The 144,179-nt window shown below is 38.3% G+C and overlaps 1 protein-coding gene across 6 annotated transcripts; it reads right to left on the minus strand.

Annotated features, from left to right (window-relative positions):
* Nucleotides 1–36,461: 36,461 nt before the first annotated feature.
* AGL (amylo-alpha-1, 6-glucosidase, 4-alpha-glucanotransferase) lies at nt 36,462–109,614 on the minus strand. 6 transcript variants are annotated; one of them, XM_001106354.5, is made up of 34 exons: nt 109,264–109,614; nt 108,555–108,704; nt 99,779–99,989; nt 99,065–99,231; nt 96,477–96,680; nt 90,469–90,650; nt 90,181–90,292; nt 86,317–86,440; nt 85,870–85,972; nt 85,671–85,768; nt 84,184–84,323; nt 82,951–83,138; nt 80,578–80,701; nt 79,829–79,992; nt 79,450–79,551; nt 79,181–79,336; nt 78,937–79,087; nt 76,081–76,205; nt 75,874–75,986; nt 75,627–75,761; nt 72,208–72,338; nt 69,034–69,170; nt 68,654–68,787; nt 67,788–67,963; nt 63,386–63,488; nt 59,291–59,516; nt 57,366–57,477; nt 50,265–50,400; nt 48,583–48,695; nt 47,377–47,588; nt 45,625–45,722; nt 44,284–44,371; nt 44,033–44,166; nt 36,462–38,945 (listed from the first exon to the last, which is right to left on the minus strand). In XM_001106354.5, the coding sequence occupies exons 2-34, from the start codon at nt 108,634–108,636 to the stop codon at nt 38,828–38,830; spliced, it is 4,599 nt and encodes a 1,532-aa protein (XP_001106354.3). In that variant the 5' UTR covers nt 108,637–108,704; nt 109,264–109,614; the 3' UTR covers nt 36,462–38,827. The 6 variants fall into 6 exon arrangements, with proteins under 6 accessions (XP_001106354.3, XP_001106287.3, XP_001106421.3 ...); XM_001106287.5 differs by having other exon boundaries at nt 109,061–109,422; XM_001106421.5 differs by lacking the exon at nt 109,264–109,614 and adding an exon at nt 108,780–109,188.
* Between the last annotated feature and the right edge of the window lie 34,565 nt (nt 109,615–144,179).

Below are 144,179 nucleotides of genomic sequence, written 5' to 3' on the forward strand. Positions count from 1 at the left end.
AGTTTTGTGCTGAAGTCAAATGACTTTGTTCCAGAATGAGAAGACATAAAGTATAGGAAAAAATCTGAATGGATATAGAAAGTCATGGAAGATTCCCAGAAAGGAAATTTTGTGGTGGTCAAAGCTGGCTACATTTGATGAATTTATTTATAAGATTATTAGAAAAAGGCTTAGTATAAAATATAATACTTACATAGAACTTGAATTTGGTTTTCTTTCTGTTAAAACTACAAAGTTGGCTGGGCGTAGTGGCTCACGCCTGTAATCCTAGTTCTTTGGGAGGCCGAGATGGGCAGATTGCCTGAGCTCAGGAGTTTGAGATCAGCCTGGGCAACACGGTGAAACCCTATCTCTACTAAAATACAAAAAATTAGCCGGGCGTGGTGGCGGGCACCTGTAGTCCCAGCTACTCAGGAGGCTGAGGCAGGAGAATTGCTTGAACCCGGGAGGTGGAGTTTTCAGTGAGCCAAGATTGCGCCACCGCACTCCCGTCTGGGCAACAGAGCAAGACTCCATCTCAAAAAAAAAAAAAAAAAAAATTTACAAAGTCTTCTTGGATTACTTGGCTGTGTTAGTAAAATGTTTGTAAAACCAAACTAAACCTGGATCCACTCACCTGGTACAGGGAAGCCAGTCTACACAAAGATTTGCAGTGAGAAAAAGGAGGATGTTTATTTGCAGGGCACAAAGCAAGGAGAATTGGGCAGCTGACACTTACGACCCAACTTCTTTACTGGACTAAACCCAAGGATTTTTAAAGGAAGGGTAAGTTTCAGAAAAGCAGAAGTTACAGGCAAAATTGTATACCAATATGTGGAGGTTATACATTAGTTTGGCCTTAAAAGGTAAGATATATTGAAGCGGCCGGGCGCGGTGGCTCAAGCCTGTAATCCCAGCACTTTGGGAGGCCGAGACGGGCGGATCACGAGGTCAGGAGATCGAGACCATCCTGGCTAACACGGTGAAACCCCGTCTCTATTAAGAAATACAAAAAACTAGCCGGGCGAGGTGGCGGGCGCCTGTAGTCCCAGCTACTTGGGAGGCTGAGGCCGGAGAATGGCGTGAACCCGAGAGGCGGAGCTTGCAGTGAGCTGAGATCCGGCCACTGCACTCCAGCCTGGGCGACAGAGCGAGACTCCATCTCAAAAAAAAAAAAAAAAAAAAGATATATTGAAGCATGGCCTTAGAGGTCATAGGTGGTGATATGGTCTGGCACTGTGTCCCCATCCAAATCTCATCTTGAATTGTAATCCCTATATGTTGGGGGAGGGACCTCGTGGAAGGTGATTAGATCATGCGCGTGGTCCCCCCATGCTGTTCTCATGATAGTGAGTGAGTTTTCATGAGATCTGATTTTTTGTTTTGTTTTGTTTTGAGATGATGTTTCACTCCTGTCACTCAGGTGCTGGAATGCAACAGCGTGATCTCAGTTCACTGCAATCTCTGCCTCCCGGATTCAAGTGATTGTCCTACCTCAGCCTCCCTAGTAGCTGGGATTACAGGTGCACAACACCATGCCCAGCTAATATTTTTGTATTTTTAGTAGATATGGGTTTTTGCATGTTGGCCAGGCTGGTCTTGAACTGCTGACCTCAGGTGATCTGCCCACCTCGGCCTCCCAAAGTGTTGAGATTACAGACATGAGCGACCACGCATGGCCGATCTGATGGTTTTATAAGGAACTTTTCCTCCTTTGCTCAGCACTTCTTTTTCCTGCCATCATGCGAAGAAGGATGTGTTTGCATCCCCTTCCACCATAATTTTAAGTTTCATGAGGCCTCCTCAGCCCTGTGGAACTGTGCATCAATTAAACCTATTTCCTTTATAAATTACCCAGTCTCGGGCAATTCTTTTTTTTTTTTTTTTTGAGACGGAGTCTCGCTGTGTCGCCCAGGCTGGAGTGCAGTGGCCGGATCTCAGCTCACTGCAAGCTCTGCCTCCCGGGTTTTTACACCATTTTCCTGCCTCAGCCTCCCGAGTAGCCGGGACTACAGGCGCCCGCCACCTCGCCCGGCTAGTTTTTTGTATTTTTTAGTAGAGACGGGGTTTCACCGTGTTAGCCAGGATGGTCTCGAACTCCTGACCTCATGATCCGCCTGTCTCGGCCTCCCAAAGTGCTGGGATTACAGGCTTGAGCCACCGTGCCCGGCCCTCGGGCAATTCTTTATAGCAGGGTGAGAAAAGACTAATACAGGTGGTTTCTAAGATTCTTTGATTTGCAATTGGTTAAGGAAGCCAGGCTTTGTCTAAAAACTTGGGGTCAGGAGAAAAGAATGTTAAGATCTGGCCTGTGGGTGTGACTCTCCAGGCCCCTCAAGAAGAAATTTAGAACAAAGAACAGTGGTTAGAGTTCAGTCCTCAGTTCCCTCTTATCTGAGTTCTACATGTCAGCAGGATGGACTTTCTATTTGGTGGGGGTCCAGGTTTCTGAAAAACAACTCAAGAACAAATGTTAATATATTATCTTTAGTTTCCATAGGGCACCAAACATCTTGTGGCTCTAACTTCCTTGGCTATTGTTTAAAGCTATTACCTTCTTGCTTATCAGGTTGCTCATTTACTTCTCAAGGCTAGCAGGGTGCCCAGAATTTCCCTTGAAGTAACTCAAGTTTTTTTTATATTTCCATGCCTGGGGGAAGAGGGACAGTGGGCAGCGGCCCCTAAAGGAGGTCCCTGGTCTGTCTCAGTTATAAGAGATTTTTCTTACCTTCTGAGTAATCTACAGAACAAAGATTCTGTATTTTATCAAAATAATCTTCTGTGCTTTATGTTGAGTTTATCATGTCCTTGATTATTTAAGATAATTATTTAAGAGAAAAGTCTACCCACTTTTGAAAGAAGAACCAAGGTCCTTTTCAATTGTGTTATCATCTATGTATACTTTAAATATTTATTTTATTTTGTTTTATTTTATTTTTGAGACGGAGTCTCACTCTGTTGCCAGGCTGGAGTGCAGTGGTGCGATCTCAGCTCACTGCCACCTCTGCCTCCCAGGTTCAAGCGATTTTCATGCCTCAGCCTCCAAAGTAGCTGGGATGCCACCACACCCAGCTAATTTTTGGGGTTTTTTTTTTTTGTATATTTAGTAGAGATGGGGTTTCACCATGTTGGCCAGGATGGTCTCCATCTCCTGACCTCGTGATCTGCCCGCCTTGGACTCCCAAAGTGCTGGGATTACAGGCATGAGTCATTGCGCCCAGCCTATTTTATTTTATTGTTTTAGAAACAGGGTCTCTCTGATGCCCAGGCCGGAGTGCAGTGATGCAATCATAGTTCACTGCCACCTCACATTCCTGGGCTTTAAGCCATCCTCCTGCCTCAGCCTCTCAAGTAGCTGGGACTGCAGGTGTGCACAACCATGCCCATCTAATTTTTTAAAAAATTTGTAGAGATGGGGTCTTGCTATATTGCCCAGGCTGGTCTCAAATTCCTGGCCTCAAGTGATCCTTTTGCATTGGCCTCCAAAAGTGTAGGGATTACAGGTGTGAGCCACTGTGCCCCACCTTTAAAATTCTTTAATGTCATTTTGCTGTCACATGATTAAATAGGCAGCCAAGTGTTATTTCCCAGTAACCCACGATCCTATTTAATCAACTGTTCAAACCTCCTGACAACTTTTGATATTTTGCCTTCCCAACATAAAGTCCTAAATAGTATATTTTGCACCTAAAACCGATATTCCAGAAGGCCTCTGAAAAATCACAAGGAATTTGTTTTTCATCTTATAAAAAGGGTTTATTTAATTTGTTACAATTGATGAGTTCCTTGGGAAAAGTTATCAAACCAGAAGCGGTGATAAATTTGTATGAGTAAATGCTATATATATATATATATATATATTTGAGACAGAATCTCGCTCTGTTGTCCAGGCTGGAGTGCAGTGGCATGATCTCGGCTCACTGCAAGCTCTGCCTCCCAGGTTCATGGCTCTTCTTCTGCCTCAGCCTCCCGAGTAGCTGGGACTACAGGCGCCTGCCACCACATCCAGCTAATCTTTTTGTATTTTTTAGTAGAGAAGGGGTTTCACCGTGTTAGTCAGGATGGTCTTGATCATAAAATGCTATTAATATAAATACTTCAGAAATTGTGTGTTATATAAGAAGTTCATAGAGATTTGTCAATGTCTTCACCATCCATGTTACATTTCCACTTATCAGAGTCTTAGTGCTGTTTTGCCAAGACATTAGACAAAAAAAACCGTATGACACTGGTCATATTTTGAGTTATTTTTAAAAGATGTTGTTAGTTGCAACTTTAATTTGAGTCTAGCATCCTCTTGTCCAGAGGTTTTCTTTTTTTTTCTTCTTTTTTGAGACAGAGTATCGCTCTGTCGCCCAGGCTGGAGTGCAGTGGCCAGATCTCAGCTCACTACAAGCTCCACCTCCCGCATTTACGCCAGTCTCCCGCCTCAGCCTCCCGAGTAGCTGGGATTACAGGCGCCCGCCACCACGCCCGGCTAGTTTTTTGTATTTTTTTTTTTTTTAGTAGAGACGGGGTTTCACCGTGTTAGCCAGGATGGTCTCGATCTCCTACCTCGTGATCCGCCCGTCTCGGCCTCCCAGAGTGCTGGGATTACAAGCTTGAGCCACCGCGCCTGGCCGTCCAGAGGTTTTCAACTGGGGATTCATTATCATTAACCTATAAAGATTTATCAAATTCAGATGTTTAGGATCTACTCAAGATTTTCTGAGTCTCTTTCCTTGATAAACCTGATGTATTCTCGGTGTAGTCTAACTGTATGTTTAGTATATCCATGGTATATTGTGTCTCAGGATTATTATATGTTATATTTGAATAATTTTTTCCTCTGTGAAGATTACATTCACTTATTTTCAAAATGTAGATGTATTATCTACTCTTCTTTGAAAATAGGATTAATCATTATGTTTATAGATATTTTGTCTAAAACTTTTTTGGATTGACATTTCATTTTTGTATGACATGGAAACATTTCTTTGCTAGTTGCACTATTCTTATAATAAACTCTCATCAGATCTTTTACTTTGGAAAGTTATTAGTAATAACTATTACTAGCCATTTAAAGCCTTTTGTCATCAGCCGGGCCAGTGGCTCAAGCATGTAATCCCAGCACTTTTGGAGGCCAAGGTGGGTGGATCGCTTGAGCCCAGGAGTTCAAGACCAGCCTGGGAAATATGGTGAGACCTCATCTCTACAAAAAATACAAAAAATTAGCTGGGCCTGGTGGTGTGCACCTGTAGTCCCAGCTACGCAGGAGGCTGAGTTAGGTGGATGACTTGAGCCCAGGAGGTGGAGGTTGCAGTGAGCTGAGATTGTGCCTCTGCACTCTAGCCTGGGTGACAGAATGAGACCCTGTCAAAGAAAGGAAAGGGGAGGGGAGGGGAAAGGGAAAGGCCTTTTGTCATCTATAGACAGTTTTTTGTTTTACTCTGATGCTTCTGTGAAGCGCTTGCAATAGCTGTGGCCAGAGTGAATCAACAAAGATGGACTGTTTCAGAGCCCTGTGAAAAAGGAGCGCTGTGTCCAGGTACTCTTGGACACAGGCTGTTCTGATGGCATTACATAAACAATTTTGAATTTATACCGGTGGACTGAGTCAGAATTTCCAGAACTGTGGTTCAGAAGTAGATAGATTTCTGAGACTTCTAACTCAAGAGTGAGTGGAACAAGAATTACTTACAGAGGACTCGATAAGCTGATGGATAGTTGTGGCTTTCATTTGGAATATTGTTGATGTTTAATGTTATATTTTCTGAACATAAGGAACGCCTTTCTCTCTCCTCGTAAGCTATCTGCCACTCAAAATAATTGATTAAATTACACTTTTGTAACTAGAAATGAAATATTTATATTTCTCTCTTTGCTTGATTTCTCCAGACTTTGGAAACTGTCACTGATTATTATTATTTTTTTTTCTCTTTTGGAGACAGAGTCTCACTCTCTCACCCAGGCTGGAGTGTGGTGGCACCATCTCAGCTCACTGCAACCTTCACCTCCCAGGTTCAAGTGATTCTCATGCCTCAGCCTCCCGAATAGCTGGGATTACAGGTATACACCACCACGCCTGGCTAATTATTTTTAGTGGAGATGGGGCTTCGCCATGTTGGCCAGGCTGGTCTTGAATTCCTGGTCTCAAGTGATCTGCCCACCTCTGCCTCCCAAAGTGCTGGGATTACAGGTGTAAGCCACCACATCTAGGCTTTACTGAGTATTTTTATTTTCATTGCAATATAATTATTTTTACAATTTCAATGAGTCCATCTTCCTTGTTAACAGGATTTAATTGCCAACATTGGTTATGCAACAAATGTCTTCCTTGAAATGTCATATTTGAGAATGATTACTTAATCAGATATGATCTGACACTTTTAAGGAACTATGGTTAATTTTATGGAGGTAATGCTTACAAAGCATACCTAGGAAAACTGGACTCTTATCTGGTTTACAGAGTGAGTAAAGATTGTCATTTCCTGGCAGGACTGTGAACATTAGGATATTTCATGGACTTTGAGAAGTGAGGAATTCGCCCAAATTTTTAGGCATTACAGGTGAAATTTGATGGTGAGTTCTTGGCTTGGCTTTCTAGCTCAAAAAGTTTTTAAAAGTTTAATGTGACATTTCTTCTTTCAGCAAAGTACATTTAAGAAGGACTCCGGTACATTACAATTTTTGTAGCACCTGTGTAAATAATCAGGTCAAATCTAATGAGACCATCTTTGTGTTCAAGGATAATCTTCAAGATCATCTTTGATTAAAAGAGGAGTGACTGGAGAGATACTTTCTGTTTCAATGGAAAACTATAGCACCATACCCCATCTTTCTGACTCTAGTCCTCACTTGCAATAGTGTTATCAGACTCTAGCCCTGTTCATTGCCTTTGAGTTATTTGCCCTCCTTGTAAATTGTAGGTAACTGATGGATATGCAAACTCTATCTTCTCTGGTAGAGATTTAAGTTACTTCCTTCCCCAAACTTTATATACTTTTTGTGGAAAAAATCAGTTTGGGTACATGCCTGTAATTTGGACTGGATCCTGTTACCTTGCACAAATTATCAACAATTACCCAATGCTCAATTCTTCCAGTGTTCTTCAATATCTGGCTACAACCCTCTAAACAAAGCTTTCCAAATTTTCCCCCTTCTGTGTGACGCAGCACCACCAAGAACTAAAACTTGACCAGTTAAATCCTTTTCAGGTGCTGCACTGGGTCTTTTTCTTTGGAATTTTAGGAAGTTCTGTGAGCTAAAGACCAATGACTTCCTATAAATCTTGAAGGACTCCAGGACTCATCACCATAGTAGACCATGTATGGATTTATTTTCTTTGAGAAGGAGTTTCGCTCTTGTTGCCTAGGCTGGAGTGCAATGGCGCGATCTTGGCTCACAGCAACCTCTGCCTCCCGGGTTAAAGTGATTCTCCTGCCTCAGCCTCCCGAGTAGTTGGGATTACAGGCATGCACCAACACGCTTGACTAATTTTGTATTTTTTAGTAGAGACAGGGTTGGTCATGTTGATCAGGCTGGTCTCAAACTCCTGACCTCAGGTGATCTGCCCGCCTCTGCCTCCCAAAGTGCTGGGATTACAGGCATGAGCCACTGCACCTGGCCAGTATGAATTTCTTTCTGGACAAGTGACTCTCAGGACCAGTAAAGAAGTTTGGCAAAACACTGGTTATGCATGCCTTTACATAAAAGGTAGCTAAGACTGTGGACGTCACCAAGAGCATCAACATTTTAGCCTCAAGAAACTCAATGAGTTTTACCAACCTCTTGGAATCCACTGGATTGGTTACCCTCAGGTTCAACTTCTGAGGCTATTACTTTAATACAGCTTTTCATATTAATATTTCTCTTTTTCATTTTAGGCATCTTCTTTAAGATGCTTGGCATCCAGGACTTTGAAACAGCTGGCTTTTTTAAACCACCTCTCAGTAGGTAATTCAATTGATTTTTACAGGAATGGCACCAGTGAGAGTTCTCAAGAGACTGTTTCTTAGCCCTTGCTTGGTCCCACCCAGGTTTATTCTCACCAAAGACTGACCATGTTAAACTTTACCTGAGTCGTGTGCTCTTGGAGAACAGCAATAGTTAAGAAATCCCTCCAACCTTTGCGTTCCAGGAAAGGACTTACCGCAAATAACCGCCTTTCTTCATATGACTTAGATAGGACTCACTTTCCACTCTTTCTCATTTCTCCCATAACAGTTGAAGATAACTCCACCATTTACCTGTGTCAGGGACAAACAGAGACCTTTCCCATCTTGCATGAATTTGCTGACAAGGCCAAACACAGACCCTCAACTTCTTGTTTCTTGGCTCGTGATTACTGAAATTAGAATCGTTTGTCCCCTGGAAAAACTAGCTAACACAGAGAAAAACACTTTCTGTTCAGCTAACCAACTGATACTACCCCTGCTTGCAAAAACACTCTACTGTAAATCACTTCACCTGAAATTTGATTACCATTCTCTCTGAAACTCTAAGGCAAAATCACCTGCTGAGATACTCCAATCTTTGGATTCGGGATGCTCTACCTATTGCAATAGCCTGAGTAAATTCAAATTAATATCCTTACTTGTCCAATTTTTGTTTTTCACAATAGCAAAAGGGATTTTGCAGATGTGTTTAAGGTCCCTATCAGTTGACTTTAAGATAGTGAAGAGAAATCAGTAACACTGATTCCATCTTTTATAGCCAGGCATGGTGGTGTACACCTGTCATCCCAGCTCCTTGGGAGGCTGAGGTAGGAGGATCCCTTGAGCCCAGGAATGTGAGAACAGCCTGGGCAACATAGCATTACCTTGTCTCAAAAAACAACGAACAAACAAACAAAAAATCCAACAAAATAACAGGAAAATGTCCTCACTGGGCCTCATCTAATCAGGTGAGCCCTTTAAAAGCAGAAACTTTTCCCTGGCTAGTCACAAAAGAGGAGATCAGAGCGATGTGCTCTGGGTGGCCTGAAAGACAACAAACATCTATGTTGTAAATTGTCTATGGGGGTCATATAGCAAGAAACTACAGAAGGACTAGGAGCTGAGAGTGGCCCTCATTTGATTGCCAGCCGGGGACTGGGGGACTTAGTCTTTTAGCTGCTAGAAACTGAATTTTGCTAACAACCAGAATGGGTTTGGAAAATTTCCTCAAGTCCTATTTGAGAACTATAGCCTGACCAACACCCTGCTTTCACCTTGTGAGATGGTGAGTGCATTTGTGGATGCAAAGGCTTAAAAAAACACCCTTCACTAACTCATGCATTGTGCATCCTCACTGCTCTGTACTTTCTCTCCTTTCTCAGTGGTTATTACCTCTATATGCTATGATCTGTTATGGAGCAAATGGGCTCACTGCTTGATGCTCACAGAAGCTGATAACTATGGCACCAGCTTTTGAGAAAAGAAAGGCTTTATTGTAGAACTGGCTACAAAAAGACAGGCTCAAATCTGCCCCCCACTTTGGAGTCTGGGGCAAGTTTTATGAGATCAGAAGGCAAGGGATGGGTTTTGGGAATGTTGGCTTGGCAGGATTCGACCGGGGGGCTTCAAGTTTGGCCATTTACAGTAAAGCATGTTGAGGCAGATTTTAGCCCTGGATCTTTCAGGTCAGCAGACTCCTCACTTCTGAAAACCTGTCAGATTGCAGGCAAGTTCTGAGGGGAGGAATTGTTGGTTCCAGGTGTTGTTAGAGGTCAAAGCTTTTTCTGTTGTATATGCCAGTTGGGGTGATCAGACACAACACCAGGTCGTGGGGTGAGAAAGTCCAACAGAGTCAAAGGAATGAGAAAAGACAGTTTGAGAGAGAAAGTGGGTCCAGAGAGCCATCAGAATGTGGAGGCTGTGAAGACCCCAAGCTTTGGAAGCCCAAACTATTTATTGGTGATCAAACAAAGAAACAGGTGGTGAGAATGTGGGAGTCAAAAGGGAGTGTTGCATTAAGCACATGATTTACAGCTGTGTTGGTTTAGCATTTGCTCTACTACTTGAGATAATGGAGAGCAGATTCTTTTAAATCAAGATACAGTCAATCCTGGGAGAGCAAGGAGCAAGGAGCCAGCAAGTCTAGACACATTCCAGAGCCACAAGCCCTGGGTTCTATCCAAGCCACAAGCGATTTTATGCCCTAGGCTTAGATTATGGTGCGTCAGGGTAGCCTTCCACCCTTCAGCACACAGCTTGTTGTAAAGGCCACAAGGAGCTTTAGATCCTGGACCCCGGACGTATTCCACGACTCTTTTACATTATGTCAGACATGCAAGCCCTGCCTCAGCTTCTCCCAACACTCAGCTTTTCTCCCAACATATGCCTGGGCTGCATGACTTGCAATTTTTGGTTTTGTTATACCTAAAAGGCAACTTGACATTTGTTATCAGTTTGGCTGGTGCTGTGGTTATTATCCTACACCCTTCTACATCCTCATCCACAGGTATATTACTCCATTGGTTGTTCATATTATTTATTCTTCCTGCTACTCAGCCTCCCAAAGTGTGGGGATTACAGTGTGAGCCACTGAGCCTGGCCTGAGCTTATGTTTTCTATAGCAAATATTTAAAATTATAAAAATCATAAATTGAATCTAAGCACAAAAAGTACAAGTAAAAATATATTACCTATTACTTCATGTATGTCAAACATATCATTAAAACAAAAACTCTTGTATTAACTTTTAGGTTTTTGCTTTTATATTTTTAATTTTTTTTTGAGACAGGGTTTCTCACTGTCACCCAGGCTGGAGTGCAGTGGTTCAATCTTGGCTTGCTGCAGCCTCTTCCCTCTGGGCTCAAGCGATCCTCCCACTAGAGCCTCCCAAGTAGCTGGAACTACAGGCACATGCCAACATACTTGGCTAATTTTTTATTTTGTAGAGACAAGTTCTCACTATATTACCCAGGCTGATTTTTGCTTTCATGATGCTTGCTTAACCTGAAAACACGTGTGGTATAAAAATAGTTAACAGGAAAATAACTTGAGATTGTGGCTAGAAAATAACTTGAGATTTGTCTACTGTCTCGTGAAATTTTCATGAATAATCCAAATGTAATTGTTAAAAACAAGTAATGTAAGCAGGATAAGTTTATAAATAAACCTCTAAACACTATGTTTTATAATATATCTACTGAAAAACAGTTTCCCAAATCTCTTTGGTAACATATACCCTTAGAGTTTTGTTAAGTTAAATTGTGGATATTCACTGAGTATCTAGGCCATTTACAAATAAGATAAAATACTAAAATATTAATTGCCAAACACAGGTTTAAATTTATGAACTTTTGGCTTCTTATTACAGAAGTGGGGTCTGTTGGTAAATATGTCCTGTGCAATATTGAAAAATAGCGCTATGGGAAATTTTGAAATTATATATTCATAAATTTGCCAATCTACAGAGTGTTATACAGTATGTGCCAGACAGTTCACAATTGCTTACTTCCTAGTTTTCACTAGAAATTAGGTTTACCAAGGGTTAAGAATTTTAATTAGGCAGTATAGTGGTACCCTGTATCTACAAAATTTAAAAAAAATTATCCAGGCTTTGTGGCATGTACTAATAGTCCTAGCTACTCAGGAGGCTGAGGTGGGAAGATCGCTTGAAACTGGGAGCTCAAGGTTGTAGTGAGCCATGACTGCACCACTGCACTCCAGCCTGGGTGACAGAGTGAGACCCTGTCTCAAAAAAATGAAAAGAAAAAGAAAAATTCTAATTAATATATGCAATTAAAACTTCTAGAGATAATAGGGAAAACAACTTTGTATACAAGAAAAGTAGGATGTATTTTTGGTAAGAAAAGGTATGGGGTATGAAAATGTGTGTTTGTTAAAGAAAGAATTTTTTTTCTAGCTTGGAGATTATTTAAATTTTTCAGAATGTAAAAGGAGAATGAAGGACAAAACTTGATATAGAAAATTGGGAAGACAGAATCTTGTGTGGTCAAGTTGGCTAACATTGAATGAACTTATTATAAAGGGTCTGAAATGACTCAATATCAAAATACTATACACTAATGCAAAACTAAAAATTGGTCTTCTCTGTTAAAATGACAAAGATTTCTTGTAGTATTGATCTATTCTTGGTAAAACATTGTAAAAGGTTTTCTTTACCTTTTAAATAATCTGCCTAGAAAACAAAGATTTTTTTTTGTCTTATCAAAGTAATTTGCTATTTTTTTTTGAGACTGAGTCTTAGTCTGTCGCCCAGGCCAGAGTGCAGTGACGTGCTCATGGCTCACTGCAAGCTCTGCCTCCCAGAAGGTTCAAGCAATTCTCCTGGCTCAGCCTCTGGAGTAGCTGGGATTACAGGCGCATACCACCATGCCTGGTTAAGTTTTGTATTTTTAGTAGAGATGGGGTTTCACCATGTTGGCCAGGCTGGTCTCGAACTCCTGACCTCGGGTGATCCGCCCCTGCAGGGCCTCGCAAAGTGCTGGGATTACAGGTGTGCCCACCTCACCGGTCATTATCAAAGTAATTTTCTATGTTTCATGTTGTCTTTATCAAATCTTTGATTACTTAAAAAAAATAGCATTCTCTATTAAAAGAGGTAAGATTTTTTCTACAGCTACAGTTTTCTGTATTTTGCCTTTGAAGTCTTTCAATTGCCACTTTGATTAAATGATAACTAAGTATTTTTTCACAGTGACCTGTGATTCTATTTTAAACAAGTCTGTAAACTTTAACATTTTCTACAAACTTCCCAAAATCAAAATCTAAATTTTAACCTCAAACTATTAATAACTGGGATTTTGAGGGCCCCTGGAAAATCCAGAAAAAATTGTTCTTTTTAAAAAAAACATTTCTTTTTTTCTTTATTATTATTATTTTTGAAATTTTCTGCAGAGACGATGTCTCACTGTGTTGCCCACACTGGTCTAAAACTCCTGAGCTCGGGGGGAGGGGGGAGGGATTGCATTGGGAGTTATACCTGATGTAAATGACGAGTTGATGGGTGCTGATGAGTTGATGGGTGCAGCACACCAACATGGCACAAGTATACATATGTAACAAACCTGCATGTTATGCACATGTACCCTAGAACTTAAAGTATAATAATAATAATAAATAAATAAATTAATTAATTAATTTTTTAAAAAAAACTCCTGAGCTCAGGCAATCCTCCTGCCTTGGCCTCCCAAAGTGCTGGGATTACAGGCATGAGCCACTGTGCCCGGCCCTTTTTTTGTGTGAAACAGGATCTCACTCTGTTGCCCAGGTTGGAGTGCAGTGGTATGATCACAACTCACTGCAGCTTCAAACTCCTAGGTTCAAGTGATCTTCCTGCCTCAGCCTCCCAAGCACCTAGGGACTACAGGTGCATACCACCATGCCCAGCTAATTTTTAAATTTTTTTGTAGACATAGAATCTCGCTTTGTTGCCCAGGTTTGTTCTCTTCTTATTAAAAGAAAGATCTTAAGCTAATCAAGCTTACTTGATAAGTTTAAGCAAATGGGAAGCATTGTCAAATAAGAAGTGATGCTTAACCTCCTTTATGCTATAATTATATAGGTATATATTATTAATATAAGTCTTCCAGAAATGCATACAATTCCTGGAAATTTGATATGTCCTCGTATAAGTCATAATTCTAGTTATCTTAAAATGATATGTCACAAAAATAACCAGATTTTCTTGTCAATTGCATTATTATGAAGTCTCATTAGGTCTTAAAGCGTCAACATTTTAAGTCTTTTGTCTTCTGCAGACAGTTAATTTGTTTTACTATGATGCCTTCCTATAATTCCTGCAAACACCTATAATTTGAATGTATTTTCTTTTCAAAAGATTCGTGGAAAAGACTCTGACAAGCACAGATTTCTGAAAACTTTAAGGCATACCACTGGAGTAGGTAGTAATTTTCAAAACACTAATAAAGAAACCGATTGATTTATAAGACTGTTAAACCAAGATCAAGTAAAACAAGAATTAGTTACACGGGGGCCCGGCGCGTTGGCTCACGCCTGTAATCCCAGCAATTTGGGGGGCCTAGGTGGCTGAATCACTTGAGGCCAGGAGTTGGAGACCAGCCTGGCCAACATAGTGAAACACCACCTCTACTAAAAATACAAAAATTATCCGGGCAAGGTGATGAGTGTCCGTAATCCCAGCTACTCGGGAGGCTGAGATGTGAGAATTGCTTGAACCTGGGAGGCAGAGGTTGCGTGGAGCTGTGATCGCACCACTGCACTCCAGCCTGGGCGACAGAGCAAGACTGCCTCAACAACAACAACAACAACAAAAATTAGTTACATGGGATTAAATGAACTGATGAGGATGATTATAATATCTATGATATTTTGTTTGAAATATTTCTGGTTCTTCAACACTTTATTATTATTATTTTTTTAAATACAGGGATTCCCCTTTCACGCAGGCTGAAGTGCAGTAGAGCAATCACTGCTCACTGTAACCTGGACCTCCCGGAATCAAGCCATCCTCCCCACTCAGCCTTTCAAGTGGCTAGGACTATAGGAGTGTGCCACCATGCCTGGCTAATTTTTTAATTTTTTTGTAGTGACAAAATCTCACTTTGTTGCCCAGTTTTAGACTCCTGGCCTCAAGTGATCCTCCCACCTCAGTCTCCCATAGTACTAGTATTACAGGTGTAAGCCACCACACCTGACCATTTTCCAGATTTAAAGAAACCCTTTTCTCTTACTTTCTTCAATCATCTGTAACTTACTGCAATTTGGTAGGTTATACACTTTTAAATGAAAAACAAAACAAAACATTTATCTTTTTCTCCATACCTGATCCTTCCAGAATCAGAATCTCTTATCAAACATTCTTATTCTCTTGACAACATGGTTATTCACATAAGTTCAATAAGAACTTTTTCTCCTTGCAACAAGGCACAAATGGAAGTAGTTATATTACCAAGGCTTTGACTCAGACGTCACATTTGTGAATGATATGCTTAAAAACAGATACCACAGGCCGAGGGCAGTAGCTCCCACCTATAATCCCAGCACTTTGGGAGGGCGAGGAGGGCAGATCACCAGGTCAGGAGTTTCAGATCACCCTGGCCATTATGGTGAAACCCTGTCTCTACTAAAAACACAAAAATTAGTTGGGCATGGTGGTGCGTATCTATAGTCCCAGCTACTCGGGAGGCTGAGGCAGGGGAATCACTTGAACCCGGGAGGCAGAGGTTGCAGTGAGCTGAGATTGTGCCATTGCATTCCAGCCTGGGCGACAGAGTGAGTTTCAAAAAACAAACAAACAAACAAACAAAGAAAACCCCAGATAAGACAGACAGTTTTAAGGAATTAAGGTTGACTTTATGGAGCCAATAAAGCCCCTTGGAAAAAAACTGGCTTTTTACCTTGCCTACGGGGTTCCTAACCTTACTGGGGAGATAGATCACTTTCTGGCAGGCCCAGGAACCTCAGAATATTTGGGGAACCTTGAGAAGAGACATCTGTTGGTGAGTCCTTGGTGTGGCTTCCTATACTTGAGGGGCTTTAAAAACTCCAATCTGAGATTCTTTATTAAGACTTCCAGCAAAGCAGACTTCAAAAGAGCCTATATAATCAATCACTATTCTTGCTGCACCTTTCAAAATAATCCTTATGCCAAGCTGGCATATTTTGGGGTGGCATATCCTGCCACTCTTCAGTGTGCAAGTTTATTTTACAGGGACTTAAACTGAATTGTCAGCATTTTTTTTTTGGTTGCATCTCGTGCTAATGGTTAGAGTTTGACCACGACCTGTGAATTTCATTTTCCTTCAGAGAAATATTACTGAACACTTGTTCTGAATGCTGATCCCAGACAGCAAGACTCAGAGAATTGAGAGAAGACAAAAACTTTCATCTAATCAGGGTGGCTGGGTGGGGTGAAGTGAACCCAGCCTGATTACCCTTAGCATCTAACTCCACAGCAACTCTGCTCTCTATTTTCTCAATCTTCTCCAATTCTTTATGGAGGGGTTTAGGAAATGCCACCCCAAAATATGGTGCTTTGGTGTATTACTTTCAGCTGAAGACACTTGAAAAACAGCAAATGCAGGGAGAGGCTTTCCCTCAACTCCCCTTATCTGTCTAAAGATAGATCGTGCAAAGGAACTCAATTTGTCATCGATTCTCCATCAGTGAAACTCTCGAGGAGTTTCATCAACCAGTGAAGTTTATCTCAATCACAAGAGAAGAGACTAGAAGCCCACACCACACTCAGATAAATGTTGCAAATGATCATCTATTCTTCTAAGGGCCATTCGTCTTTTCCCAAAGTCATTTACTCTGCCTGAAATTGGCTACATCCCTGGCTTCCTTCTTGCCTATTAAGAGGGTATATAAGCTCATACATTTCCCTGGTTTTTCAGGTACTTTTCTTCCTGATTGATTCCTGATACACACGTAATCAATTTCTATACTTTTTCTTATATTAATCTGCCTGTTGTTAGTATGTTTCAGAGGCTAAGTTATTGAATTCTTAGAGGGAGAGGGGGAAAGTCTTCACTTGTCTACATTTATATAGATCAATTTAACTTCTAAGGATAAGTCTGTCTGTTTTTCCCATGTTTTGAATTTTGAATCATAATGACCTGAGATCCCCAATTAAGGAGAAATGAGGGGAAACAAATATCTATATGATAATCTGTAACTGTTTTCTTTTATATACAAATCTCAATGTCATGAATATAAAAGTAATGCTTGATTTGGAGTTTCTTTACATTTATTATTCAAAAACACCCACATGGCCAGGCGCAGTAGGTCATGCCTAACATCCCAGTGATTTGGGAAGCTGAAACAAGAGAATCGCTTGAGTCCAGGAGTTTGCGACCAGCCTGAGCAACAAAGCAAGACCCCATTTCTACAAAAAAATAAAAAATAAAAAAATACTAGCTAGAAATGATGACATGTGCCTATAGTCCTAGCTATCAGGAGGCTGAGGCAGGAGGATCACTTGAGCCCAGGAGTTTGAGGCTACATTGAGCTATGATTGTGCCACTGTACTCCAGCCTGGGCAACAGAGCAAGACCCTGTCTCAAAAAAAAAAAAAAAAGAAAAAAGAAAAAAGAAATATGGTCAATATTTGTCAAAAGGAAAGGAAATTTTCATTTCTGAGAAAAAAAAATATATATATATATTTTTGAGATGGAGTTCCACTCTTGTTATCCAGGCTGGAGTGCAATGGCACTATCTTAGCTCACCACAACTTCTGCCTCCAGGGTTCACGCGATTCTCCTCCCTCAGCCTCCTGAGTAGCGGGGGTTACAGGCTTGTGCCACCATGCCCGGCTAATTTTGTATGTTTAGTAGAGATGGGGTTTCTCCATGTTGGTCAGGCTGGTCTCAAACTCCCAGCCTCAGGTGATCCACCCACCTCAGCGTCCCAAAGTACTGGGATTACAGGCATGAGCCACCGTGCCCAGCCAATTTTTGTATTTTTAGTAAAGACAGGGTTTCACCATGTTGGCCAGGATGGTCTCGATCTCTTGACCTCATGATCTGCCCACCTTGGCCTCCTAGAGTGCTGGGATTACAGGCATGAGCCACTGCGCCCGGCCTAGGGACTTCTTTTTAAATGAATCATAAGTTTAAGAGCCTGGCAAAAAGTTTCTAAAAAGCCCTGATTGTATCTAAGTTTTCAAAGAGGGCTTCTTTGCGTGTGTGACATTCTAGATTAAATGATTACGTGCATTTTATTTATTATTTATTGATTTTAAAAGACAGGGTCTCACCATGTTGCCAGGGTTGGTCTCAAACTCCTAGGCTCAAGTGATCCTCCCACCTTGGCCTCCCAAAGTGTTGGGATTATAAGCATGTGCCACTGCTCCCAGCCTACATGCCTTTTAATTGAATAATTCCCTTTAGAATACAAAAAGAATGACCTGTGCCATAGGAGTCAAATACTTTCCATAAATATGTATACTATTTTGAAGTGAATTCTAACTCCTGTCGATTCTCTGACTTCTCTACCATAGGGTTGAATTTATACCTTGGTTCAAACAACTGGGGAGCCAGATGGCAATGGTAGCACTTGAATCAAGGAAGTTCCCTGGAGGCACTCAGCTCTTTTCTGATGCTGTGGAGATACAGGGAAAAGATTGCTAAGCCAGGCATCAGGATATGTCTGTCTAAATATCTATGTAACATTGGATAAGGCTTAGAAGGGTGTAAAAAGATATGGAAGAGAGAACTGATTGGAGATGAAAAGAAAGATTGGGGGTATTCTAGAAGCCTATGAAATCATTAAGCTAATTCTGTAAATAAAATTATGATACACACAAGCCTACTAATCAAATCCAAGTAATAATCCTGAAAGGATAAATTTAACAAAACATTTTTAAAAGGCTACACACTGCAGATAGTAAGTCTCTAAAACCTGAAATAGTAAAGTAGAAAATACAAGTTCAGGCCAGGCACGGTGGCTTACACCTGTAATCCTCCCACTTTAGGAGGCTGAGGCAGGAGGATCCTTTGAGGCCAGGAATTCTAGAGCAGCCTAGGCAACATAGTGAGACCTCATTTCTACTTTAAAAAAAAAAAAAAAAAGGAGCTGGGGGCAGTGGCTCACGCCTGTAATCCCAGCACTTTGGGAGGCTGAGGTGGGTGGATCACCTGAAGTTGGGAGTTCAAGACCAGCCTGCCCAACATGGAGAAACCCCGTCTCTACTAAGAATACAAAATTAGCCGGGTGTGGTGGCACATGCCTGTAATCCCAGCTACTCGGGAGGCTGAGGCAGGAGAATTGCTTGAACCTGGGAGGCGGAGGTTGCAGTGAGCCGAGATTGTGCCATTGCACTCCAGCCTGGGCAACAAGAGCAAAACTCCGTCTCAAAAAAAAAAAAAATTAAAAAGAAAAGTTTAGTTACTATTGAACTTATGCAAGGGGTCCAAAACAGATTTTTATTGGGGGACAGTAAGATTTTTTTTAAAAATTGAATTCTAACCTACACACAGAAAAGTGCAGCTCAAGTATTTTTCACAACTGATCTTACACGTACAAATAGCACCTCATCGAGAAATAAAACAACAGCAAAAATGAAAACACAAAGAAAAATAAACATAACATTCCAGCTTCCAGAAACTTCTCTCATGCCCTCTTCTAATCACTTCCCATTCCACAAAGAAAGCCACTATTCTTTTTTATTTTTATTATTATTTTTTGAGACAGGTCTTACCCTGTTACCCACACTAGACTGCAGTGGCACGATCATGGCTCACTGCAGCCTCAACTTCCTGGGCTCAGGTGATCCTTCCACCTCAGCCTTCCAAGTAGCTGGGACTACAGGCGTGTGCCACCTTGCTGGGCTAATTTATTATTATTTGGTTTATTTTTGAGGCAGAGTCTGGGTCTGTCACCCGGGCTGGAGTGCAGTGGCGCGATCTCAGCCCACTGCAGCCTCCACCTAGTGGGTTCAAGTGATTCTCCTGCCTCAGCCTCCCAAGTAGCTGGGATTACAGGCCTGTGCCACCACACCTGGCTATTTTTTTGTGTTTTCTGTTAGTAGAGACAGGGATTTCATCATGTTGGCCAGGCTGGTCTCGAATTCCTGACCTCAGGTGATCCGTCCACCTCTGCCTCCCAAAGTGCTGGGATTACAGGCATAAGCCACTGCACCCGGCCTAATTTATTTTTATTTTTTGTAGAGATGGGGTCTTCTTGTGTTGACCAGGCTGATTTTGAACTCCTTGGCTCAAATGATCCTCCTGCTTTGGCCTTCCAAAGTGTAGCAATCTTGTTTAACCTGCCTTCTTTTGTTGTTGGTGGTGGTGGTGTCCGTGTTCTGTTTTGTTTTGTTTTAGGCTTTTAGTAGCCTGAGGCCATGGGTTGGTTTCTGCCTCTAATGATAAGGAGGAAACAGGGATGAGGAAGGGGCTTTACTGCCTCAACCAGAAACAGAAACTAAGAACCCATGACTGTACTGTCTCCCTTGGACACCCCTGAGTGAGCCACCACCACTCCTAGCCTAATCTTTATTTTTAATCTCCTTGCATTTTTCCCTAGTTTTAGATTTTGTGTTAAAATAAAATTGGACACGGCCGCGCGCAGTGGCTCACGCCTGTAATCCCCACACTTCGGGAGGCGAGGCGGGCGGATCACGAGGTCAGGAGATCGAGACCATCCTGGCTTACACGGTGAAACCCCATCTCTACTAAAAATACAAAAACTTAGCTGGGCGTGGTGGCGGGCGCCTGTAGTCCCAGCTTCTCGGGAGGCTGAGGCAGGAGAATGGCGTGAACCCAGGAGGCGGAGCTTGCAGTGAGCTGAGATCGCGCCACTGCACTCCAGCCTGGGCGACAGAGCCAGACTCCCTCTAAAAAAAAATAAAATAAGTAAAATAAAATTGGACACAAAATTCCATCTCTGTGCCTTAAGAGCATAGTAAGCCATAAAATGGTTATTTAATTTCTCTTCTTTTCTTTTTGTAAAGTTATTCTAGATTGGAAACATCTCTCTACTATTTTATTTTATGACAGGGTCTTGCTCCGTCCCCAGGCTGGAGTAGAGTGGCATGACCATTGCTCACTGCAGCCTCTACCTCCCAGGCTCAAGCAATCCTCCCACCTCAGCCTCCCGAGAGGCTGGGAATACAGGCACATGCCACCATGCCTACCTAATTTTTTTTCTTTTTTTTTTGTAGAGATGAGGTCTTGCCATGTTACCCAGGCTGGTCTTGAACTCCTGGGTTCAAGAGATCCTCTTGTCTCAGCCTCCCGAAGTGCTAGAATTTATTCAAAAACTTTTTTTTTTTTTTTTTTTTTGAGATGGAGTTTCGCTCTGTTGCCATTCCTGGAGTGCAGTGGCATCATCTTAGCTCACTGCAACCTCCACCTCCCAACTTTAAGTGATTCTCCTGTCTCAGCCTCCAAAGTAGCTGGGACTATAGGGATACACCACCACGCCCAGCTAATTTTTGTATTTTTAGTAGAGACGGAGTTTCACAATGTTGGCCAGGCTGGTCTCGAACTCCTGATCTCAAGTGATCCTCCTGCCTCTGCCTCCCAAAGTGCTGGGATTACAGGTGTGAGCCACCACACCAGGCCCAATTTCTTAAACTCAGTAAATATTAACTCATTAATTTTTTCAAGTAATCATTGAGTACTTGCTATATTCTAGGCAGTGTTCCATGCTGGGTTTCAAATAATGACTAATGTAGAACTACAACCATAAAAATGCTCCAGTGAAGTTTCAGAGCCCTGTGAGAGAATGTAGTAAAGAGATCTGGTCTACAGGTCCAGGGAAAGCCCAACTATTAATAAACAGTGAAAAAGAGAGTAGAATACTGAATAATTTTCGAGAAGAAGTTAAACTCCATACTTTTTTCCCCCCCCCGAGACGGACTCTCGCTCTGTCGCCCAGGCTGGAGTACAGTGGCGCGATCTTGGCTCACTGCAAGCTCTGCCTCCCGGGTTCACACCACTCTCCTGCCTCAGCCTCCTGAGTAGCTGGGACTACAGGTGCCCGCCACCACACCTGGCCAATTTTTTTTGTATTTTTAGTAGAGACGGGGTTTCACCGTGCTAGGCAGGATGGTCTGGATCTCCTGACCTCGTGATCCACCCGCCTCGGCTTCCCAAAGTGCTGGGACTACAGGAATGAGCCACCGTGCCCAGCCAAGTCCATACATTTTGTATTAAATGAGGCTTTGAGTTTTGCCAAGCAGTCCTGATATGCGGGGTTTGAATTTGTAACTAGTCCTTACCATATGGAAAATAAATTCATGATTTCCTTAAACATTTTTCTTTTTATAAATAGCACAGAAATAAACGTTAGCTCTTTTTTTTTTTTTTTTTTTTTTTTTTGAGACGGAGTCTCGCTCTGTCGCCCAGGCTGGAGTGCAGTGCCACAATCTTGGCTCACTGCAAGCTCTGTCTCCCGGGTTCATGCCATTCTCCTGTCTCAGCCTCCGGAGTAGCTGGGACTACAGGCGCCCACCACCGCACCCAGCTAATTTTTTGTATTTTTAGTAGAGACGGGGTTTCACCGTGTTAGCCAGGATGGTCTCGATCTCCTGACCTCGTGATCCGCCCGTCTCGGCCTCCCAAAGTGCTGGGATTACAGGCGTGAGCCACCGCGCCCGGGCTAACGTTAGCTCTTTCAATGGTTAAAACTTTCAAATTAGTGGTTATCATATTCTGGCATTGCCTAGGAAAGTTTCAGTTGTCGCAAAAATAGACCACACGGCCTACCCCTGGGGTAGTATTAAATATTTTAATACTGGTGAAATAAAATATTTTACCCTACTGGGTCGTCAGGACTTCAGAAATAGAGCCATGCAGTTCAGTTCACTTCAGCTTGTTCCATTGAACCAAAGCTAACATCATTTACTCACTTATTCCTACCTCTGATTGTTAAAGCTGATCATTACCTTTCTTCATATAAGAATTTGTGTACAAGAGAATATCTCTTGTATTACTTCCCAGATGAGTATCGTTTCCATCATTAGGAATAACCATTTACTGGAAGATGAACTAATAATAGTGCAAGAAGGACTAACTGCTAAAAACAAGAAAGAGTAGAACATTTAGCAAATTAAATCATTTTGTCAACAAAGTTAGGAATGCTAATAGCTTATTTTTATAATTTCTAAGCATAAATGACTATTCACTACCTTTACAGATAACTTTTGCTTTGTCCGTTTTTTCCCTTAACTGTATTTTTATTCCAGAGAGAATGAAATTTAGCATAACTTGCTGAAGAAATATACATCACTGAAAAATTACTAAAGAAAGATTATTAGACATCTTCAGATCTTTCTTTAAATGAGATTTTCAGATATCTTTCAACTTTTAAACAGCAGATAATTAAATAGCAGTAACCCAACTCAAAACTCTACTTGAGAATTTAAGTTTAAAATTCCAGGCTTTCTTGATTATTTTTGAACTATTTTGTTATTATCTTTAGCATTTTTAGTTTTCTAATTTGTACTCAAATTGTTCTATAATCATATCTGGCTTTCTTTTGGAGGCCTATCTTAGTTATTCTGAGAAATATCTCCCTCCCCTACTCGCTCTACCATGAGAATCATTACAAGGTGAAGGAGAGTGAAATAAAGTACCAAGGGTAAAACATCTATTCCAAGTATTTCTACTGGTATAGTCTGAGTTTATCTAACAACAAAGATTGCATATAGTACCAGTGGAGAATTTTCTCTATCTGTGCTCTGATGTTTCAAAAAAACTGTTAACTGTTAAAACCCACAATTGCAATAAACCTTGAATTATATATAGTTGGAACCAAAAAAGTCATTTTGGTTCAACAACTTAGAATCAGAACACACAGCACTTTAATAATTTAGATAAACAAACAGTTAAAATATTTACTTGACAGAATGCTTGCTACTGAAGCAGGTTTAGAATGTTTTTTGCTGAAGGTTTTTCTCCCTACAGCAACAATGGGAATAATAATAGATTATTATAAAATGGAATTGCTTCACACAATAATACATCTCATGTAACATCTGAGAATTACAGTGTTAGATCCTGATGGAATGTAGTGAAAAATCACTCAGAGTTCTTTCAAAAGTGAAGATATTAAACAAATACTCTGGTTGCTTTGTCACTGGAATGATTATTTTCGAAGTTTCATCCAAGGAGTTTAGAATGAGTGTCTTTAACTCACAGCTGTTTGTTATTTTTTTTATTTTTATTTTTATTTTTTTTTTAGCTGTGAATATAGCTGAGACGATACAATGTCTACAATTCCTCTGGTAAGAATAAGGTATATTCTCAGGGAATCAGGGTATCAGGAGATAAACCAGGAGAAGGAAACCAGGAGAGGGAAAAAACGTGGAAAAAAAAAGGGAAAGGAAGTATGGAAAGCAAGGAAGAAATGGAGGGTCAGATAAAAAAGATAATAGGGTTTTATAAAAACAACTTAGTTATTCCTAAATAGGATAGATTGCTTATTTCTAAATTACATATAGGAATACTTTAATAGGATTATAAAGAAGAGAAAAGAGGTCTTGTTATCTATTTTAAAATAGTAGATTACACAAAATATTCCTAATCTACTTGGCTGGATAGGAAGGAAGTTATGACAACCAGCTGGCAAATGCATTTTCAAGTTAAATATCAATAAAATGTAGCACCTATGAACAATTTTTGGAATTTTAAACATGTTAGATCAGGAAGCAGTCTTTAACACACAGCATGTAGCCTTTCCACCATCGTACTTACTTTTGTCCAGACAATAGATTGTGTAGTAGTCTTGGGTTTGATGTTGTGGCTCTCACAGGCCTGTTGAATGGTTTGATGGATTTGGCAGTTTGACCTCCAGTGTTCCATGTAAAGTGTACTCCATTTCTAAGTGATGCAGGATTTTTCTCAGCCACTTTGCCGACTGAGGACCTCCACAGTTGGTGCTGCCCCCGACTGCCTGGGCCTTGCTTGGCCTTTTGCCTGTTGCTGGAGGCACTCTGCCCACTTGGCCTGCTTGTGTTATGACTCATACCCACATTAGGCCATTCCTGAGCTCTTCTTCTGCATCCAAGAAGAATGAAGATACACTGACAATTTGAAGGATGAAAAGGGTGGGCAAGAATTTTATATTGAGTGACGGAAAAGCTTTCAGTCGGGAGGGGACATGGGGGTGGTCTCCCACACTTGCAGTCACGTGGTTTCTCTCCCAGTGTGGCTGAGTCTGGGACTTTTATGGGCTCAGAATAAGGGAGTGCATGCTGATTGGTTTGTGAGTATGCAAAGAAAGGCACCACTCAAAGGTGAGCATGGCAGTGTAGAAAACCAATTAGGAAAGGGTAGGTATATGTAAATTAGGTGAAGCTTGGGGATCAGAGAAAAGCATGTCAAACGGGAAGACAGGTTCTCAATCTGGTCCATGGATTTGACTTGTAGCTTGGTTTTCAGGCTTTAAACTGTCTTCCACTTGGAGGTAGGGTTTCACTGAGGACCTGTCCCTATCTGCTAAGGCACTTGTCTGCCTCCTGCCTCTATCATAAGGGCATTCTGAATCATTTATGTCATGTCATTAGGTGGTAGATGAATGAGAGTCAGTACTTTAGTAAAGCATTCAAGAATAGGATGAGTCTTAGAGCTACATGTGAAGAAAAATATATTAGTTTTCAGTAAATTCTAACCAGGAAACTTCTTAAAAAGAGTAGTGGCCCTTTTGATGCTTTAAACCAAACTTAAACTCTTGCTGCTGCTTCAAAGCCATGTCTTTTTGTTTTCAATATAACAAATTATTTAGCCAATTATTAATATGGTGAATATTCGTTGTTGAAGGGGTGGCCTGCCCCTCCACACCTGTGGGCGTTTCTCGTTAGGTGGAACGAGAGACTTGAGAAAAGAAATGAGACAGAGAGACAAAGTATAGAGAAAGATAAAGTGGGCCCAGGGGACCGGCGCTCAGCATACAGAGGACCTGCGCAGGCACTGAGTTCCCTCAGTATTTATTGATCGTTATCTTTACCATCTTAGAAAAAGGGAAGTGGCAGGATAATAGGATCATCGTAGGGAGAAGGTCAGCAGTAAGACATATGAATAAAGATCTCTGTGACAGAGATCTTTATTTAAAGAAAAGTGCTGTGCCTTGATATGCATATGCAAACATCTCCATAAAACTTTTTAGTTCATAAAAAGCAGTATTGCTGCTAGCACGTCCCACCTTCAGCCCTAAGGCAGTTTTCTTTCTCAGTAAACGGAACATACAATCGTGTTTTTACACGGAGATGTTCCATTGCTCAGGGATGGGCAGGAGACAGATGCTTTTCTCTATCTCAACTGCCGAGAGGCCTTCTTTCCTCTTATAGTAGTCCTCCTCAGCACAGACCCTTCACGGGTGTCAGGCTGGGGGACGATTAGGTCTTTCCCTTCCCACGAGGCCATATTTCAGACTATCACATGGGGAGAAACCTTGGACAATACCTAGCTTTCCTAGGCAGAGGTCCCTGCGACATTTGGCAGTGTACGTGTCCCTGGGTACTTGAGATTAAGAGAATGATGATGACTTTTCACAAGCATACTGCCTTCAGGCACTTGTTTAACAAAGCACATCCTGTACAGCCCAAACCTTGAGTCACCACAGCACCTGTCTCTTGCAAGGACAAGGTTGGGGGTAGGGTCACAGATCTGTTCCTTTCCTGAGGAATGACTGTTCCTTTCCTGAGATATGAGAGTATTCATTCTCATATCTCAACAGCGTCTCAAATACAGAACAAAATGGAGTCTCTTATGTCTACTTCTTTCTATATAGACACAGTAACAGTCTGATCTGTCTTTCTTTTCCCCACAGTTGTACCGAAAGATAGAGATAATTTTGCAGGTGCTAAAGGTAATATTGAGATATAAAAGTCACTAATTTTGGGTTTTAAATATTAATGTATTGTAGTACAGGGTTTCTCAACCTCATTACTATTGGCATTTTGGGCTGCAATAATTTTTTGTTGTGAGCGCCTGTCCTATGCTGTGCAGGATATTTAGCAACACACTAGAGGCAAGTAGCACTCTTCTGTTGTGACAATTAAAATTGTCTCCGGATATTGGTAAACCTCTCCAGAGAGGCAATTTATTAATTTTGTTTTATTGATAGAGATAGGGTCTTGCTCTGTCACCCAGGTTGGAGTGCAGTGGTGTGAGCATACCTTTCTATAATCTTTAAATACTGGGCTTAAGCAATCCTCCAGCCGCAGGCTTCTGAGCAGCTAGAACTGCAGGAAAATGTCACCACACCTGGCTAATTTAAAAAAAATTTTTGAGACAGGGTCTAGTGATGTTGCTCAGGCTGGTCTTGAACTCCTAGCCTCAAGGGATTCTCAGCTTGGCCTCCCAAAGTGCTGGAATTACAGTCATGAGTCACCACACCTGGTGGAGAATCACCATTCTAATGGAATAATCCATCTTATATGCATGCTATTTTTAAATTGGCATTTTTAGACAGATTGTTTCACTTAATTCTTAGATTCCTGTGACTGTTCCTTTTCTGAGATATGAGAGTATTCATTCTCATATCTCAAGATTCCTAAGATATGATATTCATTTTATCGGTAAGTCACTTAATTCTTGTGAACCTCAGTTTTCATGTACATGAACACAAAGCTAGAAGGGGTTACACCTGGAACTTTTCCCTTAGAACAAATTAATTCTCATATGATATATAATGAAATAGTTGTATACCTGTTGAAAATCAGTGTCTGGGTATGAAATTGTATCTGTATATGATCACAGGTTTGTAAACATTTTGTATAAAAGGCAAAAAAGGCAAGATGACAGAAAATATTTGATTTCTTTTGGTAGTCAAATTTGTTGGCTTCAGAATTCTGATTTCCATTGATGCAGTGGTCGCAACCCTAACTGTTAATTAGACTCACCTGGAGGGCTTGATCGTTGTTAATGCTGGATTCCTATCTTCAAGGATCTGGATTTGAGGAAGGAAAAAGCAGAAAGGAATACTACTTAGTTAAAAAGGAGAATGTCTCACCAGGCACCAGTACACTGCCATTCACCGCCTTTTCTTTCTCTCATTCTCTTCTAAAATGAAGTGAAGAAGATAAAATTTGGGAACTTAAAACTTGGCAAAGAAGGAAATCCTTTTGGCAATATTATAAAGTGAGTGTCTGTGTTCCTACCTTGCAGAGGGAAATCTAAAACTCAGAAAGATTTTGTCTCCTTTGTGGGTTCCTCTTCTTCACCTGCTCATGAAATGGAAGTTTCCTGGACTATGAATATCATTTCAGAAATGAAGACATTAGTAATTTTCTGTTACTGGATCTTTTTATTAAAAGCACCCTCGATGTACATAATTTAATACAAATATACATCTCTTTGGCTTCCTAAGAACAATCGCCAGAGCCAGATGTCTTGAAGGCAGAAATGTCCCTGTATTTCACTAATACAGTGTTTCTTTTTTCTTCCCTAGGTTCCATTTTTAATTTCATATAATCTTATTTTAAATTTTTATTTATTTATTTATTTTTTTGGAGGCAGAGTCTCGTTCTGTTGCCCAGGCTGAAATGCAGTGGCATGATCTTGGCTCACTGCAAACTCTGCCTCCCAGGTTCAAGCAATTTTTGTGTTTCAGCCTCTCACGTAGCTGGGATCACAGGCCTGTGCCACAGGCACCTGGCTAATTTTTGTATTTTTAGTAGAGATGGGGTTTCACCATGTTGCCCAGGCTGGTCTCAAACTCCTAACCTCAAGCAATCCACCTGCCTTTTGCCTCCCAAAGTGTTGGGATTACAGGCGTGAGCCACTGTACCTGGCCTATTTTTTTATTTCCATCAAAGCTTCCTTGCCTATAGCATTAAGAGATCTATCTGTAAGTTTTGTTCCCCAAATACCAGTTCACCCAGTCAGCCCCAGCTTCTACTGATCTTTCGTGTTCTTCCAACCGTTTCATATCTGAACTGATTGTTTTGGGTGTTACCTCCATGTTGCTACGTAATATGCTTATATTGCTATTTCTTGTTTTTTTTTTTTTTTAAATTTTAGGCGTTACTTATTGACTTTTATGGAAGATGTCCATTTAATTATCTTTCACACATACCTTCCCATTCCTCCTAGCCTCTACCACAAACACATTTTCCATCCCCAGTCCAGTCAGTATAACTTCATCATAACTTTGCTATCATAAAAATTCACCACTTATGGTATTAATAACTCTTTTAAGTTTTATGAACAGCTGAGCCATATGGTATACTTTAATTACCTTTCCTTTTCTGCAAAACGTTGTTTTCTCTGTTGTTGAATATCTATTTTTGTTATTGCTTGCTTAGTTTTCTAAGTACTTAGGAACGATCTAGCCCTACTTCTTTTTTGTTTTTGAGACGGAGTCTCGCTCTGTAGCCCAGGCTGGAGTGCAGTAGTGCGATCTCTGCTCACTGCAAGCTCAGCCTCACGGGTTCACGCCATTCTCCTGCCTCAGCCTCCCGAGTAGCTGGGACTACAGGCGCCCGCCACCACGCCCGGCTAGTTTTTTGTATTTTTTAGTAGAGACGGGGTTTCATTGTGTTAGCCAGGATGGTCTCGATCTCCTGACCTTGTGATCCTCCCACCTTGGCCTCCCAAAGTGCTGGGATTACAGGCATGAGCCAACCGGCCAGCCCTACTTCTTTACCTAGGAATCCTCTTAAAAGTTCCAAAGTGCTAGGTATCCCGTCAATTTTAATGACTTAGAGAACCCTCTTCCCTGGGCGGCTCCAATCGGCACTGGTTGATCTCTAGGTCCACTGTACAGTTGTCACCTTGAGATCTTCCTTCAACGTCACCCTGGCTCCTCTGGAAAGTTCTTGAACTTTATTGTATAAAATTGTATTGCTTTCTGCTGGAGTTTTCAATATCTAAGACCGATTTGTATGTCCCCAGGTGTTCCTTTTTTTAGCAATAGCATCCTGTTCTTGTTTCCTGAATGCAGTATCTCTTCCTATACCTCAGAGGATATTAATCATAGTTTTTCTGAATTTTTCTTCTCTCTGCATCTAACTTTAAAAAAATAGTTTGATTGAAATATAATTTCCTTACCAAAAAGTTCACCCATTTAAAGTATATACATGAATGATTTTTAGTCAATTTTCAAAGTTATGCAACAAACACCAAAATATAATCTCAGAACATTTCAATCATCCTCACAAAAAAGCTTATGCCCCACTGCAGTCACTCCCTCATTCCTTCTCATTCTAAACCCCAGGTAACCATTAATCTGCTTTTTGTGTCTGTGTATTTGCCTTTCTGAATGTTTCATATAAACCCAAAATGAAGAATTTTCTTTTGGTAAGAGGTTCGGTAACTGTTTTTCTTCAAAAATGTCATAAATGACACAGAAATATTGTGGAAATATTCCTGATTAAAGGGAACTAAAGAGATGACAATTACATGCCACTCCTGATCTTAACTGAACTCTGTACTCGACGGGAAAATAAGCTATGGAGGACATTATTCAGTGAACTGACAACACTGGATATAGGAGGTGTATTTGATTAAAGTTTCAGCAATGTTAAATTTACTGGAGTTAACTGTACTCTGGGTGTGTGTGAAGAGGAAGAATTAAGAAAATAAGACAGATGGGGTAAAATGTAAGCAATAAACAGTTTTCAAAAACTCTCAGTCATTGTTATCATTTTCCTTGATTCTGAGACTCCAATTACAAGTGTGTGTGACTGTTTGACACTGTCCTGTGTGTCTCACAAGCGGCGCTTGGTTCTTTCCATTATTTTTCTCTCTTTGCTTTAGTTTCGATATTTTTAATTGATTGGCCTTTGATTTCATGAGTTCAAGCGCTCAGTCTGCTGTTAAAACTACCCTATAAGTTCTTTATTTCAGATAAATATTTTTCAGTTCTAGAATGTCTTTTTGATTCTTTTATATAGATTCCAATTCCCTTTTGGAATTCTCTGTGTTTTCCTTTATTTACTAATTTAGAGACAGGGTCTCCCTATATTGCTCAGGCTGGTCTTGAACTCCTGGCTTCAAGCAGTCCTCCTGCTTTTGCCTCCTAAAGTGTTGGGATTACAGGTGTAAACCAGGATTTCCTTCTTCTATTTTTTAACATGTCTATAATCTTATTTGAAAAGGTCTATCAGCTAACCTCTGCGAGTGCATCATTTTGATCTGCTTCCCTTGTCTGTTTTTTCTTTTGATTATCTATCACAGTTGCTTTTCTCTTCAAACATTTCTTTATTTTGGGTAACATGCCACATATTGTGAACAAAAGAACTGTAGCGCCTAAAGCTGGCCAGGCGTGGTGGCTCATGTCCGTAATCCCAGCACTTTGGGAGGTCGAGGTTGGGGGGGAGGGGATCCCTTGAGGCCAGGAGTTCGAGACTAGCCTGGGCAACATAGTGAAACCCATCTCTATTAAGAAGGAAAGATATTGGAAAATTTATTTTTAAATTTAAAAAAAGAGACTAAAATTGGTGTTATTTTGTTATAGAGAATCGTTTGAATGGATGTATAAATTGTGGCTTATTCAAACAATGGAATCAACTATGGCAGAGAAGAAAAATGAGCCACAAGCTGCACTCATCAATGGGAATAAATCTCAGGAACATAATATGTTACAAAAATTAAGTTAAAAAAGATTAGAAATAATGGAATTCCAAATATATAACGGTTAAAACAGGCAAAACTAAATCGTATATTAAGATATACATATATAACACTACAGAGATAATTAGGAAAATGACTAACATAAAATCAGGAGGGAGAATCCACCAGTGGCAGAGAGGAATCTAATTTGGAGGGGTAGGCAGTGCACTTTAGTGATACTGGTAAGGTTGTCTTCTAAAGCTCTGTAAAAATCTCCCATAAAATACCTCCAGAAAAATCTGTTGATCATGCCTTACATATTGCTGCAAGGAAAAACACCATCTTAACAAAATCTTAATATTTTCTCAGAAGGGGTAAGTCAGGGTATGGTATTTAAAGAGTGTTGGGACATAGCTGGGTGATTTTTAAGGCAGCTATTGCAAGGTGGAGCTGGTTGGGATTAGGCAGAGTTTAAAAATAATAGCTTTGTATTGGTGGACAAAATGAGGCAAGTGTTTTAAAATAAATCTTGATGAGCAAGATAATTATCAGAAAAATACTGGTGAGCAAGCTGTTTTAGTTGGTTTACAGTCTCATCTTCCTAGACAGGAATTCCTGAAATAAAAAGCTACTATCTTTGCATGGCTGTAGTATTGTCTAAAATAGGGGCAGGCTATTTGTTTTCCTTTTCAACTCTGTGGTGGGTTCATGCTGTTCACTTAATTGTTGTTCTTTAACGATGCATATGTTATGTTTCAAAACACAATTTCTTTTTCTCTAGGAAAGCAATTATACTTAAACATTCCATAAGAAATTTATATTCCATTCACTGAAAGAAAACAAACAAAACAACAAAAGAAATTTATAGGCTGAAAACTGATAAACTATCCCCTTAAGTCAGAGTGCTGGGATTACAGGTGTGAGCCACCACACTCAGTCCAAGCTTATCTTTTTAAATGTGTTCTGTAACATGTAAAGGGTGGGAAGCACTGGCTTGGGGAACTGTGTCTTATGGAAATGGCATATTTTTAAACACTAGACTCACAATTGGCTCAGTGGAACAATGACATTATGAGAAACACACAGAAATGAAGACCCCCGAGGGAAGCATATATTTGCTTATTTCTGAGTATGCAGAGCTGAATTCCAGTAAGTGAATCTCTAAGAGAAATAGATCTCTAGCCAGATGTGGGTTGTGTGCCTGCAATCCCAGCTACTCTGGAGGCTGAGAGAGGCTGAGGCAGGAGGATTGCTTGAGCTCAGGCATTCAAGACCAGCCTAGGAAAAACAGTGAGACTGCCGGGCGCGGTGGCTCAAGCCTGTAATCCCAGCACTTTGGGAGGCCGAGGCGGGCGGATCACAAGGTCAGGAGATCGAGACCACAGTGAAACCCCGTCTCTACTAAAAATACAAAAAATTAGCCGGGCGCGGTGGCGGGCGCCTGTAGTCCCAGCTACTCAGGAGGCTGAGGCAGGAGAATGGCGGGAACCCGGGAGGCGGAGCTTGCAGTGAGCCGAGATCGCGCCACTGCACTCCAGCCTGGGCAACAGCGTGAGACTCCGTCTCAAAAAAAAAAAAAAAAAAAAAAAAAAAAAAAGAAAAACAGTGAGACTGTATCTCAAAAAAAAAAAAAAAAAAACAGATCTCTAGGTCTTAGTGCTTTGAAGTTGCTTAAAGAAAATAAAAAAGCTGATCTTTTGTAGACATTCAGAAAGAAGGGAAGTCTATCAAACAGTCACACTCTATTTATTGCAAACTAGTTCATTTATTTGTCTGAAATACACTTCCCCACGTTGTCCAATGATGAGAAAGACCAAAGTAGAATTAAAATCAACCAAACCAAAACCAACAAAAATTCCTGTAGAATTCTATCTTGCTTTATTAGTAAAGACTTCAGTAATAGCTCTTCTGCTTCTTTAGAGTTTAAGTATAAAATTAGAATTTTTTTTTTTAGATGAGAAAATTTGTTATTTTAGCCAAGCCTTAAAATTTGCCATCAATTTAGATGATGTAAACTTTGAGTTGTTTCCCCTATGGTTAAAATAAACAAATAGGCTGGTGCAGTGGCTCATGCCTGTAATCCCAACACTTTGGGAGGCTGAGGCTAGAGGGTCGCTTGAGTTCCGGAGTTTGAGGCCAGCCTGGGCAACACAGTGAGGCCTTATATCTACAATATATTAAAAATTAACCAGGCTTGGTGGCACATGCCTGTAGTGCCAGCTCTCTGAGAGGCTGAGGCAGGAGGATCACTTGAGCCTAGGAGTTGGAGGCTGTAGTAAACTATGATCATACTACTGCATTCCAGTCTGGGTGACAGAGCGAGACTGCCTCTAAAAACATTACAAAAAGTAAACAGATTATTGTCTACCCCTGCTTATAACATCTAAGAGACAGTGAGCTCATATTAAAAGAAATATTTGAGAAGTTCTTGAGTATTCTGTCATTAAATGCTAGCTTTGGTTCTTGATGACAACGGAACCATCATATCAGCTCTGGGGTGCACACCCTTGACATCTATCTTATGTAGACCATTATTATTTAGGTTCTATTATAGGCAGTGAAACTTAAATATACTATGGGTTGCCCTCATGAATTCTTACTACCCACAGATGTTATAGTCACTGTTTTTGCAATTGAAGAAGCAAAGGTTCAGGGAGGCAAGTAATCAGCTTTGGGAAAAGCAAGGAGACACTATAACAATAGGACTGGAAAGAGACTGAGGCCGAATCATAGCAAATCCTCAATGTCCTCTGACCACTAATAGACAGTATCAGTGTTCAAGAAAGGTTTTCCTCATAGCTCTATGAGGGATAGAGTAAATTGTCATCAATTTAAAGATTATTATGTTAATCTATGCACAAGATAAAGAGTATGAGTAGAAATCTGCAGTCAGGTAAAAGTGACAAGACTTTGTGATCCATTGAATGTGATGTGGGAGCCAAGATAAATCATTTTTGGAGTACTGCTCCTTGATGTGATAAAAAAGATATCTAATAAGACTTAGTGCTCAGTTTTGTACTTTGAAAATATATCAGTTACAATAAATATATTAACATTGAACACTTGCAGAATTAAGTGCCATATTTTTTAGAAAATTTCCATAGCTTGTTCCCTTTGGTGTTAAAAATGCATGGGCACGGGCCCTGCCTTTTGACCGAAATTCCTTTGGACCAACTTTAACCAGTTGGCCTTCTCTTAATTATTAACACTTCCTGTTGTCTCTGACTTTTCTGTTTCACCTTCCTTGATAAGATACTTACATTTGCAAATTTATCCTATTTGATAACCTAGCCCATGCTTGTCACTGAGTCTACACATTTAGCCAGGAACACATGGGTTATCCTATTAGTGCAGACGGCTGCAGATACGAGAATTTTGGCCAGGTAATAATAAAGAAGTATACCTAGGCTCAAGCGGAACAGACCTAATGCTTTCCATGGCAAACTGATAATAGCAACAGTGGGTCCTATGGGTTGACGGAGGGAGGAAGCAGGAGGGCAAGCACAGAAGACAGCAATCTTGAGGGTTTGTGTAAGACAATTTGTGATAGGAAAATCAGAGTTTGAGTCTTGGGTCCAACAATTTATCTGCTATGTGATTTATGGTAAGATTATCAATGTTCTGATTTACAAAAGGGATATAATACCTCCAATGTAAAATTCCTTACATAGTAGGGGCTCCATTAATGTTTCTTGAATCTGAATTTTCTATTCTGACCAATTGACCATCAAATTGAACCAAAATGGGTCACAGCAATCATAAACATAAAAATTAGGAAGAATTCCAACAAGCTAAAAATTTTTAAATAAACAGCTTATGTTTTAAGATAAGATTAAATAATGCCAATATGTCTGTTGTTATCAATAGTATGAGGGCATGTTTAGTAAAAATGCTAAGAGCATAGTTTTTGGATTTGGAAAAATACATATAAAGAGTAAGTGGGAGTAAATAAGATTCTGAAAAAGAAGCCTAGGGAACTGATGAGACAGAAAGGTGGTGAGAAAATGCTCTAACAAATATTAAAACAACAACTAGAATAGTGAGATAGGTGAATGGGCACAGAAAACAGTGTATTCTAGTAGACCCTACCATTAAAGAATAATTCAAGATTAAAAAAGGACTTCCCATCAATCATATTCAACTTATAAGTTTGGGATTTAACAATTTGGAAAAAAACCTAAGTAATGTCTCACCTCATACCAGATGCACTTATAAAAAATAAAACTAGAAGGAAATAGAAACAGTGGTGGTTATTGAGACTGACATAAACATTGAAGAGACAGAAGAGATTACAAAGGTGGAGGCAAGTGCTGAAAGATCTGATTAAAGAAAAAACTGGCCAGAAATGGTCACGCTTATCATCAGCACTTTGGGAGGCTGAGGTGGGATGAGATGGGAGGACTGCTTGAGCCCAGGAGGTTGAGACCAGCCTAGACAACACAGTGTGGCCCCCATCTCTACAAAACAAATGCAAAAATTAGGTGGGTGCAGTAGTTGCACGCCTGTCATCCTAGCTACTTGGGATGCTGAGGTGGGAGGACAGTTTGAGCCCAGGAGGTTGAGGCTGTAATGAGCTGTATGTAATCAGGCTTGGGCAGCAAAGCAAGACTCTCTTTAAAAAAACAAAAACAAAACAAACAAACGAAAAACCGTGCTCTAACCAACATAACTACAGCCGGAATGACAAAGTATTAGCACTACTCTATAATTCAAGGCTCATACAAATTGGCGGGTGGTGGCGGGGGTTGTTGCAGGGAAACCAACAGCTATTAAGCAAATTCTATGAGTTTATTATATTGGCACACTGAGGTTCTATATAAATAATTTTGGCAAGTTTGCTGTGATAGTTACAGGTTGGGATTTTTAGGTTAATATCTTTTATCTGAAGATGAAGATATACATATCTGCAGTAAAAAGAAACCAACAGTAGCTAAGGCAAAAACCAAATTGATCAACGTTGGTCATTAGATGCTTTTCTATAAATACGTATATTATTCAGTAATATAATGAAAAGTAAAAAAAAAAATTGGCTACTTTAGGAGGTATGTATATATATTATGTCTTCTGGCCTGTAGTGTTTACTGTTAGTAAGTTGATCAAAAGTAAATAAAAAATTCACACTTGAGTAAAAGGTTTCAAGAAGTACCAGGAAAGTGCACAGCTTATTTTTATTTATTTAAAAAAAATTATTTTTATTTTTCCAGGAGGCCCATTGTCACCAGAAAAGAAGTGTATAGTTTCTAACAGATTTATAAATTGGAAGTTGATTTTGCTCCTTTCAACATGCCTAATGAAATAAATAATCCAAACAGTATAAAGTTCTTCCTGCTCTCTGCCTCCTGCAAAAAGGTAAGCACCTAAAGTAGGCAAGCACTGAATAAATGGCTCTGGTCAGCACTGACAAATTAATTGCCTCTGGGAGGCTGAGCCAGGAGGATCACTTAAGGCCAGGAGGCTGAGACCAACCTAGGGAACATAGTGTAGAATCCTGTCTCTACAAAATAAAAAATAAGTAAAAAACAAAAAATTAGCTGGGCGCAATGGCTATGAATGAAAGCAAAATATAGACCTTTAGAAAATACTTTTATTTTCTTAACACACAGAGATAACAATGACATTTGCCCACTAGACAGAGTAGTTCAAGACATATCAGAAGTGGATTACAATTCACATGTTACAATATTCATAAATATGACCAGTCTCATGTTTTCCCAATTATCTTAGAAAAGTTATTAAAATACCACAGCATACTAAACTGGCAAATTCATTTCTCATGTTAAAGAGTAATTTTGATTTTGATTAGTGAAAAACCAAGGCATAGTCCATTGTTGAAATATAATAATACCTTATCCAGCATCACTCAAGTATGATGCATTCTACCTAAACGTTCTTTAGTCAAATGACACCTTTTAAAAATCTAATTTTGTATTTTAACTACCATAGAGGAAATAATGTTTAACATGCCTTCTTAAACTTTAAAATATACCATGCAGAATATAATAATGTTCTTTCATTAATCTTCCTCATTAGAAAGATGAACTACTTAGTTTTCTAGTGCAACACAATATCCTAAAAATTTACCAATGTGGGTATTTGCCTTACTAGAGATAACCCAAAATGACTACATTTAAAAAATTGTGAATTTTAATTATTTTGGTCACATTTAACTGTCAGTGATTACTTCGTGCTTTGGCTTAAATATGCTGGTTTTCTGTTACCTTTCTTACCTCCCTTAATATCAAAGTTAGGGTAGAGCAACAAAACTACATAAACCTTTGATGAACTAATGGTTCTCTCAAGGAAAGTCATTCCTTTTACCTGCACAGTTTAGAGAAGGTTATATATTGAGCAAGGAAGGAACTGAAGAAGAAAGGGAGATTTGGAAACCAGTGTGTTTATAGACAGTGGTCAGATTATTGTCACAACTGTCCTTAAATTTGTAGGATTTAATCTGTTTCAGTTTTGGAAACCAGAAAACTAAACTAGTTAAAACTATCTCTAAAGCAAGGTCAGCTTTGAAGAGGAGCAGGCAGATAATCATAAAGTAAATTACACGAGCTTTCAAGAATGGGTATTTGACATCTGAAGCATTTGTAAATTTTTGCTGCCCAGAAGTTTTATTTGCTGGTTTTCTCCTTTAGTTTTATTTCTTAGTCATAGTTAAGGTTTTTAAGTTAAAAAATGCTACTTTTAAAGTAGCATTATTTTAAAACACCATTATTTTATTAGCTATAAATGAGCCACTGAATATTATATAGCAATGAAAGAATTCTTGCAACTACTTTTTTCCAATTGAACGCACAATGATTTAACTGTTTTCTTAAGAAAACAGTAAAAAACAGTAAAAAAGTTCTATCTAGGAAATAAGTTCTATTAAAAAATGTGAACTCATATAAACGTTAAAAACCTTTTTCCTTTTGTGACTTTAAGATTTTTAAGGTATCTTAAAATAAGTTAACATGAAAAATTTCCAATGATTTTACTGAATTTAAGATATATACTGAATTAATACCCATATTTTTGTTAAGATTCTTCTCAATGTTAAACTTGTCAATGTAGGTTCTGAGTTAATAGAAAACCAGTATCTACTATGATCTAGCAATAGATTTTTGAACATGAACTAAAGGTAGTTGAGTTTTAGAAAACTAATATAACATCCTTTTTTCTTTTTCTTTACAATTCTAGAAATATGACCAACCATTTCCATTTTGAAAATGTAAGCTATCTTATAATAGTAAACTAGAACTCAATACTAATTTTACAAAACTGTTTTCAGGAAATAAATTTCCTAATGCTTTGCCTGTTTCCCCACATAAGTAAATCATATAAAATATACTGTTGGCATTCATTATATTACACACAAATGAATATATCAGTGAAAAAATGAAAGCAGTTTGAACATCTGTGCTCCATTTAGGAACATATATTGTAGGTGGAAACTTCTATCATTCACCATTTATTAAATATTTATTAAATGCAGTGAGCATTGTATTAAGAATACTATAGTAAGTGGTGATAATATTAATGAACCACAGCCTATTCAGTATGTATTGTTACTGAAGATTATATATACCACAGTTAAAAGCTATCTTTCCATTTCTTTCATTATATTTTCATATTTTATTTTTATTTATGTACAAATAGAAGATTACATGATATTTCTTTTTCAAACTCTGGATTTCTAGGCATTTGAAGAATTCTTACTGAACTCAAACACATTTCATTGGTAATGATATTTCTTTCTGATTCAAATTGAAATCTACTCTGTACATTAAAAAAAATCAATGCTTTTACAATCTTACCTAATTGAGCATCAATATTATAATAAATGAGATTTTTAAAATGACTTGAGCCTGTGCATATAAGGCATTTACATATGATGGCCTTGCTTCCTATAACACAAGTAATTGCATACTTACTATCTGTAATCAACTATAAATCATAAAGTGTCTCAAGAATAGTAGAAATTGACCAGGCTTGTGTTTCACAGCTGAAAGGACAGTATTGGGCATTCTCATTGGTCAGTTCTGGAAGTCCTTTCCAAGGGGATCTGAATGAAAAAAAAAGACATTTTACAAAGACATGATTTAATACATTTTAACAAAATAGGCAAGACCTGGTGATTTTTGCCTTCTAGTGCAGAAAATAATCATATGTAGTCATTTGCTACAAAATAAAACAATATCCTAAAGACATACAAATGAATTTAGACTGAAATTATTCTTTGACATTCCATCTTTGGAATTTGAGACTTTTTTTTTTTTTTTTTTTTTTTTTTTTTTTTTTTTTGAGACGGAGTCTCACGCTGTTGCCCAGGCTGGAGTGCAGTGGCGCGATCTCGGCTCACTGCAAGCTCCGCCTCCCGGGTTCCCGCCATTCTCCTGCCTCAGCCTCCTGAGTAGCTGGGACTACAGGCGCCCGCCACCGCGCCCGGCTAATTTTTTGTATTTTTAGTAGAGACGGGGTTTCACTGTGGTCTCGATCTCCTGACCTTGTGATCCGCCCGCCTCGGCCTCCCAAAGTGCTGGGATTACAGGCTTGAGCCACCGCGCCCGGCCAAGGAATTTGAGACTTTTAAATACAAGGAATCCCTTTATGTATTAAAAACATAGAAGAAACTACCATTACAAGCTACATATAAATATAGAGATAAATACTCTCTCAGGCATAATTTTATTCCTTTTGGAGTAAGTTTATGAGACTCAAATTGTAATTATGCAGATGTGTCATGTGTGATCTTGATAAAACTGTAAAACTAAAAGTAATGAAGAAACACTAAGAACTACGATTAGGGGGGAAATGCCATTCCAGAGTACTTTCTACTTAAAGAAAAAAAATGTCAATCAATTTCTCATTCTACTGAATAATAAACTTAGTATTTATTATGCCTTTATATTCTAATACTAACTGCTTTACATATATTATCTCATTTAATGTTCACAGTAACCCTATAAGGTAGGCACCATAAGTATTCCTATCTATAGAGAGGTAAGAGAGATTTACAGAGGTTAAATAACTTGTTCCAGCCCTCTCTATCAGAACACAGTGATGTTAGTACATCAAATTTATTGTTAATTTCAATGTAATCCCTTAAAAATGAAACACGAATTTAAAAAGTACAGAAATCTGTAATGTTTCATTTTTAAGTTGGGTCGTGGGAACAGACTTGTTTCATTATTATGGTTTGTAACTCAGGGCTATATTACGTACACGCTTCAGTGGGCATCAAATATTTCATAGTAAAAATGGGAAAAAATAACCCCATTAGGTAAAATAGGGTATTTTGGATAATAACTAATATCAGCTGGGTACTATATTTAAAAAAAAAGTCATAGAAACCTGGAAAATATAGAAAATGTATGTTTCCAAGTATTCAAGCTACATCAGAGTAAAATGCCAAATGACTGAAGCTGGATAACTGGGCATCTGTAATGTGTTGAATTGTATTTCCACAGAATTTGTATGTTGAAGTCCTAGCCCCCAGTACCTCAGAATGTGAACCTGTTTGGAAATTGGGTCACTGCAGATGTAATTAGTTAAGATAATGCCACATGAAGATTGGAGTTTTGCTGCCACAAGCCACAGGATTATCAGCAGCTAAGAGAGAGGGCTGGAAGAGACCTTTCCCTAATGCCTTCAGAGGGAGGATGGCTCTGTCCATGCCTTGATTTTTCAGATTTCTGGCCTCTAGAACTCTGAGACAATATTCTGCTGTTTAACAATTTCTATTATTTAAGTCACTCAGTTTGTAGTGCTCTGTTACTGCAGCTCTAGCAAACTAACAGACTACCAAAATTAAAAAACAAAATGAGGTTACAAAACCATGAATATGCTGCCCATAATTAGACTTGGACACTAGGACATGGAATGTGTCCATACAAATATAAGGAAGTCCCTTTTCCCTTGCTTTCCTGAAAAATTCATCCTGAAGTCATTAGGTGGGACAGAGCATGGCAGGTGACCACAAATGGAGAGGAAAGGGTAATAGGTAGTATAGAGCAGGATGTTAGAGTTCAAGAGGTATGAAGAGGGAGTTCACCAAGGGTGAGAGTGGTCCCGAGTGGGCAGTTACAAACCAAGTGGTGTCAGGAGGGCTCCACACATACAGGCGACTTAGTGTGGGGTATCAGGCCGAAGCTGGGTGAGCAGACTGTATGTGGTGGTGACAGCCCAATGTGGGAAGTAGGTTATTAATTGTTGGAAAACGGAATTACAAATATAGAGAGGGAGAAAAATAGAATTAAACAGTGAGCAATAGATTGGAACTGGTGTAAACTCAGGTTTTCAATATACATAGGATACATTGAAATGAAGATACATGTGTATGTATTTACCTATATTTATGCATTATTATTACATATTCCCTAGCCCTATCTACTGGGGGGCATAGTAATAATCAATACACCATGTGTTCCGATCTAGCTTCTAAATAACATTTTTCACTATAAAGAGCAAGGGCTCCTTAGAGAATTGCCCAATTCCAGGCTGGGGTAGTGAAAGCAAAAGATGAGTCTTGAAAACCTTGCTGGGCCAGAAAGCAAGGAAGGACTTCCATACATGACAAACAGGAAGTAGTATGGACAGAAATTTCCCTCCTGTCTGATACAAATGAAGAACTGGACATTAAGACATTAGACATTAGGCAACAAATAGTGATCCTTGAGGAATGAGAAACAAATGAAGCAAACCCTATGATTACCATACCTTACTGCCTTGAGAATTTCCGGGATTTGGCACAGAGAGGGGGAACACAGGTGGAGCCTGGCAGACTTCCTTGAGTTGAACTGAGAATCCAGGAACACTATAAAGCAGCTACAATTTGCAGGATAGAGTACTAGAGAGGAGGGAGCTGTACAAAGAGAGAACTCTGAAGATATGCAGAGGGTCCCACTCAAGTATCTGTAGTGTACCAACCAGCAAATTCACAAGAGGAAACAACCAAAGAACAAGGAAAGAACCATCCAAAAGGATGAGAAGAAGCAGTACATGGCACTCACATAGTGTTGGGAACACTTGCTTGTTCCCATCAGGCAGATTTGAAAACGTCATAATTTTTGAAATACAGGCTAGAGAACACAGATAGGTCTTGATTCACTAATAGAGAATAATTATTCCTAGACCAAATCCTATTCCGGTCAGGTCTAATAAGCTTAAAATCAAGACCGGAAAGGATCAAACTCTTTCCAAGTAATTTCACTGCATTCCAAAACAAAGCTCAAAAACATTTATAGAAACACCAAAAATCTAGCACCCAACAAGGTAAAATGCACATCTGGTATCTAATAAAAAATAACCAGGCAAATGGCTGGGTGTGGTGGCTCATGCCTGTAATCTCAGCACTTCAGGAGGCCGAGGTGGGAGGACTGCTTGAGCCTAGGAGTTTAAGACCAGCCTGGGCAAGATAGCAAGACCGCTGTCTCTTCAAAAATCAAAAAACAAAAACTACCAGGCAAAGAAGCAGGGTGATCTGACCCATAATAAAGAGAATACTCACAAGCAAAAGCAACCCAGAAATGTTCAAAACATTAAACAGACATGGAAGATATAAAGACGACCCAGATAAGAGAAATGAAAACTACAATGTGTGAAATGAAAAACACCAGGATGGATGTGATGGTAGGTTAGACATAAAAATGTTAGCAGATTTCTTATCAAAACGATGTAACCACTTTAAAGTATGAAAGAGAGAAAGCTTAACTTTGAATTCTATACTCAGTGAAAATATCTTTAAAATAAAGGCAAAACACATCTGTTTTTACACTTACAAGAATTGAAAGAACTCATCATGAGGAGGCAAACACTACAAAGACATGATGGAAAAAGTCCTTCGGGTAGAAGGAAAATGATACAAGATGGAAATACAGAACATCACAAAAATATGAAGAGCACTGAAAATGGCAACTACAAGAGTAATTAGACTTTTTAATGTATTATTTAAAGATCATTAAAAAATAACTGACGGCCTAAACAAAAGTAGTAGCCATGTAGTGTGGGGGGTTATAACATGTAAAAGCAAAATGGATGACAATAATAAGCACATGGGCCGGGAGAGGAAAAATGAAACTATACTATTTTAAGGTTCTTTATACCTTACTTGAAGTGGTAAATCACTGGAAGGTAAACTATAAAGACATATACTATAAACCTAAAGCAACCATTTTAAATAAACAATAATTATATCTAATTAGCCAACAAAGGAGATTAAAATGAAATAATATTCAATGCAAAAGAAGCACAAAAAGAGGAAAAAGCTAACAAAAAACAGACAGAATAAATAGACAACAAACACTTAAATTTCACAATTTCAGTAATCACCTTAAATGTAAATGGTCTAAATATTCCAAAAGCCGAAACTGTCATGCTACAGGAGAGCAAGACCCGATTACATGCTACTATGTACAAGAAATCCACTTTAGATACAAAGACATAAATAGGTTAAAAGGATGATAAAATCTATACCATGGTGACAACCAAACAAAAGAAACCAGGAGTGGCTCTATTAATATGAAATGCACAGAAGTCCCTTATGTGCTTGTAAGAAAGGAGATGAAATTTGTGCTGCTTATTCATAATTTGAGGAATAGAACATAGATATACTTATGTATAATATAAAATTTGGGAAATTAAGATACCCTCTGAATTTATACTATCTTATAAAGATATGTAACTCTGACACTGTCTATTTGCTAATAATTAGGACAAGGAAGTGAAAAATGGTTTTTGAAATAACAGGCAAAAGACCAACTCTGATATTTTAACTATAATGAAAGCATTTCTGAAAACTATTTCTTGATATATCTTTAAATCAATTAACTCAAAAGGCCCAGGGTGAGTACCTTAAATTTTTATATTTATCCTGTGCTAACCATATCCAAAAACATCAGGAAAATTAAAAAAATCAAAATTCCACATGTATAAATCACACAATATCAAGACCTCAACTTAAAATAAATAACCTAAAATAAGAGAAAGTGAAAATTATATAACAGAATTTGTCATGTTAAAGAATAAAGGCTTCACTTTTCATTGGGATACCTAGGGCATATAGAAATCAATTCTAAGAAACTGTAATTTACCTAATAGCTAGTAAACCGACTAAACACTAGTTATGGAAATTACATGCTGCTGATGACTTACCTCTCAAGATGAACATAGTGTCGGGAAAGAACATTTTTAACCAAAACTATAGTCTTTGCAGTAGTCTCCGGGCCCATCAATCTGGAAAAATATAATTTTGCACGAAGAAAATATCCAATAGGCCACAGCCACTCCTAAAAAAGATTATTCAAAAGTAAAGACAAAAAAAAAAAAAAAAAAACCCATAAATGTCTAAAAATTACTTGAAAAATAATTTAAACTGAAACTCAGAAGATAAATGAAATTCTTACAGGTCCTTGGTGATAATTGAAACCTTTTGCAAGATTGTAGTTGTCATTGTCTAATGCATTGTCATAAATTCCACAGTAAACCATATCACTGCAAAATGATTAAAATTTAAGTTAAATAAAAGATGATCAGATATTACAGAGAAAGCATTGAAAAATTTCAATAACAAAGGTAAGAGAAATTAATTATTTTGTCTTCTAATCTACAGAATAAGCTCAGCATTAGTGCATCATTTATCTAACCTTAAATTAGTACATACTGAGTTCACAGGACTTTAATCATGTGTTAAAAATGATTAACAAATACTGGTTAATATAAAAACTGTAAAATATTCTGGTATCTTGCCTTAAAAGAAGCTAGCCTGGCACTAAATATGGGTTGGTTTGAAGTCAACTATTTCCTAGGCCTCTAATATATGGAGGCCTGTCTAATAATTGAAATATACATAGAATAATTTGAATTAGTAAAAATTAAAGACATGGTTTTATTAATTATAGATTGGAAAGGTAGTTTTTTTTTTTTTTTTTTTTTTTTTTTTTTTTGAGACGGAGTCTCGCTCTGTCGCCCAGGCTGGAGTGCAGTGACCGGATCTCAGCTCACTGCAAGCTCCGACTCCCGGGTTCACGCCATTCTCCTCCCTCAGCCTCCGGAGTAGCTGGGACTACAGGCGCCCGCCACCACGCCCGGCTAATATTTTGTATTTTTCAGTAGAGACGGGGTTTCACCGTGTTAGCCAGGATGGTCTTGATCTCCTGACCTCGTGATCCGCCCATCTCGGCCTCTCAAAGTGCTGGGATTACAGGCTTGAGCCACCGCGCCCGGCCGGAAAGGTAGTTTTTAAGCTTCTCCATAAAATTATTTTAAAATTAAAATTGGCTTATTATCAGGCTACAAATAGCAACTGAATATACATATTGCTTTATTATAATACATAGAAGTTAAAACACAGTTATCTATACTCCATTTGTTACTTTTTTTGGAGAGCTGGCCACAAGAGTAAGCTTTAATTGTGGGTTTTGGTGTGTGTGTGCGTGCATGTGTGTTTTAATACAGTGTCTCATTCTGTCAAGCAGGCTGAAGTGCAGTGGTGCCATCATAGCTCACTATAGCCTTGATCTCCTGGCTCAACTGATACTCCTGCCTTAGCCTCCTGAGTAGCTAGGACTATAGGTGTACACAATCTCTCCTAGATAATTTGTTTTTAATTTTTATTTTTGTAGAGATGGCATCTCTACAAAAATTTTTGCCCTGGCTTAAAAAAAAAAAAAAAGTAGGGTTGATGTCAATGTATTTGGATTAAATATAATATCAACAACATTCTTAATACTTATATTCCAACTTACTCTGGATCTAAAGTTTTCATGCCAAGGGGACCAAGCAATTTTTTTTCTGCAATCTCCAAAGCTTTCCATGCTTTTGCTGTAGTAAAGAGCTCAGGGGCCTAGTGAATGCCAAAAACAAATATATAAATTTTTAAGATCACAGAACAATTAGTTCCTACCCACAGAAACTATTCATAAACTTGAAAAAAAATTACTTAAAATACAGTGAGGGTCAGAATTTGAGTGTAGATACCTAACCAGATCTAATCCTATGAGCCTGACTTAGAAGGACTGTTTTTGGCCATAGAAGTTAGGATAGCTTTTAGAGGTGATTATTTCTCTGTCACCTCAAGAAAGTTACTCAGCTCTAAAAGGAAGTTGCCACAGCTACACTGAAGGCAGAACACACTTTTATTTTAACCCCTTTGGAGACAGGGTCTCCCTCTGTCACCAGGCTGGAGTGCAGTGGCGAGATCAGAGCTCAGTGCAGCCTCAATCTCCTGGGATCAGGCGATTAGCCTCAGCCTCCTGAGCAGCTGGGACTACAGGCTAATATATTTTTTAAATTTTTGTGGAGATGAAGTCTCACTGTGTTGCCCAGGCTGATCTTGAACTCCTGAGCTCAAGCAATCCTCCCACCTCAGCCTCCCAAAGTGTTGGAATTACAGGCATGAGTCACTGAACCCAGACAGCACACACTTAAATGTATGTAATTCATTCTTCGTCGAGTTTGTAATAGCTTTCTTTAAGTACATCTGATACCCATTTTTTGCTTCTGGGGCCATAAATAAATACAGAACTTTTACTCCAATAGCATGAGTAAATTTACTTGAGATACAAAGAAGAGAGAAAGCATTGTTGACTAAGAATATGCATTCATTTCAATGGTTAAATAAAATCAAGTGCACACTGAACCAAAGCTACCTTTGTGTACTTTTATACTTTTCATTCTACTATAATTTAGAGTACTAGGTTTGGTACTCTTTTTGACAATGTGAAAACAGCTAGGCAGGCATAGAAGAACACATACCTTCTCTATTTTACTTCCTTATAGTTTATTTTTAGACTAAAGTATAGATTTAAAAAAGGAGAGAATCTAGAATTCTTTGCTAGACAAAACTAATTGCAGCAATGCAACAAAGAAAACAGGATGTTAATTGAAGCTATCCACTTTAGTTCACTAGTTCAGGGCTTTCTAACTAGTGTGCTGAGGCACTGGTTAGAGCACAGGTGTGTAGGATACAGAGACCCTCAGCTTTCAGGGCAGCTGGGTGGGGCCTGAGGCTAACTGAAGTAGCTGGATCTAGCACAAGCAGCCTCCTCCATGTAGCCTATTGTGCTATACAAATATCATTTTCTTTTCTTTTCTTTTTTTTTAAATATGGAGGTGGGGCCTCATTATGATATCCAGGCTGGTCTCAAACTCCTGGGCTCAAGTGATCCTCCTGCTTTGGTCCCCAAAATGGGATGACAGGTGTGAGCCACTGCATCTGGCCACAAATATCATCTTCTATGTGTGCTCTGAATGTGAAAAACTCTAGGAAGCACTTCATCAGTCATCATCCATTATTCTCTGTTCTTGGATACTGAATGTTACAGGTCAAAGGTGATACGCATAATACCTGATGAATTAGAAAAGACTATTTAAAACTAGCTAGTAAGCAATATACTACTTTTTAGCCATTAAGTGAATTCGAAAACAAATGGGAATAAGGAACCAAGCAAACGCTAGCACATCATTTTCTGAAATGTTTTTACAAACGGATCACCTACCACAACCATTGCTATAGTAAAATTAGGCCTGAGCTGATAGTCACACCAGGGACTTGAAGCTCCATAACTATCTTTGTATATGCCACGTTTGTGAACCAGATTTGGATGCTTTTCATTTAAATCTGAAGGGTCTTCTGAAACATGAAATAGCTTTTCAAAGTTGTCTTGTATTTTTCTGTTCCACTCATCATATGAGACCTTTACAACCTTTCCTGAAAAATGACATAAGACATGGTAGTTTTAATCATTCAAAACAATTCACACATCTAGTTACAGACAAACAGTAATAGTTTATTTTTATCTACTACAAGGCAATGAATTATCCACTTTTGGAAAATGTGGCCAGACTGAATTGAGATGTGTTATAAATGTAAAATATAAGCTGGATTATGAAGATGTAGCACCACTAAAAAGGACGTAAAATAGCTTATGAATAATTTTATATTGATTACATGTTGAAACAATATTTTATATACGTACACTGAGTTAAATAAAATGCCTTTTTTTTTTTTTTTAAGACAGGGTCTGGCATTGTCCACCCAAGCTGGAGTGCAGTAATATGAACTTGGCTCACCACAACCTCTGCTTCCTGGGCTCAAGCCATCCTCCCCCCTCAGCCTCTCAAGTAGCTGGGACTACAGCCTTACATAACCACACCCTGCTAATTTTTGTATTTCTTGTAGACATGAGGCTTCATGTTGCCCAGGATGGTCTCAAATTCCTTAGCTCAAGTGATACACCTGCCTTGGCCTCCCAAAGTGTAGCGATTACAGGCATGAGCCACTGTACCTGGCTGATTTAATAAAATATCTTGTAACCAATATAACCTGTTTCTTTCTACTTTTTAAAATGTGGGTACTATAAAATTTAAAATTACGTATGTGGTTCACATTATTTTGGACAGCACTATTCTAGAAAAAGACATGTAAAGATTGCAAAATTGCTCACAGAAATGCAACTTGTTCAGTCACACTGAGGAAAAAGACAAGCACAATAAAGGCAATAGCTATGCTGCTTTCTTATCTCAGTTCAAAGTTGCTAAAAATATGGTCCAACTAGAATTGTTACAATTTTCACACTAGTAAATGAATTTTCTTTCTTCTTAATTTTAAGGGTTTCCCAATATTAGCTGATTGAATCAAATGATTACATAGGTTGAGAATATGCATAGTACATTTGAAGGTTCTTTGTAAATAACCATCTTACCATGTCTTTTTACTGTGACTTCATGATAAGGGAAAATATTTTTTTTGGATAATTCCAGCAACCAGCGAACAGCAGATTTACTCAGTCCCACAATTTCCACAGCAGACCCATCTCTAAAATTAAAAAACATATTTTTATTCTCTAAGTTGGAGTCCTTTAAGTACTATTTAAAGGGCATTCAGTAAACAATTGTAATGAATCATATAACTAACATATTATGAAAACTATTAAAAAATCCTTACTCTATAGGAATGTGTACTATATCATTAAACATTTTTTCCTCTCAGTGTTTTGCCATTGTCTGTCATCCTCACATGTTTTTTAAAAATTCTATGATGTAGAATGGGAATTGTGGAATAAAAGAAGATGGAAGTTGGAAAAGGTAGGACTAAGGAATCTGAATATTGGGATAAGGTACTAGAGAAAAGATAGCAAACACGAAAAATAGGGCTGGAGAAAATGAGGGAAGGCAGACACATTAATCTGAAAGCTCATTTTTAAGAAAAATAAAAGGGAAGTACAAGATCTAATGTACCAAAATAAATAATTTTAAAAAATTGGTAAAGCATGTAAAGATAGTAACTTATTTATTAATTTTTTTTTGTAGAGATGGGGCCTCACTATGTTGCCCAAGCTGGTTTTGAACTCCTGGGTCCAAGCTATCCTTCCACCTCAACCTCCCAACCTCCCAAAGTGTTGAGATTACAGGCGTCAGCTACCACACCCAGTCCACAACTATTAAATTTTTTGGACAATTCTTACTGAAGATAAAACTTAGAATAAGAGGCTGAGTGCGGTGGCTCATTCCTGTAATCCCAGCACTTTGGGAGGCTGAGGAGGGTGGATCATTTAAGGTCAAAAGTTTGAGATCAGCCTGGCCAACATGGTGAAACCTTGTCTCCACTAAAAATACAAAAATTAGCCTGTGTGGTAGTGAGCACCTATAGTCCCAGGTCCTTGGAAGGCTGAGACAGGAGAATTGCTTATATCTGGGAGGCAGAGGCTGCAGTGAGCCATGATTTGTGCTACTGCACTATAGCTTGGGCAACAGAGTGAGGCTCTCTTTCAAAAAAAAAAAAAAAATTAGAATAAGAAATTAACTTCTCAGCTTAATACAGTATCAGAAGCTCTTTTAATAGACATTACTTAATGGGTACAAAGTACATTATTTGGGTAATAGTAATATTAAAAGCTATTTTAATAGCATCTGATGTTAAGCATTTGAAATCATAAAAACTTCTTAAATGACAAACACTAGGAAAAAAGATTTAAAAAATTAGGAGGAAAAAAGGTTCAGAAAGTGAAAGAATTTCATAAAAGACGGAACAATTGGTTGTTTTCCATGTTTGCAAAAGATGGGCATAATGAAATGTTTACATCAATAAGCAGTTCAGGTTACGAAAATGTCTTAACCACTGGGATAATGAAACAGAAATCTTTCCTTTGAGGTGCTTGTAGAGAATCAATCCACGAGCACTTACAGAAAAGAACAGATAGTGTTACTTGATAACTTATATCAAGAGGATTGTGTGCATGGACAATGGGGAGATGAAGGGAGGAAGGCAGGGGCATTTTGATTGACTTAATATAAAGAGTTCATAGTTAACAGAATAAAAGATTCCACAAGTATGTGCTTTTTTAAAAAAGGGTATAATTACACAGCACTATAAAATTAACATTACCTTGGTGTGGCTGGGATTCCTGTGTTTCTAGCTCTGTCACTTTCTCCCATTTTATCCATCCATGTGCCACAATTGAAACGATTTCCTCCATAAACAAATCCTGTTTCTTCATCAACTCCTGCAGTTACATTAAAACCTAAAAAACAAAACATGTATAAAACAAAATTTTTATAAGTATTATATACAGTATATATAAATATTTTAAAACATGTACAAAATTTTAAAAATAATAAACTAGGACAACCACTCTGAAGCTCAGTTTGGTGATATCCTACGATTTTGTATCCAGAATATACAAAGCACAAAGTTGGAGATATGCATATTCTACCACATAGGAATTTCATTTCTATATATATTCTAGAGAAACCCTTATTTACGTGCACATGGAGATGTGTACGAGGATATTCACTGCCACATTGCTTGCATTCACAAAAAATAACTGCTCAGTAGAGGAATGGATAAACACTGTAGTTTATTCATACAATGGGAAACTCTCTATAACATTTGAAATTAATGAACTGGATTTACATGTATCAAAATGGATGTCAGAGCTAAATAATATATGTACATGGACATAGAGTGTGGAATAATAGACACCAGAGATTCAGAAGGGTGAGATGAGAGTGACAGATGAGAAACTACCTAATGGGTACAATGTGCATTATTTGGGTGATGGTTACACTAAAAGCCCAGACTTCACCCTTGCCCAACACATCCATGTAACAAAACTGCCCTTGTACTCCTTAAATTTATACAAAAAAGATAAATCTCCAAAACAAAATGGTTGAATAAAACAAGTTGCAAAAGGACATATATAGTGAGATAACATTTTTGTAAAAGTTTAATCATAGATAATACTGGTATATCTAATATCTGTGTATAATTTCAAAACATAAATTATTGATTATAGGACACATTATAGTACACTGAATATACGCTATGTAATATATAGCTTAAGTAATTTACACATACTCAAACACACATAAGTACACAAAGTACAAAAACTTCTGGTATGAAAAAAGGGAGAAGACTCATTTTTCCCTGATCTTCCTCTCTTAAGAACAATGAAAATCCCTGAGCGTAATACAGTGGACTGTCATAAGAGGACTCTAAAAGTGTAAAGAGGAAGGCAGATTGGCTAGAAACCTCAAGACTTGAGGAATGTCATAGTGGTGAGTTCCCCGGGTTTTTTTTCTTTTTTTTTAATTCTCCATATATACCAGTCTGGGTGAGATGTTGCCTTGGAAAAGCAACCTGCAACCTTCAACAGGTAATGACAAAAAGTTCCAAGAAAAACCAATTGATTCCAGCCAAAGGAAAAGGAAAGAGGGACCCTAACCAGAGAGAAACCTTTATGACAACACCCTATGCCAGCAAATACCATGGATGTCCTTTCTCCCTGGAATGTCAGTGGAGACTGAGTGGAAGCCTGGACTTCTATCCCCTACCTGGGGGTAGCAGATGGCTCAAGGCAGTGCTCCCCTTCCTCAGCAGCGTGGTACCCGCGGACACTACGAGGGGAATCTGGGGAGTCTGAACTTCCACTCCCAACCTGGCAGCAGTAGGTGGCCTTCGGGCGGCAGCAGGCAGCCCAGGGTGTTTCCCACCCCTGCTGCATGATGTTAGCACAAACTGGGTGGGGAGTATGGACTTCTACCCCCGGTGGGAGCAGGTCGTTAGGGACAGTGCTCCCTTCTCCTGACAGCATGCTGCCAGCAGAGACTGAGTGGAGAGTCTGGATTTCCATGCCCTGCCCAGCAGTGATGGGGTGCCCCTCACACTCCAACTAGAGATTTCAGGGAAGATCTGAAGAGGAGGAAGCTGCAAAAACGATGCTTTAAAGCTGTATAGGAAGGCCTGGGCAGACTCTGACCAATCTACATGTGAAACAGATGAGAATTAACACACCCAAAGAGAAGAGAAGTAAACTACACAGTGTGAAATTCCACTCAGGTTTCCTGAGTGGCCTCCTGATAGCCCATGAATGAAGTAAACCAGAATAACCTTGCTAAATATTAAATTGTCATTGAAACCACAGCCCACAAGAGTGGGCCAGAAGCTGCATACTAAACTCAAATAACGGCTACCTGGTAAAATGAAAGATTTCACAGGATCCAGTGTCCTATAACATAATATCCAAAGGCCTAGGAAAACATGAAAAACTACTTGTCAGGCCAAGAATTAGGAAAATCACAACCTGAATGAGAAAAGGCAATTAACAGGTGACAACACTGAGGTGACTCAGATGTTGGAAATATCTGACAGAAAAGCTTAAGGGAGGTATCATAAAAATGCTCCAAAGAGAATGATGCTTTGTAGAAACAGAAAACTCCATCTTAAAATAAATATGGAATTTCCAGGGACCTTGAATAGCCAAAACAATCTAGAAAAAGAACAAAGTTAGAAGACTCATGCTTCATTTCAAAACTTACTAAAAAGCTACACTAATCAAAACAGTGTGGTTCTGTCATAAAGACAGACACAGAGGTCTATGGAACAGAGAACCCAGAAATAAACCCTGTATATATAGTCAAACGTTTTTTGACAAGGGTGCCAAGACCATTCAGTGGGGAAGGGACAGCTGTTTTTTTTTTTTTTTTTTTTTTTGGCAAACAGAGCTGAGTAAACTGGATATTCACATGTAAAAAAAATTGACTTGGATTTAATATCGTATACAAAAACTAACTCAATGTGGATCAAAGACCTAAACATAAGAGTTAAAACTATAAAATTATTAGACAAAAATGTATGGCAAAAGCTTCATGACACTGAATTTGATGAGGCTTTTTTGCATATGATACAATAGGCACAGGTAACAAAAGTAGATAAACTGGACTTAATCAAAATCAGAAACTTTTGTTTATCAAAGGATACTTTTAAGACAGTGAACAGACAACCCACAATATGGGAGAAAATATTTGCAAACCATATCTAATAAGTGTTTCATACCCAGAATATACAAAGCACCCTGCACCTCAGTAACAAAAGAACTCATTTCATTCCCTAAATTTCAAAGGATGTGAATAGACATTTCTCCAAAGAAGATATATGTATGCCTATAAGCACATGAAGAGATGCTCAACATCACTAAGAAATCATTAAGGAAATGCAAATCAAAACCATGAGATACCACCTCCTAGCCACTAGGATGGCTACTAGTGGGGGGGAGAAAAAAACCAAGCAAAACCAGAAAAGTATTGGTGAGGATATAGAGGAACGGAAGACTGTTTACTATCAGTAAGAGTGTAAAATGGCACAGCCACTGTGGAAGACAATGTGGTAGTTCCTCAAAAAGGTCAACAAACAATTATCACATGATCCAGCAAGTTCTCTTCTAGGTATATACCCAAAAGAATTGAAAGCAGGGACTCAAACAGCTATTTGTACACCAACGTTCACAGCAGCATTATTCCCAATAGCCAAAAGGTGGAAACAACCCAAACGTCCATTGACAGATGAATGGAAACACAAAATGTGGTATGTACATACAATGGAATATATTAAAAAGGAAAGAAATTCTCATATGTATGATAAGAGGTTAATATCCAGAATATATAAGAAACTTCTACAAGTCAATAACCAAAAAACCAAAAAACAATTAAAAAATGGGCAAAGTGCTTGAATAGACAATTCTCCAAAGAAGACCCATAATTGGCAAACAAACATATAAAAAGATGCTTAACACTTCTAATCATTAGGGAAATGCAAATCAAAACCAGAATGAGATATCACCTCACGCCCATTAGGATGGTCACTATCAAAAGAACAGAAAATACCAGGTGTTAGCAAAGATGCAGAGAAATTCGAATAGTTGTGGGAATGTAAATGTTGCAGCCATTATGGAGAATATTATAGAAGTTTCTCAAAAATAGAAATAGAATAACATACGATCTAGCATTCCACTTTGAGTATATATACATAAAAATGAAAGCAGGATATTGAAGAGATATTTGCATACGCATGTTAACTGCAGCATTATTCACAAGAGCCAAGAGATGGAAACAATAAAATGCCCATTGACAATGAATGAATGAAGAAAATGTATGCACACAATGGAATATTATGCACTTTGAAAAATAAGGGAATCCTGTCACATGCTATGAGATGGAGATGAACCTTGGCATTATGCTAAGTGGAAAAAATCAGTCACAAAAGAACAAATACTGCATGATTTCATTCATATAAAGTATCTAAAGTAGTCAAAATCATAGGGACAGAAAGTAGAAAGGTGGTTACTAAGGCATGGGAAGAGTGGGGATGGAGGAGGAGGAACTAGTATTTCATGAGTATCGAGTTTGTTTTGCAAGGTAAAAAAGTTCTAGCGATCTGTTCCACAACAATGTTAATATATTTAACACTACTGAATTGTACATTTGAAAATGGCTAAGGTAAATTTAAAGTTATGTGTTTTTTATCACAAAAAGGACAAAAAAAGGAATAAAATTCTGACATCTGCTACAACATGGCTGAACTTCAAAAGAATTATGCTAAGTATGTACAACTCTTATGTATTGATAAAAATATAATTATGCTAAGTGAAATAAGCCAGGTACAAAAGGGCAAAGACTGTATGATTCCACTTATATGAGGTCCCTAGGATAACTGAATTTATAGAGACAGAAAGTAGGATAGTGGTTCCAGGGGCTGGGGAAGGAGATAATGAGGAGTTACTGTTTCAATTAGGAATGATGACAAAGTTCTGGAGGTGGACAGTGATGATGGTTGCACAACAATGTGACTGTACTTAAAGCCACTGAACTGTACACTTAAAATGGCTAAAATTGTAACTGTTATGGTAAAATGGTAAATATACATTATGTCTATTTTACCACAATAAAAAAAATAGTAAAACAACAACAATAACAACAACAAAAAAAGAGCACTCCAATTATACAATTATAAAATGGACAAAATTTACAATTATAAAATGGATTGGGCTCAGTGGCTCATGCCTATAATCCCAGCACTTTGGGAAGCCAAGGCAGGGGGATTGCTTGAGGTCAGGAATTCAAGACAAGCCTGGGGAACATAGGGAGACCCCCATCTCTACAAAACAATTTAAAAAAGAAATTAGCCAGGTTCAGTGGTGCACACGTGTAGTCTCAGCTACTTGGCAGTCTGAGGCAGGAGGACTGCTTAAACCCAGGAATTAGAGGTTGAGTGAGGTATGACTGCACCACTACCATCCAGTTTTGGTGACAGAGTGGGACCCTGTCTCTGAAAAATAATAAAGAAAGAGACAATGTGCAAAATATGTGAACCGACATTTCAGCAAAGAGGGAAGATGGATGGCAAATGAGCACATGAAAAGATATTCCACACCATTAGCCATTAGGGAAATGCAAATTAAAACCACAATGTCCAGCCTGGCCAAAACATGGTGAAACCTCATCTCTACTAAAACAACAACAACAACAACAAAGAATACAAAAAATTAGCCAGGTGTGGTGGCATGCACCTCTAGTCCAGCTACTCTGAAGTACAAGAATCGTTTGAACCCAGGAGGCGGAGATTGCAGTGAGCTGAGATTGCGCCACTGCACTCCAGCTGGGGGACAGAGCGAGACTCCATCTCAGACCGCCCCCACCCCACCACACACAGTTGGTAGTGGTCATGAAGCTATCAGAACAGCTTAAAAGAAAGGGGTACCACCATTTATTAAAATGGTAAAACACTCTGGAAAATAGTTTGGCAGTTTCTTCTAAAACAAAACATATACTTACTATATGAACCAATTCCATTCTTGGACATTTATCCCAGAAAAAATGAAAACCTATGTGTCCCACAAAAACTTGTACATGAATATTCATAGTAGCTTTACTTGTATTAGCTAAAACATGAAAACAACCCAAATGTCCTTCAATGGATGAATGGTTTGGATGAATGGTTAAATAAATACTGGTATATGCATAAAAGGGAATACTACTCAGCAATAAAAAGGAATAAACTATTGATAAATGCAACAACTTGAATGGATCTTAAGGGTATTATGCACAGTGAAAAAAATCAATCTCAAAAGGTTATATAGTATATGGTTTCATTCATATAACATTCTTAAAATGACAAAACTATAGAGTCGCAGAACAGATTAGTAGCTGCCAGAGACCAGGGTTGGGGGTGGAGTGGTTAGGTGTGACCACAAAAGGGTACACAAAGATCTTTATGGTGATGGACCAGTTCTGTATCTTGATTATGGCAGTGGCAACATGAAGCTATACATGGGGTCAAATTGCACTCATCTACACATACACATACACACACATGTGAATGTAAAAACTGGTAAAAGTTGAAAATATACTGATGTCAGTCTCCTGATTTTGATACTGTACTGGGTGAAGAGTTCATGGCATACTATGTATCATTTTTTCAACTTCTTATGAGTCTAATCTTTCAAAATTATAAAGTTTAAAAAACCCACATGAACATAAAACAATGCATGTTTTACAAAATAATATACAATAAACCATTGGAATGACTAAGGGGAATGGGGAATAAAATGAAATAAATTACTATTAGCCTTGCATTGGCAGCAATGATAGTGTGCCATGAGATGAGGAACATTACAAACTCAAGAGAAGTTAGAAAAGCACATTTATTTTAATACGACATACAAACAAACCTTTTTACAAAAAGTATTTTATAAGTGCCTAGGCTCTTGAGACAGACCATGAGTAAAGTCTACCTCTACCACTTAGTAGCTATGTGACTCTGGGCAAGCTACTCTGCTTCAGTCTTCATTTAGTAAAAATGGAAACAATATCACTCATTCCCAATGTTTTGGGGAGTGTTAAATGGTAATAACATAGGTAAAGTAGTCACCACAATGCCTAGCACATAGTAAGCATGCAGTTCAGTTCATGGTGATCATTATAGTTATAAATGAAACCACCAAAATTATCTTTCAAATTGGCTGACAAAAGACATAAAATTTTATCTTTCCTCTAGAAACTACAAACTTGGTGAGATCAGGAACTATGTTAATCTTTTTCATCATTATACTGTGAGGTTTGGCTTACAAATAAATATTTATTAAGTGAACAATTACAAGGTTTAATTTCATCATCTCGATAAATGTGTACTATTTTAGTTAAAGTTCTGTACCTTCATCCTTCATGTTTCGATCTATCTTGGGACCAGCATTCCTTTCTCGGAACTGTATGCCCTGCATGTGTCTTTGCATTGCTTCCTGTATGACTTCAAACAATGGCTGATCCTGTTTGAGACATAATTGGGTGTTACCTCTGTTCAAAATTACATTTTTCTTATTTTCCCCCAAATCTGACAACTGAAGTAATGTGAAAATATATAGTTTCATTTGGAGTGAGAAATAGGAATTGGGTGAGGCCAGGGTAGAAGCAGCTCCTATATACCAAATAATACAGATGAGCATACTAATATTTAACATCAGTAGTTTTGACTATTCATGTCTGTGACATAAAATAATCTGTTGATATACAAAAATGAATCTAGAGAGCTTGTACAGTTTCTATTAAAGAGATCTGTTCAGCTAATAAATGAACCTAGCTTGTTATCCAGCTTCTGAATTTTAAATTGGCATTGCTATTCTTGCTCATCTGCATACATAGGTAATGGGGATAAATTATGTGCTAAAGGGGAACTCTCAAATTTGAAGATCCATAATGACTTTGGAAAATACCCCAGTGAATGTAAAGAATTCATAAGTCATTTTCTTTACCCATATAAACAATAAATGTGATGCTCAGGATGACACCTGGGAAAATATACAATTATATTTTTAAAAATAAGGTAAAGAATGTTAAATAGAAGCAAAATGTTTAGAGTCCTTACTTGTTTATTATGTTTCATTTTAAAGACTCTGAATAAAACCAAAACTCTACAATATAAAAATTCTACTAGTAATTATAAAAATTATAAAGCTGTGAATAAATACTTTTGGATAAACTGTGAGAAAACAAATACTTATGTGTAAAATAATTACCTGCCTGATAGCATGAACCTCTATATTCATTGTAACGGAAATGTCCGTCGATAACAGAGGACAAATAAAAAAAAATTTTGGACAAATGTTCTTTGAGTACTTCATGATATAAATAAATATCATGAGGACACAAATATATGCTAGCCCTGAAATAGCTTACACAGCTACTACCCCTCCCCACCCCCCAGTCATATATACCAAACTATTCATATAAAGGCCTATCAGAAGTAGCAAAAGTATAGCATTATTGTTCATTCTTGATTGGGGAAATAAACACTCAAAAATGTCTATCCATTCTTCACTGTTCATAAGATAATCTTTAAGCTCCCTGGATTGGTAGTCAAGGCTCTCCATAACCTGGCTCACCCTTTCCATAATCTCTTACCACCCTGCAGATATAGTACACAAAAAGCCAAACCAGATTGACTTTTTCACAAAAAGTATTTTATAAGAGCCTAGGCTCTTATAAAAGCACGATAAGTACTATGTCCCCCAGACTGTGCTTCAATCCACTATGCGACCTTATTATTCCTTTCTTCTTCTTCTTCTTTTTTTTTTTTTTAAGAGACTGAGTTTTGCTATGTTGCCTAGGCTGGACTCATACTCCTGGCCTCAAGTGATCCTCCTGCCTCAGCCTCCTGAGAAGCTGAGATTACAGGTGTCTGCCACACACCCGGCTTCTTTTCATCTTTAATGTCTCCCAACAACCTTCCCCATCTCTCCTAAAGTCCTACTCACCTTTTATGGCTCATTTAGGTGAAACTTTAGCTACTTTCTAAGGTTCTCCCTGAGACCTACTTACTGGAGCTTCTCTTTCTTTTAAGAGACTACACAACACTTCCTCTACACTCTATTGCAATGGCCATATTTATGTACACATCATCATTTCTTCTACCATGTTGCAAAGTTCTTTAGGCAAAGACGAATCACTTACAGTACCAGCAGGTGCCAAATCAATACTGACATTTGAAAAATTCTTAAGATTTGGATTCTTAATTACACTTATTTTTACATTAGAAACTAAAAGTCATTTTTCAGAAAAAATTATTTTAAGAAATATCTTTACCAGTGTGCCAGCAGGCAAAGGAGCAGAATCATCTGTAGGATACATTCTGGAAACTGGACACTTGAGAATGTCTAGACCATTTGGAACCATTTTACAGTAATCCTGGATACACTGCAGCCACCACCACACAGCATCCCGACAATTGTATCTGGCATAAGTTCCTTCACCCAGTAGATTAGGAATGAGACCATGCCTCAGGGTACCAGCAAATGCTAAAATAATATTCCTAAAACAACAGAATTAAGTGGATCAGAAATGAAAACAAAACAGTCACTTTCGGTGACTATACTTTGAATGCATTTTCTCTCTTGACCTATTTCTTTATATTTTCATGTAGAAAGTAGTCATAACATGATAGAGTAAGTACTGAATTAAAGTCAGGAACCTTGATTCTAGCCTAGAATTTTATGCTAACAATCTGTGTGACTCCCTCTCTGATACAGTTTTTTCATGTGAGGTTGGACTGGGTGATTTTTAAGGTACCTCATAGCTCCAGATTCTACTTTTGAAGTCTATGGTATTTCAAAATTGAAGTAACTATTAAACATGAACTTTATTATTTTAAATAGCAGAAACCAAGAGTAAAACAAACATATAAGAAAACAAACTGGCCGGGCATGGTGGCTTACACCTGTAATCTCAGCACTTTGGGAGGCCGAGGCTGGCGGAACACCTGAGGTCAGGAGTTTGAGACCAGCCTGGTCAACATGGTGAAACCCTGTCTCTACTAAAAATACAAAAATTAGCTGGGAATGGTGGTGCATGCCTGTAGTCTCAGCTACTCAGAAGGCTGAGGCAGGAAAATTGCCTGAACCTGGGAGGCAGAGGTTGCAGTGAGCTGAGATTGTGCCAGTGTACTCCAGTATGGGCGACAGAGCGAGACTCTATCAAAAAAAAAAAAAAAGAAAGGAAGGAAGGAAGGAAGGAGGGAGGGAGGGACAGAGGGAAGGAGGAAGGGAGGGAGGAAAAGAAAGAAAGAAAGAAAGAGAGAGAAAGAAAACAAACTGGTAGAAGACAGTTTATGTTTTAAAGCGCTATTTTACTATTATATACCAAATCAAAATTTAGTTTGTAAGACAGCATGGCACTCTAGAAACAGCATGAAATTAAGAAATAAGAAGGCTGAAGTCTAAATCCTAGCTTTGCCATCTGTGTGACCTTGGAAATGTCATTTAAAATGTCTAGGTCTTACTGCTTTTTGGCTAAACCATTCAGAAATTTTTATTAATTCTATGTCTCAATTTAATGCCCATTTTTTAAACAGTAATGCAATGGGAAACTTTTTATTTATAAAGAACAAAAATATTAGTATAGACAGTGACACTTTCAATTAATAAAAGGTCAGGATAGTGTGTGTGTATGTGTGTGTGTATATATGTATGTATGTATGTATACATATGTGTGTGTGTGTGTGTGTATATATATATGTATTTTTTTTTAAGAGACCCTGTTGCCCAGGCTGGTCTTGAACTCGTGGACTCAAGCAATCTGCCCACCTCAGCCTCCCAAAGTGCTGTAATTACAGGTGTGAACCACCACACCGGGCCATAGTGCTAGCAATCATAACCATCTGGAACAACCTTGTACGCTTTAACAAAATGACCTCTGATTCATGATGACTTCTGTAGAGGGAGGAAGTAGAACCATCTGAGGTAGAGGTATATGTCCACTAAAACGAATTTCCTACAATTCGCAACCAATCTTACAGTTGGTTGTGGCCAGAACTGATGCATGGTAAGTGTATGGAGAAGAGGTGTGTTCTCCTAGCTCTCTTTCCCTCTCTGCTTGCCTCCTGGAGAGGCCCCAGAAGCCATGGAAACTGATAGATCCTCAAGCTGGAAGAAACCTGCTTCCATGAATCAGTATGTGGAAGGCTGCTTACTGAGCATGCATCTATGACTACAAGCAAGAAATAAATCTGATTTGTGAAAAGCCATTAAGATTTTAAGTGTTTATAATTTACGGCAGCTAGCACTACCCTAACAAATATCCTCTGGGATAATATATTATTCTCTGGGAATCACCTCTAGATCAGGGGTAGGCAAACCTTTTCTATAAAGGGCCATATAGTATTTTAGGCTTTGTGAGACATATATGAATTCTGTAGCATATGCTTTCTTTTTCTTTTAAATGACCTTTTAAAAAGGTAAAAGTTATTCTGGTTGGGTGCAGTGGCTCACGCCTGTAATCTCAGCACTTTGGGAGGCTGAGGCAGGCAGATCACAAGGTCAGGAGATCGAGACCATCCTGGCTAACATGGTGAAACCCGGTCTCTACTAAAAATACAAAACATTAGCCAGGCATGGTGGTGGGCGCCTGTAGTCCCAGCTACTTGGGAGGCTGAGGCAGGAGAATGGCGTCAACCCGGGAGGCAGAGCTTGCAGCGAGCCAAGATCGCACCACTGCACTCCAGCCTAGGCGACAGAGCGAGAGTCTGTTTCAAAAGAAAAAAAAAAAGAGGTAAAAGTTATTCTTTGCTCACAGGCCATACAAAACCGGCGATAGGCCATAGTTTGCTAACCAATAATCTAGACAGTCCTATGTAAAATTAAGCAGCGGAAATTTGTGATATTGCATAGAAGTGATAATTGGGAGCCTAAACAATATTAATAATGATAAAAACTAACAGTTATGAAATGTTCAGCATGTGGCAGATATTATTCGAGACACCTTAACTGTATGTGTTCATTTGATCCTCACAAGTACCCAGTGAGGTAATTTGTCAGCTGGTAGTTTGGAACCAGGATTAGAAGCTAGCAGTCTGGTCTAAAGCCGGAGTTCTTAATCACTATACTACGCTGAATGCTGATGTTCCATTTCCTTCTTCTAAATTAGTAATTCAGGGGCATTTAGAGAAGAAGCAAACAGCTTCCTAAATTTCTATAGCTCCATAATGATAGTAAGAAAAGGTCTTATATCCGACTAGCAAAAATGCAATTCATTTCAGATGCCCACCTAAAAACTTCAGTTTTAAAAGTATCAAAAATAAAATTTTGGCATGTAAGGACACAAATTTCAGTTATTTTCCTGATGGTATCAAAACAAGGTATCATATAAATGCCTTTTTGCTAAAAGTTTTAACTTTTAGACCTGTGCTTTCAAACTTCAGCCTTAGCTTGTTGATAATCATCCAGAGACCTTGTGAAAACACAGATTTCTGCCCAACAACCCTACTCTCTCTATGTGCAGGTTTGGATTTGGGAGGCCTGGCATAGGGTCCAAGAATCTGCATTTCTAAAAGCTCTCAGGTGAGGGTGACACTACTGATGTGTGGAACGCATTTTGAGTGGCACTGCTGTAGCGCTTTCCTTTCAACCTCCAATAAGTTCATTCATATTATTGTGACATTAAAAAAATACCATTTTACGGCCGGGCATGGTGGCTCACGCCTGTAATCCTAGCACTTTGGGAGGCCGAGGCAGGCGAATCATGAGGTCGGGAGTTTAAGACCAGCCTAACCAACACAGCGAAACCCCATCACTACTAGAAATACAAAAATTAGCCGGGCGTGGTGGCGGGCGCCTGTAATCCCAGCTACTCAGGAGGCTGAGGCAGCAGAATGGCTTGAACCTGGGAGGCGGAGGCGGAGGCAGAGGTTGCAGTGAGCCGAGATTGTGCCGCTGCACTCCAGCCTGGGCGACAGTGCGAGGCTCTGTCTCAAAAATAAAAAACAAAAAAAACCAAAAATAAACCATTTTAAGTCTAGAAAACATAAAACAAGGTTACAAGGCTTGACAACAAATAGAGGAAAACTTGATATTATAATTCTGCAAGACTGAAAGACTAGCAATGCCTTCACTATAGAAGGCATAAAAATGTTATAACATTTTTAGTTTTGTTGAAATAAATTAGCTAATGCTAAAGATAACCTGTCTTGTAATATGAAGGACTAGAACTTAGTGACTTCAAAGATTTTCACCCCTTTGAAATTTTATGATCCTATTAAGTGAACATACAAAAACAAAATTAAAAAATACCTAAAGAAAATACAGCTACCAAATGTTGAGAAAAGATGGGTAAGAAGGAAAGCTTGAAGAACACGTAAAAGACATTCAGACATAAACTTGCAGTACAACACTTTAGAGGATCTCCTACCTGGCTTCTACATAGCGTCCAGTAATCAGCAGTATGCCTCTAAGTGCAATAAAAGTATCCCTTCCCCAGCAGCGGAAAATACCAGAAGAAAAATGAGGTAAGCCTAACGGAAAACACAACAAAATAATACGTTAACCAGAATAATACACACAAACCTATGAACTCCATTACTATAGAACAGTTCCTCTAAACCGGGGGTACAAGACAGGTACCTGCAAATCCTCTAAAACCATCTAAAATTATTTGTGCTAACTTTTGTCAAATGAGATTCCATCCTCTTATCAGATTCCTAAAGGAATCTATGACCTAAATAAGATTAAGAACCACTGCTATAGAGGGATACTTATCTAAATTGAGGTGTGAGTACACAGGTAAACTTTTCTTCTTTCTGAGAGAGGGTCTGGCTCTGTTGTCCAGGCTGGAGTGCAGTGGCACAATCTTGGGTCACCGTAACCTCCACCTCCTAGGCTCAAGCCATCCTCCCACCACAGCCTCCCAAGTCACTGGGAGTAACTGGTGGACACCACTGTGCCTGGCTAGTCTTCATACTTTTTGTAGAGAATGAGGTTTTGCCATGTTGCCTAGGGTGGTCTTGAACTCCTGAGCTCAAGTGATCTGCCCAACTTGCTCTCCCAAAGTGCTAGGATTACAGGCATGAGTCACTGTACCTGGCCAAACTTTCTTTTATAAATTAAATTTAAAGAGTAAAATCGGAGATCAAATACTTAACACATAAACACTAAATATTAATTATATATTTAAAAAGACGCTACCTTGAACTTAAGGATAATAAATAAATCAAAATATGAAATTATTAACTTAATGATACCTAATTAAGTATACTTATTGATCTATCACTTGAGTCAACATTTATTATCAAATTTCCCACTAATTTAAAATAACTTAAAAGTGTTATGGCCGGGCGCGGTGGCTCAAGCCTGTAATCCCAGCACTTTGGGAGGCCGAGACGGGCGGATCACGAGGTCAGGAGTTCGAGACCATCCTGGCTAACACGGTGAAACCCCGTCTCTACTAAAAAATACAAAAAACTAGCCGGGCGAGGTGGCGGGCACCTGTAGTCCCGGCTACTCGGGAGGCTGAGGCAGGAGAATGGTGTAAAAACCCGGGAGGCAGAGCTTGCAGTGAGCTGAGATCCGGCCACTGCACTCCAGCCTGGGCGACACAGCAAGACTCCGTCTCAAAAAAAAAAAAAAAAAAAAAAAGTGTTATATTCTGTATACAATATGTACAATTTTACTTGTCACTTAAAATTAATTTTACAGACAAAAACAAGGATTTAATGTGCCAAATAACTTGAACATTCTAGGTAATTGGAGCTTTTATATACAAGATAAAATAGTATGATTAATGGTGCAATCTAAAATTTTACTTAAAGATTGAGTTTGGTTTCTTATAAAACACTAAGGTCAGGAGTTTGAGACCAGCCTGGCCAACATGGTGAAACCCCGTCTCTACTAAAAATACAAAAAATTAGCCAGGCATGGTAGTGGGCACCTGTAATCCCAGCTACTTGGGTGGCTGAGGCAGGAGAATTGCTTGAACCCGGGAGGTGGAGGTTGCAGTGAGCCGAGATCACACCATTGCACTCAGCCTGGGCAAAAAGAGTGAAACTCCGTCTCAAAAGAAAAAAAATTATGCTAAAGCACAAATATCACACATATTTTGGTTGGGGAAACTGAGGACAAATAAAATATACACAGCATTCATTTATAACTAACTTCAAAGCACTTAACGCTATTTGAAAATTATCTTGTTTGCTCCCTGTTGAATGAATGTATCTTCCCAGTAGGAAATAAGACCTATGAGTAGAAATCTCATCTACCTTGTTCACCAACAAGTATGTATTCATTGAAAATTGTAACTGTATATAATATATCCCTATAAATATTTGATAACTGAAATAAAAAACCAATATTAATATGTAAATTGAAAAGTGAAAGAATTTGACTAAAAGAAAGTTTTGGCAATTCCCGAGTGTACTTCACAATTTAAGTTTCTGTTTATTGGAAATTAGATGTTAGTTTCTTCCATTAAGAAAGATAAGAATTAGACCTTTTTCCTACCTATGTGGTCTCCAAAATGATGGTACAAAATTTCCCCAAATACACTGTGTATTATTTACTTATGGTTAATATGTATGGTTTATATATGGATGATATATACATAATTTTGATGATAGCAATGACAGCAGCTAACATATATATAGCACTCTGTGCCATAAGGACACTTCCTAGTAGTCTGACCCATTTAATTCCATGTATGAAACATGAATATAGGTAGACTCAAAGGTGAGTCTGAATCAGTATATCCAAAAATATATGCAGTCTGTCTTTGTGAAAAAGTCAAAACTATAAAATCTCTAGCACTGATATATGGAAATGTTTGTATTAACTTTTTGACCTGTAAGAGTACACAACTAATAGATTTCATATCTTCTAAGTGATTTCTAATTTGTCAATTATTAGAACAGGCTACAATTTTTTTTTGTTTTTTTGAGAAAGGGTCTCCTCCCACCCAGGCTGTAGTGCAGGGGTGTGATCACAGCTCACTGCAGCCTCAAACTCCTTGGCTCAAGGGATTCTCCTGCCCCAGCCTCCTGAGTAGCTAGGGCTACAGGCACATACCACCATGCCTGGCTAATTTTTAATTTTATTTTGGTAAAGATGGGGTCTTGCTATGTTGTTCAGGCTGGTCTTGAACTCCCTGCCTCAAGTGATCCTCCCGCCTCAGCCTCCCAAAGTGTTGGGATTACAGGTATGAGCCATTGTTTTTAATTGTTGTTGCAATACTATAACCAAAGGAAGACATTCCCAATCAGTTTAAAATGAATCCCAAAAAACCTATCTGCAAATCTGAATACAGTCCTGTTTTTTGCAAGTAAAGAGTAGGCAAACACTCCCTTGGGATGCTAGAAGCAAATATCACACTTTTACCTGTATTTGCTTATCAACTTAATTTTTTAGTTTTTGTTTTATATCATACCTGATAAGCATGTCAGATGTAACAGCTTATATCAGTATATCGTTTAAAGTGTATGTTTTGAAGATGTTTAACAACAGCAGTACACAATCAAAAAGGTTGAAATTACTACTTTTTGTAACAGGCTTCTAAAAAGTAGGCTTTAAAACCAAGTTATTTACATCAGTGTTTCTTTTGCCCCTCTGGCTAAGGTTGTTTCACGAGCATCTGCATTGGATTCATGAGGGAACAACGGATACCAGGAGATCAAACAGTCAAGTGAAAATCTAAAAACACAATTACAGAACTAAAACAGCATTTTATGAATGTTTCATGAACATTTTTAATGGAAAGGTAATTTTTATTTTAGCTGTTGGGTATCACTAAGTCTTTTTTTCTGGTCTAAGTAGCTGCAAATTTAAGGGTAAAAGAGGGAATTACACAGATAACACTACTTCTTTCTTCCTGTAACTTGGTATTTTTCAGTTTAGTTTAGAAAGTTCTAAACTTCAGTTGTCTCAAATACTAAGTACTTTCTAGAAATATGCTTGAAATGTATTAAAAAGAAAACAAAAGCCTGTCCTTTAGTCTATTTTGCTTACTTGAATTTGTTATTTGACTCAGGTTTTAAATCTTCTTGGAATAAAGTATATTGATTCAAATGTTGAAAGCATTTGATTGCAATTAGACCCATGAAAAAAATTATTTAACATCTGTTTTATAATTTATAGGGACCTTTACATGATCTCTTGATAATTACAAGGTTGGGTTTATTTATTTATTTTTTTTTTAATTTTTTTTTTTGAGACGGAGTCTCGCTGTGTCTCCCAGGCTGGAGTGCAGCGGCTGGATCTCGGCTCACTGCAAGCTCCGCCTCCCGGGTTCACGCCATTCTCCCGCCTCAGCCTCCCAAGTAGCTGAGACTATAGGCGCCCACCACCACGCCCAGCTAGTTTTTTGTATTTTTAGTAGAGACGGGGTTTCACCATGTTAGCCAGGATAGTCTCGATCTCCTGACCTCGTGATCCACCCGCCTCGGCCTCCCAAAGTGCTGGGATTACAGGCTTGAGCCACCGCGCCCGGCCGGGTTTATTTTTTAAAATTGGGGAAAAATATAGAAAAGAAGATAGTAAAATAAATTTGATTTAAAAAAAACACAGAATATCAAGAGTTGGAAAAATAGAAACATGAAGAAAAGAATCAGCTAGCCATAAAAAACACACATAAATGCCTGGTGCACAGTTATAATTAAACAGTATGCATAGTCACTATTTTTATGAGTGAAAATCTATGAAATGTACTAAGCGGTAAAATAAAATCTTAAGTAACGTTACAAGGTTTTTAAAAATAATCATTTTCCTGTAACTTTTCTCCTGTGAATACTACTGATTTACATATTTTAACCTTGTACATAATTCCTTACCTGCAGCTAGAGAAACACAACATTGCTCCTTTTCTTTTGTGATCTCATTTAATCTATAAGGTACATCCGTTAGTGCAGGTGAAAGAATTGGCAGGGAAGGAAATTTTCCTACTCCACACAGTTGAACTGAACCCAGTGAAAGGTGTTTCACAAAGGTTGAACCATTCTGAACAAAGCTGTAACAAAAGTGATGGAATTAATTACTTGTAGAAATATAAAAATTTTTAGCAGTTTTATTTTACTTGGTTTCTTTCCTTCAAATGATTTTTCTATACAATCTGTAACAATGGTCATATTAGTTAAAATTTTTTAAAATTTGGTTAGATTTCAAAACTGCTTTCATTTCACCCATTATTTTAGCTGGTTTACAGTCCACAGATGGTTGTAAAACAAATGGCAGAAATGAAAGTTTGTTCTTCTGAAATTATGTCCTAATCAATTTGGTGGCTCTCACTAGTACGCTTAAATTTGTGGTTCCATTTTAGGAAAATTCATCATTAAAGGCAAATTTCATTCATAATAATAGTGGAATTTTTTCCTCTTGATGAAAAATTAGAAAAATTATACATGTATGTTTCAGAAATTTTATCAATTAACTCAGTAAGTCCATGAATACACAGAAACAATATAAAACAATACTCTTATCAATATATTTTATTAGCTTTTAGAACAGATTTTATAAATTCAAGCTTGTTTTTGTATGCCACACAGACTAAAGGATTCTAATAAATTTACTATCCACCTACAAGCCTTTTCAGTTCTATGACAGTTCTTCATGGTTTGGTTTTTTAAGAACATGTATGAAGTGACTCTGTATATAGTTTCTACACAGATATGCCCATTTATTCAAGTTTTGTTGGATGTACCTTGACATCTGCTTCCATGCTATATCCAGAAGAGTGGTATATGCACCAATTAATATAGCATCAAAGTAACATGGGATAAGGTAACGTGGGATCTGCTTCAGGTAGAAGAACATAGCCTGCAACCATTTACCAACCTATTATAAAAATAAATTTGAAAGTTAATTTGGTATGTGTATAGGCTAGGTGTGTTTATAGAGGTAAATCTAAACATGCAACTTTAGTAATCTATAAACCCTATTTCCATTTACTAGTACTGAAAGATGATGAAGAAAGGAGGAAAACAGTTCAGGTTAGAAAACAATCTAAATATTATATATAACATGGTAATATTTATTATTATGTCCTTGATTTTTTTGGGACTATAATATAGTTCTACTTACTTCAGCAATAGTTCCTGATCGTGAAATAAGCCGGTTACTGACATAGTCAATCATCCAATCTCCAGATCTCAAATTATTACAAAAAGGATGCCCCAAGTCATTCTTTGGTCTTATTTCTGCCAATACAGACATTAAACCTGAAAATGCAGAGACATGTCATGCTGTACTATCGGTAGCATCAATTTGTTCGTATATCCTCTAGTCCCTACTCTGCTAGTGTCTATTCTAGTGATTTGGGGTGAATACGTATTAGAGGCAGACACAAGGGCTATCCAGTCCCCAACAGCGCTTAATATAGTTGAAGATAAGTGTGACAATATTGGCTTGAGACAAGTTACAAAGGCATACTGAAGGAGACCACTGTCACAAGAGATATAAAGAGCTTTTCAGGATTCATAGCTTCTGGGACTGGTCTTATTCTTTTGGATTTTAATGTTATAATATTCAAGGGTAACTGGCATGGCTTCCCTGCCCAAAAGCATCTCAAGAAAGAAAAGTGATAAGCCTATGTTTTTTCATGTTGAAAAGTAGTGGGTTCATCAATATTCAGGCTAGATTTAAGGAAATCATAGAACTGGTTTCAGAGGGAGCAAGAACACCTATGGAGATAATAAGAGTAAAGTATACTTTGGAAGGAATTGTTGAAATTTAACGGGAGGTACTTAGAACTAAGTGAAATATCAAAGTGAGGTGTGTGTGTGTATGTATATATATACACATACATATATACACATATACTTAAAACATAAAGATGTTGGGAAACATATATATACACACATATATATACACACACACATATATATACATATACTTAAAACATAAAGATGTTGGGAAACATATATGTACACACATATATATATACACACACATATATAGACATATACTTAAAACATAAAGATGTTGGGAAACAAGACTATAAAATAATATTCTACATATGCCCTAGCATTTTCATGGACAGCAGATAATGCTCAGTAAATTTTGGTCTCACTGTGGAATAATGGAAGGACATAAGGAAAACAGTGTTTTAGAAACAGATCTGATGATGACCAATGAAATGGAATGATTTGCAGATGAGGTAACAAGATTTGGAAAATTGGTTAGTTGGTTTTGTTTATAGGACTTAGTCCTAGAATACAGTGAAAACTGGAAATAAAAAGGATATGGTGTACCCAACAGAATATGGAAAAGAATCCACAAATCATAATGACTGATTGGATATTGAGGATGAAAGGCACAGATCCAAAATGGACTCCTGGATTCCAACATGACTAGATATACCATATTATAAGGAGGGAAATACATTTTGTTTAGGGGAAAGAAAGGTCAACAAAGTAGTTAAATCTGATTTAACCTGAGGCTCCTATTAGCAGCCTGCTGGAAATATGTGGGTTGCTGAAAATATTAAACGATCAGAGGGGAAAAGGATTAGTATAAAGCAGCAAAAAATAAACAGGTAAGGGCAATTCTATTTAGAAAAGATAAGAAGAATCATTTCATTAGAAAGACAAGGAGAATTAGCAAAGAAGCAAACTGAACTATAAGAAAGATAAAGGCTAGAAAAAGAGAACACACAAATTTGGTCTTTTTAGTGAACTAGAAGTAGTTTAACAACTCAGAGTGAAAATGAAGCAGATAATTACTTAAATCTGGTAACATATACACATCTTTTAAAAATTAATTAAATAAATTTATTTATTTTTTGAGACACAGTCTTGCTCTGTCACCCATGCTGGAGGGCAGTGGCATGATCATAGTTCACTGTAGCCTCAAACCTCTCTCCAGCTCAAGTGATCCTCCTGCTCTGGCCTCCCAAAGCATGAGATTACAGGCGGGAGCCACCATGTCTGGCTCACATATACTTCTTTCTTACAGGACAAAACATTTTGTGTTAAAAATGAGAATATTTTAGAAAAAAAATATCGTTAAGTTCAAAAAGTCTCAAAAAAGTTTATTGAGAACTGCTTATGTGCTTGGTTTTGTAGGAAATACAAAAGCTAAAAAACAAGAAGCATAAAAAAGATAAAACTTAATTCTTCTTTCTCAAGGTATGCAGCCTACTTACTTAGTGTGGTTTTAAGGCTAGAAATTTCCAATTACTTATTATAAACTAGGTGTCATCTAGTGAGCTGTTCACATGTATTAATTCATTAATCCTAACCATAATCCCTGTGGTAGGTACCACTCTGCAGATGAGAAGACTAAGCCATAGAGCATTTACTTCAGGTTATAAAGCTAGTCAATGTAACCCAGGAAATCTGGTTTTAAAGCCTGTTTCTTAATCACAATGATAAAGATTCACAAAAATCATTATACTAATTACCAAAACAAGGCAATATATTTCAAGGGCCAAGTAAGAGGTATAGAAAATAAATGCAATGGGTATCTGGAGGACAAAGAAATTACTGTAAAAAGCAATAGTTAAAGAAGCTTTTATGAAAGATGCAAGAATTAAATTAGTCCTTAAAGATGGGTTAGATGGACAAAGAAAGAGTTGAACAAAAGGCATAAGTGGAAAACTATATGAACTAGGAATACAGGTGTGATAAAGCAAATTTCTTAAACATCTAAGGAAATATTACCAACTAGATGAATTAAACTGATAAATATTTAATTCCTTTAACTCATCTTACAACTACTCTATGTTTTACTGTAAGTTCTCTTTACAAGATAAAACAAATATGCAATATTTCCCATTAGATTTAAAAAAAGGTGAATGGATTATATTTACAACCTAATCTCACTTGGGGCCCAAACAAGCATATTCTGTTTCTTCTTATATAATAAACCAGGCCAAGAAACATTAATTAAGGTCCAAGTATACATAAAGAGCTACACAGACCTTAAGGAAAGAGATAGAACTAGTAATTCTAGGTAAAATTTACTGGGTAATTACTTTGTGTTACATCCTGTTTTCAGTGTTTTATGTGAATGATCTCACTAATCCTCACAAAAACCTTCTAAATTAGATAATATTATTCAAATTTTATAGAGGCAGAAATTGGTGCACAGAGAGGGTATATTACTTGCCAAAGGTCAATCAATGAGTAGGAGCAGAGCCATAATTGCAACCCAAGCAGGCATACTCTGAGCCTATATACTCTATCACCTGTAAAGAAGACAACAGACGACCCTAAAAGAAAAACACAAAGCTCAGCTGTCCTTCTATTTGCTTACCTTGAAGACCTGCATATTTAAGGGCTGACCAGTTTGGTATGTCATAGCACCCTCCACCATCTTCCTTTTCTTCTGATTCACATCGGTAAAGGATCTGATTTAGCTCAGCCAAAGTTAATTTGGAGGCAATACTAAGAATTGGAAAATAAAGATAACCATATATTGAAGTTTCGCTTGTTGTCAATAGAAACAAAAGAAGATAATCTGAATTATAATCATAAAATGTCTTAGCAGTATATGTTTTAGGAACTCAGCATTCAAATAAACATTACAGTCATACATTATAAGTAATTATTAAAGGACAAATTATGCAAAAGATTCAATTAGAAGCAACAATACTTCCAAACGAAGGAAATAATCAAGTACCAAATTGTATTGATTAGAAGTATGCTGGGAAAAAATTTTGGCTTCTATATCCTTGATCTTATAAATTTGTTTTTTTAGCCTTTCTAGTTTGGACTTAGTGTTTTCCTTCCTTCTATTATTTATTTATGTGTTCTCATCTGATTTCCCTCCTTTATATTTCCCTAAGTGAGACATCAAGAACTTTTTATGCTAGTTATTGTATACTAAGAATACTTATCAGAGGATCACTAAAGGAATAATAAAAAGTCAGTTAACTGCCTAGGAAATCACGTGCTCTCTGCCTTTATACTATTCTCCATGTCCCTCCTCTTCTCTTCTCTTCTCTAAGGCTGCACTGCCTCTCAGCTTGTTTATTCAAGAAACCAGGATTTTCTCAGATTTAAGATGCCTCCTGATAACTGTTAGAGGGAAGACTGACTATCATGGCCTTGATTTCCCTTTGTTTGGTCAGCAGTAAGACTGTATAACTGACCACATCTGAATACAGCTGAAACTGTATTTTCCTGTGCTTCTATAATAGATGCTCAGGTAATTTCATTTTACATGACTGCCATTTTATGTGAACACATATCCACTTGAATGTATATTCTTCTTTCTCTTTTAGTTTTGGCTCAATTTAGAAAATCATTGTCATCTGTGCTTTGTTCTCTCCATCTCAGCTTTCCTCCTCAGAGCTAGTTTGTGAGTCAGGCCTGAGTCAAATCATTCAGAAGCCTCAGTATCAACTCCATTCTAGGGCAATATTTTTCAACACACAGCCAGTGGACTCCTTGCCTAAAAATTACTTGGGGATCTTATAAAACTGCAAATTTTTTGGCCTTGCACCAGAATAATCTGAGCAGGTCTGAGGAGGAACATGCATTTTACAAGCAGTTCACCCAACACAAAGCTGCTTCATCACAGATTTTTTGGTTAAGAATGCAACTACTTTATTAAGAATAGTTTGAATTAAGAGTTAATATCCTTAACAATAAAGTCTTACAAAACAACAAAAAAAGCTGAACACAATAGCAAAATGGAGTAATACATAAAACTACACTTCAACAAATACAAATGGCCAATGAACAAAATATTTAGCTTAACTAATACTTAAATTATATGAAATGTTATTTTTAACTATTTTATATATACCAGTTTGATTAGTAACAGCTAACACTTATCAATCACTATGTGTCAAAAACTATTGTGTTTTACTCAAGTAATCCTCACAACTCTGGAAGAAAGGTGCTATAATTATGTCTATTATAAATTCTCAAAGGTCTCTTTTTTTCTAGAGACAGGGTCTTGCTCTGTTGCCCAGGCTGGAGAGCAGTGGCACAATCATGGCTCATTGCAGCCTAGACCTCCTGGGCTCAACTGATGCTGATGCTCCTACTTCAGCTTCCTGAGCAGCTGTGACCACAGGTGTATGCCCCAACTCCCAGCTAATTTTTTAAAAACATTTTTTAGAGATAGGGTTTCACTATGTTGCCCAGGCTGGTCTTAAACTCCTGGGCTCAAGTAATCCTCCCACTTTGGCCTACCAAAGTGCTGAGATTATAGGAGTGAGCCACTGCACTCAGCCAGGTCTTACTTCTTATAGCTAATAAGAGTCTGCAATGGAATTCAAACCCAGTTAGTCTGGTTCTATACTCCATGCCCTTAAACACTATATTATATTGTGGTATAATATATTGGTATTGGTAATGATGGAAATTCTTGGATAGAGCTGAAAGTATTAATTAATATAATCTTTCTGGAGGCAATTTGGCAGTATGTATTAAAAGCCTCAAACATATGGATATAGTATAACCCAATGGTCCTTAACCTTTTTGGCACCAGGGACTGGTTTCACAGAAGACACTTTTTCATGGACTGAGGTTGAGGGAGTGTGGTTTTGGAATGATTCAAGTGCATTACATTTATTGTGTACTTTATTTCTACTATTATTATATTGTAATATATAGTGAAATAACTATACAACTCACCATAATGTGGAGTCAGTGGGATCCCTAAGCTTGTTTTCCTGCAACTAGACAGTGCCATATGGGGGTGATGGGAAACAGTGACAGATCATCAGGCATTAGATTCTCATAGGCAGCATGCAATCTAAATCCCTTGCATGGACAATTCACAATAGGGTTCACGCCCCTATGAGAATTTAATGCAGCCACTGATCTGACAGGAGGCGGAGTTCAGGCCGTAATGCGAGTGATGGGGCGCAGCTGTAAATACAGATAAAGCTCATCTGCCACTCACTTCCTGCTATGTGGCCTGGTTCCTAATGGGCCATGGACCAGTACTGGTCCATGGCCCAGAGGTTGGGGACCCCTCGTCTAACCCAAAAATTCCATTTCTGAAAATTTATACTAGTACTAATGATGACAAACTATGAGCATTTACTATGTGCCAAGCATTGTGTTAAGTGCTTTATATGTGTTATCCTATTTAATTCTTACAAAATTTTCCAGATGGGAGACTGAGATGATGAAAGTTCTAAACAAATTATCCAAGATCATACTGACAGTAATGAAGCTAAAGTTTAACCCAGGTCTAAACCTCAAAACTGATATTCTTCTGTAGTATGCAGTGACATCTAGAAAGGGAATAACTAAGGATGAATGTACAAAGACATACTAATAGGGAATAATTAGAAGCAATCTAGATATCCAAAAATGGAAACTGTTTAAATAAATTACAGTAAAGCCACAAAGTAGAATCATATGTTGACATTTTTTAAAAATGATGTGGTAAAGGCTATGAGGTATGCAACTTAATCTCAAATACTTTGGATAAATTGTGTGTGTGTGTGTACAGAGAGATGCATGTGTGTGTGTATGTATGCATGTAGGCATGTGTGTATCTATATCTATAGAGAGAATACACATGCAGGTACACACACAAATTATAAAGCAATACGGTAAAATGTTAACAACAGGTGATGCTGACACTGCTGGTCCTTGGACGGTACTTTGAGTAGCAAGGATATAGACGACCCTTAAAACTGCTTAATTCAGTCTAGTGGTAACTCACTTATTAAAGTGGCAAATCTCTATCAAACAAGGCATACTTACGAAGCAAAGGGAATTTTTAATATAGGATCTGAATTGTCAACAGCTAGGCTCCCAGATTTAAAGTGAGGACTGAATTGGGTCAGATGATTTCGAAGAATTCCAACAGCGACTTGTGCGTGTGGATCAAGACTAACTCTGAAAAAGTTAATTAAAAAGTGGTTAATTTTTAGGAGTAATTTATTCAAATTTAACAGGATATGCAAACTATTTTAAATATAAGTCAACAGTTTGAGCTCAGTTAACATACCTGAATATAATAACGCTTCCTGGAGACAAGTTTTCAAATTCTATTTCTTGAATATATTCATTGGGCCCTTTTGTGGCAACTCCAGCTTGTTTAACAATTTTACTTTCATTAAGCTTGAAAAAAATTACATTAAAAAAATCCATTCAACAAATAGTTCTAATGTCCTTAAAATGCTAAACATAGTAGTAAGATGAGAGTCCTAAATACCTGAATATGTTCTCTAATTTCTACTGTGATATCTGGCATTCCATTGATTGAATTCTCATCCTTCCTATAAGGTTTCGTATTTCTCTCAATAGTTCTAGCTTCAAGAACTACTTCTTCAATTTTGCCTAGGAATATATAAAAACATTTTAACAAAATTTCATATGGAATCATCAAAATTAGGAAGGCTAAAGTGGTTTCAAATCATTTAACTTAAAGTTGAAAAGAAAATATCAGTTAATTTTTTTTAGAAGTCTGAAAGTAGATGATTCTAACCAAGGTGCATTTTACATTAAAAAAAAAAAATTACGACTTAGTTAACAAAGCTTTTTTTGAAGTAGAGATGTATCAAAATAACAGCTTAGCTCTGGCGAACAACTACCTAATTTTGAGCAGAAAAAAAGCAAATCACTTGAAAGGCATACATTTTTTAAAAAATTGGAATATTTCAGATACAAAAAAAAATTAAAAACCCAGGTTCCACTTCCTCACTTAAAGAAAAATTTACAAATACAAGTAAAGCGTCCGTGTACCCATTCTTCACTTTCAGAGGTAACCTCAATTCAGTTTGGTGCTCACTATTCCTGGCATTTTCACTACACATGCCTGTTTCCTTAAACAACATATATTATTTTCCCTATTTCCAAGTTTTATTAAAATGAATTCAAGGCTGGGAGCGGTGGCTCAAGCCTGTAATCCCAGCACTTTGGGAGGCCGAGACGGGCGGATCACGAGGTCAGGAGATCAAGACCATCCTGGCTAACACGGTGAAACCCTGTCTCTACTAAAAAATACAAAAAACTAGCCGGGCAAAGTGGCGGGCGCCTGTAGTCCCAGCTACTTGGGAGGCTGAGGCAGGAGAATGGCGTGTACCCAGGAGGCGGAGCTTGCAGTGAGCTGAGATCCGGCCACTGCACTCCAGCCTGGGCGACAGAGCATGACTCCGTCTCAAAAAAAAAAAAAAAAAAAAAAAAAAGAATTCAAATTACATATATTTGCAACTTGCTTTTTACTGGTCAACAATGTATTTTTTAGATTCATTCACACTGCTACATCAGCTCTAGCACATTTACTTCAAATGTCAAATAATATTCTACTGTATGAATATACCAAAATACATCTGTTCTATTACGGTTGTCTCTAATTTTTCTCTATTATAAACAATGTTGCAATAAATATTCTTGTGCATATCTTCAAATGGAAATGTATGAAAATTTCCCAGATATATACCTAGGGATAGAACTGCAGGGTCAATGGCTTATATAAAATTACAACCTTACTTTAAATAACTTAAGCTTTAGGTCATTAATCTGGCAATAGGTAACAGAACCTTTTGATCTAGAAATTCTACCTCTGTAAATATACACTAAGAAAATTGCTTAAAAGAAAAAACAATTATCCTTAGTGTATATTTAAAACACTACTAAACATACTAAAGAATATTAAAAACGGCATAACAACAATGTATGAAACATTTAACAAAACAATAATCACAATTTTGTGGACTGACAAGAGGAAATGTTTTAGGAATGATCCGTGACCAAAACAAAACCAGAGATAATATTGTACATTGTGATTGTTGTCCTATAAAACTAAATATGTACATTAGCAAAGATCAGATAAGGATAGTGAATATGAATTTGTGAACAATTAAAGAAACTTTTAGGTATTCAGGTTGATAATTTTTAAAAACAGGAACTATGCATACTCAGCAACTAGCAACCAATATAGAATATGATGATTTTTCTGGGAATTTTCATTTGGTCAATCAATCAACAAACTTTGACAGCTGCTGCATGAACAGGAGCACGGTATGCTATACCACATATAATAGTAAGACAATAAAATACACATATCCAGAAAAAAATCAAGTAATATTAAGGACACACCTCAGGGATGTATTTTATAATTTTTGACTCTCTGTGCCAAAGGAGTACATAGAGACTATAATTGCTGTATGTTCCGAAGAAAGAGAGATCACTGAACAAAGAAGGTGCAACTTTAGACCTTGAAAGATCCAGACAATTCACATAGTATTTGGGAAGAAGTAAAAATACCTATTTGGCTGAAATAGTGGACTGACATAGGGCTAGGATTGTAGATGAGGATGGATTATGAAAAGCCTTAAACATAAGGTTATATTATTTGCCATTTTAGTTTATATATTTGTATGTATGTCTGTGCATATACACAAAGACATATATTTATACATGTACATACATATACACTAACACAAATATATATATTGTTCTGCTAGAAGAGAAATAAATGTTCATTTTACACAAATTAGGAAATAAAATATAAACAAAAATATTTCACAACTCAAAAAATGTTAATATTTGAAAGTATTTCTGTCTAGGTTTTGTTCCACCCAGTAAAAATATAAGTTGCCAAAAATTTCTTTCTTTTTTTTTTTTTTTTTTTGAGACAGGGTCTCACTCTATCACCCAGGCTAGAGTGCAGTGGTGGGATCTGGACTCACTGCAACCACTGCCTCCTGGGCTCAAGCAATCCTCCCACCTCAGCCTCAGGAGTAGCTGAGACTACAGGCATTTGCCACCATGTCCACCTAATTTTTTGTACTTTTTTTGATAGAGACAGAGTTTTACCATAATGCTGAGGCTGGTCTTGAATTCCTGAATTCAAGTGATCTGCCTGCCTCAGCCTCCTGAAGTGTTGGGATTATAGGTGTGAGCCATCATGCCTGGCAAAAGTTTAAATTCTTTTTCTCAAGTACATCCACAGTAGCACTGTGTTATAATATATATGATATATACATGATATGTAACTTTAATGTTATAGTATAATTTAATATAATGATATAATACAAATACAATAACAATTTTCAGATTGCATTACCAGGGATGCACATTTGAGGCACTTCCTTGCTGTAAAATGAAGTCTTGGGATTCCTGAAAGCAGTTCTAGATACAGCCACAACAGACTGATGGATGCTAGGTGAGTGTCTTGTTACTGCCACTATGTCTTCATCAACTTGATCCACATACACCTGAGAAGCAGAAAGAGCACCTAGATTAGCTTTCAAACTGGAAAGACTTACTCTGAAATTGAACCTGAAGAAACAAATTTAATAATTTCTTGCCTGAATAAAACCCTTGGCTCCAAGCTCCTGATGAAGCTTATTGATAGCACACCTGGCTGCAATAATGCCGCTTTGGAAATTAACTTCACCTGTATTTGAAGGCAATGCTTCAGGATTCCACTTAGTGTAAAACCGTTCCTCAGAAACCACTGAAATCTAGACAAAGGTAAAATTTAGCATGGATACATTTTAATTATAATGAATTTTTTTGATAAAAATGCCCAAAGTTATTGGCCATGTAGGTTTTAAAAAACAACATATAAACAAACCTGATGAGGCACTAATTCATCATAGCCTCTTGTACTTCCACTAGCACAACACGCCATAGAAACAATTGTAGTACTTGGAAGAGCATCATATGCTGATCTATGCTAGAAGACAACAACAAAGCAAAAGTTTGCTTTCTTTCAAATGCAAAATGCCATTCTATAGCATAATGAAGTAAAAGGATAATTACATAAATAAATTCATAAGGTAAATAAATTTGCTTTTAAACAAGCAAAACATTCTGAAAACTATGTATTATAAATCAGTTATAAATCTAAGACACTAGTTTGAAGTATATGGAAATGATTGTGACCAAGTGTTAGAGAGTTAAGTATCAAAGCATTCAGCAAAATAAGTACATGAAAAAGATTAGGTGCTTACCACAATAGGACACTCATTATCATGGGTAATATCCATAAACAAGGCATGTGCAATAGCTGGCATTAAAGGCCTCAAACAGGGCTGAACAAAGGATCCAACAGGTTCTCCTCCATATCGGTAAACTAATCTGCCCTCTTCATGACTATTATATGCACTCATTGCCTCTGCAGAGCATTACAGAATATTTTAACAATCTTCATTATTTATGTCCAGGAAGAGGTTAGATTTCTTATCATAAATGATTTTCAAAATAAAGACCACATCAACATTATAAAAAAAAAACTGCTTTAAGGATTTAAACAAATGTCTACTAGTTTAAGTGACAAAAAAGTTTTCCCCGTAACTTAACTGGAGAAATGGCTCATGTAAGGAAAAGGGAACATACGTTGTTTACTGGGATGTAAGCTACACAAAATTCAGTGTAAAACATCTAAACTTTACATCATATCTCCCAGTAGAAGATGAAAAACAGGTTTACGTATTTTCAGCAACAAAAAATGGTTTTGTTAGTGAGTCTTCAGTTCATCCTACTGGTCTTTCAATTTGAAATGAGGTACCTTACCCCCAAGCAGAAATTTATACTGATAAAAATAGAATGAGTCATATTAGAATATGTCATACAAACTATTTAAAAGAACATTAACTGTGTTAAAAAATTATTAAGCATTGCATATGAAGCTATTAAATCCTTTAATCTACTTAAACAAAAGCTAAAGTTTTAGATGGGAAATACACTCCAACAAGCCTACCTCTTATTAAGGAACTAATGCCCAGTCTAGTAACAAAGATATTGTCCAGATCTTCACTTCCTGTGAACAGTTCAGCTACTACATATAAATTGGGTTGCAAATTCCTAGCAGCATCCAACATGTACTGTAAAAAGCACAGCGACAAATGTAACAAATAAATGTAACAAAGAGAAAAGCAAGATAGGAGGAAGGAAGGAAACAAAAGGAGGCATGGATTTCACATAGAAAAATATGCAGCAAGATAAAATGGAAATTCAAGAAGAATTTCCAAATAAAATTTCATTGTACATATGTAAGAAAATATCAAACATACCAAAACACATAGAAACAAGAGAATTTATAAAGAGAAGAAAACAGTTAAAAAGGAAGATTAGATTTTGCAAAGATATTGAGACATGAGAGAGAAAAAGAAGAAGAAAAATGTTAGTTTCATATTACTAAATGTAAATCATAACACTACAATTCTGTTAGGCTTTCTCCCTGTTTGCTTATCTATCTATCTATCTATCTATCTATCTATCTATCTATCTATCTATCTATCTATCTATCTATCTATCTATCTATCTATCTATCTATCTAATTTATTTTTGAGACCGAGTTTCTTTCTTGTTGCCCAGGCTGGAGTGCAATGGCGTGATCTGAGCTCACCACAACCTCTGCCTTCCAGGTTCAAGCGATTCTCCCGCCTCAGCCTCCTGAGTAGCTGGGATTACAAGCATGTGCCACCACACCCAGCTAATTTTGTATTTTTAGTAGAGACAGGGTTTATCCACGTTGGTCAGGCTGGTCGCAAACTCCCAACCTCAGGTGATCCGCCTGCCTTGGCCGAAAAGTGCTGGGATTACAGACGTGAGCCACTGTGCCAGGGCCTATGTGCTTATTTTTAAAACTTTAATCAGACTTAATTTCCAGGTGGTTGACTAAACAATTATTCACAAATTCCCTGATGAATTACGTAGCTGTTGGAAAGATTAGGTCTGCCTGACCAGATTGAAGCCAGTTTCTCCTACAGATGATGATAAAACTCTTAAAAACTCTCATACCTTACAATTTCTACTTGTGTGATTTATATTTAACACTGGTGCTATCTACCTAGCTGTTTATTATAAACACTGGTTTATAATAAAAAATCAGATAGGTTCCAAACTGTTAAACATAACATTTGCACAAAGATTAATAAAATACTTGAAATTCTCTCAGCTAACAAGTAGAATCCTAGTTTTGTAATTTAAAATTAAGTTTGAACATTCTTTTCTGCCATATAATAATCTTAGAAGCATTTTTTTTTTTGCTGTTGCTAAAAGCACAATAAAATAAAGCTGTCATTTTTTGGAACTAGACAATGTTCTATCAGCTTAACTAATGTTCACTAAATCCCTCCAAATCAAATCAATTTTTCATCACAGGACTTGAAACATATACATTATAATACTGCTTTAATATCATACAAATAAGATATTTTTCAGGTAAACACACATTTCCAAAGAACACCTAGGTGACACTGGTCACTAGGAAGCTATCAAAAATCTTACAAGCAGTGCTACTGTAGGGTTTCTAAAACTAATAAACAAAAAAAAATCTTATAAGCAGGATGAAAATTATGAGTTTAATTACAAAGTTGTATTAGATAGAAGGTAATATTGTAAGTATTGGCATTGTTCAGAAGTTATTGTAAAGAGCTCAAAGAGGAATAGACAATGTTTATGTTTACACTTATATTTTTATAAATAATAAAAATTAAATCGATGAGGCTAGACTGGCTTCAATATGCTATAACGTTAATTTTTTTTAAATTTTATTTTATTTATTTATTTTTTTAGACAGAGTCTCACTGTGTCGCTACGCTGGAGTGCAGTGGTGTGATCTCAGTTCACTGCAACCCTCGCCTCCTGGGTTCAAGTGATTCTCTTGCCTCAGCCTCATGAGTAGCTGGCACTACAGGTGCACACCACTATAATGTGTAATAAGCTATTCACCTTCACAGTCACTTCTAAATATATTGAAAGCAACCTAAAAATAAGAAAAATTAACATTTATGTATTTACAGTAGCCAATATACATTTTATGTATTGTAAACACATTTCATGTATTTACAATAGCGCTCCATATTATCAGAAACAATATGATCAACTTCCCTAAATTAAAATTTTAAAATTAACTAGTTAAATATTTTGTAGCCCAGTATTCCATAACAACTGCATCAAAAGATTGTTAGAATTATGTTAATTATGCAATAGTGATAAACACTACCACCAAATCAATGTCAGTGTCCAACTAGCAAAAGGAAACATTTACCTGCATAGTCTACTTAAGGAAAGCTAGGAAAGAACACTGAATTTCTTTTCTTAATGTAGATAAATTGTTTTTCTGTACCTCAGCTACATGAAGAGGTGTTGAGTGGCAGTTATCAAGACGTACTCCCTGGAAATAAGTTGCAGTTATTTCAGTGTATTTTTTCATGTGTGCCCAGAGAAAAGGACAGTCCTCTGGTTTATTCCCATAGCGCAATTTAACACTGTCTCCCCAGCAAATAAGTTCTCTCCTTAGGTAAACTTCTGAGCCTGTTCAGAAAAGAGATTGCTTTCAATAGTTCAAGAAATAAAATGAAAACAATTACTTCATGGAAACACTGATTTTTAAATTGCTTTGATCATTTCTGCCACGAATGATATATTGGTTAAAATTGTATCTAAAGTGGTATGAGATAATGTTTTAAAAAATTAATAATAATTTATTTCTCATAGCTACTCTGAAAAAACTCTAGCTTATAGTTTCTTCTAAAAATGTGTCCTCAATTTCAAAAACCCAAGTCACTTCATAAGGGAAAATAGAAATGTTAATATCATAGGCCTTTCAAAACCATAGTTCTACCAAGACATTTAAAGCTCCATTTCCACCTCCTACTTATTTTCGGCAACAGGTTATATTAGATCCATGGCATACAGCAGAATGGCTTGATTTTGTTTAGAATGGCTAGAAAAAAGAGGGCAGAGATACTTACACCCAAATTTATACTCTTAAAAAAAAGCATAAGATTTCTGAATAAATTCTGATGTCACTAAAATAGACTTCTAGTTTTGAAATGTTAAAAAATAAATATATCAATGAGCTGCTGCAACATTCTTCCTGGTAATGAAATAGCTATAGAAAAACAAGACACTAAGAGTGAGGGGGGACCTCAAACCATTAGGTTCTAGTTTAATTGCCACTGAAATGTCTTAATACCTCTGGCCAATGAGTGAAAATCTCTCTTATGGCAATGTATTTGTAATAGCAGTGGTTTCAAACTTGTTTGTAAAAATGCAATAATATTTTGTACAAATAAAAGCTTACATAGACCCACAGTATAGAAAATAGATACATAAAAGTTATTCCGTTTGAGAGGATAAAAGGTAGGAAGGCAAAGGAGAGGAAAGAAGATGAACTTTTTTATTTGTTGACTCCCTGTTTTCTTTCTCAAATTGTATGTACCTCTGGTACCTTTATTGGTGAAATAGTTTAAAAACCAATAGAATAATGGGGAAGAAAATCAATAAAGCAGATTTTATCTTGACCTTGCCATGAACTATTCTTTCCCTATTCATAGAGAAGTTAAAAATTATATACCTGGTTCAGCAAAGTTTCGAAGAGGATCATCTCCCATTACCCATCCGTTGTGTGCCATCAGAAAACAAGCTTTATTTGGGAGATGAATCATAGATTCTTCCACGGAGAAGTCCATTTCTTCAAATGGGAAAGTAAAATACCTATGAAAATATAATTAAATATTAAATCCATACAAAGAAACTCCTTGGAGAGAATATGAATTTGCAACATTAAAACTAAACTTCTTCTCTAATGAATAGAATAAAATTAGTTTGATGCTATTTATAGAAAAAAAGTTCAACATAGGTCAAGAATCTTCAATAGACTTTTTGAGTAAATCTAGTAGAATGTGAGAAATAGGGAGTTAACACAACAGGATAGCTGGCTAACATTTAAAATAATGTTTAAAACTTCATAAAACTAGGCCGGGCGCGGTGGCTCAAACCTGTAATCCCAGCACTCTGGGAGGCCGAGGCGGGCAGATCACGAGGTCAGGAGATCGAGACCATCCTGGCTAACACGGTGAAACCCCGTCTCTACTAAAAAAAATACAAAAAAAAACTAGCCGGGCGAGGTGGCGGGCACCTGTAGTCCCAGCTATTCGGGAGGCTGAGGCAGGAGAATGGCGTAAACCCGGGAGGCGGAGCTTGCAGTGAGCTGAGATCCGGCCACTGCACTCCAGCCCGGGCGACAGAGCGAGACTCCGTCTCAAAAAAAAGAAAAAAAAAACAAAAAACAAAAAAAAACTTCATAAAACTATTTTAAAAAATCATGGAGGTAGCCAGGCATGGTGGCTCATGCCTACAATCCCAGAACTTTGGGAGGCTGAGGCAGGCAGATTACCTGAGGTCAGGAGTTTGAGACCAGCCTGGCCAACATGGGGAAACCCCGTTTCTACTAAAACTACAAAAATTAGCTGGGCATGGTGGTGCACCCCTGTAGCCTGGCTACTTGGGTGGCTGAGGCAGGAGAATCGCTTGAACCCGGGAGGCAGAGGTTGCAGTGAGCTGAGATCGCGCCACTGCACTCCAGCCTGGGTGACACAACGAGACTCCATCTCAAAGAAAAAAAAAAAATAATTGAGGCATTGATGTTACTTTGCAAAGATGTTTTAAAAAAAGACTCTTAAGTAAAGTTATGCAAAGGCTTTTACTACACTCTAGTTGCCCAACCTATGCTTCATGTCACTTACAAAGTAAGGAGCTAGATGCTTGCTTAAATTGATTAATATTGAATTTATCACTAAGTATGCAGTCCTCCAGAAACATTAAAGTAAATGATAACTATAAATTGGTTCATACTGATGACAGTTTCTCTAACAAAATATTTGCCTAATAAAATGAGTTAATATTAAGCCTATGTCCAAATCAAAACTTCTATTTCAATTTAAGAAATGTACTGAAGTCACATGTTAAAGAAAACATTTAGGTTAATTTCAGATGTTAAATACAATTTTCAATGTTCAACCATCAATAAGAAAAAAAAAAAAAACAACAAAAATGCAACACCTGGTAACTAAAGGATGCTTTCTAGTGACAGGTCCTAGTTTTGGACCATGGCCAGCCAGTCGTTCATAAAACACATTTCCCAAAAGGCAATTAACTGCCTGAAAAACATTAAATTGTGTTAGATCATCATCATCATCAAGACAACAAAAAAATAGTAATAAGATGCAAGGAAAAGCAGCAGTTCAAAAATAAGTAAAACCTGTTCCTGATGATAGTTAATGAGTCGATGCTTCTCTGAATTTAATTCCTCAATTCTCTGACGAAACCAATTACAGCATTCTTCAATTGCTGCTGGCCCATTGCTAGAGCAGATGGAGAAATGCAGATATAGTATTTAATGGCTTTACAGATTCTACATTTAAAAACTTTCTAACAAAGGTCACAGAAACCTTAAATATATTCATCAGGATTTCAATTATGGCTGATGATGTTTTTCAATTGTAAAAATGTTTATACACAAATATAGAAACATGGCCAACGCACAGAAAAAGTGGGAAAATGTCATGTGCTGAAATAGTAGAATTACAGTGAATTACTTTATTTCATTTTCTATTAAGCATTTTTAATAAGTAGTATGAAAATCATACTAGCCATAGAGGTTTATAAGTAATATTCTTTATTTCACAGAAAAAAACACATTACATACTCATGTGGTATGAAAGTCGTTAGTGCAATGTTCATATCTACAGTACAGCCAAACCGTCTGTATTCAGGATCTTGAATAATCTTAAGATGTTGGTTTGGATCAGACTTGGTTACTCTCCTATTTTCTAAAAGAAAAAAAGATGGTATCTTAAATGCAACTATCCACAAAGATTATAACTGTTACTATTTTCTAATTTGGGGCCTATAATTTTTTCATTGAAAATAAAACAAGTATTTCACAAGTATCGTTCTACCTCCTCTCCTCATCTTGCTGTGTGTGTACACACACACACACAGACACACACACACACACACACACGAGGCGTGTGGAGAAAGAAACACAGAGAGACAAAAATAACATAAAAGAAAGACACAAAGATTCCTATCAATTCAATCCCAGCACCACTTTTCTGCCTACGTCAGCATTCACTTATTCTATTCTTTTTTTTTTTTAAACACATTAAGGACTTTAGTGGAACGTGTTTTCCTCCCATGTGCTACCAATATTCTAACATTAGGAGTTCTTTTTCAAGATTGCTTTCAAAGTTTGCTTCCTAAAGTCTTATTAACAACCTGACTTTCTTTGTATTCTCTAAAAGAAGCACACAGGCTTAATACTTTCTTTCCCTTTTCATCAACCATATTCCTTAGATAATAACTTAAAAATTAAAAGGGAAATAAATAGTTTTTGGGGAAATTTTCACTCTTTTTCTGGCACTTGTTTGTAATAAAATTAAGAATTGGTACAGGATTGCCTCCATTGAACTTGATTTTATATTAACTAATTAATTTCTATCTGGCTTATTCCAAAGAGACTTTGAAATGGCTTATAAAAACACAAAAAAACATAAAATAATGGGTTTCCATAGTGTAGTGGTTATTCATGTTCGCCTCACAAAACAGCATAAAATACAAATCGATTCTTAAAATCCAGTTTCTAAGGTTCATCTGCAAGAGTAAATATATGAAAACTGCCGCGGGCATGATGGCTAACACCTGTAATCCCAGCATTTTGGGAGGCTGAGGCAGGCGGATCACCTGAGGTCAGGAGTTCGAGACCAGCCAGTTCGAGACCAACATGGAGAAACCCCATCTCTACTAAAAATACAGAATTCGCTGGGTGTAGTGGCACATGCCTGTAATCCCAGCTACTCGGGAGGCTGAGGCAGGAAAATCGCTTGAATTCAGGAAGTGGAGGTTGCAGTGAGCGGAGATCATGCCACTGCACTTCAGCCTAGGCAACAAGAGTGAAACTCCATCTCCAAAAAAAAAAAAAAAAAAGAACACTGCCAAGAAATGAAATGTTTGAAAAACAGAAAAAGCTATGCCATCAGTATAAACTTTAGTATTTAGTATTTAGTCTTTAGTATTGATAGAATAAAAGAGATGGATCAGTGGAAGAGCACAGACAACAGATGTATATTTTGTATATTACCATACACTATGAAGTATTACGGTGGTACTTCCAATCAGTATAAAAGGATGGATTTTCAACTCAATATAATTTTAAAAATACAGATCAAGTTAAATATCTTCTTTATATAATATACAAAAATAAATTTCAGGTATATTAAATACTCAAATGTAAAAATACAAATTAGAAGAAAAGAGAATGTTGATGGAAGGTCTTTTCTAAGCATGATATAAAATTGGAAGCCATCAGAAATTGAAAAGTTTGACTACATTGAAAAAAAATGTCACCATAAACAAGAGTTGAAAGATCAAGAGCATCCTAGGAGGATATATTTGAGGCCTGTGTAATAATCAATAATAATGTCAATATAAAAAACAGACAACTCAATAGAAAAATGAGAAGAAACATTAACGGCAATTAATGGAAGAAATATAAATAGCTAATTAACATGTAAAAATATACTTCATTAATAAGCAAATAAATGTAACTTAAAAGGCTGGGCACGGTGGCTCACGCCTGTAATCCCAGCACTCTGGGAGGCCGAGGCAGGCGGATCATGAGGTCAAGAGATCGAGACCATTCTGGCCAACATGGTGAAACCCTGTCTCTACTAAAAATACAAAAATTAGCTGGGTGTGGTGGCGCATGCCTGTAGTTTCAGTTACTTGGGAGGCTGAGGCAGGAGAATCACTTGAACCTGGGAGGTGGAGGTTGCAGTGAGCTGAGATCACACCACTGCACTCTAGCCTGGTGACAAAGCGAGACTCCATCTCAAAAAAAATAAATAAAAGAAAGAAATGTAAATTAAAATAAGGTTATGTTTCGCCTCATTGACAAACATGATAAAGGTTAATGATATCTAACGTTAGTGATAATATTAAGTTGGTATAACTTGCTGTGAAAATAAATTTATTATATTTGAAATCTATATACCCTTTGACTCAATAATTCCATGTTTAACAATTTATCCTTCAGATTGACTCACGTAAGCAAGTAAACATAACATGTACGGGGACGTATTTTCTGCAAGTACAGCTTATGAGACTGGAAGTTTATCCAGGGAAAGGACTTTGTTCTGTTTACCACTGAATCCTCATGCCTGGAGGAATGTCTAGCACACAGCAGTAGGTGGTTCAATGAATATGCATTGAATGAATGAATGAAAAATGAAAAATCTGGAAACAACCTATCAAAAAGGCTAAATAAATTCAAGTACTTTAAAAACAGCATATTGCTATACAGAGGTTAAAAGAAATAATTAGCTATAAATTTATATTGTCAACTAAAAGAACAAGTTGTTGACGGTTTATGTTCTAGTCTTATTTGCATGTGTAAAAATAATATAAATATAAAACTTATACACATACCATATATAGAATTACATACAATTATATATCAAATTGAATTTTTTTCAAGAAGAGTCTTAAATACAAGAAACAATATGTAGTAGCTGAGATGTGGGTTTTGGGAGAGAGGAGGTCATACATTCTATTTTCTTACACATTCGAACTATTGGGCTTTTTCTCTTTATAATGAGCACATATTATTTCATGTAAATAATACAGCTTACTGGGGGAAGGGAAGACAGAGGCCCTTTAGTAAAATGAAACAGGAAAAAGGTTAATATTAAAAATTCCTGTACTAAGGTGTTACACAATTGCAAAAGTTGATATATGAAGCTGACTGAGGATCCTAGAGCTCATTCTATTTCAAAGGCACTATTTCTGAGTCCTACTCTAGTTCTGTTTTCTGGAAGAGAAAAAAATATTTATTTTAAGATCTTCTCCAAATCCTCACTGCTAGGCTGTCCTACATGAAATGCAGATAGCTCTTAATAATCCTTTCTAATTTGTCTCCTACAAACCCTACTTTCTCATTTCACCTATTTTTTCCTACCCTATTTTGTTGGGGGCACATTACTTTCTTGATTAGTTATGTCCTTAACAGAAGACTCACTTCGTTACCTTTTGTTATCTCACCAATATCTGGCTTCAGTATCACTAGTGGTTAGGTGGCCTTAATAGTGGGGAAAATCAGCTGGAAGCCCCTCTATGTCAGTTAAGATTCTTACTATAGACAACAGGAGACTATCACATCTCTCAGTTTCAAAACTTGTTTCAAGCCATTCTCAGTTGAAATAACCTGTTCTACCTACTTCCCATTCATACATTTAATAACTATATACTGGGTTCTACAGAATTCTGAGCATTCTATGGAACTAACAGTAAGATACAGTACCCAGGGGAAATAATTGTGTTATGTGTTATTATGACGTGCCCTTTAGATGTCTCTGCTAACTCTCAGCTTACAGAATCACAGTTTTATAATATCAACAATAACACAAATATCATACAATGACATATTTAATAATGACATTACGCAAGAGAGTTTTCCCTTTATAATATTAAATTTCTTAAAATTGATAGGAACATTCTAGCATATATCCTTTACCTTGTGTAAGAAGTCTTCTAAATTGCTCAACTGCTTTGTTGACGTCTACTTGGAAAAATTCCCAGAGTTTAAGCTTTGGAAAAATATCCTCCCAAATCATTTTTCGGATGGACTGAAAAATGTCAATAGTTAAAAAACACATATATACATATATTTATTTCAAATCATTTAACCAAATACTGTTTATCATATTAAAATACAGATTGTAAGTAATTTTCAAACATATATTTAATGTGTACTTTAGAAATTTTTTCTGTTTTAGTGTGATACTCCTCTGTACATACTGACATTCATATGGTGATCATTTTCAATCAAAGCAGGTATTCCCTTTTCTTTGTATTTCCCTTCTGCAACATCACAGGAAAAATGCCAAAGTGCTCTGTCTAAAACCCAGGCAGGTTTTAAGTGTGGAGAATTCACAAGATTATAGGCACATTCTGGATGTTCCTGGATCCATTTACTATTAGCAGCTGAAGGAAAAAGGAGACACAAAGGAGTATCTCATAATTAAATTGAAACTGTATCTATGTTAAGTTTAGAGGTGAAATAAAATAGAAACATCTACCACCACTCATTTTTTTCTATATTAGATATCAATATTTTACAATGATACTGTTATAGGAAACATTTTTTCTTTGGTTATGGTATCCTATCATTCGCTTCACCATACTTTTTTTTTTTTTTTAAACTTTAATTCTGCTTAGAAAATCCGATGCAACAAAAAGCAACTCTCTCATAGGTAATACTTTTGTATGGCTAATCCTAAAGCATTAATGAAATATGTTGTTTTGATAAGTTGGATAAAAGCGAGGCTGAGAAAGTGCTAAAAGAAATATGCTCAAGGAATATGAATCTAGCTTACAGTTCAGAATCAGAATCAAGAGTTTGGCAAAGTATTCCAAATATTTACAGCATTGAAGATAATTTGTTTTGGCCAGGCATGGTGGCTCAACCCCAGCACTTTGTGGGAGTGGAAGTAGGATAGCCTGCAGGAGTTCAAGACCAGCTTGGGCAACAAAGTGAAACCCTGTATCTACTTATTTAAAAAAGATAATTTGTTTTAATTTTAAAATAAAAAAAGAAAGTTACATGGAATTTGTTTGATCTTTAAAATGGACTAATTATCCCTGAATTCATATTGAAGAGCATGAGTGATTAATGTACATAAAACAAAAAGTAGTAACAATTACTGAATATTTACCACATACCAGAAATTGTTCTAAGCAGTTAAATACGCCAATTTATTATTCCTCACTTCCTACCACACAAATTAGGATGTACTGTTAAGTTCTCTTAACAAATGAGGAACTGAAGCATGGAGAGTTAAGTAACTCAGCCCAAGTCATACAGTCAGGAATTAACTTGGCCAAGTCCTTTTTCAGAATGTGCAATCTTAACCGCATTGCTCTGCTGCTGAGATGAACGTGTTCATGCTTCATTCACTCAGCTGAGCACTCTTATATAATTTTACAATCATTATTATTTCTAGTTTCAGTCATTTGTTTATTAAATCATTTATTTACTTAGTATTTATTCATACCCATAATAAACACTCAGATGAAGAGAGGCTATGTAAGGAGCAGAGAAGTTGTAATAAAAGTTAAACTGGTAATTCTCAAAACTTGCATCAAGATAGTTCCTCCGAGATTCATCAACACAATCATTGAAATTCAAGGTATTTTTCAAAAACACAAAATGTAGTAATAACTTATATCCAAATAGGATTTTCACTTATAAAGAATAAACACTGGGGCTAGGTGCGCTGGCTCACGCCTGTAATCCCAGCACTTTGGGAGGTCGAGGAGGGAGTATCACTTGAGCCCAGGAGCTGGAGACAGCCTGGGCAACATAGTGAGACCTCATCTCTACAAAATCTTTTAAAAATTAGCTCAGCATGGTGGCATGTGCCTAAAGTCCCAGCTACTCAGGAGGTTAAGGTGGGAGGGCTGCTTGAGCCCAATAAGTGGAGGCTGCAGTGAACTGAGATGGTACCACTGCACTACAGCCTGGGTGACATATAGAATGAGACCCTGTCTCAAAAAAAAAAGAGAATAAATACCAATGCTGCCCTCATTCATTCATTTAGTTTTGAGACAGGGTCTTTCTCTGTCACCCAGGAGTGCAGGAGTGCAGTGGTGCAACCATAGCTCACTGCAGCCTTGAGCTCAAGTGATCCTCCTGCCTCAGCCTCCCAAGTAGTCAGGACGACAAGTGTATGCCAACACACCCTGCTAATTTAAATTTTTCTTTTTTTTTTGAGACAGAGTCTTGCTTTGTCACCCAGGCTGGAGTACAGTGGCACAATCTCGGCTCACTGTAACCTCCACCTCTTTGGTTCAAGTGATTCTTCTGCCTCATCCTCTGGAGTAGCTGGGATTACGGGCACCCAGCACCATGCCCGGCTAATTTTTGTATTTTTAGTAGAGATGGGTTTTCACCATATTGTCCAGGCAGGTCTCGAATTCATGACCTCAGGTGACCCATCCGCCACGGCCTCCCAAAGTGCTGGGATTACTGGTGTGAGCCACTCCATCCATCCCCAATTTTTAAAATAGCAAAATCCTAAAACTGTTTCTTTTCTCAATATTTTGAAACAAAAATCAACTGTAAAATGAAAGAATTCTAAACAACAGGTAGTGAAAATATTTTTTTCTAATTCTACATGAAAGAAGAGTCAAACTCCAAACTATATTTTAACACACATCAACATTAAAAAATAAATGTGGACTTTTGGAGTGATACAGGAAGAAACTCAACAAACACTGTCCCCAGCAAAACAATCTGACTGGTGAAAATATTTTAAAAACAATCATTTAGTCCCTGGAAATTATCCTAGGGCATTCAGCATAAGGAGAAACATTCTTGGCATTTGAACCAAGACCTTTTCCAGGGCAACTGGGTTCCCAGTGTTCTTGGCCTGCTACATCTGGGAAAGGATGTCAGCTCTGCAAGTAGGGGCTGGGTGGAGAAAGGGAGATTTTTCTCCACCTACCTACTTGGAATAGAACTTCTGCAACATGGCCGGGTGCGGTGGCTCACCCCTGTAATCCCAGCACTTTGGGAAGCCAAGGCGGGGTGGATCACCTGAGGTCAGGAGTTTGAGACAAACCTGGCCAATATGACAGGACTCCATCTCTACTAAAAATATAAAAATTAGCCAGGCGTGGTGGCTCATACCTGTAATACCAACTACTCGGGAGGCTGAGGCATGAGAATCACTTGAACCTGGGAGGTGGAGGCTGCAGTGAGCTGAGATTGTACCACTGCACTCCAGCCTGGGTGACAGAAGGAGACTCTATCTCAAAAAAAAAAAAAAAAAAAGAGAAAAAAAAAAGAACTTCTGCAAGACAGGGCCGGCAGGGAGAATTAGAAACACTCATAGACTGTGCCTCTTAGGGTGAAACTGTAACCCCAGGCTGGAAGTTGGGAGGAGAGAATGTCTCCTCTTGACCACACCTACCAGGAGTGGTGCGCCTGTGATAGAGCTTCCATAACAGAGGCATCTGTGTAAGATAATGGAGCAGGTCTTGGTTCAATCACCAAGGATACTTGTTCTTATTAAGATGTAATAGATTTTCGCCGGGCGCGGTGGCTCAAGCCTGTAATCCCAGCACTTTGGGAGGCCGAGACGGGTGGATCACGAGGTCAGGAGATCGAGACCATCCTGGCTAACACGATGAAACCCCGTCTCTACTAAAAAATACAAAAAACTAGCCGGGCGAGGTGGTGGGCGCCTGTAGTCCCAGCTACTCGGGAGGCTGAGGCAGGAGAATGGTGTGAACCTGGGAGGCGGAGCTTGCAGTGAGCTGAGATCTGGCCACTGCACTCCAGCCTGGGCGACAGAGCGAGACTCCGTCTCAAAAAAAAAAAAAAAAAAAAAAGATGTAATAGATTTTCGTATGTTTCTCCATATGCTAAATGTCCATAGGACAATTTCCAGGGGATTTAAGTGATTGTCTTCAAATAATTTTCACCAGTTAGGGTTGTTTCACTGCATAAAGTGTGTGAAGACTTCACATAACCATTCTGGAGGCTGAATTCTGCTAGATAATACTTTTTTTTTTAAAAGAAAACTTGTTTCACAGAAAGGATATTATGATTTGCAACACTTTTCAAGTAAGGCTGTGGCAAGGTTTACTTCTTGTACGTTGCATAGAACCTCTCAAATGTCTCAGAAATATAGTTTGTGGCAGAGACTGCTGCTGTACTCAATTTTATTCTCCCATTCTTTCTTTAGTAATAAAATTCCCAAGGTTCAACTTTACACATAGCTGACAAATTCAAGACTACATTGCAGGTCTCCTTTAAGGTAGGTATGGCAAGAGACAAATTCCTGTGACGCAATGTGAACACGGTAATATATATCATATCATACCCGAAAAGACAGGCCTGCCCTTTCCCCATTTCCACTGGGGAGAATGTGGTAGCAGGAGCTGGAATAGCCATATCTGACTAAGAATTTGAAGCAAAGTGTTGGAGACTGCTGAGCAACATGAGAGAAATTAGTTCCCTATCACCACTGAACTACCATTCTAGTCCAGGAATGCCTATTTAATCTTTTAGTAAGAAATAAATACAATTTTAGCTGTTAGTCCCTATATTTTTCTGTTACAGCTGCTTAAGCCATATCCTAACTCATACAATTTGTAACTCATAAAATGCCATTATGTGGTTTGATAAATTTGATTTCAATAATATTACAGATCTCAAAGTGATTATCAAGACTGTCAAATTTTCCTTTAATTTTTTTACATTATTTTGTAAGAGATGGGGTCTCATTATGTTGCTAAGGCTGGTTTCAAACTCCTGGCCTCAAGTGATCCTCGCACTTCAGCCTCTCAAGTAGCTGGGATTACAGGTGCAAGCGACAACACCTGGCTTAATAATGTCAAATATTCACGTGAAGAATACTGAGTTCTTGGGTATTGCAAAGTTTTCATTGTAGAATTGGAGGCTTGGTTTCTAGGTACATGCAGAAACACCAAATTTTAGAATGTACCTATTTCTTTACCTAACTTTGCCATTATGATTAGAGATTTTTATTTATATTGATGAACCAGATATATAAGCTTTTAAATATCTTCATAGTTCCTATGGTTACTTGGAGAACTGTTTTATGAAACAGCAGATTATATCTTTTAAATGTTTGTACCAACTAGAATTCTTGTTCTTTACATATGCAAAACAGTGTTTTCCAAACTTTTCTACATTGTAGCATACATCCAAGATAACATTTGTAAGGTAAACTGGGTTAAACCCAAAGCTGCTCATGGCCAGGCTTTGTCAGGCTAGGCCAGGCCTTGTCAGGCTAGGCCAGGCCAGGCTCAGCTCCTCTGACAGGTGAGGTGAGGAACCATTTCCTCAAGGATCGCTAGCTGGAAAAATCTGATATATTTTAATAGAATTATATATCACTAAGGAATCTTGGGAACCAAAACAGACTAACTTTAATAAGCTCTTTTAACATGTAGAAGACATAATTTCCAGATACACCTTCTGAGAGTTTACTAATAAGTTTCTCTCCAAATAATAGAAGTCATTTAGTTTTTTAATATATGCTATAGCACTACAGTACTAGAGCTCCTGCTAATATAGGATCCATGTGTTACTTGAGAAAGTATTAACAGAGTAGTCCCCTCTTATCCTTAAAGGATACCTTCCAAGACTCCAAGTCAATGTGTTAAACTATAGATAGTATCAAACCCTACATATATATTTTTTGATATTTTGTTTTTTTGATCTGATAACTGAGCAGGCTATTAAGTGACTCGTGGGCAGGTAGTGTTTACAGCATGGATGCACTGGACAAAGGGATGAGTCACAATCCAGGTGGGAGAGAGCAGGATGGCATGAGAGTTCATCATGTTACTTAAAACAGCATGAAAATTAAAACTTACGAATTGCTTATTTCTGGAATTATTCAATATTTTTGAAATGTGACTGACTGCAGGTAACTGAAACCTCAGAAAGCAAAACTGTGAATAAGGGGGGACTACTGTACTCTAAGTTGAAATATGTGATCATTATGTTCCTTCTATGATCACTCTCCTGTATTTATAAACATCAGACGCAAGATACTTATATATTGACTTTATCCTCAATTAAGAATGTTTTCTTTGAAAGGAAAAATACTAATTTTTTAAATGGAAGGACACCTAATCATCATTTGTGTTTTTAAAATTTATGTTAGCCCCTTTCCTTTCCCTTTCTTTCCTCCCTTCCCTTCTCCTGTTTGTGTGTGTATGTGTGTGTGTATAAATTCTCATCAAAATAAAGGCAGTCAATGAAGCTCATACCAGTATGATTGTAGACAACATCAGTAATACAAATAATATTCCATTCCTTTTTTAATTTTTCCACTAGCTGTCCAACATCATTCCAGGTATACTTTCTATTAGGTCTTGAAAAGTCAGGATTTAATTCTAACTGATTGGCAAGGGAGTAGGATGACCTAGATAGTCCAAGAGTCTGCAATGGGGTAAAATGAATCATGTTGTAGCCTGCAAAACAGATAAAAACCACTGTAAAAACAAACAAACAAAACCAGCCTAAAATGAAGAAAATATAAATTTAAACTTTCTTAATTATAAATAGCAAGGCAAGCATGCTACTAAAAAAGAAGTCAAACACTTGGGTTCCAATACCAAGAGTTTAACAGACTTTAAGCAAGTTTATTTAAATCTTTCAAGATATCAGTGTCCTTATATACAAGACAGAGATAATGAGGTAATATTTGAAAAAATTCACACATACTGCCTATTAGAAAATGTATATACTTACGTGTAGTAAATCTATCCTCTACGAGTATATCAACATATGTCTTTCAGCTACTTTTAATGTTCCATAGTACTTGTATTGTTTTAGTTATGTCAGTGAACTTCTCATTCCTTTCTTCATATATTATTCAATTTAAAAGCAGAAAATTAAAATTGAGATCAGGTGCAGTGGCTTGCACCTGTAATTCCAGCACTTTGGGAGGCCAAGGCAAGAGGACTGCTTGAGCCCAGGAATTCAAGACCAGCCTGGGCAACACAGTGCGACTTTTGTCTCTACAAAAAATAGATCAGGCCACTGCACTCCAGTCTGGGTGACAGAGTGAGACCTTGTCTTAAAATATATATATATGGCTGGGCACGGTGGTTCATGCCTGTAATCCCAGCACCTTGGGAAGCTGAGGTGGGCATATCACTTGAGGTCAGAAGTTTGAGACCAGCCTGGGCAACATGGTGAAACCCCATCTCTACTAAAAATACAAAAATTAGCCAGGCGTGGTGGTGCATGCCTGTAATCCCAGCTACTAGGGAGGCTGCAACACAGGAATTACTTGAACCCAGGAGGCTGCAGTGAGCTGAGATTGCACCACTGCACTCCAGCCTGGGTGACAGAGTCAGACCCTGTCTCAAAACAAAACAAAACAAAACAAAACAAAAAAAACAAAAACAAAGAAAAGAAAAAATTAATCTTGCCCTTTGCTTAAGAGCAAAATACAACTTAAGTTTCATTTTGCTCTTGATATGGATGATAGCATACATCTTCTACATAAAAGATGGTTAAGCAATGCTTGTTGAATTAAAATGATATATAATGATAACACATTTTCCTTCACTTTTCAATAGCTTACTTCTGATTTTTATATGGTAAAGTCCTAGAAATGATAATTATTTCATTATGGAGTTCTTTCATTTCTTAAGATGAACCACAAAATTTGCCATTTTTATAGGTTAAAAATGGTTAAGTATCAAAAATTTAATATGGGCTGGGTGCAGTGGTTCATGTCTATAATCCCAGCACTTTGGGAGGCCGAGGCAGGTGGATCACGAGGTCAGAAGTTTGAGATCAGCCTGGCCAACATGGTGAAACCCCGTCTCTACTAAAAATACAAAAATGAGCTGGGCTTGGCGGTGGGCACCTGTAATCCCAGCTACTCAGGAGGCTGAGGCGGGAGAATCATTTGAACCCAGGAAATGGAGGTTGCAGTGAGCCAAGATCACGCCATTGCACTCCAGCCTAGGTGACAGGGCAAGACTCCATCTCAAAAAAAAAAAAAAATTTTTTTTTAAATATGGTTCTATCTACTTATATTACCAAATATAATAAGAAACAAAATTAAACGTAGAGGCAAAAAGATATGGTTTGGATTTGTGTCCCTGCCCAAATCTCACTTCAAATTGTAATCCCCAGTGTTGCAGGAAGGGCCTGGTGAGAGAAAGCTGGTGGATTTCCCCCTCGTTCTCATGATAGTGAGTGAGTTTTCACAAGATCTGGTTGTTTAAAAGCATGTAGGAGGCCGGGCGCGGTGGCTCAAGCCTGTAATCCCAGCACGTTGGGAGGCCGAGACGGGCGGATCACAAGGTCAGGAGATCGAGACCATCCTGGCTAACACGGTGAAACCCCGTCTCTACTACAAAATACAAAAAAACTAGCCGGGCGAGGTGGCGGGCGCCTGTAATCCCAGCTACTCGGGAGGCTGAGGCAGGAGAAGGGCGTGAACCCGGGAGGCGGAGCTTGCAGTGAGCTGAGATCTGGCCACTGCACTCCAGCCTGGGCGACAGAGCGAGACTCCATCTCAAAAAAAAAAAAAAAAAAAAAAAAGCATGTAGGACCTCCTGTTTTGTTCTCTTCCTCCTTCTCCAGCCATGTAAGACGTGCCTGCTTCCCCTCTGCCTTCTGCCATGACTGTAAGTTTCTTGAGGCCTTTCCAGCCATGCTTCCTGTACAGCCTGCAGAACTGTGAGTCAAACCTCTTTTCTTTATCAATTACCCAGTCTCAGGTAGTTCTTTATAGCAATGAGAGAATGAACTAATACACAAAACTTTTGAAATCTGTATCACAGAGGATAATTACATTTATTTTTTTAAATAAGAAAAAGCAAGCTGACATTACCTGATTCTTTTGCAACCCTAAGTCTGCTTTCCCATTCATCAAAAGGTCCCAAACACTTAGCTAAAAATGTCTGAAGAGTAACACAGTCCAAGGGTAGCATATGATTATCAGCACCAACACGTAAAATGGGGTCCACAACTATGTAACCTCCACCACTTTTCTCATTTCTAAGGGAAAAAACAAAACAAAAACTTTTCAGTCATTGATAGAAAAATAATCCTCATATAATATAGTCTCACTCTAACTAAAAGGTTAATTGTCCCAAATAAAATATATTTATTTCTAAGCACATAAAATCATTTTAAAAGTTGCAACAAAACTTAATGGAAAAGCTACTTTTACCCTTTCACAATCTACATAATTACATGTATAATACACAAAATATCCAATAATGTTGGTTTCATGAAAAATAAGTATACTAAAACCTATCAGTAATAACAACGGCATGCAAATAAACAGCAACCTATAATCAGATTGCATGAAATGACTACAGTTTTTAAGATGTTACTTAAAATACATTTACATGATACTTTAGCTCTGCAATGGGCCATACAATTACCTCCTAGAAATCAAAGAATATTCCATTTGCATCTCAAGGAAGCATTGTAAAAATTGCACTGCCATGGTTCATACAGTAACATTTACAAGTTAGGTAACTTCAAATTACAGAATAAATTAACTTTTTTTTTCTCACAAACAAAACACCTGACTTACCCTTGAAGGAAATAATACTGAAATGAACCAGATTGTTGCAGATTAAGTTTACAGTATTTATCAGAATCATCTTCTCTTTCTGTTGGATTTTCCCAATCCAGAGAACGGAATTTTTGTCTATTAAATGTTTCTCCAGGAAATGGGTAATTTGTAAACACGGTAACTGCTTTTCCCTGTAAAGTTGGGCCTAATCGGAACTGTAGTTCAAACCCTAAATAAAAAGCACATTTTAATAAACTCATTGTAGGACTTAAATTACCATGATTGAAAAAATACATGTTTTATTTAAAAAAACCTTGATTTTTCAATTATGTTTAACATAACTCCACAAACCTAATGCTGTTTTGGCACTACTTTGTATTCCAATTTAGCTGAATTTCATATTTTAGCAAGTATAGTAAACATCATAGAGCTGTCTGCTCTGTAATGTCTCTTTCTCCTTCCCCTGGAAACTCAATCCCATTCACATAGCAACTCTGGGATGTGCAAATTTTTATACAACCCCATTTACCATGATCCCCCATCCTCAACCCTGAATTAAGTACCCAATGGTGGGCATCTGAGGAGAGGCCTTCTCTAGTATTTTTCTAACTGCAACAGAGAAAGCTGGTTTCTCTATGGTGTCAGAAAGTATGTGATAGTATGTAAAACTTGGGAGCTGCCATGGGACAATTATCTCACTATACTGAGAAAGCTAGTCTTCACTGACAGAAGTCAACCTCTATAGAGGCAGAATTCAGGATTCTAACAGGAGTTCTGAAGGCAACTGAACCTGATTGATGTCTGCTCAAGTCCAGTGATGTGCTAATAAAGATTTAGCAACTGACTAGGGTGGTGGGAACCTCTGACTTGGAGTGTTTGCTGACTTTCTGGTGGAAATAATCCTGACGTGGACAATCTTAAGCTACCAACATGACAACATTGAACGTGGAAGTGGGAAGGGATGTGCACAATCAGCTCTTGTGAGCCAGCATAAGCACCTCCAACACACTACTGCTTATATCCCTATGCTTCATGGTTTAGTTCTTAAAGCTGTTCTTGTAATCCTGAGAGCCAATGCATTTACTTCTACTTTTGCCCAAGTTAGGTTATTTTTTAAAAAACATACCTTAGACTTGTGCATTGTGCTGCAAGTATTTTGCCATAAGAGAAAACAAATAAGCACATTACAGTTAAAACTGTACTGTGAAAGAAACGTTTTGGTTGGTTTAAAGCAGACTTTAAACTTCCTTTACAATTATTAGAATATGAAAATACTATGGTCAAGTCTATTAGAAATATAATACATATAAATGTTAAACATGAATATAACTTTCAATTAGTAATGGGCAATAATAACTGATGAGGCAGGGAAGTTTAGTTCCACTGAGTAAAATCTTTAGTATCTAAGGAATTTCTTTGAGAGGAAAAAAACTTTTATATATTTAATATATATTATTTATAATTTATAATCCTTGATTTATTAAACATCCAACAAAGTAATAAAAGAGGATATACTAACAGGAATATTTTCTGTGAAGAAAATACTTCAGTAAGAGACACTAAGAGAATGCTGTATAATGAAACTAAGAATTTCTTCTCTAAGCAACTACATGTACTTTTTCTATAATATAATTTGGCATTAATATATTAAGAATGTTTATATTTTTTGATCTAGGAATTTTATATACATTTTTTGAGAAAAGTATCAGTGATATAAACAGCGATTATGTATAAAGATATTTATCACAGCCTCATTTATTGAAATTAAATAAACTGACAACAACCTAAATATCTAATGATTCGCAATGATTAAATAAATTATGGTAAATCTACAAGTTGGCATAGTATAAAGCCATTACAAATCATGTTATCAAAAGATATTTGGCCAGATACAATAGCTCACGCCTGTAATCCCAACACTCTGGGAGGCCGAGGCAGGAGGATCACCTGAGGTCAGAAGTTTGAGACCAGCCTGACCAACATGGCAAAACCCTGTCTCTACTAACAATGCAAAAATAGCTGGGTATGGTGGTGTCCACCTGTAATCCCAGCTACTTAGGAGGCTGAGGCAGGAGAATTGCTTCAACCCAGGAGGCAGAGGTTGCAGTGAGCCAAGATCGCGCGACTGCACTCCAGCATGGGTGACACAGTAAGACTCCATTAAAAAAAGCAATAATAATAACTACTTTTAATTTATTTTATTTTGTTACATTTTACATATTTATGTAGAGCTTTTAAAATATCTTCTGGAAAAAAGCATGGCTGAAACGTGGCAGTAGGCAGGGAGGTAGAGTACGTATACCATACTACTACTACAAATAGGGGAAAAAGGCAGGTTACAACATTGTTTAGATAGTATAATCCTAATTTTTTAAAAACAAAACACAGTAAAAATGCTTTTTATACATTTTCATAATTTTATAATTGGGGAAATCATTCTAAAATTAGAGTTACAATTATGAAGGGATAGACTAAGAAATAATTACACAAAGAATTAAAACATGAACTAAAATATTTAGTGACTGAGAAGCATAAACATTTACATCTCACAAGAATGACTAAATTTATCATTAGGAGAAATAGTGTCATTTTGAACAAGTACAAATAGCAGAGATTAGCTGTCTGGGTATATGTGTACAACCTGTCCCCATTAAGTTTATACAAATATTGTTTTTACAATTACACAAGGATTCAGAGAATTTGCAGTGCAAAGGTTAAAACTCATCTAAAATCTCCAAAATAGTATTTGGATCAGTGCTCTACCTTCAGGAAAAAACCCCAATAATTCCCAAACTAAGTCCTTTATTTCTATAATATATATGTTCTAATAGATTATGTAAATTACCAAACACAAAAGTTAACTTAATGAGATAAGATATAAATGAAATAAATAATATACTTTATTTAGTTCTCACTAAAAATTAATACTGATAATATCTCTCAGTGAAAACAATGTAACTAAATAAATTTCATTACCTTAAAAAGTCTTGATTTTAATATTTTATAATAAAGTGATTCAAAGATTTCAAGTTCTGTTTATTTTGGGTAAAATCATACAATGATGGAAGAAGCATTTCTAAAAATATATATTCAAAATGCTTTCGCTATAGCAAGGGCTGGCAAAGTATATCCAGCCCAATCCCCATTTCTGTAAATGAAGTTTTACTGGAACACAGCTACATCCATTCATGTATGTTTGCCTATGGCTGCTTTCCTGCTACAATAGGAGTCGAGTCGCTGCAATAGGGAATGCATTGCCTGAAGAGCTACAAAGATTTGCGATCTGAACTTTTACAGGAAAATATGTGCCAAACTCTGCTCCGCCGCATCAATTTCCTTCAAAAAAGCACTTAACTTTCTCACTCATGTTTACATCAAAGAGTTAAGTTTTTATTTTTTCTGAAAATATTTTCTAAGTATCATACTATCTAAGACTACTTGCTATTCCTGAAAAGGACAAATCTCAAACACTTTCTAACTCATCTTTTAAGTTTGATCACTTCTGTGAGGTAAAAGAACTATTCTTGGTTACTCTACTTCTCCTTATGAAGTAATATAGAGACTCCGTTATTTAAGATAATATAACCTGTAAAGCTACTTAACCTAGCTTAAGTAAAAGTGCAATTCATGGCAACATACTGCAAACAAATGAGGGTGTGATTGTCAACCCCTTCCAGACCTATAACCTCTACGTTATCTTCTGAGTATGCCTTTTTTGTTCATAACTTACCTGACATACAAACTGAGAGTGTAATTCATATATTAACATAATTCAATGTTGTTAACACAGACTGAAAAACTAAAATAGGTAGAAAGAAAATAAAAGAAAGGGAAGAAGGAAGGAAGGAAGGAAGGAAGGAAGGAAGGAAAGAAGGAAGGGAGGGAGGGAGGGAGGGATAGATGTTACATTTTCCTTCTGTAGCCCAATAGATATATCAGCACATACCCCGAGGGATACACAGCCACTCTGTAGACCTCTAATGCAAATCACTGAAACTAAAATTTTTATATACAGTAAATGAAACATCAGAGGACCTAGAGTAGGTCAGATTCCATGACTAAGTTTGTTAAAATTAGCTGAGGTCATAGCAGTACATGGTGTGGCTATCTTATTCCTCATACTAATGCTAGGATACTTTACTTGTATTAGCCATATCTCTCTTGTAGGCAACTAGCATGATGAGGGATTAAACTATTATTGTAAATAAATATGTTCTATCTTTTCCCCTCCACTCAATTTATAGAAACTCAATCTAATCAAAGAACCTTTATGTATAAATGTTTTCTTTAAAAAATAGTAAAAATTATAAATTTCATCAACCTATTTAAAAGATGGAAGAATTTCAGATTTGGGAAGTACTTATTTTGTTCACTCTTTTTTTTTTTTTTTTTTTTGAGACTGAGTCTCGCTCTGTTGCCCAGGCTAGAGTACAGTGGCATGATCTTGGCTCTCTGCAACCTCTGCCTCCTGGGTTCAAGTGATTCTCCTGCCTCAGCCTCCTGAATAGCTAGGACTACAGGCGCATGTCACCACACCCGGCTAATTTTTGTATTTTTGGTAGAGATGGGGTTTCACCATGTTGCCCAGGCTGGTCTTGAACTCCTGATCTCAGGTGAACCACCCACCTCGGCCTCCCAAAGTGCGGTATTACAGGAGTAAGCCACCGTGTCGGGTCTGATTTTATTCATTATTCTACCACTAAATGAGATAGGAAATAAAAGAAAAAGCTATGATTTTGTCTAGGAAAGATCATTATTTAGTCTTGTACTTGCTGAATTGGAAGAATCTATAGAAATATCAGTCTTAAAAACGAGGAGGAATTCCTTCTTGTAGAAAAGAGAGAAGGAAACAAATACGAGGGCTTTGGTGACCAATTAAATATGAAAGAGCCAAAAATTGCCAGTTTTTCTTCACATTTGATTGGTTACCAAGTCCTCTGAACTTTAAAATAACTCATACTTTGTCCTCTCTTTTTCTTTTCTTTTTTTTTGAGTCGGAGTCTCGCTCTGTTGCCCAGGCTGGAGTGCAGTGGCATGATCTCGGCTTACTGCAACCTCTGCCTCCTGGATTCCAGCGATTCTCCTGCCTCAGCCTCCTGAGTAGCTGGGATTATAGGCACCCACCACCATGCCCGGCTAATTTTTGTATTTTTAGGAGAGACAGAGTTTCACCATGTTGGCCAGGCAGGTCTCAAACTCCTGAACTCAGGTGATCCGCCTGCCTTGGCCTCCTAAAGTGCCAAGATTACAGGTGTGAGTTACTGCGCCTGGCCTTGTCCTCTCTTTTTCAACTCAGACTGTTAAACCCTTTTCTTTAACCAGATGTGTTTTTAAAATAGCCTTCTCAATGCTTCTTGTCTCCAATGTCCCTTCTCTTCAACTCATCTTTCACATTTCAAATTATCTTCTAAAATAATATGATCACACCATTACTGCAAAAATAGGTGACATATTCTCATTTATAACATTTGGACATATTTACTGGTTTTAACCAGAGTTATAAAGTCAACCACATCATTCTTTTTTCATAAATTCTTCACATTTCCCTCTTCAAATAAGTTAGCTGAATTTATAATTTTTGCTAGTTTTAACTAGAGTCTTAGTAATAAATCAACAAGTATTTAACTGTTGTACACTGCACTAGATTTGTAAGGTTGTCCTTATCCTCACAGAATTTTTATTTTATTTTATTTTTTTTGCTTTATATATTTTTTAAGACAGAGTTTTGCTCTTGTTGCCCAGGCTGGAGTGCAATGGCGTGATCTCGGCTCACTGCAACCTCTGCATCCCAGGTTCAAGCGATTCTCCTGCCTCAGCCTTCCAAGTAGATGGGATTACAGGCATGTGCTACCACACCTGGCTAATTTTTGTATTTTTAGTAGAGACGGGGCTTCACCATGTTGACCAGGTTGGATGGTCTCGAAATCCTGACTTCAGGTGACCCACCTGCCTTGGCCTCCCAAAGTGCTGGGATTACAGGTGTGAGCCACCGCACCAAGGCCTTTTATTTTTGTTTTTTAAAGACAGATTCTCACTCTGTCACCCAGGCTGGAGGGCAATGTTGGGATCATAGCTCACTACAGCCTTTAACTCCTGGGCTCAAGAGATCCTTCTGCCTCACCCTCCTAAGTTGCTGGGGACCACAGCCAAGCACCATCATGCCCAGCTAATTTTGTTTCTTTTTTTGTAGAGATAAAGTCTTACTATGTTGTCCAAGATGACCATGAACTCCTGGCCTCAAGTGATCCTCCAGCCTCAGCCTCCCAAAGCACTGAGATTACAAGTGTGAGTCACCTGTCCTCATCAATTCTCACAGATTTTAAACCCTAGTCTGACACTGTAAGACTAACAAGCTTTTAGACACTGCTTCATTATTCAGCACTTAATAGTTCTGTGCTCATTGTGTAGTTGGAAGTCAAAGGAAGCAGACAGTGAAAAATTAGGGAAAGACTTCACAAAGGAGGTAGAATTCTAGCTGAAAGTTGAAACTTAGGCAACACATAGACTGATGTCAAATGGGATTTAACAGATATAAAGGAAGCATGGATGGGAGCAGCGGTAAAAGGACACGCATGAGAAAAGCTGCTGAGAAGGGAATTGATAGGGATGACTTGGGCAACTGTAAAGATCTATAACATTAATGATGGAGAATAATGAGATACAATCTTGGTTAAGGAAGGTGTAGTCTCATTACAGAATGTCTTGGAAGTCAGACAGAAGTATTTAAATTTGATTTTATACATACATTTAATAAAAAGGGAAGAGACTGCATAAGATTATTCTGGCATCTATATTCAGCCATATAGAATAGACAGGCAATCAGGGATATTTGGAAAGAAATTGCAAGCTTAAAAAGAGACTGCAGGAAAAAAGAAGAAATCGTCAAAGAAGAATATAAGGTTTCTACCCTGGGAACTATAAAAATGGAGATGCCACGAAATAAACAGGGAAGCTGAGAAATAAAGAAGGATTGAGAATGGGGAGGGGATATTTTTGGACATGCCAGATTTAAGCATATCCAAGTTGAGCTATCCTAATGCTATTCTATTGCATAATATCAGGTTGAAGCCAAGGTCCAGGGTGGGAATACATGGAGTGATTCATATAAATGCCTTATATTTATTTAGGGCTTTGTCACTAGAAATTCATGTATTATTAATTTTGAGTCTCAAAACCTAGAAAGGTAGAACAGACATTACCAATTTCATTTCACTAATAAATTAATGCTCAGAATTGGGGCCACGTCCGGTGGCTTATGCTTGTAATCCCAGTACTTTGAGAGGCCAAGGAGGGAGGGTTGCTTGAGACCAGGAGTTCAAAATCAACCTGGGCAACACAGTGAGATCCAGTCTACAAAAAAAAAAAAAAAAAAAAAAAAAAAAAAAAAATTAGCTGGGCATAGTGGTGCATGCCTGTCGTACCAGATACTTGGGAGGCTGAGGCAGGAGAATTGCCTGAGCCTAGGAAGTCGAGGCCATAGTGAGCCGTGATCATGCCACAGCACTCAGCTTGGGCAAGAGAGTAAGACCCTGTTTCAGAAAAAGAGAAAAGAAAAAAAAAGAAATGAACGCTCCGAATTAATGTAACTTGCCCCAAGTCAGCTTGTTAGCCGCAGAGCCAGGAGAATTCTGGCTCTCTACCCTTGTCATCAAACACTGAAAGCTTCCAAGAAGAAGCAAGCTCAAGGCCTTTCCTCCAAAAGGAGTCGTCAGCAGAGAGGCAACAGTTGAGGCCATGAGACTGTGTAACTAATTCTTTGAAGGAGAACAGAAAAAGAAAGAATTCCTAGCAGATACCCATAATTAATTAAAAAGTGAAAGGAAGAGAGCCCAGTAAGAGACACCAAGTTGACAAGAATACGCAACAGGGTAGGGGGAAAAAAAAAAAAATCAAAACCAGAAAAGTGCAGAGTCAGGAAAGCCAAAAATGGAGTAGGTACTCAGTGATTTTAAATGCCAAAGTTGGAAAAAGACACGGATTTGGCATGAAGATAACACATTGTATGTGTGACATTTTTTCCCCCAAAAATTTAACTCTTAAAACATTAGGGAAACTAAAAAATTCCTTCGAAGGGTTTATGACTATCAACATCCATTTGGTACATTAATAAGGGTGATTGCATTTTTCATATATTACACTTCTTCAATGTTGAAAAATTACAAAGGTGAAGAAAATAAAACATCTATTAACTAGTCTTGTAGAAAAGTAATTTGATCTTTTAAATACAGATCAACTATATTTCAACATAACCAGATGAGCTATTGCACTTTTTATTTGGTAAGAAAATATTTTCAGTTTTTACCTTCTCCACATTTGAGAGGTTTTTGATATACATAAGCAATAGTTTACTATACTTTTTGCTGTAATCTATTTTGTCAATTCAAAGGCTCAACAAAGGAAAAGAGGCAGAGCTATATAAAGGCTAAACTACACACATACCCAAAGCAAAATTACACACGAAGTAATTTATCAAGTTTTAATAGTAAATGTTATTAGAAATGATATGGTCAATCTTCTGATCACATATTTAACTTCAATCTTAAGTGGGAATTAGTATGCAGAGAAAAGTGAGCTATTTTATCCTTATCCTTCAACATGAGGGATATAAAATAGTTTTAATTTAAATCAACATTCATTAGTGATACATGAAGAACACAGCACCATCTTTGTACAAAGCAAGTTTTAGATCTTGGAAATAATATTTATCTTAAACCTTTAAAAAAATTAACAGGACTGCCAATGAATTAAAAGTTTAAAAGATGCAAATGAGCAAGTCAAACAACTTGCTACTGACCTTGTTCAAGTCTGAAGAGGGTCTTTTCCAGCTTCTCCATTTCGTTCAGAAGTAAAATTCGAATCTGTTTACTGTGCCCCATTTTGGCTTCTGGAGGATTTGAAATCTTTCAGAAGAATTAAAAGAACTCCACAGTCGAATGAGTTACCCCTATGAAACAAAAAGGAATTAAAATATCGAACATAACTATTGCCTAAACTCTCCAGAACTGACAGCGGCACTTACATGTTCGAAGTGTGTTTTATGCCTAGCAAAGCAACGAAAGAGAACGAATCTTATAACTAATAAGATTCGAGAAGGCAAATTAATACTTGTTTCCTGCCTTTGAGCACAACGAATAAAACCGAAATAAAAATGCTGTATTATAGATTCTTACAATTAAAAAAATTAAAAACCTAGAGCATTCTCAGAGAAAAGCAACACATTCAGGAAAGCCTGAAGTCAGGGGGACATTCCCAACCCCAAACCACAGGGCTCTGGAGACTCCGAATGGCACTTCAGCTTACAAGAGATTAGTCTGCTCAAAGATAACAGGTGGGCGATCTCCCCATTCCCAAATTCGGGTCGTCAGCCACCAATGGGGAGATGAGAACAGAGGGAAGCAGTTGTTGCCTCTGGAATAGTTGCCGTAGACAGAAGATGTACAGAGCGAGCTATAGATAGAAAGAATGCGCTTCCCCGCGAGGCCAGCGGCATTCCTAGCACTTACGCCGAGAGAGTTATACGTGCGACTTCTGGGGCACTGCAGGACCCGCGACTCTGGTGCTACGGTCGGGGGAGGGGACCAGGAGAAACAGAAGGGGAAAGGCTGGCTGCCCAGCCGCGCACAGAAGCCGCAGCCCAAGGAGGGCCGGGCACCTTGAAGGGCAAAGGGAGGGGCGGCGGGCGGCTGGGGCAGGGCCGAGGAGGCTGGGTGAGGAGCAAGTGGCGTCTCAGCGACTCCGCCTCGCGCGGGGTCCGGGGCACACCTGGGACCCCACCGGGCCGTGCGCACACTCGCTCCAGGTGGGAGCGGACCAGTCCGCTGGCCCATTTCCGGGAGGCTCGACCCGCTCGCCCCGACCGCTAGTCTCGCGAGAGCGTGGTCACCGCACCGTCTCAGTCGGCTCCGGGCCCAGAGACCTGGAACCCGCTGCGGCCGAGGCCGGGAGCCGCGTTTTCTCCTGCCACGGGGAGGGTGCGGCGACCAAGGTGCGGCCTTCCTTTAACAACCTGCGAGCTCACAGTTGCACATGAAAATCCCGCGGTACCAGGCTGCGAGCTAGGTGGAGCTGCACAGTAGGATTTTTTGGTGGGAAGGGCTGAATGGTGAGGGGCAAACGACTGGCTTCTGGTGACTTTTGTACCACCGCGTGATATATTTCTTTGTTTTGATAATTTTTACTTGGCCTAAGTTCTCAGAGCCCTGATTTCTAAGTGTCTAAAATAAGAGTCCCGGCCGGGCACGGTGGCTCACGCCTGTAATCCCAGCACTTTTGGAGGCCAACGCGGGTTGATTACGAGGTCAGGAGTTCAAGACCAGCCTGGCCACGTTGGTGAAACCCTGTCTCTACTAAAAATACAAAAAAAAAAAAAAAAAAAAAAAAAAAATTAGCCGGGCACGGTGGCGGGTGCCTGTGGTCCCAGCTACTCGGGAGGCTGAGGCAGGAGAATTGCTCGAACCCAGGAGGCGGAGGTTGCAGTGAGCCGAGACCGCGCCACTGCACTCCAGCCTGGCAACAGAGCTAGACTCTGTCTCAATAAAATAAAATAAAATAAAATAAAATAAAAAACAAAATAAGAGTCCTGGCTACAGCCTTGACATTCCATCCAACACATGTCCATCATTTCTAGTGCTAACAGACAGGACACATGTTCCTGAATGCGGATACAGTAGGTAAGGTATGGCCAGTCTGCAAACCATCGATCATGCAAACACCACTGATACTTAACGGTGTCTAGAACCTACTGATACATAGCTGCGTGTACCTAAGTTACCCTAGATAGACCTGGAGATCATCTGAGATTAAGTTGCACTTCTGTTAGGCCAGTAACACAGAACTTTTTGCAGATGATTAAGGAGATTTAATGCCTGAGGGTAAAGGAAAACCCATCTAACAAGGCTTTTGGAGGGTTCCTAATGGTCATGAGAAAATGGACAGAAGATTTGGTTAACTAAGCCTTGTGGGGTGTGGAGAAGATTCTTGCATTTTTTATTGTGGTATGACTGTAGGTCTAAAGAGGGTATAGGTTAAAGAAAACCCATACTGAAGTATTTGTTTGTTTTGTAGATTTCTGAGAATGGCTAATTGCAAATGGTCCGTAACTGACTTTGGGAACCCACAGCTCATTTTCTGGCCCCTATTATTTTCCAGGCACATAAAGTGCTGGGAATGCAGCAATAAAACAGTCACTGCCCTCAGAGAACTCCTACATTTTATTGGTGGGAGACAGATAAATTATAATTTATTTAATTATACAGGATATATTATATCCTGTATAATTTATTCCACACTTTCCCCTTCTTATTCTATATAGGCTATGATATATCCTATATAATAAGGATGTATTATATCCTATATAGAATAAGAAGGGGAAAGTGTGGAAGAGTAAGCAGAGAGAGGTTTGTATTTCTAAATACAACGTTTAGTAAAGTGATGCCAAACTGAGAGAAAGAAGGAAGAGGATGTCTAAGGTAGAGGGTTACATGTAGAGGTATAGGAAGTACAAAGACCATGAGGCAGGAGCATACTTGGCGAACCGAAGAAGGTCACCATAGCTGAGTGAAGAAGAGAGTGGTAAGAGATTAGGACAGACAGATGGGGCAGGAGAGGGGGTCAGGAGCACGGGCAGGTGACCAGATCTTATAAGGCTTTGTAGGCCATTGCAAGGACTTGGGCTTTTAAACTTTGGAAAAAGAGCCATGGAGATTTTGAACAGAGGAGTGACATAATCTGACCTTTTAAAAGGATCGCTCTGCAACTTTATGGTAAATAGTTGAATAAACTGTAGAGTGTAGCAAGGAAGGAAGCAAGAAGACCAGTTAGAAAGCTATTTTAGTTATCCAAGCAAGAGAAAATGACTTGTGTGTGTTTTGTGTGTGTGTGGGGGGGGGTTGGGGGGATGGGGGGGAGGTGGTATAGCAGGTGGTATAGCAGGTGCTGAATTCTGGACTATTTTGAAGGTAGAGCCTACAGAATTGACTAGTGGAGAAAGGAGTCAAGGATGATTCCAAGGTTTTTGGCCTGAACGACCAGAAAGCACTGTCCAATAGAAATATTAAGTTCCACATAGGTCATTTAAAATTTTCAAGTAGCCACATCAAAAAAGTTTTTTAAATACAAAAACTAGCCAGGCGTGGTGGCACATATCTGTAGTCCCAACTACTCCAGAGGCTGAGGCAGGAGGATCGTTTCAACCTGGGAGGTGGAGGTTGCAGTGAACCCAGATCATGTCACTGCACTCCAGCGTGGATGACAGAGCGAGACTGTCTCAAAAAAAAAAAAAAAAAAAAAAAGAAAGGTTTGAAAAAGGTAAAATTAATTTTAGCAATATAATTTACTTAACTCAATATATCCAAGACATCGTTTCAACATACAACCAATAGAAAAAGTTATATTATTTTATTTTATTTTACTTTTTGAAACAGGGTCTTGTTGTCACCCAGGCTGAAGTACAGTGATGCAATCATGGCTCACTGCAGCCTCAACCTCCTCCCTCAGCCTTCCTCATCCATCCCCAGTAGCTGGGATTACCAAATGCATTACATTTGTTAAAAATATTATTTCACAAAGCTTCTGTGTCTGTTACTTATGTTTTGGTGTACTGAGTCATATATTCTTACTGGAAGGATTATGGTTAAAAACAAGATTGAAAGTGATTGTTCTAGATTGCATGCTGTGTAAAATGATAATTCATGATTATGAAGTGGTGCCTGGTGTTGAATCCTAGCTCTGCCACTAACTAGCTGTGAAGCTTTGGATGGTACTCAACCTCTTTGGGCTTTGGTTTTTCCAACTGTAAAATGGGGATGAAAGTAGTATCTATTGTTAAGTAAATGAGGGCTTAAAATTGTGCCTGATAGAGACTAAGTACTAGTGTACAAACAAATGTTAGCAGAGTGAGGCCCTGATCATGTTGTGAAAACAGATCACATTTACGTTTGTCTTCAAGTTCTCCCTTTTCATGCCCCCTCCCACTTTCAGTCTCTCCTATGACTGTCTCATTACACTGCCCTCCTGTTGATCACTGTTCTCCGGGGCTCCAAAATTAGCCTTTCCTGCTGTCCTTCCTCCAGTAAAACTCTCACTTTAATGCCCAGTGTTGCAATTAGACATAAGAAGTAAAAGAGATCGATGACATCAATTCCTTTAGTAGTGATTTATTCTCATACAAATGCTTGAATTTTACAAGATTTGTAAATCCAAATGATCTTAATCTTGGAAATTTCATATTTTGAATGAAAATGAAGACTGTTAAGTAATGGAACCATGATTAATATGATGTGCCTCTAAGATTAATTTTACAAGCTACATAGTGTCCATTTTTAAAAAGTCACATTATTGTGCTATTTGTGAAGTTCTTGGAATGCCAATGAATTTGCAGCCTAGGGCTACAGTGGTGCCATGTGCAGCCTTCGTTTTAATGCACATTTGTCATGTGCCTGTCCTGTGCATGACAGTGATCTATATATACACAATAATCTCATGCTGTAGTTGTCAGGAGAAGGCTCGCCTTGAGGAACATCTGATGGATAACCTCAACTATTTGGCAGTGACTCTAGTGCTTTCTAAAACATTGATGTTAATGCATTTGGGGAGTGGGAGGAGGACTGTAGTTGGAAAAGACTTTCTCCAGGGTTGTGTGTATGCGTGTATGCTTTCTGAAAGGAAAACAGTTATTTGGGTTATTATTTATAATTAGGTCCTAATCCTGTGACCTTGTGGATCTGAAATGGATGGGGCTGCCTTATATTTGGTTTTTATATTCTTTGGCATTTTCTGTGCACTTTATTTCATAGTGCACCATTATTATCATGTCATAATTTTACTTTGTAAAATTCGGAGTCCTGTTTTCAGAATCCCTTCCGAATTGAACCATTTATTCTGTACTTTTGAAATATCCAGATACAGTCAGTGAGAAGCAAAAGGGAAGCTGGGAAAAGAAATAGAGTTGAAGTTGAAGTGGAAGACTTGAATATAATGATATAGAGGTATGGAAAATTGGAGAGAGATCTTTTTAAAATGAGATAGAAAACAGACTTCAGAGGCAAACAAACCTTGGATTCGTTTTAATCACTCTGAATCACAGTTGATTCACCCATAAAATGGAGAGAACAAGATCTCACTTGCAAGTTTGGCGTGAAGATTAGATGAAAAAATGAAAGCATTTGAAGCATCTATTCTAGCACTTAGCATATGGTAGACTTTTAATAATAGTTTTTTTTTTTTTTTTTTTTTTTAAAGAAGGGGTTACATCTAGTTGTCCTTGCTGGGTTAAAGATGGTAGTCAGACAAATCAGATGAAGAGGAGATTCCCAGTGCATGGCAGAGGCCAAAGGTTTCAGAAAGTTTCTTACTTTGTGAAGAGGGGATGTAAGAGTGAATTTAGAGAGCAAAGTCAGAGCCCAGTGTTTCAGCCCAAATTAGAAAACAGAGGAAAGGTGGAACCTAAGAATTTCAGACATTTTGTTTTTGTGATCCTTGGTAGATAAATAACAGCTGAGGAATTAGTGCCTAAGAGGTTAAATGAGTTCTATTATGTTTGACAAAAGTACTTGTCCCTAATTCCTGTTTTCTTTGAAGAGAGAGTGTCCCAAAACAATATCTTGGATTTTCTTTGCCCTTTAACTCGCTCCATTCCTGAGGAGGAAAAGTGATATCTCTGGTTGGGAAATTGGGGAATGAAATGAGGATTAGTCAGTATACAATAAATATTTATTAGAAAATGTATTGAGATGTACATAAAGAGTGATCAATATAGTTGTATTTCTATTCAAAACAAAACTTGAGCTCTTAGAGTTTGCATAGGAAAAGTCCTTTAAAAATTCCTGATCATTGATATAATAAATTAATCAAGAACAATATATGGAATGCTTTGAATGCATGACAGGAGGACACTCAAGAGGCTTTTTTTTGGTGGTGATGTTTCCTTTTTTCTTAGAGTAGATCTTTTAAAATGTTGTTTGGCCTGAATTTAAAAACAAAATCATTTTACTCTTGCGAGTAAATTTAGCTGCTTCTTAAAATTGTGAGCTCCAGAGTTTCCATAAATGAGGGCTTAGGGTTGGCAGTCTAGTTGAAGAGAAAAGACCGGGAAAGGGGGACTTCAAGCTGATTTGCTGTATTTATTAGCATTACCTCAGCTGCAGATGGCAGGAACACACACACACACACACACACACACACACACACACACACACACACACACACACACACACACACACACACCCCAGTGGCTTAAACAAGAGATAAGTTTATTTTTCTCTCACATACAAGTATAGAGGATGCTGGGCCCAGTGGCTCACGCCTGTAATCCCAGCACTTTGGAAGGCCTAGGCGGGCAGATAACTGGAGGTTAGGAATTTGAGAACAGCCTGGCCCACATGGTGAAACTTTGTCTGTATTAAAAATACAAAAATTAGCCAGGCCTGGTGGCACGTGCCCCTGTAATCTCAGCTACTTGGGAGGCTGAGGCAGGAGAATTCCTTGAACCCAGGAGGCAGAGGCTGCAGTGAGCCGGGATCATGCTACTGCCCTCCAGCCTGGGCGACAGTGCGAGACTCTGTCTCAAAAAAAAAAAAAAAAAAAAGGCCTAGAGGTAAGCTCTTCGAAGCTGGTGGGGCAGCTCTGTAATGTTATCAGGAACCCAGGCTCCTTTCAGCCCATAGCTTCCTCCGTTTTGTGTTGTGGATCTCATCTTCATTGTACAACAAGGCTTCCAGAACTCCAGCTGTCATATCCAAATTCAGGCATCAGGATGGAGGAAGAGAAAAAGAAGGGCGAACCTTCTTCCTTTAAGGATAATTATTGAAAATACTGTACATTTCTGCTTGTCTCATGTTAATTAAAACTTAATCCCAAGGTACATGCAAATGTAACCTTTATGTAGGCAGCAATGAGACTAGCTAAAACCCAGGTTTTGTTGTTCAGGAAAGAGGGAATAATTTTGGTAGACGACTAGTAGTCTCTGACACAGTTTGCGTGGTATTTTATTTTAAAATTTAATTGTTATCAAAGTGACACAGTTTGCAGCAGGAGAATGGAAGGCTCTTGGAGGAATGTCTCCAAGGGATGGGGGGAGGCGGGGGAGAAACTGATTATTTAATGAGCGTGACTACATTGAAAAAAAAAAAAAGTCCTGTTGGAGAATGATGCTTTAGACCTGACAGATAAATGAGTTTGCTAGAACTAAACTCTAGAACTGGGCCAACTTCCTCTCCCAGTCACAGAAGGACTGGAAGAATCGTGCTTGGTCACTTCATGGTCACTCCTAAAAGGAAGAGGGATAGAGGTGAGCCAAGCTCACAGTTATTCTTCCCCAATTTCCCAACCAGAGAAGTCACTTTTCCTCCTCAGGAATGGAGCGAGTTAAAGGACAAAGAAAATCCAAGATATTGTTTTGGGACACTCTCTCTTCAAAGAAAACAGGAATTAGGGAAAAGTACTGTCATCAAACATAATATAAGCCATTTAACCTCTTTTAGGCACTAATCCCTCAGCTGTTAATTTATCTACCAAGAATCGCAAAAATAAAATGTCTGACATGTTTCGAAAATTAATACATGCTCTATAAATGGTAACAACTAATATTAATGAGCTTTTAAGAGGTGCCAGGTACTGTTCTAAGTTAACTCAATTTCCAGAACAACACTATTATTTACCCCCACTCTAAAGACAAGGAAACTGAGTCCCCAAAGTTAAGTAACTTGTTTAAGATTACAGTGAGCAAGTGAAAGAATGTGACTTCAATTGCATCCTCAGTGATTCTGTTCAGTAAACCCTACATCTGAGGCACTGATGCTACGTCCATGACCTGGTAATCAATACGGTTTTAGAAATTGAATTGGAATGTTGTTGACTTTGTATATGGCTATGCCAACAGTGAGTCTGTTTTCTTGATTCTAGGATATTCTTGCTAATGTAAGACTCTAGCATCTCAGACATCCTTCAGGAAATCTCTGCCTGCTGTGCCCTCCCTCCCATGGGTCTATGTTAGGTGCTCCCTGGAGCTCCTTTGCTATGGATATATTGTGCCATGTTGTGTAATAACTCATTATCCCACTAGATTTCTTAAGACAGGGACTGTGTTTTCTGTCTCTGGAGAACGGAATTATAAAACTATCTACACTACTTTGATATACTAAGAAAAGTATATTTTGTTCTTTTTGTTTGTTTGAAATGAAAGGTCTCACATATTTATTGCTGAATCTGGCCTACCAGTGCACAAACAGCACATACACAGAGAAAAAATTACATTCCCGATAAAACATGTCCAACTGTCCAGATAGTGGTGACATTTTCAGCTTGATATGGTAAGATGGTTGTGACCTTGACACAGCATAAATATGTGTGCCATCTCGTGTGTAATTCCTTACAGACCCAGCTTTGTTCTTCTCCAGTGTCTCCTTTTGGAGTTCTACCTGATTTACCAGTTTTCATCTGGATCCACTGGGGGATGGGATGATTTTGCTTTTGTTTCTTGACCAGGAAATGCTTAATCCTGAAAGTCTTGTGAGAAGACATGGCAAGAAGCAGAGTCAAGCACACACCACGATGGCAGAGAAAGGAAGAAAGTATATTTTATTCTTAAAAGCCTCTCCAATTTCCTTTACCATTTCCTAACTGCTAGGCAGGTATGGGAAAACAAAAATAGTTTTAGTCTAATCTGATTGGAAACTAATTCTGAGTGAATTATTTAAATAATGTCTTTAACCCAGTCTCTTTGAAATCATTTTTCTATCGTTTCGACGCCCCTTTCTCTCTCTACTTTGATCTAAGAGATGTCTAGTACAAGGAGCAGGATCTTACATGAACTGGTTGCACTGGGGGAGCTGAACTCTGTGACCTTGAAACTGGTTGTTGTGCAGGGGCTGGCATCACCTAATGTATGTCTGTCTAGTCCTGTTCCTGGTTATCCTGTTGGCACAAGCTATTGATGTCTGTAGCTGATAACTTCCTGGTCATTCTTTCTTGGCTTGGCCGGAGTCTAAAGGCACCCTCCTCCCCTACTGTCTCAGCCTTTCTTGATCCTACTTTCACTGCAGACCCTTCTCTGAGTATCTAAAATGTTTTCCGCCTGGTCCAAGACCCAAGACATCCATTTCATAAGCCTTTACTGGAATGACCTCACCTCTGTCATGGTGGATCCATAAAATGTGTACTGGGACTGAAACCCAGGTCCTATCCGTAACTGATCTCCTTGCTTTACCCTCTTAATCATTCTAGGATCCCTCTTTTTGGACCCCCTTCCCCCAACCCTTTTTGCCTAGCATAGCATTCTACAACCAGAGTTCAGAACAGGGAGCAGAAGAAAAAGCCCTGTGTGCATTCAGTAAATACTGTGTCTGCTGTGTACTGAGCACTGTTCTATGCACTGGGGATACAGTAATGAATAAAACACACAAAAATCCTTGCCTGCATGGAATTTATAATCTAGTAATCCCCTCAACCTATCTGACTTGCTTCTATCATGACGCATCAGACCGTTTCTTTCACCTCCTTCTCTTTTCTTTAGGTTTTTCATGTTTACAATCTTTCAAACCCTTTCTTAAGAGAATGGGTTTCCCTTAGAAATATTTTTGTTTCTCAAAAATGCTCATAGTCTTGCTGCAAAATCCTATTTTGAATGTCAGGTGTTAAACATTAACTCTCCTTTCTCTATGCATTTTTTCTATAACAATCCAAATCTCCTGCAGAGACAGATGGGTGTCTTAGGCTGAATGGAGAAAGTCTTGCATGTTGCAAAGGCAAATAAGATCTTTAGAAATATTAACTTCATATATCAGAAACAATAATGTGCCATTCCCCCGCTCCCAGACTCCTGGCAACTGCTCCTTTCTGTCTCTATGATGTTGATGACCCTAGGTACCTCATATAATAAAATCATACAGTAGTTTTTGTTACTGATTTATTTCACTTAGCAAAATATTGAGGTTCATGCATGTTGTAGCATGTGATAGTCTTTTTCTCTTTCTCTCTTTCCCCTTCCTTCCTTCCTTCCTTCCTTCCTTCCTTCCTTCCTTCCTTCCTTCCTTCCTTCCTTCCTTCCTTCTTTCTGGACAGGGTCTCACTCTATTGCCTAGCGGGGAGTGCAGTGGCATGATCTTGACTCACTGAAGCCTCATCCTTCCAGGCTCAAGTGATCCTCCCACCTCAGCCTCCCGAATAGCTGGGACTGTAGGCTCATGCCACCATGCCTAGCTAATTTTGTTTATTTTTATTTATTTATTTTGTTGAGACGAGTTCTCATTATGTTGCCAGGCCTGTCTCAAACTCCTGGACTCAAGCAATCCTCCCACCTGGGCCTCCCAAAGTGCAGAGATTACAGGCATAAACCACCATGCCTGGTCTAAGATTACTTTTTTAAGGCTGCCTAATATTCCATTGTATGTACATACCACATTTAGTCATCTGTTAATGGACATGTGGTTTGCTCTTGGCTCTTATGAATAATGCTGTTAGGAACGTGAGTGTATTAGTTTGTTTTCACACTGCTGATGAAGACACACCTGAGACTGGGTAATTTATACAGGAAAGAGGTTTAATGGACTTACAGTTCCACGTGGCTGGGGAGGCCTCACAATCATGGTGGAAGGCAAGGAGGAGCAAGTCACATCTTACATGGATGGTGGTAGGCAAAGAAAGAGCTTGTGCAGGGAAACTTCCCCTTACAGAACCATCAGATCTTGTGAGACTTATTCACCAACACGAGAACAGTAGGGAAAGACCCGCCGCTATGATTCAATTACCACCCACTAGGTCTCTCTCACAACATGTGGAAATTCAAGATGAGATTTGGGTGGGGACACAGCCAAACCATATCAATGGGCAGACAATGATCTCTTTGAGATCATACTTTTCATTCTTTTGAGTACATACCCAGAGGTAGAATTGCTAGATCATATAGTAATTCTATTTTTAACTTTTTGAGTAACCACCATAATGTGTTCCACAGTGGCTGTAACATTTTATCTTCCCATCAACAGTGCACAAAGATTTCAATTTCTCCACATCCTTACCAACACTTGTTTTCTATTTTTTGTTTTTTATAGTAGCCATCCTGGTAGATGTGAGATGGTATTTCATTGTGTTTTTGATTTGCATTTCCCTAATGGGTAGCGATGTTGAACATTTTTTTATGTGCTTACTGGCCATTTGTATATCTTTTGGAGATGTGTCTATTTAAGTCCTTTGCCCACTTTTGAATTTCTGTTGTTGTTGTTGAGTTTTAGGTTAGTTCATTACATATTGTAGATATTAATCCCTTATCAGATGTATAATTTTAAAATATTTTCTCCCATTCTGTAGGCTGTCTTTTCAAGATATTGATAGTGTCCTTTGATGCACAAAAGTTTTACATTTTAATGAAATCCAATTTATCTATTTGCTTTTTGCCTGTGTCTTTGGTGTCATATTCATTGCCAAATTCAGTATCATGAAGGTTTTGCCCTATATTTTCTTCTAGGAATTATATCGTTTTAGCTCTTTCGTTAGGTCTTTGATTCATTTTGAATTAATTTTTGTATATGGGGTTAGGTAACAGTCCATTTTCATTATTTTGCTTGTGGCTATTCAGTTTTCCCAGCACTATTTGTTGAAAAGAGTGTCCTTTCCCCTGAATGGTCTTGGTACTGTTGTTGGAAAACATTTGACTATATATATTGGGGTTTATTTCTGGGCTCTCTATTCTATTTCATTTGTTTATCTATATATCTGTCTTTATGCCAGTACCAACCACACTGTTAATTACCAAAGTTTTGTAGTAAGTTTTAAAATCAGGAAATGTGAGTCCTCCAATTTTGTTCTTTTTCAAGATTGTTTTGGCTATTCAGGGTCCCTTAAGATTCCATATGAATACTAAAACTGATTTTTCTATTTCTGTAAAAAAAAAAAAAAAAAGGTTACCAGGATTTTGATAGGGATTGCATTGAATCTGTAGATCACTTTGGGTAGTACTGACATTTTGACAATATTAAGCCTTCTAATTCATGAACCATGGGATGGTTTTCCATTTATTTGTGTCTTTCTTAATTTCTTTTAGCAATGTTTTATCGTTTTCAGCGTACAAGTCTCTTCTCGGTTTAGTTAATTACTAAGTTTTTAAATACTATTTTAAATAGAATTGTTTTCTTAATTTCCTTTCAGATTGTTCATTGGTAGTGTATCAAAATGCAACTGATTTTTGTGCATTGACTTTGTATCCTGCTGCTTTGCTGAATTCATTTATTCTAACAGTTTGTGTGTGTGTGTGTGGGGGGGGTATCTTTAGAGTTTCCTACATATCATATCTGTGAACAGAGATAATTTTACTTGTTCCTTTTCAATTTGGATGCCTTTTATTTATTTGTCTTGATCAATTGTTATGGTTAGGACTTTCAGTATGTTGAATAGAAGTGGTGAAAGTGGTTATCCTTGCTTTGTTCCTGACCTTAGAAGAAAAGCTTTCAGTCTTTCACTATTGAATATGATGTTTGCTGTAGATTTTTTTACATGCGGCTTTTATTATGTTGAGGTAGGTTTCTTCTAGTTTGCTGAGTGTTTGTATCATGAAAGGATGTTGAATTTTGTCAAAAGCTTTTTCTGCATCAATTGAGATGATTCTTTATTTTATTTTATTTTTTTTGAGACGGAGACTCGCTCTGCCGCCCAGGCTGGAGTGCAGTGGCCAGATCTCGGCTCACTGCAAGCTCCACATCCCAGGTTCACGCCATTCTCCTGCCTCAGCCTCCCGAGTAGCTGGGACTACAGGCGCCCGCCACCTCGCCCGGCTAGTTTTTTTTTTTTTTTGTATTTTTTAGTAGAGACGGGGTTTCACCGTGTCAGCCAGGATGGTCTCGATCTCCTGACCTCATGATCCGCCCGTCTCGGCCTCCCAAAGTGCTGGGATTACAGGCTTGAGCCACCGCACCCGGCCGAGATGATTCTTTATTTTTTATGTTTAAATTTTTTTTTTTTGAGACAGAGTCTTACTCTGTTGCCCAGGCATGCAGTGGCATGATCTCGGCTCACTGCAACCTCTGCCTCCGGGTTCAAGTGATTCTCTTGCCTCAGCCTCCTGAGTAGCTGGGACTACAGGTGTGTGCCACCACGCCTGGCTAATTTTTATATTTTTAGTAGAGACAGGGTTTCACCATGTTGGCCAGGTTGGTCTTGAACTCCTGACCTCAAATGATCTGCCCGCCTCGGCCTCCCAAAATGCTGGGAATATAGGCATGAGCTATAGTTCCCAGCCTCTTTATTTTTTAAAGAATACACATTTACTTTTCCTTTTTGAAGTATCACAGGAAAGGCTAAGGGGCTTGAATTTGCTATATCTCATAGCAGCATGGAAAATTTATGATTTGTATGATGCTAACCATGATGCATTTACTGTCTTTTCAAAAGCAGCCCTCTTCTCATTAAGTTTGGTTAGGTTTTTTTTTTTCTTCAGTTTTGAATAGGAATTGATTTGACAGCTGATTTTGTGTGTCCTTTGCCCAGCTTAGAAGGGTGGAAAACAAACCTCTCAAAACAAAGCTCTCAGAGTGTAAGAATTCCTAAGAATGCATCAGGTATCCTGACCTAACAATTAAATGTCTGTCCTACTAGAAGGTGAGCTTATTGAGAGGAGAGAATATCTTTTCTCCGGAATCCCCAGCACCTAGAACATTGCCTGTGGTATAGAAAACACTTAATAACGTCTTGAGAAGGAATCCAAGAACAGTGTATCTCTTGCCCTTTCTTCTCTCTCCTTTTCCCAAAAGAGAGTACATCAAACTCAGTAACTTCCATACAGTTAATTTACTGTGAAGTATAAATATGAAAACATTCAAGTTCTACAAATAGTGCAAAAGTGAGCAGTTATGACATTTGATAAAGTATTGTTGAGTTGAAAAGTTTAGAGTTTGGTATTAAGAAAGGACTGCAGGCCGGGCGCGGTGGCTCAAGCCTGTAATCCCAGCACTTTGGGAGGCCGAGACGGGCGGATCACGAGGTCAGGAGATCGAGACCATCCTGGCTGACACGGTGAAACCCCGTCTCTACTAAAAAATACAAAAACTTAGCCGGGCGAGGTGGCGGGCGCCTGTAGTCCCAGCTACTCGGGAGGCTGAGGCAGGAGAATGGCGTGAACCCGGGAGGCGGAGCTTGTAGTGAGCTGAGATCCGGCCACTGCACTCTAGCCTGGGCGACACAGTGAGACTCCGTCTCAAAAAAAAAAAAAAAAAAAAAAGAAAGGACTGTACTCTCATGTACTCCATGTCATAATTGATTGCTTTCTTTTTCCAAAGCTATATAGACTCATGCATTATTCACTTCTTAAGAATTAAGTTGAGGCCGGGCGCGGTGGTTCAAGCCTGTAATCCCAGCACTTTGGGAGGCCGAGACGGGCGGATCACGAGGCCAGGAGATCGAGAGACGATCCCGGCTAACACGGTGAAACCCCGTCTCTACTAAAAAATACAAAAAAACTAGCCGGGCGAGGTGGCGGGAGCCTGTAGTCCCAGCTACTCGGGAGGCTGAGGCAGGAGAACGGCGTAAACCCGGGAGGCGGAGCTTGCAGTGAGCTGAAATCCGGCCACTGCACTCCAGCCTGGGTGACAGAGCAAGACTCCGTCTCAAAAAAAAAAAAAAAAAAAAAAAAAGAATTAAGTTGATAGATTGTCTGAGGGTACATGGCTAACCAGTAATTAAAGTCTGAATTGGAAAATAAAAGTAATTTGTCTAACCTCTCCACGCAGGTCATTATTTCATATAGATCATCACACAGTACATTGTGTAAAAATAAAAATAGATGAAGTATAATCTATGAGTGATACCTGTATAGATTCTCAGTTTGATGACCAACGCAACCTAACTTTCCAGAGCACTTGAAAAAACTATTCCACTGCCGATCAAGTAAACTTAGGGGAAAGGTCAGTGGTGTAACTACAAAGGCCAATCTATTTTAACTACCTAAGGTTTAAAAAAAGCCCTCTTCTCAATTTACAGTGACTGTGAGAGTCATTTTCCTGCTTACACAGTGGTAAAAGGTTTGTATATCTTAAATGCAACATAGTAAAAACTCAACAGAACATTAAATTAAATTCATCAGCACTTGGAAAGTTTATTCCATGAACATAGAATACATGTTCTGACAAGGTAAATACTTCATTGGTTACACGAAAAATACTAATATGTTTTTATTTTCTATTTTTAAAAAAGTATTTTACTGGAAATAATTTATATAGAGAATCAAACATAATAAGGCTACATATTAAAAAGATGTGAAGCTTAAATTGGATAATAATGGTATTTCGAAGTACAAATGTATGAAATATACTTTAAATTCGGAACCAGTTCAAAATTTAGCCTTTGAACTCATTTTGTAAATCATGCCATTTTTATTTAATCTATTCTGTAGGATACATCTTGACTTATCTCTTTCCTTTTTTTTTTTGACAGAATCTTGCTCTGTTGCCCAGGCTGGAGTGCAGTGGTGTGACCTCGGCTCACTGCAACCTCCACCTCCCAGGTTCAACCAATTCTCTTGCGTCAGCCTCCTGTGTTGCTGGGATTACAGGCACCTGTCACCACTCCTGGCTAATTTTTGTATTTTTTAGTAGAGACAGGGTTTTGCCGTGTTGGTCAGGCTGGTCTCCAATTCCCAACCTCAGGCGATCCGGCTGCCGGGTGAGCCACCGCACCTGGCCCTTAACTTATCTCTTTCCTTCTCAAGGCTTTTGATATTATAAAATAATTTTTTATGTTGTAAAATAAAACTTTAAAAGTCATAAAAATTTGAGATACTTTCTAGTTCTCTCATGTTATATCTTAATAGTAAAACTAAAATCAAAATATCAAGCAACATTCTTGTGTTCATAATTCTGTACCGTTTAGAAGGTATGGTGACATTAAAAGATCACTTGGGTGCATATCAGGAAAGATGATTGCAGACCCTGCTGAGCCACCGACTAGCTGTGTAGGTCAGCCACTCTCAGAGCCTTACTTTTGTATCAATACGATGATCTCTAATAGAGAATGGATAAATAAGAGAAAATCTACATCATGAGTAGAATGTACAGTGAGGTACTAGCCATACTTCGGAAATCAGAGGAATTTGTGCTAGACACAGTGCTGATGATACTGCATTTTAGGAAGACTTGAAGGGCTTTTGGGCAACCTAGTCCATGAGATAGCTGCTTGCTGGGCAGAATATCAAGGAAGCACTGGCATGCCCTCACTGACTTGCCCTTATTCAGTGATGTAAGTAGTCATGGGATGAGAAAAGGTTTTGGGGATGTTGAGACTCCTAGCAGGTCTCCCTTTCCCATAGAAGTTATAGGAATCCTGGGGGACCCACATGGAACCAAAAATGTAGGAGAGAGTTCTGATCTTTAGTCCATTATTGCATTGTACTTTATTTTTATTTTATTTTATTTTATTTCAATAGTTTGGGAGGAACAAGTTGTTTTGGTTACATGGGTAAGTTCTTTAGTGATGATTTTTGAGATTTTGGTGAACCAGTCACCCAAGCAGTGTACACTGTACCCAGCGTGTAGTCTTTTACCCCTCACTGCCCTCCCAAACTTCCACTAAAGTCCTCAAAGTCCATTGTATCATTCTTGCACCTTTGTGTCCTCATAGCTTAGCTCCCACTTCTTTTTTGTTTTGTTTTGTTTTGTTTGTTTTGGTTTTTTGTTTTGTTTTTTTTGGGGGGGCCACGGAGTCTCACTCTGTCACCCAGACTGGAGTGCCGTGGCGCAATCTCGGCTCACTGCAAGCTCCACCTCCTGGGTTCACCCCATTCTCCTGCCTCAGCCTCCCAAGTAGCTGGGACTACAGGCGCCCGCCACCACGCCCAGCTAAGCTCCCACTTCTAAGTGAGAACATATGATGTTTGGTTTTCCTTTCCTGAGTTACTTCACTTAGAATAATGGTCTCCAACTCCATCCATGTTGATGTGAATGCCATTATTTTGTTCCTTTTCAGGGTTGAGTAGTATTCCATGGTGTGCGTGCGTGCGTGCGTGTGTGTGTGTGTGTGTGTGTGTATCACCCTTTCTTTTTCTTTTTCTTTTTCTTTTTTTTTTTCTTTTGAGATGAAGTTTCGTTCTTGTTGCCCAGGCTGGAATGGAGTGCAATGGTGCGATCTCGGCTCACTGCAACCTTTGCCTCCCCAGTTCAAGCAATTCTCCTGCCTAAGCCTCCCAAGTAGCTGGGATTACAGGCATGTGCCACCACGCCTGGCTAATTTTGTATTTTTTGTAGAGATGCGGTTTGTCCCTGTTGGTCAGGCTGGTCTCAAACTCCCAACTTCAGGTGATCTGCCTGCCTTGGCCTCCCAAAATGCTGGGATTACAGGCGTGAGCCACTGTGCCCGGCCTACATCACACTTTCTTTTATTTGTTTTGTTTTGTTTTGAGACAGAGTCTTGCTCTGTTGCCCAGGCTAAAGTACAATGGCATGGTCTTGGCTCACTGCAACCTCTGCCTCCCAGGTTCAAATGATTCTCCTGCCTCAGCCTCTGGAGTAGCTGGGATTACAGGTGTCCGCCACTGCGCCCAGCTAATTTTTGTATTTATAGTAGAGGCGGGGTTTCACCATGTTGGCCAGGCAGGTCTCAAACTCCTGACCTCAGGTGATCCGCCTTCCCCAGCCTCCCAAAGTGCTGGGATTACAGGCATGAGCCACCACACCCGGCCTACATCACACTGGTTGATGGGCATTTGGGCTGGTTCCATATTTTTGCAATTGCAAATTGTGCTGCTATAAACATGCATGTGCAAGTATCCTTTCTTTATAATGACTTCGTTTCCTTGGGTAGATACCCAGTAGAGGGATTGCTGGATCAAATGGTAGTTCTACATCTAGTCCTTTAAGGAATCTCCATGCTGTTTTCCACAGTGGTTGTACTAGTTTATATTCCCACTAGCAGTGTGAAAGTGTTTATTTTTCACCACATCCACACTAACATCTATTATTTTTTTATTTTTTAATTATGGCCATTCTTGCAGGAGTAAGATGGTATCTCATTGTGGTTTTAATTTGCATTTCCCTAATAATAAGTGATGTTGAACATTTTTTATATGTTTTTTGGCCATTTGTATATCTTCTTTTGAGAATTTTCTATTCTCGTTCTTTGCCCGCTTTTTGATGAGATTATTTGCTTTCTCTTGCTGGTTTGTTTGAGTTCCTTGTAGATTCTGGGTATTAGTACTTTGTTGGATGCATAGTTTGTGAATATTTTCTCCCACTCTGTGGGTTGCATGTTTACTCTGCTGATTATTTCTTTTGCTGTATAGAGCTTTTTAGTTTAATTAAGTTTCATCTATCTTTGTTTTTGCTGCATTTGCTTTTGAGTTCTTTCTCATGAAGTCTTTGCCTAAGCCAACATCCAGGAGGGTTTTTCCAGTGTTATCCTCTAGAATTTTATGGTTTCAGGTCTTAGATTTAAGCCTTGATCCACCTTGAGTTGATTTTTGTATAAAGTGAGAGATGAAGATCCAGTTTCATTCTTCTGTGTATGGCTTGCCAATTATCTCGGCACCCTTTGTTGAAAAGGATATCCTTTCCCCACCTTATATTATGCTTGCTTTGTCTAAGATCAGTTGGCTGTAAGTATTTGACTTTGTTTCTGGGTTCTCTATTCTGTTCCATTGGTCTATGTGCCTATTTTTATACAATACCATGCTGTTTTGGTGACTATAGCCTTGTAGTATAGTTTTAAGTCAAGTAATGTGAGGCATCCAGATTTGTCCTTTTTGCTTAGTCTTGCTATGAATATGTGGGCTCTTTTTTGGTTCCATATGAATTTAGGATTTTTTTCTAGTTCTGTAAAGAATGATAATGGTATTTTGATGGGAATTGCATTAAATCTGTAGATTGCTTTTGGCCATATAGTCATCCTGATACATGAGCATGGGATATGTTTCCACTTGTTTGTGTCATCAATGGATTTCTTTCAGTAGTGTTTTATAGTTTTCCTCGTAGAGATCTTTCACCTCCTTGATTAGGTATATTCCTAAGTATTTTATTTTATTTTATTTTATTTTATTTTATTTTGCAACTGTTATAAAAGGGATTGAGTTCTTGATTTGATTCTCAGCTTGGCCGTTGTTGGCATATAGCAGTGCTACTGATTTGTGAACATTGATTTTTGTATACTGAAACTTTACTGAATCCATTTATCAGATCTAGGAGAATTTTTTTTTTTAAAGTTATTTATTTATTTATTTTTGAGATGGAGTTTTGCTCTATTGCCCAGGCTGGAGTGCAGTGGTGTGATCTTGGCTCACTGCAACCTCCGCCCCCTGGGCTCAAGCGATTCTCCCACCTCAGTCTCCTGAGTAACTGGAACTACAGGCATGCACCACCATGCCTGGCTAATTTTTTTGTATTTTTGGTAGAGATGGGGTTTCACCATGTTGCCCAAGCTGGTCTCAAATTCCTGAGCTCAAGCAATCCACCTGCCTTGGCTTCCTAAAGTGATGATATTATAGGCATGAGCCACTATGCCCAGCTTAGGAGCTTTTTGAATGAGTCCTTAGGGTTTTGTATGTATATGATCATATAACTGTGACAGTTTGACTTCCTCCTTACAGGTTTTGTTGCCCTTTATTTCCTTCTCTTGTCTAATTTCTCTGGCTAGGATGGGATGGCGTTGTACTTTCTGCAACATAATACTCCTGTTATGCGCTTGTCCTACATGTGGATCAGGCAGTGCTTCTGGCAAGCTTAGGGATGCTCTTTACAGCTGTTCTGTCCATTAACTGGAGGCTCAGCCACAGGGATTTTCATCACCACTCTCAAAGCAATAATGTTTAGTTCTAGCCCCCCAGGTATCTTGTGTCCATCTCTTCATTTCAGGTACCATGAACTTGGATCCAAAAATGGAATATCTCAGCAATTCTGAGAAATATTTAGGAAAGTAATGGGATGTTTTTGTTGTATGAATATTGTGGGAACCAATTTATAATTTTCATATGTACAGGGTATTATGGAATCACATAAAGACGAAGGGGACAGGTTAGGCAATATGACTGATTTTTTGTAGAATAAAACAGCACCATTTCAGAGATGGCATGGATTGCATCCAGGCTGACATAAGTAGGCAGGATTCAGTCTCATTGGGTGAGACATAGTAGTAGCCTTAAATAGCACTACTTTTAGTTGAATGGCAGCATATTTGTTCTTGGGGTTGGAGTTAGACCAAGGTCATAGATACAAAGAGATCCTACAGTGAGGAGGTTGGGAAGGGGCTACAAGGACCAGACATAATATCAGGATCCCGGAAGTCATATTGCCTAGGATTCTCTATTGTATTATCTAGGATTCTCCACCAGGCTCTAACCTTAGTTGCAGAATTGGAACACAAATCAGGCCTGGAGTAGCTGGAGAAACAGAGGAAATTGGGTTTGGGGTTTAGGAAGGAGACTGCTGCTATTTAATAGGCTGGGGAATATTACCTCGATGTGAGACACAGGGAAAACAGACCAATTGTAGATTTTAAAACATATCCTAGACATGGTTCTCATTGGCAGACCTTCATCTGCTGATCACATATCTTTAATTCTCCCTGCTGGACAGAGTACAAGTGAGCAGTGAGCAAGAAACTGCTCTATTGGCACTTGAGCACATGGTTTAACTTACAAGGCATGTGCTTTACCTGAGACTTAAATGAGATGTTCTGCTCAAGTAAGTCCACAGATTTATAACTGTGAAGTTTCCACATGTTACCTGTGTAAAATATGAGCTACTGCATTTTATAATAATCGCCACGTATATTTTCATGGCATGTTGCCAGGTGAACATGTACTGCTTTATCAGTGCTTCTAGGACTATCTGAAAAATAGCACAGGTATTCTCATGACAGTGTTATGTTAGTAGGTTTGATTGGCATGAGCAAAAATTAATTCAATGACTCATAGGTAAAGGTAGCAAGCTCTGTTTTCCCATGCCACCAATATACTAATCTTATGTAGGTCTGCACGTTTCTATGACTGAACAAATATGTGGAGATTTGCTATTTGGGTTCCGTGGATGCTATGTTAAGTGAGGAGTCATCAATACTTTGCTATTCAAAGTGTGACCCAAGGACCAGCAGTATTGGTGTCATCTGGGAACTTGTTAGAAATGCAGAATCTCAGGCCTAGTGTGAGACCTGCTGAATCAGAGTGTGCATTGTAACAAGATCTCTGGATGATTTGTAAGTACACTCAAGTTTGAGAAGCACTTGTCATGCCATTGTGCCTCAAGTGCTTCCATTTTTGGGATTCTTTACTTCCTACTTGTCTCAGATCTGTAGACCATTAGATAGCCAATTCACTTGAATACTTTCAACATTCTAAAACTATAACTTTGTGTGGCCTAAGCTGTCTCTCTCCCTTATTATGTCAGAGAAGGAGGGCTTCTTTTCTTTTGCATTCCCTGTATCATTTACCTCTTTCTCCTAGATGATTTTTATTTTTTGGAGGCAAAGCATTACCTTTAGCTTTCAAGGGACACATTTGCTCTATTATCAACCTGACGACTATTTTTCCCCCCATGGCATCTCCCTTAAGAACATTGTTATATTGAAGTTCTGTTTATTGTTGAATTCTATCAGAAAAGGCAAGTTGCCCATTAATTTCAATATTGCATATTTTTAGACAGCTTCAGAGTACCTTTTAAATAAAAAATGCCACAGACAAAGACTACTTGGTAGCTTTCTGTCAAGTCCAACTTTTTGTTTTGTTTGACTTTTCACAACATAATAGAAATTGTAGGACTTTAGAAATTTCATCCCTTCCAGCAGTAGCTATATTTTCTGTCTTAGCCATAGGTCTTCTGTTATTTTATTCTACCACTCCAAGCCAATTAAGGGAAAAAAATCTCTTTTGGGCATTTTCTCCTTTCTGTTTTTTTAGCTTTGTTTTCTATTCCCCCCCACCCCCACCATCTTTGTTATAAAAGGGAAAAAAATCCCTCATGGAGCATGTCACCATTTTGGAATGTAGGTATTTATATATGCTATTTTTGCTTATGTATCAGAAGTCACATTTAGAAATATTCTCTGTAAGTTAAGCTTAAACCATTTTAGTTGGTAAGTGTCAACAACATTATGGTTTGTTTCATAAGAATCCTCTTCAATTTGAAGCCACATCCTTTGTTTCTTAATTTTCTCTAAAAACCACACAGGGTGATGAAGAAATAAAATGAGAGAAGTTTGCTGAAATATATGTACAACAAGCTATTCTAAATGTCGTTTATTGAATGATATACAGAATTTCATAACATGGAGTGGCATTGTCTGAAAGTGCCTCCCATAGCTCACTCTTGGTTACCTGAACCAATGGACCACCTAGAACCAGGAATTATCTTCGACTGGTTGAAGAAGCCATGCTTAAACTCAACTTCCTAGAAAACTGATGACATTATTTCACCCTCTTGCAGGAGCCACAACTTCCCATGGTCCCCACTGTTCTTGGGTGCTAGACAGCTAGCTTTCAGTCGCCTCCTCCAACTAGCTAACTGCCAACCCAGACTTCCGAGCATTCAAGTTGTCTGATGATCTCTTCTGATAAATACTTGCTCTGTGAGAAAGGAGAGCAGCAGTGGGGTGGCGCCCCTTCCCTGGAATACTAGACTGAGTCTCCATCAGATGATCCTGGCCCCTGCATTCCGCTTCATGGGAATGGTGGGAGAATCAAAGGACCTGTGACAGGTCCTTTGTATGGCCTAAGCTGTCTCTCTCCCTTATTATGTCAGAGAAGGAGGGTACCCCTGGACTTTATCCACTCCATGCCAGTAGCAGTCCTCTCTCCCCAGTAGTGACAACCAATAATGTCTTCAGGCATTGCCAAATGACCCCTGCAGGGCAAAATCACCCCTGGTTGAGAACCATTGCTCAGTCTTTTGTAACAACTTCTGCTAAGGTTAGTAATGACTTTCACATTGTTAAATCCCATTTCTCATCTTAATATCTCATTGGCATCTGACATTGTCAATCTCCTTCGTTCCTTCTCTTTCTTGCTTTCTTGCTTTCTTTCAACAAAGTCTCTATGTTGCCTAGGCTGGAGTTTAGGGGCACAATCTTAGCTCACTGCAACCTCCACCTCCTGGATTCAAGTGATCCTCCTGCCTCGGCCTCCCAAATAGCTGGGACTACAGGCACCCGCCACCACACCTGGCTAATTTTTGTATTTTTAGTAGAGACGGGGTTTCACCATGTTGGCCAGGATGATCTCGATCTCTTGACCTTGTGACCCATCCGCTTCGGCCTCCCAAAGTGTTGGAATTACAGGCATGAGCCACTGCATCCGGCCCCACAACCTCTTCTTTCTTGAAACATTTTCTCTTACCTCCAATGACAACATTCTCTTAATTTTCTTCTTACCTTTTGGATTGTTCTCTCTCTCTCTTACAAAAATTTCATTTGTAGGTTTATCCACTCCCAACTGACATTTAAATGCTGGTATTCTCTTCTTCTGCCCTTTGAAAATAAGTTAAAAAATGATTCTACTATACTATTTTTAGTTGTACAACCTTGCTATAGTCACTATTTTCTTATATTTCATTTCTTTCCAGGACAGACATTCTGAATGTAGATATAGTCACTATTTTTATTTGTACAGATTATGTTAGGAAATAGATTTCCTAATTCTAGGAGAATTCAAACAATATTTTATGTTGGTTGAGTTGATTAAAAGAGAATGAGTGAAGTCAGAGTCTTTGAGTTAAACTATTACAAATTGGAAGAATATATTCAAATTTAAATTCCTGTATTAAATACATAAAAAGTAGACACAATTTTTTCATAACACAATAAAAACAAACATCTTCATCTTGGAAGTTCAGGATTATATAACAATGAATCATTTTAGCTTTGAAAATATATGAGTATATGCTTAAGAGGGGAAAATAAGTAAATAAAACAATATGTTACAAAAGATCTTGTAAACTCTCAAGAACTCAATTTTATGATGACATGATACCAAATAAATATTAATCTGACAAGAAAACCTGACTCTGCAAATATGCACATAAGAATATTTTTCTGGCACTGAGGTTACTACATTCTTTGAATTATTAAGAATTATTTTTGTATATATTTCTTTATTTATGAGAGAGGGTCTTGGCCTGTCACCCAGGTTGGAGTGCAGTGGCATGATCCTGGCTCACTGCAGCCTTGACTTCTGGGGCACCAGCAATCTTTCCACCTCAGCCACCCTGAGTATCTGGCACCACAGGCACACACCACCATGCTTAGCTAATTTTTGTATTTTTGGTAGAGATGGAGTTTCACCATTTTCCCAAGCTGATCTCAAACTCCTGAGCTCAAATGATCCACCTGCTTCGGCCTCCAAAAGTGTTGGGATTATAGGCATGATCCAATGCACCTGGCTGCAAGAATTTTTTGACATTAATAATTTGACAAATAGCTTGCCAGATCTAAAGCCCTGAAGAAATATTGACAAAACAGTACTGTATTTCTATTTATATTAGTCAACTCAGGCTGCCATAACAAAATACTACAGACTTTGTGGCTTAAACAACAAAAAATTATTTCTCATGGTTCTGGAGGCTGGGAAGTCCAAGATCAGGCTGCCAGTCAATTTGATTCCTAGCAAGTGCTGACTTCCTGGCTTGCAGATGGCTGCTTTCTCACTGTGTCATCACATGACAGAGAGAGAGAAGTCTGGTGTTTCTTTATTTTCTTATAAGGACACCAGACCTGTCTGATTAGATCCCCATCCTTATGACCTCATTTAACATTTATCACTTCCTCACAGGCCCTGTCTCTGAATACAGTCAACATAGCATTTTTGGAGAGGACACGTTCAGCCCATAACACTATTTGAAAGAAGGAGAGAATATTTCAATTTGGGTGAAAATGCTGAAAGCTTTCAAAGGAGGAGACTTTTTTTTTTTTTTTTTTTTTTTGAGACGGAGTCTTGCTCTGTCGCCCAGGCTGGGGTGCAGTGGCCGGATCTCAGCTCACTGCAAGCTCCACCTCCCGGGTTTACGCCATTCTCCTGCCTCAGCCTCCTGAGTAGCTGGGACTACAGGCGCCCGCCACCTCGCCTGGCTAGTTTTTTGTATTTTTTAGTAGAGATGGGGTTTCACCGTGTTAGCCAGGATGGTCTCGATCTCCTGACCTCGTGATCCACCTGTCTCAGCCTCCCAAAGTGCTGGGATTACAGGCTTGAGCCACCGCGCCCGGCAGGAGGAGACTTTTAAGACTGGCTCTGAAGGGTTTGGACGTGCAGAGTGGGATGGAAAATTATACTAGGATTTGGATATTATGTGGGGACAGCAGAAGGAATGCAAGATCTGTGTGGGAGTAGTGGGGATTTCAGTTTGATTGACCTCCTAGATGTGAGAAGAAAGCGAGTGAAAAATAGGGTGATTTCAAGTCTTTGAGGAAGATGAATGAAAAGCTGTGGAGTTTGTGTTTTATTCTGTGAACAACAGGAACCTACTATTTTTAAAAAGAGTGCTATGATCAGAATTACTTTCTAGGAAGATTTAATCTGACAGGGCCTTTAAGTGTGTGAAATTGGCAGCTTAGTACTGGTCTGGTTAGGGGGCTATATTAATAGTCAGGAGTTGATGAGAACCTGATCTGTACTAGTGGTACCAAGGTATTCACCAGTGAGTCAAACATCAGCCCTTCCTTAATAAGCCAGCACTCTAATGGGTGAAACATACAAATAAACTAATAATTACAATGTAATGAGACAAGTACTATGATAAGATTCAATTCCCCAGAAATATGTAACAGTTCTAAACTTGATTACATAGTAAAATATCCTCAATATTTACAAACCAAAAATTATATAAATAGAACTGTAGAGAGAAATGGACAAATCCACAGTCACAGTGGAATAATTCAAGGTAGGTTAAGCAGAGGAAATGTATGAAAGACATAGAAGATTTGAATAACACAAGTAGCTGTATTGACGTAGGCTCAGTACAGAGAAAAGTATTATTGGCTCAGAGAACAAGAGAACTAGAGAACACACATTAATGTTGTTTCTCCTTTCCCCTTGCCCAAATTGTTTTTCACTGTTACCATTCTCTTGTCAAAAGAAAGGGATACCTCTTATTCATTCAAAATTTTCTTTCTTTTTTTTTGAGACAGAGTCTTGCTCTGTCGCCCAAGCTGGAGTGTGGTGGCGTGATCTCGACTCACTGCAACCTCTGCCTCCCGGTTTCAAGTGATTCTCCTGCCTCAGCTTCCCGGTAGCTGAGACTACAGGCATGCACCACCATGCCTGGCTAATTTTTGTATTTTTAACAGGGACAGGGCTTCACCATGTTGGCCAGGCTGGTCTCAAACTCCTGACCTCAAATGACCCTCTCACCTTGGCCTCCTGAAGTGTTGAGATTACAGGAGTGAGCCACCGCACCCGGCCACCATTTGAAATTTTCTATGATGCATTCCCCTTTAGTATTAAAAAACTTCAGAAAAAAATTAAAATAGTGGTGTTGAAGAAGCCTCTTTTAATCATAGCACATATACCCTTCTAGGCCATCGTCTTTCCATGACTGATACGAATGTCTGTTAAGGATGAAACATAATATTAGAAATGGGGTAATTTCATACTTTGGGGGATAACTGAATTCACTAGTTGGAGTGATGACAGGTTTTGCCTGACTACCTCACCTGTCATACTCCCACTATTACCAAACCATGAGTTACACTTAAGAGAGTCATATCAGAGCAACATTCACTTAGGTGAATGAGAATGGGGGACAGGAAGGACTTGGAAGGACTGGCCCAGGTACCATAACAGTAGCCTTGTCAATCAATGGGCTGGAGTCTCTGAGAGTTGCTCTGGCAAAAAGCACTTCCTGACTAGAAACTGGGAGGAAATGACAGATGTGGCTTAACCACTAGTTACCAATAATGATGAAACAGAAGCTTGTCTAAACTATCAATAATAAAATGAAAAGACATCCCTATGCAGAAGAAAAGTCTCGATTAGCTTTCTATTTTCCTCAGAGAAAATGATGTAGAAAGTCATTACCATTTGAAGTGGTGATTAAAAGTGTCCAGTCAAAAATTATAAAAGAAGTGTCATAGATGTATTAATGAACATCATTGTTATATAATTTTTCTGAGTTATATGATGTTTGTAGAATTTATCTTTTAAAATTCTATAATTTGTTGAGATTTTGTTCTCCTATTAAATATTTACTTTCATACTTTATTTTTTTCTTTTATCCCACTGTTTTCTCCTGAGAAAACATACCTAATTTTTTTATTCATAATGTTGTATTATTTTTCTGTAAGAGGTCTGCACCTCAAATTATATAGGCTTCAGGCTGAAAAAACTAAAATCCATCCCTGGGCCTGATACCTTTTCTCTGTTGCTCTTTCTCTTTGTCTGTTTTTCTTTTCTTTTCTTTTCTTTTCTTTTCTTTCTTTCTTTCCTTCTTTTCTTTCTTTCTTTTTTTTTTTGGACACAGTCTCACTCTGTTGCTCAGGCTGGAATGCAATGGCATAATCACGGCTCACTGCAGCCTCAACTTTCTGGGCCCAAGCCATCTTCCCGCCTTAGCCATGTAAGTAGCTGGGGCTACAGGTGTGTGCCACCAAGCTTGGATAATTTCTTTCTATTTTTTTTATAGAGATAGGGGTCTTACTATATTGCCTAGGCTGGTCTTGAACTCCTGGGCTCAAGCAATACGCCTGCCTTGTCCTCCCAAAGTGCTCGGATTACCGGTGTGTGAGCCACTGAGTCTGGCCTGTTTCTCTTATCATTGCTTTTCATGATATCATGCTCTTAAAAACAGGATCTACACTAATATATATGAGATGTGGAACAAAATATCAAAAAATATAACCTATGATATAGTGCCCTAAACTTTAGAAAACCAGTTGTATTAAATTAAGATTAATTCCCCACTCCCAGATACTAATATTAATTATCAGATGCAAAATATGTATAGTCTTTGTTCACATCCAATAGGAAAAATATGAAAACGTACAATTTCTTTTTTAAAAATTTTTTAATTTTTATTTATTTATTTATTTTGAGATAGGATCTGACTCTGTTGCTCAGGCTGGAGTGCAGTGGTATGATCTTGGCTCACTGCAACCTCTACCCCCTGGGCTCAAACCATCCTCCCACCTCAGCCTCCTGAGTAGCTGGGACTACGGGTGTGCACCACCATGGCCAGCTAATTTTTGTATTTTTGGTAGAGACAGGGTTTCACCATGTCACCCAGGCTGGTCTTGAACTCCCGAGCTTAAGCGATCCTCTCGCCTTGGCCTCCGAAAGTGCTAGGATTACAGGTGTAAGTCACTGTGCCTGACCGAAAATACACGATTTATAATTCAAGAGATTGTACTTATACCCGTTTCATCTGATTTTAGTGCTATAACAAGGTGAAAGACAAACAAATTAATAGTCATTTGGTAAATGCTGATATAATCTTTCACATATACTTCCTAGAAACTCTGAAAATGAATGATTCAAATGACAGAGTAATAAACACATTTATAAGTCAGATGGTTTCTAATTCATTGCTTTTATCAAAATTTAAGTTGACCTTGAATAGATGGTCATCTAAAGATCATTAAAAATAATCTTTGACAATTGATCACTATATGTTATTTGTCATTTAACTTGAAAGGTTTAAAGAATTGATTGGCATTGCTAACAAAATTTCTAATCTCATTTACTTACGTATTAGAACAAGGTTTTTTAGTGCTATAGATATAAATGAAAAACAGGAATAGCTAAATCCTGACTGATTTTAGCCATAAGGTAATATTACCCCATGGACAAATAAACCTTTCAATTATCTAAACATATTAAAAATATTAAGTGGTCAACTTTGAACATTTATGAAGGATACATGAATTTTTCCAATGTCTGTTAATGGAGCACAAGCAAAAATGTTTAGAGACAACTAATCTAGCAAAATGAATATGGAAAACTATATAAATCAATTATGCAACACCCTTAAAGGAGACTGACCATCTATTTTTAACTGTCCTGTTGGCAGACTTGAACAGACAGCTGTATCAAATGATGGAGGCTGCCTGAGGGTGTGGAAGAACACTATGTTGGCTGAGTTATTTTTAGTGGTGAAACTCTCTTTTCAAACCCTAATATACAAAACAAAATACTTGAGGTGAACGCTTTTATAGTTTGAAGTGGAAATAGTTCCCTTTAGTGCTACGGGACACAGACCACTGGAATCTACGAGCCTACACTGGCAGCAGTTCTGATCTATTTCCCTCAATGCCCTTCTTTTGTTTTTCCAGGAATCCTGTGTACTTATTACCAGTACTTAGGAGCAAGTAAGAGTGATGTTGTGATTGATCTAGACTGCCTTGATGTTATCTTGTTGAAGTGTCTACACTAGAGACTCCTCGTCCTCAGTTTGGAGCGTCTTCCCTGCATAACTGGGTTGAAATCCCCTGTCAAGGAGGCTGGAGCACCTACAGTAGGTGATTTTTAAGGATAAGCAATCATGTTTTCTTGGTGTTACTCTTAGTGAAAAAGGGTCTATCCAAACTGACCATAACTCGAGACTCATGGCTCTTTTTATTTCTTCCCCCAACCAGTTTTCCAGGATTTGAATCTATTCAAATCTATCCAGGAGAGCAGGTTCAGTTTGGATTCTGGAATTTATTACTTATGGACTTTCTGTTGTAGTAAGCCTGGGTCCTACAGATTAGACTTCAGTAATCAAATCTTTGAAATAGCATGCAGTGACTTCTCCTGAGTGCATATTTACCCTCAGGTGGGCTGGATTAGGGTAGATTCCACCATACACTGCCTCATGGATTCCAAAAATCATAGTTTCTCTCCCTTGGCTCAGTTCTGGGGCTCGGCGCTGAGCATTGGTCCCCTCTTTATGCTGTTGCAATAACTTTATTTCAGAAAACTCATTGACTTTCACTGTAACCAGCCTAAATACACACAGCCCAAGCTCCCTAACTCCAAATCTCAGAGAAAAGGGAGTAGGGTACTGATTTCTTTCTTTGAAAAAGGTCTCAAGTTCCCTTGAGTAAAATTTTCCTTCCCACAGATGTACTAAGAGGGGTTGCTGACTTTGCTAAAATGAGAATGAATTCTTAGTTATGCATCATTCTGTGTTAAATGTATTTGTATTATTTTGCAGAGCAAAAAACAACAAAATAAACAATCCCCCTCCACTCCACCACACCACCAAAAACCATTCCAAGGTTATCTTCTATTTCCTCTTATTCTGGGAGCACAGTACAGCAAAAGGAATAATGCTAGTAATGATAAAACCAAGTGATGGTAGGGCACTCACTTATCTAGGTAATGCTAAGACCACTCTGAAGGGGGAGTGAAAGGCATGCATTCCACTTGTATATTTGGCCTCTCTTTACTTACCTCCTCCTAGATCATATCCAACTGATGGCAAATTTATTTCTGAAAAGTCTGTAGAGTTAGTTTTAAACACATGTTTCCCAAATACACTGCATCATATTTGGCAAACTTATCTTTAAATAATTCCAGTCCCTCCCCTGTCACCATTTTGTTCCCGGAGACCTCTCTCCTAGAACCCTCTTTCCTCTGCTCCACTCAGGACAGATCACTCTCTAGGCTGCCCCACAGCCTTCATGAGGGCCTTCACCTGGCTTGTCTCCTGGGTTAAACTCAGTGTAATAGGATCCGAGGTGTAACACGGTGGTTGCTAAGTGAGAGTTTTCCTGTTGTCCCAGAATAACAACTAAAGTACAGATGTGAGGCCCAGAGGCACTTAGTTCTCCACACTCTTAAGAGAGCCACCAACTCAGCCCCATCGGTTGGTCAGTGGCCAAGGCGAACTTCTGGACTCCTACTCTTTATCGTGTTCCATGTTCCTTCCTTGGGAGCCTCAAGAACTGGGTCCTCTCCAGCTGGATATGATAACGGCTTGTCCTTTTCTTCCTTTAGGGATTGGGGGCTTAAGGAGAGTGGAGGGGTGGGATTCTTCAGAGGCAAAATTAGTGGGGAGTGAAAGCAGTATTGGGAGGCAGAGTTGCTCTAATGTAAAGTGTGCGTGTGCATGCATGTGTGCGTGTGCACACACACATACAGGTAATGGTGTGCTTGTTCTAAGAGTTAATATTGGTAAGCCTGCAAAAATTGGGAGGGGGCATCCTATTTCTCGGATGAATTCTTGCTGAGGTGCAGAACCAGTAGGTCTGCCTTGGAGCTGAAAGTATGGTAACGAAATTTTGGGAAGAGCTTGGCTTGTGTCCCCTGGAGTTTGGGCAAATAAGAATATAGAGACTCTGCCTATTTCTTAGTCTAGAGATTTCTGAGAGAGTCTCTCTTGGTTAGCCCAGGACTGTGGGGCTCGAGGTGACTGTGGCATAGTATATCTAAAGGAAGAAAGGGCAATCTCTTAATGTATTCAACTGGGGAGGACCCAGTTCTTGAGGCTTCTCTGGAAGATGGATGGAAGACAGGTGAAGAGGAGGAGCTCAGAACTTTTCTGGTGGCCACTGAACCAACTGATGATATACCCAATCTGGAGGAGGTGCTGTGGTCCTCAGCCTCTAACAGGCCAAAAGAAGACTGCCTTTATTTGAGTTGGTTCTCAATGACAGGTTGCTGGTAAGACTGTTCTAAGAAATATATTCTATCTAAGAAATCTATTCTGTTCTATTTCTACCGGGAGACCATTCACTGTAGTGGGAACTTGGTGGGCCAATTTTAATTTGGAGATTAATACACTTTGGTATTGGGAAATTTTCTTGTTAATCTGGAGATTAATATATTTTGGTATTGAGAAATTTTCTTGTATTATTATTTTGAGAATATGCTTCATCTACATTTTCTCTTTCTCTCACCCAGCTCCTACTAATCAAATATTTGATTCTCCATTTAAGTCCTCTAAATCTCTTACTGGTTTTTCCATATATTCCATCTGCTTGTCTTTTCGTTCTGTTCATTTGAAGGTATTTTTCTTTCTTTCAACTTTATCTTTCATAGTTTTTACTTAAATCTTTCTTTTGACTCTTATATTTTTAATTTCAAGAATTTTTAAAAGTCCTTGTTGGCTGGGTGTGGTGGCTCATGCCTGTAATCCCCAGCACTTTGGGAGGCCGAGAGGGGCAAATCATGAGGTCAAGAGATTGAGATCATCCTGGCCAACATGGTGAAAACCCATCTCTACTAAAAATAAAAAAAATTATCTGGGCGTGGTGGCATGTGCCTGTAGTCTCAGCTACTTGGGAGGCTGAGAAGGGAGAATCACTTGACCCCGGGAGGCAGAGGTTGCAATGAGCTGAGATCGTACCACTGTACTCCAGCCTGGTGACAGAGCGAGACTCTGTCTTAAAAATAAAAAAAAGTCCTCGTTTATTCCTTATTCATATTCACCTATTCTTTTTTTTAGTGAATATTTTCTCCTATGTCTTTGATTTAAAAAAAAAAAATTTCTTTGTTTCCTGCAATATTTCTATATCTTCTGAGTTGCTTTTGTCTCCTCATAAGACATTAATTTGCATAGGCAGGGCTTGTGAATTAGTGACCTATAGATCATACCACCAGGGTTCAGATAAAAGCTATTTAACCCTTGTAGGCCTGCATTTCTTCCTCTATAAAATGGGTATAATAAAATTACCTCTCTCATAGGCTTTTGAAAGATCTCAGGGAAGAGTGCACCAGGAAATGGAATTGGGCCAGTACAAAGTACTGAGGCAAGAGCATAACAAATGTGTTTGAGCAACCACTGTGGCTGGAGAAGAATAAGAGAGAAGTAAGAGATGAAACAAGGGTCTGATTGTGTAGAGCTTTGTAGACAATTGGAAAGACTTTGGCTTTTACTAGGCGTGAAAGAGGGCACCACTAGGGCCTTTTGAACAGAGAAGTGACCTGATCTGATTTGCATTTTAACACTGTCATTGTGGCTACTTCGTTGACAGAAGTCCATAGGAGGAAAATACATAATCAGGGAGACTAGTTGGGACCTGTTGCAAGAATCCAGGTGAGATCATGGTGCATTTGACTGGGATGGTAACGGCAGAGGTAGTGAAAAGGGGTCAAATTCTGGGTTGTATTTCAAAGGTAGAGCCAACGGGACTTCTTAATGGATTGAAAGTGAGAAAGACAGAGGAGTCAAGCATGACTCCAAATTTTTAGCCCCAGAAATTGGATATGTGGGATTGCCATTAAACGAGATGAGGAAAATTACAGATGGAGCAAGTTTGGAGAAGAAGAACCGAAAGCTGGACAGGTGAGGAAGAACCTGACAGGTTTCTACTAAGTCTACTAGTAAGACAACTCTTAAAAGGAGATTTGCTGTAAGTTAGAGCAGAGAAATGATGTGGCACCTGAACCAGGATAATGGGGTTAGGACCATCTTTGTTTTTAATATGGGAGAAATAACAGCACATCTATTTACTGATGGGAGTGACATCAGTAGAACGGGAAAATTTATGATGTAAGAGAGGAAAGGAGAATATATCAGTCTAGGTCCTGGCGAGAAGCAGATGGTGCCTGCAAATTGGGTAATTTAAGGAGAGTTTTTATTTTGGTTTTTTTTGTTTTTTTAGACAGGGTTTGGCTCTGTCACCCAGGTTGGGTGCACAGATCTCGGCTCACTGCAACCTCAACTTCCCAGGCTCAGGTGATTCTCCCACCTCAGCCTACTGAGTAGCTGGGATTACAGGCACACACCACCACGCCCAGCTAATTTTTGTATTTTTTAGTAGAGACAGGGTTTCACTATGTTGGTCTCGAACTCCTGAGCTCAAGCTATCCACCCAGCTTGGCCTTCCAAAATGCTAGGATTACAGATGTGAGCCGTCGCGCCTAGCCATTGAGGAAAGTTTTGAGGAGAGTTTTAAGAAGGACTATTTATTATATAAAACTGTGGTCGTAGTGTAAGGAAATGATTAGCGCAGTGCCCTGGGGTTAGTTACAGTTTGGCATCAACACCACCTTTCAGCATGAAGTGACGAGGGAAAGGGAAAGGATTCCAGAACTTGGAATGGGAGCGCTGTATGGAGGGGCCTGCTTGTACCATTTGGTGGATGAACTCAGCCAGCCCACCGGGACGGAGCTGGAAAAATAAATGCTCCAACTTCACTTCGCTTCTTCCCACACATCGCCAGCCCTTTCCTGGGATCCCCAGTCCTTCTCATTGACCAAAACAGTTTGGAAGCCAGAGACCAGGGGAGCATGTCGATTCAGGCATACAGCAGGGTAGAAAATGGATCTGGAGGGGCAAATACAAGAAATCCACGGAGGGGGAGTTGCTGGGACAATGCCCTTGAATAGGTGAGGTTGAAGGAACTTGGTGTACAAGTAGAGGGATTAGCCTTAGATAGGACACCTACAGTTTATGCTGAGGATAGGAGAGAAGGCAGAATGCCAGGGTGCAAATGCTGGTAGGTGCAAATGCTGGTAGTTTGGGGGATAAGGTTGTTTTTCTCTTTGGATTCCTTCGAGTTTCTCAGTGAGGTAAAAAACAAGGTCATCAGCTTAAGCATGAGTTTTTTTTTTTGAGATGGAGTCTCACTCTGTCGCCCAGGCTGGAGTGCTGTAGCATGATCTCGGCTCACTGCACGCTCCGCCTCCTGGGTTCATGCCATTCTCCTGCCTCAGCCTCTCGGTAGCTGGTACTACAGGTGCCCGCCACCACACCGGGCTAATTTTTTGTATTTTTAGTAGAGACAGGGTTTCACCGTGTTAGCCAGGATGGTCTTGATCTCCTGACCTCGTGATCCGCCCGCCTCAGCCTCCCAAAGTGCTGGGATTACAGGCGTGAACCACCATGCCTGGCCAGGCCTGAGGTATTTGTATGTGTGCATGATATTAAAGAAGCTGGAGTACATTTGTAATTGTGAGCTGTTTGCCAGTTGGGGACTGTCTATACTTTTGTACTTCTGCCATTTATCTTTATTGCTCTGTGTCCTCAAAAACATAACTCTTTTTTTCTAGTCAGAACTATCTCCTCACAACTCCAGTACCTTCCAAGTTAATGTTTTTGCATGCTTTTGTCTAAAATAAACTACCTATCTCTTTGTCTATCCATGTGCAATGTCGAATTCAAGGAATACTTCCTTCATGAAGCCCTTATTAACTTCTCCATCTCATGCTATCCTTTCCCCTCTATGTACTTTAACTTGTAGTGAATGCCACAGATGTCCAGCTTTGTTTTCTAATTGCTTCCTGTTATTCTTGATCTCTGAACTGGATTGTAAGGTCATCTAGCAGAAACCATTTTTCCTTTTGGTCATCCTCTCACTATGATGAGTGACAGGCTTGAAATAATTGCTCATTGTTATTAGTCAGTAGTTATTGCTCAATACTTATTACACCCAATATCCACTCAGAGCCCACAACAATTCTGAAGTAACTAGGATGGCAGTGATTTGAACAGTTTTGTTTTTTAGCTATATAATGCAAAGGACATGGTGACTATCAACTGAAAGGCGAACAATGTCCTCTCTAATGACTATTTTTGATTTAGTTAAATAAGAAGTTATAGCTAAAAATGCA

Source organism: Macaca mulatta, chromosome 1 (assembly GCF_049350105.2).
Source record: "Macaca mulatta isolate MMU2019108-1 chromosome 1, T2T-MMU8v2.0, whole genome shotgun sequence".
NCBI lineage: Eukaryota > Metazoa > Chordata > Mammalia > Primates > Cercopithecidae > Macaca > Macaca mulatta.

Bases quoted from the DNA above. Each gene is read 5' to 3' on its own strand.
- AGL (XM_001106354.5), bottom strand. From the start codon at position 108,636: ATGGGGCACAGTAAACAGATTCGAATTTTACTTCTGAACGAAATGGAG. The intron at 63,489-67,787 runs GTAAGGAATTAT...GTTTTCCGTTAG, and splicing joins TTGTGTTTCTCTAGCTGCAG to GCTTACCTCATTTTTCTTCT. The intron at 45,723-47,376 runs GTAGGTGATCCG...GGCATTCACTAG, and splicing joins TTACTATAGCAATGGTTGTG to GCCCCTGAGCTCTTTACTAC.